This window comes from Neodiprion pinetum, chromosome 1, assembly GCF_021155775.2.
Source record: "Neodiprion pinetum isolate iyNeoPine1 chromosome 1, iyNeoPine1.2, whole genome shotgun sequence".
NCBI classification, from domain to species: Eukaryota; Metazoa; Arthropoda; class Insecta; order Hymenoptera; family Diprionidae; genus Neodiprion; species Neodiprion pinetum.
Window position 1 is genome coordinate 36,082,588 of NC_060232.1, and position 115,983 is coordinate 36,198,570.

General features: G+C 35.2%; 18 protein-coding genes and 1 long non-coding RNA gene across 52 annotated transcripts; 10 read left to right on the forward strand and 9 right to left on the reverse strand.

Moving 5' to 3' along the window:
* Positions 1-1,124: 1,124 nt before the first annotated feature.
* Positions 1,125-4,072, forward strand: LOC124224834 (uncharacterized; the record flags this gene model as incomplete). The annotated part of the gene is made up of 4 exons (XM_046637039.2): positions 1,125-1,342; positions 1,474-1,663; positions 1,877-2,431; positions 2,624-4,072. Coding segments are annotated over 4 exons (1,143 nt in total), but the record flags the coding sequence as incomplete, so codon positions are not given.
* On the reverse strand, positions 2,868-12,369 carry Mlf (myeloid leukemia factor). 6 transcript variants are annotated; one of them, XM_046635642.2, is made up of 7 exons: positions 11,966-12,369; positions 10,632-10,833; positions 9,991-10,282; positions 9,692-9,848; positions 7,938-8,033; positions 7,309-7,369; positions 4,949-5,090 (listed from the first exon to the last, which is right to left on the reverse strand). In XM_046635642.2, the coding sequence occupies exons 1-6, from the start codon at positions 12,016-12,018 to the stop codon at positions 7,351-7,353; spliced, it is 819 nt and encodes a 272-aa protein (XP_046491598.1). In that variant the 5' UTR covers positions 12,019-12,369; the 3' UTR covers positions 4,949-5,090; positions 7,309-7,350. The 6 variants fall into 6 exon arrangements, with proteins under 6 accessions (XP_046491578.1, XP_046491589.1, XP_046491598.1 ...); XM_046635622.2 differs by lacking the exon at positions 7,309-7,369 and having other exon boundaries at positions 2,868-5,090; positions 11,966-12,367; XM_046635671.2 differs by lacking the exon at positions 7,938-8,033 and having other exon boundaries at positions 11,966-12,364.
* Positions 12,370-12,542: 173 nt separating this feature from the next.
* On the forward strand, positions 12,543-14,314 carry mRpL13 (mitochondrial ribosomal protein L13). Its single transcript, XM_046635713.2, has 5 exons — positions 12,543-12,868; positions 12,940-12,987; positions 13,065-13,188; positions 13,298-13,452; positions 13,533-14,314. Exons 2-5 carry the CDS (start codon positions 12,964-12,966, stop codon positions 13,764-13,766), a joined length of 537 nt encoding a protein of 178 aa, XP_046491669.1. The 5' UTR covers positions 12,543-12,868; positions 12,940-12,963; the 3' UTR covers positions 13,767-14,314.
* On the reverse strand, positions 14,116-17,762 carry LOC124223530 (leukotriene A-4 hydrolase). Its single transcript, XM_046635577.2, has 10 exons — positions 17,530-17,762; positions 17,099-17,211; positions 16,739-16,881; positions 16,312-16,423; positions 16,166-16,234; positions 15,779-16,055; positions 15,311-15,606; positions 14,968-15,222; positions 14,592-14,887; positions 14,116-14,486 (listed from the first exon to the last, which is right to left on the reverse strand). Exons 1-10 carry the CDS (start codon positions 17,666-17,668, stop codon positions 14,249-14,251), a joined length of 1,938 nt encoding a protein of 645 aa, XP_046491533.1. The 5' UTR covers positions 17,669-17,762; the 3' UTR covers positions 14,116-14,248.
* A 1,310-nt stretch (positions 17,763-19,072) lies between these two features.
* On the reverse strand, positions 19,073-22,734 carry eIF3j (eukaryotic translation initiation factor 3 subunit J). Of its 2 annotated transcripts, XM_046623946.1 has the most exons (6): positions 22,580-22,734; positions 22,382-22,464; positions 21,922-22,035; positions 21,550-21,688; positions 19,955-20,119; positions 19,073-19,874 (listed from the first exon to the last, which is right to left on the reverse strand). In XM_046623946.1, exons 1-6 carry the CDS (start codon positions 22,593-22,595, stop codon positions 19,678-19,680), a joined length of 714 nt encoding a protein of 237 aa, XP_046479902.1. In that variant the 5' UTR covers positions 22,596-22,734; the 3' UTR covers positions 19,073-19,677. The 2 variants fall into 2 exon arrangements, with proteins under 2 accessions (XP_046479902.1, XP_046479912.1); XM_046623956.1 differs by lacking the exon at positions 21,922-22,035.
* Positions 22,735-24,865: 2,131 nt separating this feature from the next.
* Rcd5 (microspherule protein Rcd5) lies at positions 24,866-27,984 on the forward strand. Its single transcript, XM_046627337.1, has 6 exons — positions 24,866-25,245; positions 25,320-25,692; positions 25,839-26,039; positions 26,127-26,546; positions 26,681-26,896; positions 27,433-27,984. Exons 1-6 carry the CDS (start codon positions 25,127-25,129, stop codon positions 27,520-27,522), a joined length of 1,419 nt encoding a protein of 472 aa, XP_046483293.1. The 5' UTR covers positions 24,866-25,126; the 3' UTR covers positions 27,523-27,984.
* Positions 26,604-44,181, reverse strand: LOC124219632 (uncharacterized). Its single transcript, XR_006883435.2, has 4 exons — positions 44,058-44,181; positions 31,766-32,059; positions 28,410-31,705; positions 26,604-26,855 (listed from the first exon to the last, which is right to left on the reverse strand). It is a non-coding gene; the product is annotated as an uncharacterized lncRNA (long non-coding RNA).
* Positions 31,393-47,001, forward strand: LOC124219495 (uncharacterized). Its single transcript, XM_046627114.2, has 3 exons — positions 31,393-44,430; positions 44,631-44,870; positions 45,538-47,001. Exons 1-3 carry the CDS (start codon positions 31,393-31,395, stop codon positions 45,601-45,603), a joined length of 13,344 nt encoding a protein of 4,447 aa, XP_046483070.1. The 3' UTR covers positions 45,604-47,001.
* Positions 47,002-49,389: 2,388 nt separating this feature from the next.
* LOC124219583 (lipid scramblase CLPTM1L) lies at positions 49,390-53,740 on the forward strand. The gene is made up of 9 exons (XM_046627324.2): positions 49,390-49,535; positions 50,004-50,260; positions 50,769-50,883; positions 51,225-51,442; positions 51,531-51,816; positions 51,888-52,076; positions 52,226-52,434; positions 52,595-52,846; positions 52,995-53,740. Exons 2-9 carry the CDS (start codon positions 50,007-50,009, stop codon positions 53,086-53,088), a joined length of 1,617 nt encoding a protein of 538 aa, XP_046483280.1. The 5' UTR covers positions 49,390-49,535; positions 50,004-50,006; the 3' UTR covers positions 53,089-53,740.
* Positions 53,741-53,829: 89 nt separating this feature from the next.
* On the forward strand, positions 53,830-61,979 carry LOC124219498 (rifampicin phosphotransferase-like). 5 transcript variants are annotated; one of them, XM_069135876.1, is made up of 20 exons: positions 53,830-54,181; positions 54,960-55,119; positions 55,207-55,346; positions 55,467-55,605; positions 55,680-55,863; positions 55,985-56,095; positions 56,150-56,374; positions 56,611-56,738; positions 56,894-57,022; positions 57,099-57,307; positions 57,383-57,528; positions 57,713-57,994; positions 58,196-58,346; positions 58,447-59,004; positions 59,095-59,397; positions 59,575-59,964; positions 60,063-60,388; positions 60,455-60,539; positions 60,686-60,986; positions 61,388-61,979. In XM_069135876.1, exons 2-20 carry the CDS (start codon positions 54,987-54,989, stop codon positions 61,447-61,449), a joined length of 4,002 nt encoding a protein of 1,333 aa, XP_068991977.1. In that variant the 5' UTR covers positions 53,830-54,181; positions 54,960-54,986; the 3' UTR covers positions 61,450-61,979. The 5 variants fall into 5 exon arrangements, with proteins under 5 accessions (XP_068991977.1, XP_046483115.1, XP_046483104.1 ...); XM_046627159.2 differs by lacking the exon at positions 53,830-54,181 and adding an exon at positions 54,411-54,835; XM_046627148.2 differs by lacking the exon at positions 53,830-54,181 and adding an exon at positions 54,411-54,726.
* On the reverse strand, positions 57,739-65,920 carry Sec5 (secretory 5). 3 transcript variants are annotated; one of them, XM_046627230.2, is made up of 12 exons: positions 65,592-65,917; positions 65,175-65,475; positions 64,904-65,099; positions 64,274-64,775; positions 63,829-64,133; positions 63,351-63,535; positions 63,151-63,265; positions 62,804-63,079; positions 62,395-62,721; positions 62,129-62,313; positions 61,794-61,998; positions 57,739-60,965 (listed from the first exon to the last, which is right to left on the reverse strand). In XM_046627230.2, the coding sequence occupies exons 1-11, from the start codon at positions 65,698-65,700 to the stop codon at positions 61,812-61,814; spliced, it is 2,688 nt and encodes an 895-aa protein (XP_046483186.1). In that variant the 5' UTR covers positions 65,701-65,917; the 3' UTR covers positions 57,739-60,965; positions 61,794-61,811. The 3 variants fall into 3 exon arrangements, with proteins under 3 accessions (XP_046483186.1, XP_046483173.1, XP_046483195.1); XM_046627217.2 differs by lacking the exon at positions 57,739-60,965 and having other exon boundaries at positions 61,280-61,998; XM_046627239.2 differs by lacking the exons at positions 57,739-60,965; positions 61,794-61,998 and having other exon boundaries at positions 62,195-62,332; positions 65,592-65,920.
* A 111-nt stretch (positions 65,921-66,031) lies between these two features.
* Positions 66,032-72,375, forward strand: mi (minus). Of its 9 annotated transcripts, none has more exons than XM_046627277.2 (8): positions 66,032-66,110; positions 66,524-66,611; positions 66,858-67,054; positions 67,918-68,124; positions 68,214-68,919; positions 69,009-69,284; positions 69,414-69,921; positions 70,048-72,375. In XM_046627277.2, the coding sequence occupies exons 3-8, from the start codon at positions 66,946-66,948 to the stop codon at positions 70,273-70,275; spliced, it is 2,034 nt and encodes a 677-aa protein (XP_046483233.1). In that variant the 5' UTR covers positions 66,032-66,110; positions 66,524-66,611; positions 66,858-66,945; the 3' UTR covers positions 70,276-72,375. The 9 variants fall into 9 exon arrangements, with proteins under 9 accessions (XP_046483233.1, XP_046483225.1, XP_046483248.1 ...); XM_046627269.2 differs by having other exon boundaries at positions 66,110-66,218; XM_046627292.2 differs by lacking the exon at positions 66,032-66,110 and adding an exon at positions 66,120-66,195.
* Positions 71,264-81,180, reverse strand: tacc (transforming acidic coiled-coil protein). 3 transcript variants are annotated; one of them, XM_046627195.2, is made up of 6 exons: positions 80,802-81,180; positions 73,365-75,354; positions 72,914-73,218; positions 72,551-72,783; positions 72,148-72,459; positions 71,264-72,067 (listed from the first exon to the last, which is right to left on the reverse strand). In XM_046627195.2, exons 1-6 carry the CDS (start codon positions 80,937-80,939, stop codon positions 71,875-71,877), a joined length of 3,171 nt encoding a protein of 1,056 aa, XP_046483151.1. In that variant the 5' UTR covers positions 80,940-81,180; the 3' UTR covers positions 71,264-71,874. The 3 variants fall into 3 exon arrangements, with proteins under 3 accessions (XP_046483151.1, XP_046483141.1, XP_046483161.1); XM_046627185.2 differs by having other exon boundaries at positions 72,551-72,786; positions 80,802-81,179; XM_046627205.2 differs by lacking the exon at positions 80,802-81,180 and adding an exon at positions 76,145-76,299 and having other exon boundaries at positions 72,551-72,786.
* A 717-nt stretch (positions 81,181-81,897) lies between these two features.
* On the reverse strand, positions 81,898-88,944 carry CycE (cyclin E). Its single transcript, XM_046627352.2, has 3 exons — positions 88,121-88,944; positions 86,400-87,048; positions 81,898-85,275 (listed from the first exon to the last, which is right to left on the reverse strand). The coding sequence occupies exons 1-3, from the start codon at positions 88,132-88,134 to the stop codon at positions 84,532-84,534; spliced, it is 1,407 nt and encodes a 468-aa protein (XP_046483308.1). The 5' UTR covers positions 88,135-88,944; the 3' UTR covers positions 81,898-84,531.
* lft (Limb expression 1 family member lowfat) lies at positions 86,694-94,806 on the forward strand. Of its 4 annotated transcripts, none has more exons than XM_046627451.2 (4): positions 86,694-86,935; positions 91,673-91,859; positions 92,001-92,347; positions 92,712-94,806. In XM_046627451.2, the coding sequence occupies exons 2-4, from the start codon at positions 91,715-91,717 to the stop codon at positions 93,132-93,134; spliced, it is 915 nt and encodes a 304-aa protein (XP_046483407.1). In that variant the 5' UTR covers positions 86,694-86,935; positions 91,673-91,714; the 3' UTR covers positions 93,135-94,806. The 4 variants fall into 4 exon arrangements, with proteins under 4 accessions (XP_046483407.1, XP_046483399.1, XP_046483389.1 ...); XM_046627443.2 differs by lacking the exon at positions 86,694-86,935 and adding an exon at positions 89,950-90,562; XM_046627433.2 differs by lacking the exon at positions 86,694-86,935 and adding an exon at positions 89,954-90,575.
* On the reverse strand, positions 94,183-95,813 carry ClpP (Caseinolytic protease proteolytic subunit). The gene is made up of 4 exons (XM_046627474.2): positions 95,521-95,813; positions 95,230-95,364; positions 94,632-95,022; positions 94,183-94,431 (listed from the first exon to the last, which is right to left on the reverse strand). Exons 1-4 carry the CDS (start codon positions 95,554-95,556, stop codon positions 94,274-94,276), a joined length of 720 nt encoding a protein of 239 aa, XP_046483430.1. The 5' UTR covers positions 95,557-95,813; the 3' UTR covers positions 94,183-94,273.
* A 2,625-nt stretch (positions 95,814-98,438) lies between these two features.
* On the forward strand, positions 98,439-103,513 carry LOC124219605 (trans-1,2-dihydrobenzene-1,2-diol dehydrogenase). 7 transcript variants are annotated; one of them, XM_046627408.2, is made up of 7 exons: positions 98,439-98,675; positions 99,025-99,082; positions 99,173-99,771; positions 101,930-102,142; positions 102,270-102,561; positions 102,786-103,186; positions 103,274-103,513. In XM_046627408.2, exons 4-7 carry the CDS (start codon positions 101,941-101,943, stop codon positions 103,375-103,377), a joined length of 999 nt encoding a protein of 332 aa, XP_046483364.1. In that variant the 5' UTR covers positions 98,439-98,675; positions 99,025-99,082; positions 99,173-99,771; positions 101,930-101,940; the 3' UTR covers positions 103,378-103,513. The 7 variants fall into 7 exon arrangements, with proteins under 7 accessions (XP_046483364.1, XP_068994331.1, XP_068994330.1 ...); XM_069138230.1 differs by having other exon boundaries at positions 99,173-99,502; XM_069138229.1 differs by having other exon boundaries at positions 98,440-98,675; positions 99,173-99,764.
* A 1,798-nt stretch (positions 103,514-105,311) lies between these two features.
* Positions 105,312-106,947, reverse strand: kin17 (kin17 DNA and RNA binding protein). The gene has a single exon (XM_046627367.2). The coding sequence runs from the start codon at positions 106,695-106,697 to the stop codon at positions 105,492-105,494; it is 1,206 nt and encodes a 401-aa protein (XP_046483323.1). The 5' UTR covers positions 106,698-106,947; the 3' UTR covers positions 105,312-105,491.
* A 319-nt stretch (positions 106,948-107,266) lies between these two features.
* On the forward strand, positions 107,267-110,779 carry LOC124220144 (transmembrane protein 209). Of its 3 annotated transcripts, none has more exons than XM_046628637.2 (8): positions 107,267-107,519; positions 107,631-107,772; positions 107,846-108,147; positions 108,282-108,611; positions 108,717-108,850; positions 109,143-109,469; positions 109,558-109,779; positions 109,904-110,779. In XM_046628637.2, the coding sequence occupies exons 1-8, from the start codon at positions 107,513-107,515 to the stop codon at positions 110,030-110,032; spliced, it is 1,593 nt and encodes a 530-aa protein (XP_046484593.1). In that variant the 5' UTR covers positions 107,267-107,512; the 3' UTR covers positions 110,033-110,779. The 3 variants fall into 3 exon arrangements, with proteins under 3 accessions (XP_046484593.1, XP_046484587.1, XP_046484603.1); XM_046628631.2 differs by having other exon boundaries at positions 107,268-107,519; positions 107,647-107,772; XM_046628647.2 differs by lacking the exon at positions 107,631-107,772 and having other exon boundaries at positions 107,268-107,519.
* The last annotated feature ends 5,204 nt before the right edge of the window (positions 110,780-115,983 follow it).

Below are 115,983 nucleotides of genomic sequence, written 5' to 3' on the forward strand. Positions count from 1 at the left end.
GATTATACAACGGAATTATAAACCGTCAAGGTTTTTTGATTATACAACGGAATTATAAATTGTCAAGGCTTTCAAGTTTCGCGATTTGATGTGTATACTAAAACACTGCGCACTGTTGCGCTCATAGGTCGAGTTTGCAATTAGTCATCTTTTACACCGCGTATATAATCTCTTGTTCTACTTTTGCTTGGGAAACAAATGATCGGTCAACTGACAATCACTCGTCGTTGTTGACCTCGCGATCTCATCTCACGCATTTGCGTCGTATTGTATTTTTTATCGTATCTATACACGTATCTTATTGTAGTAAACAAAGTCTGGTGAAAATCCGTAACCAGTATTTCACAATCTAGTTGATATACACAGCTCTGTAGATCTGACTGCAGAGCAACTTGAAATGCGTATATTTACTGTTACAGTTACTCGAGTTACCTTTTTTTCTTTGTACCTTTTTCCCTCCCATCACTTCCGTTCTCGCCAACGCGTCATTGCGGCGGATCGTTTGTAGATAAATGAAAAGCCATTTGTAGCACACGTGGCACAAAACATTCCAACGCCCCCGTATTGATTCACCACGCATCACAAGACGCCATGTTGAACTAAGCACGAGGGGCGAAATGCGAAATAGGCCGAAGTAGAAGTGGTGGCCAACGTGACCAAAATGTCAATTAAATTACCTCGAAAACAAAAGACATCAGAAGTAATCGATACCGCGCGCAATAATTCGAATTATTCTACATATCAATAAATAATGTCGCAAAATCCACGAAGTCATTAAAATATTATGTGAGCCGTATTCGATCACCCTTCCCCCCCTTCAACTTAGATAAAATTCTCAACAAATTCTAACGTTGATTTGAAAACATACATTCATGTATGATTTCATCGAATACAAGATTTTGACAAACCCCTTTATTCAAGTGTCCTTGCACTACTATTTTACCTAGTTAGTTATAATAGAATGAACGAAAATTGGTATAAATTTTAATATGACTATTGTTTTTATAGAGCGAGAGAAGATCGTAAAACACGGAGAGCGCCCTGTGGAGCCAATAAGCAGCTGCAGGGATGAGCGTGGTTACGTGCCAACCGTTGGCCGCTGGGGTAGCGAATGGCCAAGTTGACTCGAGACGGCAGAAACATGGTGCCAGCCGCGGGGGCAGGCACGTGGGCCCTGGATCAGGGGCCTGCCGTTACCCCTGCCGGTTTGGGCCAACGACGAGTCACCAGCCCTGACCTTTCCCACGGTCGAACAATATGAGGAACTAGCAGGCAGCGTTGAACTCGAAACGCAACGTTTGTTGCGCGAGCATCGCTATGACACCGTCAGCAACTTCCTTAGGTAAGTAATTACATTACCGAACGACGAATTGGATTGTGTTCGCTGAAGATTTCCTTTAGCTTCGATAATAAACTGATTCATGATGCGGTATGACTTCCTTAAGGTAATTAACTTTGAAAATTTTCTTACAGACTTTATGAAGAGTTCAAAGTGAGCGGAGAAACTTCGCTAGAACGCTTCTATCGCAAGTATCAGCCAGTGATAACCAACGAACACCATACATGCGTAGGTCTTGGCTTTGAGTTACTGCGACGTCTGTGCAGCCTTAACGAGAGATTTCCTGGCATAGCCAGTCGTCTGTACTTGGTATCCTGTGAAGAGGTAAGAAATACATAGATTAAAATTCAATATTTCAATGCATGCATACCAGAAGGATAATTTTACACTATACTGTAATTCAAATTTCCTGAATATGTTGTGCATTTCTTAGTCCAGGGGGTCTATGATTGGCTCAATATTGTCACCAATTATATCCATTTGTCGATGAACATCCCCTTCAACAGCAAACGATTAATCACTTGTTAAAACTTGCAGACAATCGGTGACATCGCTGGGTACGTCGGTGGTGCACCAGCTGCCGACAGTGGCGAGAAAGAACATGTCTTAGTATGTTTGAAAATTGAGATAAACGGTCGTCGAGGAGTATTGCTGCTTGACCCTGGTTACCATGTTGCGCGTGTCGTCACTGTGATGGCGGATAAGCTGTACCCGCACTCGGGATGGTTTACGCAGTCTGAAGAACCAAACTGTAAAAAAGAGTACAATTACACCCTGTGTACTAAAGATTCTGACTATGTTGAATGGCACGAAAGAGAAAACCGTCCAGGAGTTCAAGAGAGAACACAGGTTGCCCTTATCTACGTTGCAAGACCATATTTGACCGCTATTGACGTTACTGAGCGACGAAACTTAGTCTACAACTTCAGGAGTCTACTTGCCAGGGACACAAAAGGTCATGTTACTGCCGGAATTTACTTTCCAGTTACGATCGACATCAACAAGACACATTCGTTTACCATCTTTTATCAGACAAGCAATGGGAAGAAACGCCTGAAGATGCCGTTCAGTAAATTCGATGGCTTGCCTAAGGTGATTATTAAATTGAATTGAGTTAGAATAAACTATGGCACTATAATGTTATATAATACAGAACATGTGTTGAGATGTATTAATATCAACATTTTTGAGCTTACCTAATGTGAATAACTGGACAGAAATATTTGATTGGTTGATTGGTAGTTTACGCATGGGTATATAACAAAATTAATTGCTTTCTTTCAGACCTCCCAAGACACAGAGGAATCAACAATTCTAATGAAATGTGCACGCCAGATGGGTCTGACGCATGAGAAACTGGAAGGTCTTCTAGCCAGTCTTGCCGAAGTTATGTGCGATACACAGTATATTGCACAACTTTTAACCATCAATGCAAGAATCAATACCTTGGCTGAAGACAATTAACAGAGGCCGCTCCACCCAAAGAGGTGTCAGCAAAACTTAAAAGATTACCATTTTTTCTGCCAGCTTTCCTCTTTTGTTCTTTTTTTATTATTTACTATTGTTTCATTATACAAATTCTTTTAAACAATGCCCGCAAACCAGTCAGAGACTGAGTCACACTTATTTTCTTTCATTAACACTTGTTTATAATATGTAGGCTTTGCACTTCGGTTGGGGTAGTTTAATTTTCTTTATTGTATTTTATTTTGTGAAATTTCATTGTTCAATGGAAATGTTAACTGTTATCGAATAATATTTACAATGACACTCTTGTCATTGGCCGTGATATAAATATACCAAAACAACGTCCGTCAGTGTAACGGCAGTTTTGTTTTGCCACAAAATTGAAATTTATCCTCCAAATGAACGGCTTAATTGACAGTGAAATTTTAGCAATTCAAGTGTGGGATAAAATTTAATCGTGACCGAAAACACAAAAAAATGGACCCTGAAAAAAAATGTTTACAACGAAACAATTCATCTTTACTGAAGTTGAATGACATGAAATAAAACTAAGTAAAAAATGCAGCAAACAAAAATATAACAGTTGATAACATTTGCATTGAATGTATCGAAAACTAACTAAATAGCATACCTACTTCTTTCTTATCTAATCCATAGGCATAATATGATTGGAATAGTATTGTTATGATGGGATACAATATATATTTATTTTATACCACACTTTACAATTTTACTTGTGTCAGTACACTAAATTGTAACGACAGATTTCTCTGCTTGGTTCAGTTTCAAATAAATCAGAATTAAAGCACTCTAAAAGCTAAGATGTCATTATTTTGTCATCGAGATCCTGTCCCAAAATATATCCTGAAATTCCGTACAACTGTAACTGTCCTCTTATCGTCCTACGACTTCTAAGAAATTCAGAATATTTATTATATTACAATCTACGGTATACTTCAATTATGTATTGGAATCATCTAAACTAGAGTTACTCTATATTCATTTATTAAGCAGTTTGCGTACACGTGTTCATAATGACCGTCTTTAGCGTTCAGTTATGATTCGAATACAACTGTCGGATTTAAATTGTAGCACATATAGTTAATTTACGGTGAGGTTTCGTCACAGGGCAACATCATCGTATCGCTAATTATTTATTCTCCGGTGATATCGGAGGTATCATATTATAAATAGAAGAAAAAATGCAAAATAATGTCTATGCGGAAAAAGAAGGTTGAAAAAATTACAATAATTGGTGGAATAAAATCTCTCCACAAAAACGAGCATCTTCGTTCGATTAAGGACTATTAAAATTAGAAAAAAAATCATTCCTGCGATTTTTAAACGAAAATCTACTCCGAAAATTGAAATGAAAATGGTTGTGCTTCTATCGCATTAAATATCCCACATCCACACAAATATATTTAATCTTATATAGAAAATTAAAGAACTACCTTGTACTTTAATAAAGATTCACTTCTACAACCTCGAACTCTTGAGTTTTGGCTGTGGCTCAAAAAATATTAGATGCTTAATGAGCAATAACAGCACAACATTGTTGCATCTGATAACATCACCGATCTGTAATTGTATATATATATATATATTTATAATATGTATATATAGGTATAAATACTACCCGGTTTTGTAAGCCTTGAATCCATGATTATTTTAAATATAACATCTAGATCGTTGACATAAAATGGGACAGTCTCATAGCCAATGATAGTACAGTAAAATCTCGGTACTTGATAACTAGACTTTATACAAAGGAAAATTTCCAGTTGTATTGTGAAATCAAACATGCCAAAATCTATGTACGGTTTATGTGTAAATATTAATATCTGATATTGTAAGCTGAAGCTCGACACATAATATATGTCACTGGTCTAAGCTTTAAAATACATCAACCACCCATGGTGAACAAATTTGTAGTTTGAGAAGTTTAAAACTAATTAAAACTTAGCAACATTTAAACGTCAGAAACAGATATCTTTGTTTGGACCGATTGAGGAATCCTTGATTAATTTTGGTGCAGTGAAAATAACTTTTAATATGAATGATAATGAATCATACCGATATTTTACCATGAAAATAAAATGAGCTGTGGCATTTCGTCTGTCTAAGGTGTCTTCAAGCAGTGGAATCTGAATTGGAGAGTCGTTTATGACTGCTCTCTTTCTCTGGACTATGATCACGCTTGCGACTTCCTAAACCAGCAGGTGATGTTGATGGAGGCTGCGTCACTTTAGTTTCTGTTGATGTAGTTTCTGATCTACTGGTGCTGAAAATAGAAAACAAATAAAGAGTTTGAAAAGTAAGTTTTTTACGTGTTGCCGCAGAAAATAAATCTGCAAAAAATAACCATGCGCTAGATGCATATTACCGAAGTATCAAGGTATCGTTCTTCAATCATCTAAGTATGAAAATTGCGTCATCAGTTAAAACTAGCTTACATTTGAGGTAAGTCAAGGGATATTATGCAATGTATCCATTTCAATTACTAGAATACACTGTATTACCTAGTAAAAAAGAATTGTAAAAACATTTCAACCTGAATTAACATTTCATTATAGTCTCTGTTTTCTTATATCATGTTCATCAATTAAATGACATCGTAATGCAGTATCCAATCCGAGTAACTGATGATGATTAAAACCAGATAATATTATTTTTAATAAATTTCTTTAATAATTTTTTATAGTAAGAATGTCATTTTATCGCAGCAAGTTCATGGATATTTTTGCTTTTGACCATTTATATATGTATGCATACGAGTTAGGTATTATTCATGAAATTTGCTTTAAACTGAGAACATATAGCCAAAATATCAAAGAGAGTGAAACGATCATTACACAAAAGTTATTACCTATCCAATGTAGGAGGTACAAAAACAATTCACTCGTTTGTGTTTGACTGAAGTTACTATGTACATTTTCCTATCAGGACAAAAACTCTTACTACCTAAAACAAGAATAAGGAGTTTTCACACTAGAGATTTATCAACATTTTACTTGAAGTTACTCAAACTATTTGAAGATTCCCTAACATATTATTAATTGTATTAATGTTAGACTTTATTTTTCAGAAAGTTTAGGACACAGCAACACAGTCAACAATTAAACGTAACACGAAGACATTGAATATCGCACAAGACCAATAGCACTCCAAAAAAGGAAAGAGAAATCTCAATCTTCAATTTAGCAATCTATTATTTACATGAATTATTCATGTACTGAGACAGTTAGGTGCGTACGGAAAAACAAGCGATACGTTTGTAAAATTCCTTCGTGAAACTTGTGTTTCAAAAAACATGTCTGTAAATGAATATTATGGGACAGAATATTCTTTACAAAGGTACATTGCGCAATACAAATGACCTTTGTTTTTTTGACATCTATTGTTCAATGAGTAACGATTAGATGTCTTTAAAAAAAAATTAACTATCATTTGATCTATTTTTAATTGCAAGACGTTAAATATAATAAGGCGATATCCATAATTACTCTGCACTAATTTTCCGTTGATGTAGTTAACACATTGTTACTATCTTTATATCTACTGGGAGTGTGAGAATATGCGAGGCCAAGATGCCTATTGTACATTTTTATAAATCCTAGACTTGCAGAAAAACGCAGGAAAGTTCAGCATAATTCATTGAATTGAACCATTTTCTTTAACACACGTTACTTTGAATCGAGATATAATAAAACTATCAAAAACTAATGCTTGAGGAGGCCTGTTCTACACACATATATGTATTAGAGTGGCCCTTATTCAGGGTGTTGACGAATTTTTGCCAGACCATCCCCCAAATAAACTTCAAATAATTCGAAAACAATCGCCGAATTTTTACAGATTTTTACATCAATTCTAAGATAGTCCGCATGTGATCAAAGTTTCTTATGAAAATTAACATGGGTAAAACTTTTTTTCTCAGTATATATTTTATTGCAAGAGTAATAATGTTCCAAATAATCTGTAACCGCGAGGTTTTGGTGAGAATTAGTGCTACTATCTGGGAAAAAATACACATCATCGTACTAGGCAATCTAGATGAATTGCACAACCTCGAAACCTGATTTTTTTTTTATTTAGAGGAAGTGCAATTCGTCTAGATTGCCTCGTACGATGATGTGTATTTTTTTTTTCATATAGTATCACAAATGCCGACTAAAACCTCGCTGTTACAGATTTTTTGGAACATTATTACTTTCACGATAATATATATAGTGCGAAAAAAAGTTTTTCTCATGTCACTTCCATAAGAAACTTCGATCACAATGCGGGCTATCTCAGACTTGCTGTAAGAATCTGAAAAAATTTGGCGACTCTTTTTAAATGATTTGAAATTGATTTCAGTGATGGGGCGGTAAAAATTCGTCAACACCCTAATGAATGTATGCAAGAGAGGTAAAGTTTGCTGTGTTTTTTTTAGCAATTAGGATAATTTAATTAGTAATTTAATAGGTATAAAAGTCTATGTTACGCATCGTACTTACGTCGTACTAGCGTCACCACTGTGTACTCTACGCTTTTAATTATTAATATTTGCGGCTGTACCTGTAATAGACAATAAACGATATTCGATACTAGTTCAGTTATGTTTCTATACGGTAAAACAGAAAGAAAATGAAACAAGTCTCTCAACTCCCTGTTGTTTTAAAATAAAATACTTTTAAATTGTTATTGGTCGAAATGGGACAAGTCGTGCAGGAGGGCAGCGGTATTGGGGGGGCATTATAAAAGTAATAAGGCCACCTGTTTAATTTTCTTGATACTTGCACATAGACACAGTCAGCTTTGTGCACATAGACATAATTCTACAAAAAGAAATCAATGAAGTGTAAAACAAGTTTCTATAAAAACACGAAGCCAGAGGTTCAAATACATTGCTTGAGGTACATCTTGAACATTAGTAATGAGGAAGAGAAAATATCGTAGATGCCGAAATTATTAGCAAAAACAAAAAATAATTGTACACCAACCGATGTCTACCAAAAGACCAAGGTAGTAAAAACAAGATGCTGATCTCAAATTGTGTTTAGATAATTCTCCCTTCTGTAGACCTGAGTTGTAGATAGTAGTCAGTTTTTGGGAGATAAATCAGCATATACCAATAGAAGCTTACCGTGATGTGGATAATAAACTGCTGGGCTTTGGAGAATATGAGGTTCTCAAACCTCGCCTTGGAGAAGGTGCCCACCTGGAACGACTAGATAGTCGGCTACAAAAGTATACCAACCACAACCAGACCAGGACATAAAATAAAAGCAAAGAAAATAAAAAAGTAAATAACCATCTAATACAAGAGTGAATTTAAACAAAGAAGAGTCGATAATTGTAAATCTACACTTCTCAGGTGAGATTGACAGATACAGTGGTTCTACTTGTCTTTAGTTTCGAACAAAAGAGTGGTAAAGTAATAACATCTAATTTACTACATTTTTTCATTCAATAGAAAAATATGTTGATCACATTCACTGTAAACTTAGGCGTGATAATAAACTCAACACAAACTGTGTGAAAAAATTTCTCGTTTGCACGTTAAAAAAATGGATAAATTTAGAAAACACTTGAATTTTAATTAAAAATAAAAATAAAAAACATAATCGACTAATGCCGTAACAGCATACATTCCACTACATAAACTAGAATACAAAGCAGAACTACGAAATAACAATGTACTAATTTTTGTGAATTTTATTCAATTCGTGCAGTATGAATATATTTTATTGACGTGCAATATTACAAGGTAATTTCACAAAGGAGATATGAGCAACAAATAATCATTTGCAGGATTGATTCTTTCGCATTATCACTTTTTCGAGTAGGTATTTTTACCAGATCGCCTTCCACGTTTCTTGTATCTGCTAATTGAATGCATTCTAATGATGTAGTACATATTACATGCAGAAAAAACCTTAAGAAATAAGGTGCATCATGGAACAAGTTACAATACCATCAAATCGATTGCAAGAACGTTTGATATTCTCTATTCGTGCATTATGTATCATACAATATCCCATAACTATAGGAGCAGGAAAAAAAAATGAAATCAACGATGGATATATTGAGAGCCCAAAATACAATATCTTACCCGAAAGAACGAAAAAACACCGAAACAACTGATTAAATTTGTAATACTCCAAGTAATAGACACCTTCAAAATCGTGTGACTGATGGAACTAATAGAATAATTAAAACAAAAGATAATGGATAATTGAAGTAATCATAGAGATAAATTTACGATTAATCATTTACATTTTATGCGATCAGTGAAAGTATTTTGATGAAACCTATTTTTCATCCGCAAATAATGAAACACATATTGCTAATCCATTTTCTTAGCAAATTGACTGTATGTTAGGCTCTTGTTATGAAGTGAAAGTTGGCAAAAGTAAGTAGTCGAAAATTCAAAACTCCATGCCAGAAGCAGTGGTTCTCATGTCCTTGCTAGAATTCACTTCTCGGAGTTGATAAATGCAACCACACGAGGCGTCAATATTGAAAACCACGTTAAATGTTCTTCCAATAACCTCGATCTTGCTTGCATACACGATGACGTTAATCATAAAGAAAATTAGGGGTGGTAGAAAATAGAAAGTGACATTTTCACACAGAGAAATTAGCAACTTTGAGGTTGTTGGAAAAACATTTGATGAGTTCTTCAATATTGAAGCTTAGCGTGATTCTGTTCAACGACTATGAGAACTGGATTCCAGTCAGGATGTGAGAACTGTTTTAGGCCTGAAGTTCTGAATTTTCTGCTACCTTTTTCTACCAACTTCCACTTCAAGTTCTTATTTACGATGCCGATGCAAGAAAAAATAAATATAGCAAATTGTTAGCAATCAAGAAAATATTGCATTGTGATAAACTAACCTTGCTGTTGGTGCCGGCAAAGCCAGAGGACTATGTTCACGACGGTTTCTGTGCCGAGATACAGCATAGCCAGCAGGTCCATGAGTGTGGTGATCCACTGCGCCAACAGCATGCTTAGTACGAGTCTCCCATTCCTGGTTGAAATCTTCGGCTTCTTCTGAACAAAACGCAAAAATATCCGCAAGTTGAAGTTAAAATGAATAAACAATATAAGTATTAACAATTGATATTAGGATTATTAAAAGGAATTACGAGTCAGGTAAATACTTGAGGATTAATTTATTCAAGAATTATTTTACCTTCTTCAAGATTTATATATTCTTGACGTTCTTCTTCATCACCATTATGAACATTCTGCTCTCGTTCATAGATATGAGCTCGTTCACCAATATGATGACCAATTGCCATCTTTTTTGTACCTGTACGAGAGTCGCAGACAGTTTTCTTGGTCTCTTTAACTCCACCAGGTGCAGTTCTTGTTGAAGATGATGCTTGATACACCTGTGGTCTGCCATCTGGACCACTGGTCATAGTCATGACAGAGCTACTCATGAAAGAGTGACAATTTCCGTTGTTTGGACCCATGTTTCCCTGGAAGAAACGATTTTCCAAATTGGTTAAAATGACATTACACACTCTCAAGAGTTGGATTCCTGGTAATTGACAGACCTATTAGATTTATTCTGACATATTAAAGGCCACCGATGTCTACTTTACATGTTAGACAGTGAAACACATGACAGCAGACTACAACAGGCGGCGTTGAATGTGTCAGAATTAATCTAAGGGTCTGTACTTAGCAATCAGTACTTCGCATGTTCTAACAGAATAATTAAACTAGACAAAACTTTTTAAAAAAGTAGCAAATCAATAAAAAATAATGGAACGCAAAGCTTGATAGCTGACCAAAATCTTTGAATATCCTCACATTTTTACTTACATAATCTGCAAAAACACGGTTCATGTTGAAAGCAGGCATCGGGGGAAAGCCAAACGGCATCATTTGCATTTCGTTATGACGAGAATTTACCCGGTGATGATTTGACCCAGTAAGTGGAGCGGGTCCACCCATCATACCAAAGGGATCGCTAAAGAGCGAGTTCATCATGTTGTTCATATGTCGCATAGATCGCATGTGAGTCCTGTTGAGATGGAAAGATACTTTTTTAATTTATTATATAGAAATAATAATATTTCTGTACGTTTCATATATTGCCATACTTTAACCCTTTGTATAGTCAAACATTTAATTTAATTTCCTCATTGTACAATATCATCACTGTAAAAAAAATTTATCGTTGATAAATTAAGCCCTATGAATTATGCGACAATAATAATTGCAGGCTGCAATTGATCATAAATAAAATTCTGTTTCCATGGACGCATTGATTTGTCAATTGATTATTAAATATTTGCAAATGATTTGGAACAAAAAGTTTACGCTTAGATTTTAATGTACGCTGTGAATAAACATTTAGTACTCAAATGGATATTATAAGAATGAGAAAAATTGAAATTTTAACACTTTTGGGCATATTTATTATAGATATGTAGTGTAGGAGTAGATGAAAAAATTAGTCCATAAATTTAACAACAGATTCAGAAATTGTTTTGACAAGAGATGATAGGTATACAATCATGTGTAAGGCAATACTTGCTATTAGTAGGATTTTGTAATCCATAAAAAACTGATCCTGGATAAAACATTCAAACACACAGAGGCAAGTAGAAAGATAGTTTTTCAACGTACGGTGAATATTTCTTGAAAACGAAACTTGGTTTTCTGTGGTGGTAATAAATAAGAAATTGTATGCCAGGGACTAAAATTATGGAAAATTTGTAGCCACGCATTGTGCAGGTACAAAATATTCTGAACTGTTCTTGGCTATTTCGAACGATTACAGAAAATTATTTTGATCAAATCTGATGTGTTCAGGGAAAAAAATGTGTCAAGATAAACAAAATGCTTTCCGCAACGCATATGTCGAAATTTTTACTACAGAATCACGAGAGTGTTTCAGTCTGCTAACCTGTAATAATTAAGTTTGCATATCGTTTATTGAAGAACAGACGAAAAATAGACGTTATTGTGAAAGTCAAAATCAATACAGACGAACTGTCTTGAACAAATTATGTGGATCGGTGGCGCGAACATTCTCCGTTGATCTGCCAGAGTGAAGTTAAAGCGCTTACCTTACCATACACGATTACATACGGCCAACGATTGAGAAGTACTAATTTGCCAATTAGTGAGGGGCTAGCAAATAACCTTACCCGATGATGGGATCCTCTTCAAAATCGCCCATCAAGGATCCAAACAGGGACATAGTGGGTGCGCGTGAAAATTCAGATGAAATAGAGTCTCGGCTTTGCCTTCGGTTATTTTTCACTCCCTCAAAACTAACGCGATATTCGATCGTATGGAAAAGATAACCCCGTCGTAAAGTCAAATGCGGATTTCTTGTGCACTGTTGTCGATCTTTCTAGGGCAAGTGAAGAGATCCGGATTACCTATACGCAAAGTTCACTACTGGTCGCGATACACAAGATCACATAAGATGATCAGAAATACTTGTACAACGGCAAGATGACCGGAAATGCTAATTACCACTTCGCAGATAACCGATAGCAGCGCTTCCTGGCGGTCGATGGTACCGAAATCTCACGAAGGTCAAAGAGATACTCTTTGATGAAGGTAAGGAGGCCGAACGCATATGGCGGAATCGTCGAAAAGTGGTTCGTGAGAGCGATGAAAGATCTTGTAGTTCGGGATGTATCCGCAAGCGATACCAGCGCCTGGTTACAAATAGGATACATACGTGAGGATCGACGATTCATCAAAATCACCGCGCTGACGGAGCCCGCAGTGGTAGCGCGGCCAAGTGGTTACAATCCGCGAATCGTTCATCACTTTCATCGACCATTTGGCTAGCATTACGTTTGGACTCCTTACTCTCTAGTCTCCATGGATGCCGTGAGATAATTTCGTTGAAGATAATTCCTCTGACGGATATCTGAAAAACCATCGCAAGAAATTTGTTCACAAGATTCGGCCCAATGCGTCGCATCTAGGTACTAACTTGTTATTCATGGGCAATGTAAGCAGTAAGAACTTTGTGCCAAGGAGCCGGAAATTTTGTTCGTAGAAATCAAAAGTCGTTTTTCCAACATAAGCACGTAAGATATAGAAATATTAGATTGGTGCCGTTATTTGGGGAAACGAGCCTCTAATTCATGAGCTTTCATAGGACAGGAAAAATCTTACTTCAATAATGTCCGCAGTGAAAAGAGCACAGGTTAGTTTCACATCAAAGTAGCTTTGAATCTCCTACTAATCTGAATGAAAATCGTTTATTATTTTACATTATTTTAGCAATGGGCTACATTTGCTAGAACCTGGCATCTTTTCGATGCTACATGGCAAAATCCATTTGACAGTGCACAAGTAATAATCAAGCATCTCATGGGTCTACACAAACCCATATACCATCCAATGAGTGAGTACAAAATTGCTGAGAACTTGTATTTCCTGAAATATTTACGTAATTAATAGTTGAGTTTTCATTTTTACAATTAAATTAGTTAATTTTTGACACTCATTCACAGATGATTGCGGAGATCATGTTGTTGTCATGAATAGTAGAGATATCGCCTTACCAGGTGACGAATGGAGGAAACGTGTGTATTTCCACCACACAACCTACCCTGGGGGTGCATCGTGGACACTTGCCTGGGAATTGCACAACAAAAATCCTACATTGGTAAGAAATCATCGTAATTTAATAAAGAATATAAATATTCTTTCAAGAATCTGCTAACTAGTGTATTTTTTTTCGTGTAGGTCATAAAAAAAGCTGTGTATAATGGAATGGACGGCAACTTACAACGAAGGCATACAATGCAACGTTTACATGTTTTCCCTGACGATAAAATCCCTGAAGAGATCTTGAAAAACATCAGTAATCAAATTAGATATTTGAGACCTGTCCCAACTCGATTGGATCATATTTCACCAGAAGAAGTCGAAAACTACCCGAAAATTGTAGACTATCCAAAACAGTATATTCTGCGTTAAAGAAAATCAGCAGTTTACAAACTCGACATAAAAAGAAAACTTTGTAGTTTGCAATCATTAGCAATTTAAATTACTCCAAAACATACTGACATTTTGTACATCTGTATATAGTCATAAAAATAAATTCCTACCAAGTAGTTCCATCCAGTCACGGTTTATGTATTTAAACCTGTACTTATTTTATCGATAACAAACAACAGCAAAAACTTTGTTACAACCAACGGGTGGTGTAAACTGACGATTAATAACAAACGTGATTTCTGTCAACGGTACAAAACTCAATCAATTTCACCGTTGAGATAAACAGAGTATTATATAGGTAGTAAAATTATATATTCCAACACGTAACTATTTGTTATCATCTTCCCACCATGTATAAAGTATTAAAAGCATCATACAAATTATTTATATCAAGATAACCATTTTGTCCGATTATTCAGCAAGTGGTATTTTATGGTCATAAGCTCATATATCGACATCATTCACACATCACTGTTTAGACACAAATCTTCGGCCACTGCATGAGCGCTGACATACATCATTTTATGTTTGTTTGCCAAAAATGTATCAATGGCTTGTTGGCGGACCTCTTCCCATGCATATAAGTCTCGGTAAATCGGTCTAATAAATTTCATACGTCCTTGTTCCGTTACAAAGGTTAACGCAAGTGATACTTTGGCTCTCCAGCGACCCTTGAGTGACAAACGTATCCATTGAAATCTGTTGAACAATGTATTAATGGATTAAGTGTCGATAGTTTTGTATAAAATTCAAAACAAATTCACAAATATTCAGTACTTATGATTGTAATAAGTTGTCCTGTACCTGATTTCTGAATTTTTCATAGGATCGAACTTGTACACTTGATTCATAACTTCCAACTTTTTTTGTGATAACGTTTCATTGGCTAGTAATAATTCAGCCAGAAATTCAATCTTTTGATTTGAACTTAATTTTGTGATATCTGACATGTTGAATGGGCTTGTTGTATTTTCGTCCCAATGAAGCCACCGATCTGCTAATTCTCTGCACACTTGTGTCAAAGTTGTGTCATACGCTGGGATTACAGGGGGCATCCCTGGTCTGTAAAGCCATGTATCCCAATCAATAGAGTTTAGGACCTGCGATAAAAATAAAAATGTTTAAATGTGAAGATTTATGATAGCCTAGTGCGCAGAAATCAGTTGAATCAATATCTTACATCAACTTTGTCCTTGAAGTAATCATATAAATACCCTTTCCAAGTCAATGTCACTATACTTTTGTACTTATATGTGTTCAAATAAGATTTCAAAAATGGTTCAAACACTTCAGGTCCTCCGAGAAGCTGCTCGATGTAGTACACAAATGTGTGACCTTTTTCATAGGGTACCGTTGAAAAAGCATCATCAGGATCCATGCCTATCAAGTTTGGCACAAGGTATGTAAGTAGATCAGTTTCACCACATACTGCAATCTGAAAAGCAAGAATGTTGAAATTACCATATTATTCCAAATATACGCAATTCACACAAATTGTGAATAACCAAATCAGGAATACTCACAGTTTCACGTAACGCCTTGAGCCCTCTAATAGCTGAAAAGTCCCGAAATTTATCACCATGTATTCTCCCCTGTATTTTTCGTTGAACGAACATAGTGAATCCCTCATTTAGCCAAAAGTGTTCAAAGTTTGCATTTGTCACCAAGTTTCCAGTCCAGCTGTGAGCTATTTCATGAGCAACCACATCAGCCAGAGAACGATCCCCAGCCAAGAGAGTCGGTGTTACAAAAGTTAAACAAGGATTTTCCATACCGCCAAATGGAAAGCTCGGTGGTAAAATCAACAAGTCATAAATTTCTAAAATAAAAGCTCTGAATAATGTTACAATGCCAGCAAAATCGTCACTGGCTATTATTTGATTGAGAATTTTTATAGAATCTTGGTAAACATACATATAATAAAATAATTAAAAAATAAGGCTGACTTAATACTCGTGATACATCACCACCACATCAGAAAAAAAACGTACCCCAAACGTAAGGGCCACAAATATCTTCAGCAGTTCTTAGCATAGTTTCTGTTTCGCTAAATTCAAATGCACTTTGCTCAATGAGCTCCTTTTCCGCCCAGACATGTGATCTTGGGCCGACTCTCTGGGAGACTAATTTTCCAACAGCGAGTGCAATTAAATAGACAGGAATTGGAACTGGCTGGTGAAATTTGTGTATTTTGATATCCCCACCAGATTCTACTATCCCGTCATGCAAAGCAGACATGAGGACAGTCAAATTTGCTGGTGCTTTTATCTGCATTGATACACAGTACATTATAGGAAAAAACATAATGGCCATGTTCTGTGCACAGTGTGTTTCATTTACGAAATATTTTATTGAACGTTGTTGTATGGATGCATTACCTCAGCAGTATAGGTCGCTTTCACAGACGGAGTGTCTTGGCAGGGCAATATAGAACGGGCATGAATAGCCTGTACAAAACGAACATATTTTTAGAGTAAAATTCATGGAATATCAATAATTATTTTTATTTCAACCATTCAACTACCTGACATTGTGAAAACATGTATGGATATTTTCCACCCGCTGTTTGTTCTGGCTCTAGCCATTGTAAACCACTGGCACTGGGCGAAGTCGCATACTGTATTTCAATTTTATATCTGTAAGGAAAGTGAAAATATGTCCAAATTTTGTATAGAATTGAGTTATTATTCAAGATAAAGTGTATAAAAGCAAGTCAATTATCTCATCAAAGTTCAAATTCTCCACACATGTAAAAAGAATGTGGATTATCAATTGAATTTATCACTGTCCATCAAGCTTTCTGACAGTGGGAATTAGTCTATTGAAATAACAAGTGCTTTCTTATCAAGTTTTACAGATTGAGAAACAAGTGATAACGACAGTTTTACACTTTCAATATTTCTGTCGATTGAAATTAAATTCAAGTAGTAATTGTCAAATAATTTAATTACGTATTATTTGGAGATTGCACTTGAGGCAGTTTGATGCTGAGTTTTGACCCATATGTCACTGATTCCCCTTTGACAAACTCTAATGGCGAACCATCGGCAACATTAAGCACAGTCGAAATGGTCAACCCTCGGTTATCCAAAATCTACAAAATTTTTTATAGATTATGAAAATACCAATTTTAAGAATTTCTCGATAATTGAAACTCTGTACTTGGACGTGTTCACGCTAGTAAAAGCATTTCGGATTATTGATTGTACTATCTCATTCACTAATGCAACTTTACATGTGGATGAATAAAGACATTATCGAAGGCACTCACACTAAAAGAAATTTAAGTCGCCTTATGGAACAATACTAACCACTTCGTTGGTATCCCCAGATTTTTTAACATCCAAAATAACGCTTCCAACCAATACTTTTTTGTCAAAATCCACACGCAGGTGCAGATCAATATGCGTCACCACGGCTAAGTCTGGAAATATTTGAATAATTGAAACAATAACAAGATACGGAGAATAACGTCAAATAGTTATTCAAACCGTATTTAGATATGTGAAAGAGTTTGCAGCTCAGAAAACCTATTTCGACTCATATTTATGGGTGTATCAAATGACAAGCCACTAATTATTTCGAAATGTACACAAAAAATATTTTGTTGTAGGTTAAGACTTTCAGCTAACGATAAATATTCATAAACGATTCAAGCTCAATCGAAATAGCATTGATTAAAACATTAAATTATAGCGGAATTGTGTGTATTAATTCATTAAATGCAAATATATTACAATACCGGGCCGTGAATAGGAATTCGGATCTCCTGGACTCAACGACATGTTTGCTGCTGCCGACCACTGAGCCGGAATGAATAACGTTAGGAAAGAAATGTACTTCAGAGAGCGTATCAGAAATGGACGCACCGCTAATCCCATGATTTAGGATTATTCAAAATTCCAATTACGCTTCAACCACTTTCTACCGATTACCATCCAGTTTTTTCTTCGCTTCTTACCCCGAATGATGCTGATAACGAGGGTCAATTACTTTTGAGAATGACCCTTCTATATCTTATTATTCTCTGATCGCAGAATTAAAAAAAAATTCGATATCGATTCTTTTGCTTGCTGTAAGTCCTAAAATAATATGTTGACAAAAATATTTAAAGAAGGATCTCTGTTCCTTTGTTAATTCTGCGGATTTCAGAGCATTTTTTTACAATAATTGAATTAAACATTTTTTTCTTAATCTTTCTCTGTGAGTTATAAATTATTACTTGGATGAATTGGAAAAGAAACAAATGTTTTTGTACAGAGTTTTTTTTTTTGGGGTAATAATTTGAAGGCTATGGCGAGCAGTGTTATTATGTCAATAAAACAAAAATTAATTAGATATAAAAAAATGCTTTTATCAAGTTTTTTTTCTCCAGATTGGCAATTTAGAATTCATAGCAAGAAATCATGAATCATTGAAGTGTATTTAAGTTGAAAACAACTTTCTTTCATCAGCTATGAAAAGATCGTAAGTTATCAGCCTTTCATGTTTTGCTTGACAGGTAAATTGAGTTTATCGCTTATCGTAATGCAGTTGCAAATTGGAATTAAACGTGTTGTTGACGAAAATTTATTAGTAGAAACACAGTTGGAAAGCACGGAGGCTGAAAAGAAATAGATATTTGAATTAAGTGTAATTCTTGGTAATAAAAGCGTACAGAATTAGACACAATCAGAGTCATACTAATATAACTATTCAATCCATGGATGTAACTATCGTCATGATTATAATCATTCACGAACATTCTTGGCCCCAATTCAAAGGATAATGGCCGATATATTTCTATTTTAAAGGCCAATGACCATAGACATTTGTGCATTGGAGATACCATGACTGTATAAGATTTTCGTAGGAACAGTTCGTTGTAAACAGTAACTGCTGAGGTCCTAGAGCAAAGGCTGAGATTTATGCAGTCATTAAATCACTGTCATCAAAGAAGATGCAAAAATCAAATGAATTAACTAAACAGTTAATGTTGCTGACGCACTAAACCATGAGTACTTCCATTTTCTCAGATAGGACAAAAAATTCAAGGCTTCTTAGCCCTCAGGAAACGTCCAATCCATTTTGGTTCCTCAAAATAATGACGACTCCTTTTTTTGTTTACAGTCGCACATTCGACTTGTGGAACATGTTTATTTCTGACACCACATCAAATTCACAGTGCTGAAAAATTGATTGTCTGAGATTGAACGTAAGAGAACTGGATGATAAATGTTGTAGGGTTTATCAAGTGTAATCGAAGTGAATTTTTCTGGTAATAAACAGCAAATGACGTTTCAACATTCGCATTTCAGTTATCCTTTATTACTTAATATATTCTTTTTAAAATCAACTTTGATTTATCAACCAATACGCACAATGTAAGTAGTTGTTATTAGTTATACAAAATTTATTAACATTGATTATTGCATTGCATGAAGAACTGCGGGTAGGAGAACAGACGTAAGTTATAGTTTTAATAGTATTTGAAATTGAATTAAAGTACCGTGGTAACAATCAACTCATGGCTCTAAATTGTCATTTCTTTAATTTAGAGCAATTCTTAATATTCAAAGTTATCTAACTATATAGATATTTAAATTTGATATTGTAAAATCTGCACTAAACTGGCTTAATAGAAATAGCCACTGAACCAAAAAAAAATAATGACAACAAACTCTGGTTTCGATGTGATTTAATAATAATATTCAACATGTATAATAACGGGCATGGATCTACATGCCTTACAATCGTCATGTATTAGTACATTCATGTTGGAGCTGCATGTTTTTAGTTTTTTTGGCTGTCACTTTCTTACATTTTGTATAATAAATCTATTTTTTGTCTGTTTCCATGTATGCAGATTGTTGTTTTGTAACAGTAACTGACTTTCACTTACATCTCGGCGCTACATAAAATCATTAAATTCGTCATCAAAACCATAATCGCCATATTCATTTAGATGTGAATTATCACCCTCGACTCGTAGTTTTGCTTTGCCTTTACCCTTGTTCTTCTTACCCTTATCCCCTTTTTCAATCTTTTGTTTTTCGATAGCTAAATTTTCAATTGTCGTTTTCACTTTTTTCAAACTTGTCGAAGACACTGCAACAATTTTAATTTCAATTAAAAAAGAGTGCATATGATTGAGAAAGATAATATTCCATAAGGAGTAAGATACTAACAATTCACGGCAATGTTTTTAATGAACTCTTCGGCGAACGTGGTAAACTCAGCATGCTTGTTGAATTGGTTTATTTTCTTTAAAAGTGCTTCACTGAACTGGTCGAAATCTTCTTTTGTGTCAGGTATCATAGAGTCAAGTCCTGTAGCAGCTTCAGGGTTCACACCTTAACATAAAAACGTGAGTTTCATAATAAATTAGATAACACTGGTAACTTGACAACAGCACATACAAATTTTTGACCTGTATCTTCAATTTTCGTGATAGCATTTTCTTTCCATCTTATACTTCTACCCAATCCAGTTAATAAGTAATTAGAAAATAATTTTAAGTTTCACAAGTGTATAAATACTTGATGGAACCTAAAACGGTTGTTATTAATTTAAAATAGGAGTTTCTTGTTATTGTTTAATACTTGCGCATTTTCGTTTTTAAAGATTTTAAGATAAACAAAAATTTGTGTAGCTAGAAGCCATACAATCTTCACCACACACCTTTAAAATGAGATACAAATAAGGAATACATTATCGAACAGCTCATCAGGAACAATACAGGAGATTAAAAACAGTATGCAAGGATGTATAAAGACTGACGTGGACACAACAGTTTGTTTGTGCAAAATATCAATTTTATTAAAATACATAACATTATTAAATTTCATTGTATTAAAATTGGTAATAAATCGTATGGATTTCGTTCATCTCTGGTACAGTTCCTGACAATTATAGGTTCATTAATGTAGCATTTCGAAACTTAATGTTGTTAGATAAAAAAAAAAATTAACGTTACTTTCACTTAATATTTTATTAATCTTAGGTGGAAATGTTTACGTGGTTATTTTCATCCTTAATACTGCGCTTTTCTACGTATGTTCAAGCAATGAAAAATAATGCAAAACGTATTCAGAATCACTAATTAAATTAGACTTCATCATTTTAACTTGAAATTTCAAGAAAAAACTACTTCGAAACAAAGAATGTGATTTATGATTAAGTTTATAGACTAATTTGATACAATTTCGTCAAGTTCATTGGCTCAGAATTCTATACCCCTCGAAAATCTATCACAATGTCTTAAGCTTGCCTAATCTCGCGGTAACCACACATGAGTCAAAGTATATCGAAAGAATTAAGCATCAGTCAAATTTGAATAATTGAGAATTTGAATCAGCTTCATCAATTATCTCAGGATTGAATTAAGTTTTATGTTATTTACGAAATATCGCCTCAAGGTTAATTCTAGTATTAAATTAATTACGGTATATTTCATTGTTATACGTTCACCAGAATTCATACGTGTCGGGGTTGTTGTAAGAATGTTTCGGTAAAAAAAAAAAATATCTGTAGCAACACCAGAGAACTAAAATTATGTGCAACAGATAAATTTAATATCAATAAAAATAAAATTCCACAAATCTGACAATAATCTGAGATACAGCAGATTCGAATACAGGTAAAAATTAAAAGTGATAGATAGTACAAGTGGATTAATAATAATTATTATGATTGTGAGAATATTTGATAGCAGGGGAGAATTGTTATTTTTTTTCACTTTTTTGTGGTTTACGGGGGCTAAAGTCAACAAGGTTTGACAAACCAAATGTTTCCATGGCTAGTCGAAGATCCGCTTCTTCCTGAAGCCTCTGACGTCTCAACATTTCCGCTCTCCTTTCCTCAGGTGTTAAGGCCTCTTCCTTTTCCTTCGCCTTTCTTTCTGCTTCTTCTCGCGTCTTTTTCTAGATGTGAAGAAAATGATTTGTTTAAAATACTTTGTATCGTTTGATTGATACTCCCAATAGAGAATTTAAATACAGGATTCATCTACTATATCAGAAATATTTCTCAACAATCCTGTAAGATTTCAGTCAATTAAACCGATTAGCAAAGTTACTGTAGTGAATCTTTTATTAAGCGACTATGAATGAAAATAAAATAAGTACAATCATTTTTTAGTAATGGAGACGCTGACCTCACGCTCCTCGATTTTATCGGCCAATGTTTTTTTAGGTTTTGCTTTAGCCTTTGGCACCTCAGCAGCCTTTTCTACATCTTTTTTTTCCTCTTCCACATCTTCCCAACTATCCTAATAACGTCAATAAATATTAAGCAATTAAGTATGCGTCAATGAGATTATTGACACGAAGTGGTAATGGAAATGGGAAAGAAAAAAATATCATGTCAAAGACTTTGGAATAATATACACATCTTTTGAGAAAATGATGTTTAAAGAGTAAAAGTGAATACATATTGATTTATTTGACACGGACAAGATAGGTCGTCAATTTTCATAGAGAAAAGACACTCAAAAATTCCATGCGGTAATTAGGACAAGGTTATGAAAACTTGGTGGTGAAACATATGGAGGCAGAATGAAATTAATGAGAGTATTCGAATGTTTGTTAACTGAATATCACATTGTACTTCGATACCTTAACGTCTTCCTCTTCATCTTCGCCTTCCCATTTATTGGACCTCATTGCGAGGTCGAATTTGGCCTCAACATTATCCGCGTCTGCAATATGATACGATACGAAACGAGTTGTCAAAAATTAAGCCGAATCACGAGAAATTCATTTCCTTTGATCAAATGTATCGGCACAGAATATTTAATCATTTAAAATACATACCCCACTCGTCATCCATGATCTTGATTTTTATGAAATATCACTCAAATAGTCGGAAAAACCGTGCACGCAACAAAAATCAACGAGCCACGGCGGTGCACGGCGGGCCTTGTCCTTAATCTCATGGGGCGAATGATTCAACTGTTTACCGTTGCAGCTCTGGCTGTCCATTCGTCCTCTAAAAACTTGGACAAAGAGAAAGAGTATAGTACGGAGTGGAAGTTGACCGGATACAGTGAAAGAAGCGCCTCTACTGTCTCAAAACCCTAACTATTCTATCTCTTCTCTCTCTCTCTCTCTCTCTCTCTCTCTCTCCCTCTCTCTCTCTCTCTCTCTCTCTCTCTCGCTAATTCTTCTATGACCTATCGAGAATAGCGTGGCTGAGAAAAATTTTGAAAAATATACTTAATGTTTCTCTGTGTAATACAACTTTGTGATTAAAATGGGGTTACGGTGTTTCGTGAAAGGTTGTAGAAAGAATAAGAGAGTTAACTAAGAGCACTCTTTTTTCCAACCGCCAAAAAACCCAAAAATGTAAGTATTACATCTGTAACATTTACGATGCAATATTGAAAAATGAGGTTATTTGGTGACGTCATTTCTGTTTTCTATTCTCAAACTAGTATTATTTCTGTATTTTCGTGTTGCAGTAGTATTACAGATTAACTAAGTCAAGTAAAAAAATAAAATGTTATGGTTTGGTACCTCATATGAAACAATGTTTGCTAGATTTGTAGCATTTGAGTAGGGATTAATTATTATTTTGCATAAAGAATTTCTAGAATAAAACATGCCGAAAAAGTCCGACAATAATGTAAAGAAAATGACCAAATTTTGCAGACCAAAGCAACCAAAATCAGACTAATTAACAGCAATATATTTAAGTAGTTATAATCAACTAATTACAAAGTAATTGAATATCCACAACTGAGACGAGATTTTTGCCAGTTACAGTTTTGTGGCAATATCTTGCATCCAAAGAGCAATAACAAAAAATATATTTTCACATACATATACATACATTATAGTGATTTAGTTACCTCTACAATGTTTTATTCTATATCTTGACGATTATACATAAATCTTGGAATTTATAACTTATTAATTGCGTTAAATAATCTAACATTTATTCTATATAATACATTCAGGGTTAACGATTTAAAATAAAATAAAATGATATATATTTCATTGAAAGTCTGAAATTCTCGTAACAGTAAAAAAAGCAATATTTCTATATAAATAAACGTATCAGTCTGTGTTCAATAATTTATATTATGTTATATTTTTATGATGTAATAGTGTATGAAATAGTCTCCAATTTCATCAAGTGCCATTTTAGTTAAACAATTTTGAATTCACATCGTGAATATGCCATATACATCTCTATATAAATATGTAAAATGTTTGTATACAGTACAATAAAATGAGATCTAAATAATATGAAAAATATTCGTATTGTTGATATTAATTTGTTATTTAATTGGATCATAAATTCTAGATCTGAGATTTGAATTTTAGCGCTACATTCGACATTAGTTATGTCTGTTATGTCACTGATACTTCGGAGGGCGCAGAAGTTCGTATACGGAAAATTACATTGCTGTCTTATGCCAGCTCCACACTCCATTGTACTCTCACGTGGAGAGGGTCACGTTTGCATTGGTTTCGGAGACTGGAAAACCCGATTTGACTGTAAATCGGTTTTTTTTTCTAACGTAATCCTTTGTCACCTTTGTTGGTCGTTTGCTGGTCGGCCAAAGCAAATTTCCAACTTTAGACAATCAATTGCTTTATTATGAATGTGAGAAGAATTTTTATTTGAGGCCCATATGAGATTTATAGTGTTGACACCGCTGACTGACATGCCGACAATGATATTCTGCCCTTTTCTCTTCCTGCGTTAGAACGAGATAATGGATGTAACGATATCGACAAAACACTCCAGCATCGTCTCCGTTTACCAACAAACAGATAATTTATATGTCTCCATTTTAACCTTCTCCCTTTCTGGACTATAAACGGTGATGTTGATACATTAGGTTGATTATTCGGATTCAATCGTAATATTAATAGAATCCTTTCAATCATATTTTAGTGTATTTCTTTGGCTTTATGAATAAATAAAACGTATGTATGTACCTAATTGCGTGACTAGCAGACAGATGGTAATTATTCTGTTAATTTTTAGGGAAGTTTGCTTAAGATTCGGAAGAGGGCACTAACGCGCCGTAGAATGATAAATTATAGTATGTGCTATGTTCTACCATTGGCTCAAATCTATGACGTAAAACTAATGAAGCAACCACGCACAATAACAACAGAACGTGACTGTGTACCGTCAACTTTGATTAAAACTAAGTTATAAAGAAATCAGTGTTTTATTCACACGGGTCAATTAATTACTGAGTTTTGTGACTACTTCAAATTTTTTTTTACAACCAATAAATCAAACCACGAACTGAATTTTTGGCTTTGCATTCGTCGATCCGTAGTGCATACACACTTCACTTGAATATTCGTTGCAAGTTTATTTTTCTACAATAATCAGCGATGGATATCTCGTCTTCTTCGAATATTAATGTTTCTGGTATTTCGCATGATACTGATGGATTTTTAACCCTTCCCGTAGAATCTCCAAATTCTGACGCTTTAGGAATAAAACGCAGAAGGTACGGTACCCTGTGAACACTAAAATTTGGTTAATAACTTTAAACTTGTATTGTTACCACGTATTTAATTACAGTTCTTCGCGGACGATAAAACGTCGAAAATTTGACGACGAATTGGTTGAAACCACATTCAATCTCCAACCTCCTACAGCAGCAACAAAATCTAATTCACGATCAAGAACTGTATCTATGTCTGGTGGACCGCTAGATCTGTTGCCATCCCCTACGCTACCTAGTCCCATTCCAATCCCAGCAACAATAACCCAGTCAGACAGATGTAATCGACGTCCTAGTAGGCCCAGTGGTTCTACAGGTCCTGGTAGAAAAAATAAGAAGAACAAAAATCATCCACATTCAATTAACGCAACCAAAGACTTAGGGAGATGGAAACCAACAGATGATTTGGCTTTGATAACTGGTGTTCAGCAGACAAATGATTTGAGAATGGTATATATATATATATGACAAATATGTACACTGCTCATAAACAATTCCTAGCAGTTTGAAAAAATGTTGTTCTGTATTGTTTATCCAAATGTATTGTGGCTTACAAAAAGACACATTTTAAGATTGTTTTTGAAATTTTTTCTCAGGTCCATCGAGGCACCAAGTTTTCTTGCCGTTTCACATTACAGGAAATACAGCAACGGTGGTATGCACTGTTATATGACAGTGCGGTGTCTAGAGTAGCTGTTCAAGCAATGCGTAATTTGCATCCAGAATTAATTGCCACAGTTCAGGCTAGGACACTTTACAGCAAAGCCGAAGAAGATCTTTTGGGAACAGTGAAATCTGTACAGTACCCACATAAGAATACAAAAAACAATTTTATTCATTGTATTCGTCCATTCAATAAATTTGTCCACCTCATTTTTTCACAGAGTTCTCAACCAACGTTGGAAACGTTTCAGGAACTTTTAGAAGTAAATGCTCAAACATTCTACCCTGCACGAACAGCCAAAGCTTTGATGGCACATTGGCAGCTTATGAAACAGTATCACTTATTACCCGATCAAACAGTTCAAAGTTTGCCCCGTGGTGAGCACGTGTTGAATTTCTCTGACGCAGAAGATATGATAAACGATTCTGAACTTGTTGAACAAAAGGATGAAATGATCGATGCAGAATTAGCCATGGCCGACAGAAAAAATAAAAAAGAGATCCGAATGTTGGAAAACGAGCTTGGTAGATGGCAAGTTCTTGTCGATAGTGTGACGGGCATCAACCCTCCAGATTTTGATAATCAAACTTTAGCCATATTAAGAGGAAGGCTCGTTAGATATCTTATGAGATCGCGAGAGGTGAGGAAAGGAATCGCTTTATAGTACATATTTTATGTACATAGAATACCTTGGCAATTGGTTTTCAAATCATTGGTTTTTTATTGCACACACATTGTTTTAAACGTGTAAGAACAGTATTTTAATTTTTGAAGATCACTGTGGGTCGTTCAACAAAGGATCACAGCGTTGATGTTGATTTAACCTTAGAAGGTCCAGCCTGGAAAGTATCCAGACGTCAGGGCACCATACGTTTGAGAAACAATGGTGATTTCTTTCTATCTTCTGAAGGAAAGAGGCCAATTTTTGTCGATAGCAGACCCATTTTAGCTGGGAATAAAATGAAGCTTAATAATAATAGCGTTGTAGAGGTAAGTGATTTTTAATTAAAGGTGTTCTGAGGGAAAGTGAACTTTTGCGTGCACTCGTGTTAAGTGACAGCCGTTCACTTTACACGAAATTATATATACACGAATACCGTTATGCTCAGAAATTGACACTTTATACACTATTTTTTATGCACATTGAGCCGAAAAGAACTTATTTTCATAAAACTTATAAGTCATCAATTATGTCAAAATCGCTTTGATGACAAAATTGACGGATTTATGTAGTTGGACATTACATGCATCATGACATTTTTGTGATTGTGTAAAAATGCGGAACATAGTTTTTGATAGATAATAAATTATGATATTTATATCTTGTAAAGTTGGTTTATCATTTTTGACAGAATATTCAATAATTAAATTGTGGCACAAATTTATTTACTTTTTCTGTGCATGGTTACCCTCGATATATGTTTTCAAAGTAAAAACAATATGAAAGCAACATGTAGATAAATATTGTTTTGTACCGACTATATTTATTTTTTTACTCAACTATTCTAGTGAATAATTTGTTACAGATTGCAGGCCTGCGTTTCATATTTCTGATAAACCAAGAATTGATATCCGTAATACGTCAAGAGGCTGCTAAATTAAACCTAAACCCTTAAATGAGACAAAAAGTAAAGCGTGCACGACTAAGAATCGACATAATTGGAATCTCACAAGCTTATCAATCTGAAAAATTCGCATGCTGAAGTACTGAACTCGAGTGATTCAATAGAAATATCTTTCCTAGTGAATTCTATATCTAAAATAGGGTGTCAAGTGAATATTCCAAAGGGCTTTTAGTGCGTGGATAAGTGACGATGTGTGTGATTCCAAGTGAAACTTTCACTCACTTGAAGAAAATGAAAAAATTCGTAAAAACCTGAATATGGTTTTTGGGTATATACGGTAATTAGAAAATCTGTAGACTAGTTATAGAAACAAAGTAATTTTCGGCAAATCTTTACGTTGTTGAAAAAAGAGATTCCGTCACATATAGTTATTAGGGAACAACATATGACGTATAATTACAAATGCATCACTCTTTCTCCAATCACAGTGAATAAAGATGTGTGTTACTTTGATTAAGATTTATTATTACACCCTTTTTATTTAGGTACAGTTTTTTTGGGTACATTTCGAATCCCAAAGGCTGTAAAGACAGCGAGTAATACCGGTGGATATTTTATCATTGATATTACAAACACCTTGCTACCTATGAGGGATTGATGATAATCGATAGTTTTAATTTATTTCGTGAGATGGCGTTAGTAGTGGTATTTGTGTTCAACATGGCGTGCGTGTTGTCGCAAGTGATTTTGATAGCCAGGTGAGCTCGCGTTTTTTTCCTATAATTTAGTGATTACGAAGCATTGTTAGTTGTTGCAAATATACGAAATCAGTGAATGAAAGTGACATTATCGTATAAATGGAGATGTTAAACCAATGATCACTACGTGAGTATTGTTTATTATGTTAAATATGTCAAGGAAGGGGGCAGACGGTCTACCTGGCAAGGTGCATTCATCGCAGGTATTACGATATATGCAGTACGAGTATATTCTCTACGACACAGGTCCACACGCAACGTTATTTCGAGACCTTTTTCATTCTTGATCGGCGAGTTGTTTCCAAGCCACGTTGTTGATCCAACTACAGCACATCCTCCGATTATTGTTTACCTTCATTTCGACCTGTTCCTAAATTCGTTAGATATTATCACTCGCTTTTTATCGTACTTATTCGAGAAGCCTTAGTGCTCGACTTTGCTGATCACTATTGTGAAAATTAGTTATTTCTTATTTTTTTTTTTTCACGAATCTATTAATTTCAAATTCATTTAATTGATTCTTTGCATGCATATCACTCGCACCAGTATCTTTTCTGTATGAAAATATCTTTGAAGATTACAAATATTAAACACTTGCAGAGTTAATTTTTTATCACACGTTTCACCATTAACACTAATACAAATTGTATCGCGGATTGGTTTCTTTTCAATAAAAACAACGATTTGGCAATCGATGGTTCCATTAAATATTTAGTTTTTCGTCCTCTTATTTTTACTATGCGAAACAAAGGGCCTGAATGTTGTTTTTATATTTTCTCTTAATTTGTTGTTTTCGATAAGCCCATCAACAACATTCAAATGCACAAATGTATTACTCACGTAGTATTATAATGTGAAATATTTACGCATTCTGAGAAAAAGTAGGTGCATATATACCTATCTCTTATCAGTCTTGATATATTTATCTACCCTTTATGCTTATTGTTTGAAAAGTAGTAAAAAAAGAAGAAGAGAAAGAAGAAACCAAAAATGTGTAATGTTTCATGTGTCACATTCACTGGACTATCTATAATGAATAACACGTAAAATACAAATCACAACTGTTGAATTACTAATTCTAAGTAAGAGTACATGCTGGTATTGCTATATAATATAAATACATATATGCGTGGCAAAATATTAAACTGATTTGGCACAATCTTCACACAATTGGTCGAACACCTTCGTTTAATATGCTTGTGTAGCAAATAATCGCAACTGGAATTCGAAAACAATTCGATCGAATGATTAAAATTTGTTTTGTTTTGGTTAATAAAATATATTATTACAATATAGGTGGCCAAAAGTATTTTTCTGCAATTATTACATCTTTACATGATTGAAAATTTTTGATATTAAATAATTTAACGATTACTAAACCCTTTATAATATATGTAAGATCATTAGACCTAATCACCAATTAACTCGTATAGTTTTTGGCTACTATAGAGCTCCAAGACGACTGACATGAATATGCTTCTTGAATCAAATCTTTATTTCTACGATTAATTTTGCTTATCTTGAAACATAGCGGCACAACACAACTGATTTGCTTATCGACAGTATAATAACTTTTTTGCATTCTCACAAATTTATTACTATATACGTATTACCTATACTGCCAACAATGCCCACACACGATGATATGAAAATGAATTTAATCTATTTTAATTGTACTGAATTTGTTTGAATTGGAGTGTATTTGGAAAGTTTCACGATTCTCATACCTTATCACAGATTTTGATGGGTTTCGTTATCTCTGTACGAACTTGACGATTACTTAATTCCTTAGATCTGTTATTTTTTATCCTATGACCTTCAGTGTGTGTTTTCATCGTTTACCAAATGATGAATATTTGAGCTGTGTAATCAGAACTGTTGTGTAATTTATAACTGGGAGAAAATACCACTTCCTTACTCAGCCAGGCAAAGATATTTACATTTTAGATTGTTGTATGCTTTATTGTTGTCAGTACATCGGTATTGGTAGGCATAATGTCATACTTGGGTCAAAATTGATATCTATTATCACTTCTTTTTTTAATACACAGTCAAACTTTACTTCACTTTCATCATTCTGACTATTTGAATATTGTAGAATATACGATGCTCTATTACTTCCTGCTCTAACCGGTGTCGCAATAACGATACGGATACTGGTATACAAAATACAATGCATTTACAAAACATTTTGGTTTCATTTTCCTATCGAAGCAAATATTTTCTGTGTAAATTTGTTTACTCGAAAGAATTATTTTCTTGTTCGCCTATTTGGTGACTCACAACTGTTGAATTTAATTCCATAAATTATGTTCGATCACGAGAACTAATTAATCACTACGTTTCATTATTATACTATTATTAACTATTGCATATTATTAGAATACATTATCGGTATATACCAAGATTAAATTATTCAGAATGGAAAACTTCATCAATAAACTGAGTATCAACTAAATCAATAAAGTATTATTGACAAACTAAAAAAACTGTGAATACCTTAAATGACATCAAAATAGTCAATGATATTCACAAGAAGATGATGCACCTTGCCGATACATCGTTGTAAAATATTAGAATTACACACTTCATAATGGCATATAAGATTCAAGTTCGTTTAAAATTTTAGATTCATTCTGTTTTTGTTAAGTGTTTTTTATTAATTCATTGTGCTTCTGGTGTTAGCTCTGACCTACAACATGTATGTTTGTACCATCTGAAATATGTAATCTACATATAAAATATGCAAGAAACACCTCAATCTACATTTCAATTATGAATGGATGATTTCTGTAAGCGTTTTTTGGAACTAAATTCTGAAAATTATCCCAAGTGGGATTTACTTTACTCTTCGGATTACTCAATTAATGATATGAATAATTTAGACAATACTATGTTCAGTATAACACTGATCTTTTTAAATACCCAGTCTTCTCAGGTTTTTTCCTATATTCTAAGGTTGAATTAACCCAATCGCAAAAATTATAAAGATTGTCAATTTAATTTATCTGAATTATTTAAAACGCGATGTAGTATATATGTATTTCAGGTAAGTAGAAGTTTTATTTATTTTTTTAGGAATACACAACATTTGAATTCATCAATGGCAGCTTGAAAGATGCACGACTAATTATATAAGAAAATTGAAGCAAGACAATGTACAATGAACTACAGTGGAAACATGCCAGACTGGCAACAATATCATTCTCCACAACTAATTGGGTCTGAAGTACCATCTGCTGGTGGTCAAAATGTAAACCACAGTCCGATTTTCGGGCCCAGTATTAGCCCGAGAAGATTGAACGGATCCAGCTTCAGCCCCGAAGGATTGACGAAGCCCCAGAACGATGCCAATTATAATTCCAGAAATTTTCAACAATCGCCAAATACATTAAATGGGCACAATGTTCCTCCTGACAATCCTTCCATCGGAGCTACAGTGCTGATGTCAGGATGTCACAGACATTATGGGACACCTAGTCCAAGAAATACGATGATTGAAGGTACGAATGCTTCATTGGATTCCAGAAACGTACCTGTAAGTTCCATGAACGAAGTATCGGGACAACAAAATCATCAAATATCAATGAACGGACTTGCTGGGCATATGAGCTGCCCTACTATTAGTGGACCCATGGGACCAATGGGCCAAAGAACCACACCCACCGCTCTTCAAGCCCCGTTTCCAACAAGCAGCAGACAAGGACAAGGATCTTACATGCCTTGTAAAGGTCTGTGCTGTAATCCGGACACCAGTCTCAGCTATCAAAGTTGGGAAAAGTTTGGGCCTTATCCACCGAATGTGCCGAATCGTAGTGACACTGGTTATTCTGTTGATAATAGAAGATTTGGTAATGAATTTGTAAGTAGAGAACCTTTAAGCACTACAGCCTATAATGTAGATCCAAGGAGAAACTTTCCTGATTATAAGTACAGAAAAGATTCTATTATTCAAAGACCCTACGCTCATCCTCCAAGCATAATACAAAGTTATCCTGTTCAGAACTACAATTTTACGGGAGAGTATCAAAAGTATCCTGGTTACCCTGTAAAGGAATATCCTAGGGACAATTCTATCACAAATCCGCAGAATCCGGCCATACTTAAATATCAGGAACAAAGCGTTATTGTTCAACAGAAATATTTTACTAAACAAATACAATACCAAAATGGAGTTATACCAAAGAGCATCGTGCCAGCCAATATGGGAGGAAATATCATATCGAGAGCACAAAATCCGTATTTTAACCCGCCACTAACCAGGGACTTTCCTAGAGACTATTCAGATAGTAATACATTGGCTAACAAGGGAATACAAACTCCAAATGCTATACATCCAACTTATTCGAAATATCAAATGTATCAGCAAAAGATTGCTATGCAAAGGTTCTCAATGGAAAATCACATGCAAGAGCTGACACGGATTCCGGGATACCAATCGCAACCGAAGTATCAAGAATGTATTTTGAGGCATAAAGAATTGTTGAGGCTACAGCAAAACGTTGACTACCAAAGTATTGTCCAAGGTACACCCAGAGCTGTCACATCACAGGTAAATGATGACATACCACCGATTAATCTGCAATTTGATCAAAATGGAGTCTTGATTAATTCGACCTTTGCACCTGCCGGATTTTCTAATTTACAGAGCCCAATCAATGTTCGAAACTCCAAAAATATTCAAAGTGTGACTAACCGAGAAATGGGAGCAGAAAATATGCATCACCCTGAGCAATTTAAGTCCCAATCAACCATTGAAAATCACATACAAACTCAAGTTTCTTCTTCACTGTCCCAGTGTTCGCTACCTTGTAAAAATGAAGAATCTTATTCACTACAAAAAGAATTCAAAGAAGACCAATACAATGTAAAAAAACAAGAGAGAGAGGATCACAATGTATCTAATATCGAAAATGATAAGACTTCATCCATACTTCAAAGAAACTCGAGCGATTTTGCCGACAAACCAGAACTTGATGTACGTCAGTTTTTGGCCAACTGGGATGAATCGGAGGATGAAGATGCAGGCAACGGTAATCTGCCAGATGTTGTGTCGAGCAATTCAACATCCAGTGTTGTTCCTGAGTATGAAAGTACCAAGGTTATTTCAGACAACTCTGAAGAACCTGCAAATTGTTCAAATATTCAAGACTGTCAGAGCACAGATGATTGTGAAAGGTTTGAGGATACCCAAAATAATAAAAAATCTTCCAATTACACGGAAAATAAAACATACAAATACGATTCACAGCGAGATGGTGACATCAGTAAATCATCGGAACAAGATTTTGATACTTCTGATTCTAATAAAAGCATCATCAGAGATGAGACAGACATAAAATCTACTGGCAGTGATTATAAGGGTGAAACAGAGTTACATGTTACTGAGAAGTTGCTCGATTGCCCAGATATACATATGAGTACCAAACTACAATGTCAAGAGAAGAAATCTTTGGATAATAACAATAGTCAAGAAATTTCGAACCCGATGGAAGTTGATATTATGGTAGCAAAAAAGTCAACTCAGGAAGAGACTATAACAGCTATTAAAGAACACATAGAAACGCATAAATATGATTCTAGTGTAGACATTCATTCTGACATTGAAGAAGTATCTGAAAGTAACGACAACAGTAGGTCCAGCTATAGTGGAGAATCCTCTGATAATAAAGAAAATCATTTTAGCAGCAACGAGGATCTGTCTGACTCTAGCAATGCTAAAAGAATGAATCGCCATTCGATTTCAAGTGTTACAAAACTGCCGAAAACAATCAAAGGTACCGAGATACATATTGATGCGCAAGAATTAGCTGCAATTCCAGTTTCACCCAAGAGTAACTCTGAGATTCTAGAAGGCTCGGATTTACAAAAACAAAGCAGCTTTGTGAATGAAGAATCACATAATCCAGATGACATAAGCTTACCAGACCTACCAACATCTGAATGTACACCAATTTCCACTACTTTAAACACACCAATCCATTCCGATAGCGAAGAATCATTGGATCCTGTTATTGATTTGACGATTCCCACCAATCCAATAGAGATTATTCAAAATAGTCCTATGTTGAGCTTCACTCATTCTCCGATAAAAATGGAACCATATGAACACTTTGACGAGAATGACTTCACAGGCAAATTATCACAGGATGCTATGGACTTTGACTTTCACGCAGATAATAGTTGTGACAATGATTTTGAAAAACTGACCGACGTAAGTAGTCATACAACAGAGCAATACAATATTCCTCAGAGCAATGAGGAGACCTTTGATTCTGATTGCATTGAGGTATTGTCTGAGAAAGTAGAACAGAAGATTATAGGTGATATGCATAAATTAGAGATAAAGGAAATTGCTGTGGACAGTAATATTGCAAAGAATTTATCTGCTGATGGAAACCAATTCTCTTTTAGCAAAAAAAATGCTGTAGCAACAAATGAAACAAACAGTAACATGGGTGATACGGATTGTGAAGTTTGGTCAGTAGTTACTGTCAGGGACCCAGAGCATCAGATATCCAATACTACTGATCATCAAGAAGAAAAAAATTACGCAGACAAATTGCAAACTTTATCAGAATTCGGAAACAAATTATCTGAAAGGTTGAGAGGCACTAAAAGTAATTTTGAAGAAGATGCGGTGCCAGCCCCTACTGACAAAAATTATTGCAGCATAAGTAGATGGCAAAATAGGTGTGAAAGAGACGACGAAGTAACTGCATTGAATTTAGTGAAAGATGAGAATAAAGTAAGTTCAGATTCTAAGAAAATGAATGATAGAGTAACAACTTCACAGGCTGTCACATGTGAAGAGATATCTTTCAAATCTTCAGATAATAGCAACTGCGATTCTTCAGTGGAAAGCAAAGAACTATTCACATCAGCGGAACACACAGACTTATACTCGTCATCTTCAGAGGGAGATGCCATCTATACACAGACTACAGAAAATCAACAACATTTTTCAGGTACATCAAATATCCCACTAATTCCAGGGGAATATTTTGAAGAACCTAAAATACCTGTCTTACCAATGGAAGGGAATTGTTTGACAAAGATTATAAAAAATACATCACCTATAACCGATTTGGACGTTCTTGGATCTGATGATGAAAAATTAGAAAAAATTGATGAACTCTGGATGGAAGTTGGTGGTGTAGAAACCGTTGATAAAGTAACAGATGTGAACACTGACTGCTGCACAGTGCGCGGTAAAATTACTAATCGTCAAAAAATTTTGGATTTAAGGAATAAACAACGGAAATTACAAAATAGTGAATGTAAGCGTCTCAAGAAGTCTGTCAAAACAAAAGATGTAAGCAAAGCATTTGGAAGAATATGGGATAACAGTAAAGAAATGGAATTGAGGAGTAACACTTTCAAAAACTCACGACTTGATGAAACATGTAGTTTGAATGCAGTGCAACAAACGATTGATCCTATAAACGAAGAAGTACGCACAGACTGTTCAATTAACACCGGAGCTAATAATAATGTAGAAATATTACCAGAGCAGCGTACTCTCAACAAACCTCCAATCGTTTCAAAACCAATAAGTAGTAAATTGTTTCGTGAAAATGATCACCTAACTCACAAAATTTGTTCAGGAAGTAGTGCTACAGAAATAATGAAATGTCAAGAAAAAGCAAATCATGTTAATGACATCGCCACAAAGCTTTTGGAAAATGCTCGACTGTTTGAGCCAGAATTGAGGAAAACAGAGATACTGAGAAAGGACTCGACTTGTACCAATAATGTTAGCGATACTAGTAAAAAACGTATGAAGCTTTTGAAAGAATACAGAAAAATGAAAACTACAGTAAATATGGACAGTGCTAGCAACCAGTCAAGAAAAACCGAGGATGATGTAAAAAGTGATATTGTGTTGTCAACTGACATTGTAGAAGGATGCAAACAAATTGTTGTCACAGATGTAGCAAAAGTAGACAGTGAAGTTCTGGAAAATTTGAACGCAAACACAGTTCAAGAAGTTTCTCAAGAGTCCAATTGCTTAAGACAAAATATAAACGTGGATCCAGCAGTGTCCACTGATATTATAGTACCTGAAGAGAAATGTAGAAAAACATTGCATGATGGCGACAGAGCTGTACTCGATAAAGATAGACAAATAGATAATGATTATTATGTAAATATGGAAGACAACATCACAGTTGAAAACAGTGGGACTACCAATAGTAGCAAAACTTTGAATACCATGGTTGTGAATCTTTTTGATAAAGATACTAATGAACGTGCAATAAATTTATCGAAATCATTGACTGACTTCGATTCACTTCAAACATTACATGAAAAAGGTTGTGTACCGAGTGACAATCATAATTCGTATATATCAGAAGATTTAAGAAGTGATGAGATTAGAGAAATCAAGAACGGAGGTAACGAAGAGAAAAATTGTGCTTTGCCGGAATCTGTACTAGCGGTAGATAATCCACTATATACACAAATGGTAGAAAAGGATAACGATGCTTTGGAAGAGAATGATATCAAAGCTGTGGACGACAATGGAAATTCTGATATTACTTTGGCGCCTGCTAGTTTAGCCGAAGAGCCTACTTTGAAGGAGCATAATATGCATGAAACCGATCGGCAATCAATAAAAATTACTGCCGATGGTTGTCAACCTGAGAAATTTTCTCCCATTCCACAAAAAATCCAAGAATCGATAGACTGTACCAAAAATCCGGACCAAATGGTTGATAACTTTCTTGCCTGTGAAAATTTGACTGCAGCTTCCGAAAATGAAAGCGCTGAAACCGCTGAATTTACATCGAAACACAATGGACTTTCAGCATTGAACGAGTCAATGACTGAAAATGAAGAACAGAATGAGAAACATGATAATGAAATAGTAGATCGAGAGCTTTCATGCGATTTACAGAATGAACATAGAGATGTAGTTTCAGATTCATCATTTGTAAATAACGAAAAATTGACGAAATCAGTGAGCAGTTTTGATCAAAGTAAGGAAACTAGTTCCTTCAATCCTGCTCGAGAAGAGGAGACTACTGTTGACAGTCATCAGAATTTATTACCATGTCGGACTAATCTTTTAAAAGCTAGAGATACTGAATCTACAGAGAAATGTACTGATACATCACCATGTCAAGAAATAAAAAATGCTCACATATTCTTAGCAGAAAAGATAGAGGGGATGGAATGTGAGCCGAATATTGTTAGCAACAGTTCAGTAATCCTTAAAAAAGATGTCATCAATGATTTTCTCAAAGAATCACCAATGATGAACGAGGACGCTGAATATAGAAGGTACTCTTTGAATTTAAACAAACCTCTCCTGGAAATTTCTTCAGAACAGTCGACAAAATCTGAAAATCCACAAAATAGTATTTTAAATGACATCAATTTACCTTTGGGGACTGATAGAAGTATGGAGACAATCAGTACAAGTTTGGAGGCCTTTGGATTCGAAAATTCTTTCAACTATGATTTCAACAATTTTGATGTAGCACCAAACATTGATGAGGTTGTGGAGAATGATCAAAGCAATACTTGGAAATATTCGAAAGCACATTCTCGGTTTGAAGACTGTGAGCGTTACAAAAACCCTGATAATTGCATCAATCCAATTTTATCAAGTTTGGAATGTTTGGATAATTTAAACACAGTTCCCATTTATACAACTAAAGATGGCAAAATCACATATAGCCCAAATCCAAAATTCACATACAGAGCATTGATCATGGAGGCAAGAGAAAGAGAAGGGTATTCAGATACACGTGAATCGTATTCCAGACATTCCAGAACCCCAGAAAACCTCAGTTATTCGAAAAATCAAATCTCGTTTCGCAAGAGGAAAAGTAGTAATGGGTACAGACACTCCGGGGGTTATACTAAGAAGCATTATCTGGAACACTACGAACCAAAAGAACATGGTGAATCTTCAACGACCAATTCAATCGAGCCATGGAATAAGAGTTGCTTTAGTCGTAACAAATACCGTCATCAACCGAGAGATCGAAAGTCTCATCATTTTCCGCACCATAATCTTGTTTCACAGAAAAAGCACGATACTCAAAAGATAACACAGGAAATATCATCTAGTAAGTATAAGCTTCGGGAAGGCTGTACTATCCTTGAAGATCGTCATAAACAGAAAAATGAAACTGTAAATTCTTTCAAACGGAAAAATAGGACAGAATTTGAACAATCAACGGAACAGTCTGGCCCTGATCCTGTCTTACTTAGAAACACTCGAGATCTGAATGGTTATCAAAATCCTACAGAATTTGCTCAACCAAAGCAAAGTACAAGTAAAACAACATCTATTAGAAAATTGAAAAATTGTGGAAAACATGGCAGCATTGAAGAAAATGTGTCTGATTTGCAGCACGGTGATCAACCAAAAGATCTTCACAAAATATCGACACAAAAATTTGCTTCTGAATCTGATAAAAATAAACATATAAGTGAATGTACTGCAAACCTTGTGTCATTAAAATTAGAGCCAAGTACATTCAGTCACCCACAATACATTGAGAAAAAAACCATGGATTTCAAAGTGAAACAATTAGAATTAAGCTTTCCAAAAATAGAAGATAAACCTTTCAATGATCAGTACTTATCAGAAATTCCAAGCAGAAAATTAAGTGAAGACGTAAATGATGAGTCAGAAACCACCGATCAATACTTATCAGAAATTCCAAACAGCAAATTAAGTGAAGACCTAAATGCTGAGTCAGTAACTAACAAATTTCGCCGTAAGGAAAACAAAACAAATATGCTGTACGATCACATTGATGGATTCAAAGAGAACACTGAAAATTCAGTTGTTCAACGAGAAAGCTGTCTCGCAATAGATATACCCATGAAACATTTATTCGATGAAACCAAAGAAGTTTACCATGAAAAAAGTGAAGCAAACGTACTGTATGATCAAGTCAATGATTGGAAAGGTGGCTGTGAAAGTTTGGCTGTTCGCCATGAGTCTTTTCTTAAAACGGATGTACCAAAGGAAACTTTACTAGATAAAACCAAAGAAGTTCACCATGAAGGAAACAAAGAAAATGTGCTTTGTGATCAAAATGATGATATTTATGAAACTAGAACCTCAAATATATCCGAAAACAAACTAAATGACTTAACTTTTTCAGAGAGTGAATGCGTAATTCCTTCAGGTTCTGTAAAATCTCCTAAGACGATAGAAAAGTTGGAAGAAATTGATCATAACTTGAAAAACATAAATAGCACAAAGGATAAGGCAATTATTAATGGCTCACACATTGAAGATGAAACCTGTTTGACACCATTTGAAGTCATTTCGGCCAATAAAGGTTCTCAAGAACCAAAGGTTGCAGAAATATCAGAAATGCAGAACAAAATTGGACCGAAAATGAGTTCAAATACAAGAATTCAAAACTCTCCAGAAGAAGCTAATTCTAATCAGCCCTTGAATAATGCAGACATTCAGACCAGCTTAAATTTTGTAGAACATTGGTCATCGGAAAACCCAGATGTCGACCAGGAACACACGTTGAACAAAGACAGTCATATTGATAATAGACTTGAATTGAAAAATGGAGATTCCATTAATGAGGCTCGAGGTAATCTTGAATCTGCCAAATCGAATGACACCATTTTTCATCGTCCAGAATTATCAGGCAGCTCACAAAGTGAACAATATCCTATGGAATTAGAAAAGAAGGTATCAGAAGTAGAATGTAATGAAATCACATTAAAAAATGAAAATGGAATGCTAGTAAAAGATTGTGCGAAAGAACAAGTTAATAGCCACATTATCAAAACGAAATCTGAATATGAGAACATAACAAAATCTCAACCGCATTTTGAAAACTATATCACATATTCGCCACTAAGCGAGAGCCCAGAAGACTCTAAGGCAATTCCAAAACTTGTGATAAAGAAGACAGATAGTTTGAGTTGTAAAAATATATGCCTGACGTCAGCTGTACTACTGCAAGGTTTAGGTACTGAAAAAATGTTGGGCAAAGACGTCAAGAATACTAAGGCCTCTGCACATCCTAAAATACCAAAAATATTGATCAGAAACGCCAAATCACGTCCTAGTACACCATCAATAGAAGAAATATCTGAAGAAAAATGTTTCTCTCCATGTAATAAAGAAGATAATAAATCTCACAAAGTGAAAATACTGTTAGAAGAGACGCGATCTACAAGTCCCACTGCAGCATCTCATGCAAACAATCTACATACCGATATCACAGAAAGTAAAATTCCGAAGATCAAAATTAAGCTGGAAGATAGGCTATCAAAAGTAATTATTGAAAATGTTATTACGGAGCCCTGTGAATCAAACGAGGATGCTCAAAAAATCATTCCAAAAATGAAAATCAAAAAATTAAACGGTACGCTGCGACAAATTGTGGACACTAAGATATTGCCTGTTTCTATTCCTCGAATGTTTATTTATACAGAGTTAGAGAATAAGAAACAAACACGGACTATTATGAGAGAAGATGAAAATGAATGTAGCACGTTGGGTGAAAACTTTACGTCTGTTGCACCAAATTCTATCCTAAGTAATAAAAAATTGATGAATGATACTGAATTTAAAAGAATTCCAAAACTTAAAATAAAAAGGCAAAGCTCAGGATGTTCTGTAGAGTTGGAAAGAAAAAGACACAACGTGAGTCCTGTCCAATCAGAAACAAAAAAGGTTAAAAAATCTCTGAAATTAACGGAATCCAATGATAAAAAGCCTTCTAGCAAATCATCTGTATCTTCCGAACACCAGGATAGCCCGAAGAAACAAGATAGTTCTGCCATTGGACGGTCTCATCAGTTGAGTTGTTCTGAAATCGACGAGTATGCATCAGCTAATGATTCCTCTGGTAAAATAAGAGGTGATCAATCAAAATCCACAAAGGGAAAAATTTCTGTTGGTCCAAAGGAAATACCGAAAGTTATTATCAAGAGAACCTCGCCCAGCGCAGAATTTAAATGTGAATTAAGCAAAGGTCGGCGAGATGCGATAATATTGAATAAAATGTGGCAGCCAGAAGTAAAGCTTCAGCGTTCTTGGGTATTAGATTGTATGGCCAAAGATTTGAATTTAAACAACCTAAAGCTTAAACTTGCAACTCCTGGTAGCTTGAAAAAGAAAAGTTTATTACAGAAAAGGACAGAAATTAAAGCTATGCATGTAGCAAATGATAATGTCAACAAGATTTGTAGTAAAAATAAATTGTTTAGATCCAAGTCAATGTCTGATTTGGTATCTGAGCAAGGACACGCCGGAACACTTGTCGATTATTATAATAGGCAACTGAAGCAGACAAGTGTTGTAAGTTTACCGATACATTCAAGTACTCGTAAGAGATGCAAGAGCGATTTGGGTAGTATATTCACGAAACATTCAGAGAATTTAGAATTCGAAAAAAAATTAAGGTACAATTATGATTCACACAGAATACAATTAATGAAAAAACATGAGCTCATCTGTAAAGATGATGTTGAAAATTTTTCAAACATTCAATCAATGAAAGAATGTCAGGTATTCACTGGAAATCATGAGAATATATGGGATCCAGAAATAACATCCGAGAAATCATGTGTTTTCCAAAATCACAATGAATCACTGAATCATATAAACACATTCAAAATCAATCCAGAGAAAATTCTAGATGAAAATATGAATTCAAAAAGTGAACCCTCTTTACTGGAAAAAACCCCAATATTAAGTGACAAAACTTTAAATAAACCTTCTATCGATTCGAATCTAAACTCGAAAATTCTTACAAACAGTTCGACATCTAACTTTGAATGTAGCAAAAATGATAACGAAGGCGTTCATATTCTTGCAAGTTGTTTCAGTGCGACAGGTAAACAAGAAGTTTCAGAAGACACTACACTGACAAAAAATTCCACTGTTAATTCTCTTCAGAGGCATATCAAACTTGGTACAAACATAAAAGAAATGCGAAGCACAATTATTGAGGATTGCAAAATGGATGTGACTCCGGTCGAAACTGAGATATTGCAAAATAAAGGCATGTATTGTGATGAAATAAACCAAGCCAGAACTGTCATTGACGATATCAATATACGTGACCATTCAATAACTTTGCGGCATGTGATGTCAATAGAACCAGTTGTTGATATTCCGAAAAGAAATTCAAAAAACTGTTCTTATAAAAATTCCATGAAATTTACAAATGCTTCGCAGATCGTGGATCCTGAATCTATTGATTGCGTGTACAACATAACTAAATTAAATAATACCAACAACTCAGATGACGACGCAAATCAAGGGCATAATCAAAATTATGTTTCTGAAAATTTCATATCAGACAGTGCTACAGAGGAGCAAAGGAAAAATTCTGTCCTTAACGAAAACGTACTTAAAACACCTCTTAATCTCAGTAGCACTTCAACAGATTCAAATACTGAATATGTTCAGAATCCTGAGATTGATACTAACCTGAATAGCAGCCTAGGTAGTGCAACTGATGGCGATGAATATTCTATGATTAAAGCAGAATCTTTCGAAGCAGCTCAAACGATAAGTGAACCAGTATCAACTTCGCCAAGCTTTAGTCGATATGAAATGGAAATCCCCATGTATACAGATGCAATCAAGGACAATGAAATGTGTTTGTACTCCGAGGATGCAATCCCTACACAGTATGAATTAGAACTAGAGCTTACAGACACTTTGGCTCATGATTCTTCAGAAGTACCAATACCTGAAACTGGCAACTACGACAAAGAAATTCCGTATTATTCTCAAGATGAAACAAATGAAAATGCTCAACACTTGCCCAATATTTTAAGCACTTCTGGAAATATTGTAAACCTCAATGAAACAAAATCTGAAAGTGCTATGCCTGAAAACAACGAGAATAATTCTGTCGAAGTTTGCTCCATAAAGCACCAAGAAGAGCCGTTAGCACATCCTGATGACGAAGATGCAATTTCACGCAGATATATTGGTAAACTCAATTCAGATAACAATGGGCATACGGAAAGTGCTGTAGGACATGATGGGAACATAGAAGAATCTTTTTGTCATTCAGATTCATTGGTAAAAGAAGTTCTTGCTGCTAAGGAGACATTGAAAAGGTGTCTTGCAAAGAATAAAGATGAAAATAGATTTAAACTCAAATCTAGACCAAAAACAGCTGCTGAAAAAAAACAGGGATTAAGTTTCGACGTCAGTGCGCTACCTGTTTGTAATGAAAGTCTTACTACGCTGTCAACTTTGCCAAATGGTTCTAAACTAATGGATCAAAATGTTGATACTACCAATGAAAATAAATTCCTTCAGATTCAAACCAAGACCAAGATTCAAATGAACACAAATAAGTTAGATAGAAAACATTCCAAAGGTAGTAAGCATAATTCAATACAAAGAAAATATTCCAGCTTTCTTCCAAATGTAGCGCAAAAAAATGGCAGCATTACACAAGTGAAAGGATCTTTAATTCCGAAACATAGTTCAATAGATAATAAAGGAAGCATTGAACTAGCCGAAGACGATATGACCATATCGCTAAAAAATTCAAAGCACTTGATGAAAAAGAAATCTTTTTCAGAGACACATAAAAAGATACCTGGACTTATGAATTCCAAAGATAATAAATGTAGATCTAAGATGTTGAGGCATGACCTCGATTCAAAATATGTTGGAAAATCCAAAATCGGTCTGGAAAATATTACATTACAAGAATCCAGCACAGATTTTGTTCAGTGTAAAGAAAAATTAGACACAGCTAAACCTAAGTACAAATCATTGAAAACCTTATTGGATCAAAATTTAAAATCAGTAACGGACAAAACAAAATTTAAATTTTATAAGATACCAAAACTTACAAAACCGACTCATCGTGAAAGCCAAAGATTGACTGAAGAACTTGAGGAGTCACAGAGAAAAGAAGCAAGAATGCCAATATTAGAACCTCAAGTTGATATAAACATGGATATTGATATCCCAACCTTCAATTTTGGCCGAGAGATGTCAAGATCGCCACCTGTCATAACAATTCAGGAAAGTGTAACTCATTATGAGACAGCAACTTCAAGTTCCAGGGATGACTTATGTCAGGTGTCCTCAAATAAGGAAAAGGAAATCTTGTCAAGACAAGAAATAATGTTTACTGATCCGGAGACACCGGAGGCCATGTTAACGCACGGTAAAGGAACAACTGTTGCTGACATTGTAAATGATATGGCGTATCACGAAAAAGTGAGTAAATGTTACGATTGCAAAAAACTACTGTGAACATTTTTTTTTGTCACAAGTTTTTTTGTTGTAAATTTTACTAACAATTGTTGAAAACGTTGAAATCCACGTATACTTGGTTCCGGTGAACATATGAATTTAATGCTTCATGTTCTTTTTCAACAATCATACACCACTATTCCATTTTTGTTATTTTGTTGTAGGCGATAATAAAACATAAACGATACTGTACGCTATGCGAAAGGTGGTTTCCAACTGTTACAAGATATAGAAGACATTTAAGTGGATATCAGCATCGCCACACGGAATTAACTCAGAGAAGAACGATACACGCACTGTTTACTCTCTTCACTGGGAAACCATGTCCTAGATTACAACCACCTGGCGTTGTAAGGATTGATTGCGGACCAGGAGAATTAACGCCTCTACAAATAGCCGTACAGGTATATTTCAGTCATTAAATTTATTCATTTTCATGTACTTCTTTAGAAGCATATCAATATTTACATAATTACTCAACTTCAACGAAGTATGTATTTGATAAAATTGTGGCCTCAATTATCAAACAATACCGCATTTCCCAAATTCAGTTGCAAAACATTCGCTGAGCTACCAGCTATAAAAACAGGAAATTCCCATACCTATGGGTTATCAATTCTTGCTGTAATGGAAAAAAAATGTATCTGAGCTCGAACATATTGATTTGAGAATGCATGCAAAATTTATGAATACATGGCCCGGCATTTGTGTCAGTATTCCGTAGTTTATTGATCATTCTCCCTTGTGTGGTGTATATATGGTATGATATTACTTGTGTCAGTTAATGTTTGTAAATAATAAGTTCTATGAATATTGATTATTTCTCTCTCATTATCATTACTGGCCATCGTATTGCGTGAAAATTATTATCAGCAATAACAATGAAAAGTTCATTATTATAAAACGGCAGGGCGTAAAATAGTAATGACGTTTTGTTTGCGAATTAAATTCTCTCCTGCATACCTGAAAGGAGTGAATTTTTTTAGCTTAACTGAATATGTGTATTCATAGCATAAAATAGCAAAGTGAATCATTCATAAAGCAATCAATAAGACTGATTTTACTTTTCAGGGAGTAACAAAGGAATCCAGAAAAATGGATAGTAATATTGAACAGCCAACAAATGATGATAAGTGAGTTTAATGGCATTAGATTAATTACCGGGGCATTAATAGAAGTTAATAATAATAAATGCGCAGTTTCCTAATACGATTGGCACTATTTTTAGGCATCCTGCGTTTTAATGGTAAACCTTTGACTGGTTTGAATTGAATTCCGTAGAATATTAGTCATCATTTCATATTTAGTTTATTAGCCAAAGATATTAGCAAAGCATACATTTATATTTTAATTGTGGTAACATAGTCTCTAGCTGTATAAATGATGTTACATTTGAACCATCTTTTATTAATGTATACATATAATTAATCAATCAGCTTTTATTTATATCATGCAGGTATAAATTACCTGTAGATTGTATACAGCATAAAAAATATATATGTACATATATTTTGTTCCAATTACTTCTGAAACAGTTTCACGTAAAATAACGGAGCATATGCTTTTGTATCATAGATTTGATATTGCTCTATGCATAAATAATATGTGCAATGCTGTACTACCGAAATATTTCAGTGCAAAAGATGTAGTCATCACAAAAGAATAGTTCAAGAGTAATTTTAGTATATATAAACGCTCAATTCTTCGCGTCAAGTAGTTCGTATTTGATACATCATTCTTAGCTATGAATAAAATTTATAGAAATTAATATTATAGGGATCAGTGGCCTATGTTTGTTTAATTCCGAACTATACCGCCGATAAGTCGATGATTGAAGCTAAAAAGAAAACATATTTATCAATTGCATGTGATCTCATCTACATATATATACATATATAAATGTACATACGTATGTAAATCTATATGTATATATATGTATGTATATGTATGTATATTTACAATCATTAAATCGAACAGAATAGAAGATGAAATATAATTCACCAAATAAGACTATAATGTAAGTAAAATTAGGTAATATCGGAGAAGACGTTAGTTCCTGGCTTAAAAAAAATAGAATAATGCTATTAAATTATGGTGTTAAGGTTTTACAGGGTTTATACTTGTTTTCTTTCTTATTCGATATCAATTTATTTATATTTATTTTGTTTTAACATATAGTGATGGGTCAGAGATAAAAATATGAGATTGCAAATTTATGCGGCTATAAAATTTGCTGAATCTTATTTCAGTACTTAGGTATATTAACACAGCACGCGAAAATCGGTGTCAGAAAATATACAAATTTTATCTGTTTTTATGGATAATGATGTGAAATTTCAATCAGTTATTTGCTATTGGTTTAAAAAAGTGGTGAAACGGTTGCTCACTCGGTTTAGATGGGTAATTTTGCAATACCAATAAAACTTTACCAATGAATTTGGAAATGACCGGCATCATAATTTTTTAAATAACCTTATGAGGTCCTAATATTTTTCATTCTGCTTATTTATTTTAACACACAAGTAGATTTATCATCTTTGATTTCCTAAGAAAAAAATCTTGATGTACTACTTGCACTTTAGTTCAAACAAACAATTTCTTAACTTACACGGTTTGACTCGCACGAGTGCCTTAAATACACCTAACAGTATTCGTCGACATATTATATATATGATATGTGTATGTATATACCATCATATATGTATATCTATATCGCGTTGTGTGTTCTATGTGCCTAAAATTGGAAAAAATCATATATGCATTGATAAAACAGTATACATACACTATATATATAAAAATAATAATGGGGAAAATAGTGAACTAAAAAAGTGGAGTGATCCTATATTGATTTGTATATTTGTGAACAATTTGTTACGTTTAGCATGCGTGAAATAAATATCAATTGTTCGTACTGTTGTGTACATCAGAGAAGGAGGGGAAAGAAATGATTCGAGACCATAATATACTTAGATTAAATATTATCAAGTTATATAAGACTATTATATTATTTAAGAAAAATATTTATATATGTATACACACATATATGTATGTGTACTTTATATATATATATATATATATACACATACATATCTTATATACGACACTTGTGTTATATTTTGAGGCTTACATTGTATATTATATGTAAGTGTTGTACAACTAGACAGTGCATTTTAATGATGTCCAAACAGTGTTGCGTGTTAGCAACAATATGGATACGCTTACAGATTTAGAGTACCTTAAAGAATTCCGCAGGCATTTTATCATATAACATTGAATAGCCATGGAATTGTGCTTTTCTGTTACAAAACATAAGATTTACTCTGATAAAATAGTTCAAGTTACAAGTGCCTACACGTATAAAATTGTACATATAAAAATCGCCCAGGGTCAGTGTAACTTATCTCTATAAAATATTTAACGAAATATTACCATCAGAATCATTTTTTAATATTCTACCGGGCTGTTTGATCAATGATCGTGCCGCGAAAACAATGCTGAATTCGTATAAAAATTCTATCTGCAGTAGCACTCTTGGAATTAATATTATTAGGTGCTCGAACTTTTATAAAATTAAATGTGTTAGTTTACAGTAACTGCAACGTTTTGAATGATAATTCAATGGCCAGCTAATCAACTAAAACAATAACTGAGATTTAGTTTGGTAATTATAAAAATAGAAAGGTCATTTCACTTGCCTATGCAGTGATGTAATACTTATACCTCTACAAGTAGCTGTAACATGTTCAATTTAATCGATTTTGTTGTAGTCCTCTTAAAAGTACTAAAAAAGGAAATTACGTTGAAATAATCTGAAACTATGCTCTGTAATTTCAATATTCTTCGGCTATGAAACGTGTCAATGTTTCAGTTTTATTTTTATGTTGAAGATGATGCGAAACATAAGATTACTGAAACACACGTACAGAAAAGTTATCACACTAATTCATCCTAAGTCAAATCATGTTACCCTTAAGCATGTTAAGTTTTTATTATTTCATACCCAACACTGATATAGTCTACATATTAATTATTTACCTTTATATGCAATTTAAAAAAAAAAAGCGGAAAAAATTATTTGTTTTCATAACTTTTACTCCATTCCTATACGAATAAAAACTATCAGCGATTTATACGTAGTATAATAAAATGAAATATATGATTCATTTATACAGTTTTAAGGAGTTCAATAAGTTTTAATTGAACAACGTGTTGTTTTGCTTTAGAAATTTATTACATTAAAGAATTTTTATTCATAAAGTAGTCGTTATTCCACTGTCATATTTAGGTGTATATTATACATACAGTTATGTAGAGAGTTTTCCTATTTAGATATATTCGTACTACCTGCAGTGTATGTACCAACTATACATATATTACGTTGTTGATTATAAGTTCTGGTTATGTTTATAAATATATTGATTATAAAACCACAAATTTCTTTTTCCAACTAACTAGTATATATGTATATGTTGAATAACGTGTGCATAGATAATAATTTTTGGGTATTAAATGTATGGGTTTCACTATACTCGCCAAATACTTTTTGCCTTCAGCTAAATATAGAAAATCCTCTAATCATAAAATCGTGTGTGTGATATCAAGACTTGATTGTTTCTTCATTTCTTTTGTTAATGTTGACCTGTCGCACTGTTGAAATAAAAAAAGACATAGTGTAAAATAAATTACCATGTTGTAAATGTCAAAAACCTTATTACATGAATGTTATACATTACATTTAAAAACTTACAATTAGTTGCTATTTCTGAAGTTTATTAAGTTGACAATCCGTACGGGAGTTTTGATTTAACAGGTATAAAATAAGAAAAAATGCAAATTTTTAACAATCGCAACAGACCGTAGTACTGATAAAATTATTTACAAAAAGAACAGAATTGAAACTCGTCGGACGGACGGTCGCATGTCGTGCCAACATGGCACAGCTGTCGGCAGGTTTCTTATGTTGACATCGGTTTGTAAGGAATAACGATGAAATAGGATCCAGCACGCAATATACATGAACCAAATCTATTGCAGGTCATTGTTAACTTACGTCATTTAAATACAACTAGGTGAGTAGCCGTTGTGCACCAAAAGATTGTTATTAAGTAGGAATGAAATTTTCAGGTTAAGTTTGTAAACAGAACGGTAGGTGAAAAGTCTCAAAATGCTGATTTTCAATAAGTTAAAAATTAATAAACGAAGCAATTATCTTTTTCTGATCTCTATATGCTTTCTGTATTGTTACTGTAAAATCGGGTTCACCTGGCGCGTTTTTCAAAACCGTAGACGAAAGTCGACGTGCCTTATTTTGTGCAATATTTTGAAACTAGGACCAACATCGGTATTTAAAATAAAACAGTTCTTGTTTAACCGATGAGCCCAAGATTAAGATTCTCGAGATGCCAGTTCAAAATAAAACAATCGATGCAGTAATATCTGGGTAAAATTGATCAATTTCTATTTCCAAAGTCAAGCTTTCGCTCCATCTTATGTTCTGAAGTTTACTTCCAGTGGTATTAATATAAATTGTTTTTCAGAAAATGAAATCACCATCTTTAAGCTTACTGCTCTCTGGAGTCTTCTTAGGGTACATAGCTTACTCTATTTACACACTTTCGTTGTTATTTGTACCGCCTCCATGCGTCAAGGGTGAAACCTGTCTCACCTCACTTTTGCATACCAAGCCAAAGCTGGGGCTTCATATGTATGTCTCGACGATGAGCCGTCCTCTCCAAAAAGAACTTATTCATGTATATTCTGAAGGGATATTTGATTACTCGTATGCACATGATATGTGAGTATAGAATAGGCTGGCTCAAACTTTGGAGAGTAACATTTTGATTATCCTTTTATTCTAATCGATGAGATTTATTACCGAGTAAAACATTAGTTCTGCATAATTAAATGGTCAAAACTTGCGATAGTCAGTATGTACGACATTCGGGTATTTCAATGGCATACATATTATACTATGATCATTTCGTAATGAGTTTATCACATAGCATGAATTTTTCATGCTTAACCCATTTTTACGTGCGTAATATTTTAATTAGTATGTATGATAAGACGGCTATTTTTACAATTTAACATTGTTATTCAGGATAGCTTCAATTTTATGTATTCACTACAAGTTTTGTAATTGTCTTGTCCTTGCTCTTATCATGTCAATTGGATAATTTGAATTCACTTATGTCCAAGTTGTATGTTTGAGGGTAAGAATTTGTTTGATGACATATTGCGTAGATTACAATAATATAAAAAAAAAGCAGTTTAAATCGATATTAACACGTAAAATATTGCAGGCAAGTAACATTGCCAATACCCCGCAAAACTCGAGAAAATGGAACGCTATTTCTACATCTACTTATAACACCACATACTGTAAAACATGGTGGCACATACAACGAAGTTATCAAGGCAAGTAAATTATAGCTTGAATCATAGCTGATGTTGAGGTGTACAAACCGATGTGAAAATGTTGCAGAGTAAAATTGAGAATACTTATTAAGTGAAAACTAGCTGTCTGAATTAGAAGTCAAATGCTCTCACGTTGATCAAAACAAGGCGGCAAATTTTGAGACCAGATTTTTTTTATACCTTATGAAAAGCTATTACTTTCATAAAATCTTTAATGTACAGCTGCATTGTGTTATTCCTGTATTTGATATAAATCGGTTGCGATTTGAGTCACCTTATTATTCATATAAATAATCGCTAGAAACATCATATCTTATTTCATCGGTTCTCTTGTATTTCAGGATCCAACAACAGTTTATACTAGGATAAAAATGACTCAGTATGTAGTACCTGAAATCGCAGCTTTCAATTTATTGGGCGATGAAAAATCTAAGAAAAATACAGAGCGCTTAATGAAACCTGTTTCGCATTTAAAAAGCCAAGTTACTTTCACAATGATAACAGACAATATAAAATTGCCTGCACACAACTTACCATTAGAACTTGCAAGGGACATAAGGTGTGACGTGTTATCATTACAAATTATGCCGGTTAGCCTCCCTTCATACATCACTAAAATAAAAGTTATATTGTACAACTTTTTACAGCATAACACGAGATGGAATGTACTTGCCAATCGTGAACTACGATTTTCTCCAAACTCGGCATAGAGATTTGGTGAAAATATCACCACAAAATGATACCATGAATGTTACTGTATTTTACACACCTATTTCAATTGGGAAATTGAGATTAATATTGCATGTAGAGGCTGCTATGCAGGGACTGAAAGGTCTGGGTTTTTCGGACAAAGACGTTGACGAAGTTAAGGGCATTTTTGCTGATACTAATGTGTACCTTCTAGGTGGAACAATTTTTATTGCTGCAGTACACGTAAGTTCATTTATTTGATTATATCGGTTGTTAGTTTGTCTCGCTGAAATTGATGTATTCCGTTTTTTCAGCTTTTATTCGACTTTCTTGCATTTAAAAATGACGTCAGTTTCTGGCGTGGCAAAAATAATTTAGCAGGGTTGAGTGTGCGAACTGTAGTTTGGCGAGCTTTTAGTCAAGCGGTCATATTCCTGTACCTTCTTGACGAACAATCGTCTATGCTTGTTCTTATTCCCGCTGGTATCGGTACAATCATTGAGGTAAATGCGTTTCTTGAATAAATTTGAGTAACAATATGTATATATTATACGTTTTTGGAGATGAAGAAAGTTTCCTTAAAAAAGTTTTTAGATTCTGAAATTTAAAGATACGGTGGTATGCTAATTGTTGCGGTGCACTATATTTACAGTTCTGGAAATCCAAAAAAATATTGAGGGCCGAATTTGTTACTGGCCAAGGCTGGTTACCACGAATTAAATTCGAAAAGATTGAATCCAGCTCTGCTGAAGAAAGAACACGTAAATTTGATGCTGAAAGTATGAAGTATCTGTCCTATCTTTTATATCCTTTAGTAACTGGTGGAGCAGTGTATTCATTACTGTACCAACCGCACAAAAGGTAAGATATAATTTGAAAGATTTGATCGATCCATAACATATTCAACGAGACACGTCTCAAATAGTTACTAATGAGATTTACTGCTCGTTGACTACTCATCAACGTTCTTTCGAAGTTTTTTTTTTTTCTTTCATTCTAATACGATGATAATTGATTCCAGCTGGTACTCGTGGAGCATAAATTCCTTGGTGAACGGCGTGTATGCCTTTGGCTTCCTCTTTATGCTTCCACAATTGTTTGTGAATTACAAGCTCAAGTCAGTTGCTCATTTACCATGGAGGGCATTTATGTATAAAGCATTTAACACTTTTATTGACGATATTTTTGCATTTATCATAACAATGCCGACTGCGCACAGAGTCGCGTGTTTCCGTGACGATGCTGTATTCTTAGTCTACCTCTACCAGAGATGGTAAGTTCCATACCAAGATTGGTTTTGTAGCTTTGGCTCCCTTATATTAATTTTTTCAATAAATTTAACATAATAATCCTCGATGACTTTTCATGTCATATAGTTGTGCACTACAGAAAAAGAAAATAATATTGTTAAAATTTTGTAGGCTTTATCCGGTTGACAAATCTCGTAGAGATGACGCAGTTTCAATTGATGAAACACCAATGGAGCATGCAATGTATGACAAGAAGAAAAATTAGTACAAATGTTGATCGTTAATTAAAGATATTATTAATTGTTTATTTATTATATTTCTTTAAATTCATTTTACTAACAATATGAAAAATTATATTACCACAATGTGATACTAAGATAAACTCTAGTGCACACTTGACATTCCGCGATTGTTCGAATCAGCAATATTATATTATGACATAGTTCTAATTTACATTTGTTGGTAACATATCGATTTTGTTGAGGAAATACATAGATATATATTTATTCTAAAACTTGACAAGTGGGGACTAAAAGTAAAGAAGGCTTTGATATTAATATGTACGTTAAGGTTGTGGTGAAGTGATTTTTAAACATCTAAAATAAGAAATTCCTTAAGGTTTCCATTACATAGATATAATGCTAGCTATCAATTTGCAACGCCGATAGTTATTTAGAGACCTAGTGACGGTGAGATAAAAAATTATCACCGTCTCATAGTTTCAAGACTTTACATAGGAAGTCTGGAAGTTTATCACAGTTTTAACTTAGCTGAAAATAATTAAGAATGTACAAGTTAGTGTGGTAGTTAAATGCAGGCCCATCATATGACATTACTTTATGGCCTTACTGCCGTATTAGAAATAACTGATTTGTAACCAACGTTAGTTGTCAGTTGAATAAATTGTTCCACAACGATTTTTAGATGCTCAAATACTTGTTACGGTAGAAGTAATAAAGTGATTAACTTGTTAATAAATATCTTATATAAAGGGTGAAAGCAACTGAAATTCTTTCAGAAGTTAACTTATCAACCTTATCAGTGATGCTTTTCAAGTAATAATCTGTGACGTAACAAACTGTCATCAGGTAAAAGATTCCATACACTTATATATCTTGCTTCCGAATGCTAATATCTATGTCGTTGATACGTGTCAGATTAGGAAGAAATTATATATCTTGAAAATTAACGATAATCAATTAAGTATATGTTTTTAAGCCTCTGACATCTTGATACTTCATATCTTGAGATATTGAGTTGAAGACCTTTGTAACGATAACAGCACCAGTTTTACACACTAATAACTAAGGCAAACGACCAGACACGTATGCTGAAATCAACTAATATCTAAATATCCTGTGAGTAAAGAAATACAGTACAATATTGTACATTATTTTATTGTGTTCCAGTTACCATATGCTGGAGAATACTTGATAAATCTGCTTCATAGAATTCTTTGATAATGATGCGCAAGGTGAAAGTTCAAGTCCGTCTTAACACTCAGTTCTTTTATTTCGTTGTTTGACATAGAAATTATTTCTCTGACGCAAAGACGTTTCAGAGAAAAGTGACTCATCTTTAAAGAATTGTTAGTTTATTAAGTCTTTTATAAACTCACGGAATACATAGTTTGTACCTTGTTTCTCGACCTTGCGTCTGTAAAGCATCATTAAGTTATGATGTTTATTCCATTTACCAGGAAAGCAAAGATACCATAGAATCTTGTAATTTTTTTCAAGGCCCAAAGACTAATAGCCACGTATTCCTATTGCCAGTTCTTCGCCATATCATAAAATAATCACATCGTCGTATTCGTTTTTTACAGCTGCCACAGTTTGCTAGTAAAACCTTGAAAACAAACATAGCCTTACTTCCAACTCAGTGGAATTTTCAACTGAAACTGGTGTATACTTGTGCTGATTAATAATAAAATTTCATATTTAAGTGACAGATTAACAATTTCAGTAAAATTACATGTCTGGATAGTACATGAAAAAATTCACTCGATGACGGTATACTTTAACATTGACATTGCGAAAGCATAGGAATTATCAGTACTGAATATACCACGTACCCCAAGTATTATCTCACAATTAATACCGCTGACCCAATACTAATTTCAATCATGTCATTTAGATTACATAGTACTGAAAGTGATGGAAAATGGACTGGATCACAGTCGCAATTCAAGTAGTTACAGTAACTATATTGCCTATATGGATTTACTTGTGGTTGAACAAGTCTGTTCAAAGGAAACTCGTTACAAATTCAATCATCAGCCACTACACAATCCCAGGTAACGTAAAACCGTCTTCCCTGGAGTTTTATTTCCGCAAATATATTTCCAATGATGTTGTCAAGTAATGTATTCTCATACTACCAGGATGGAATTTTCATTTGAAGCGATGTTGGGCTGAATATTGTATAAACGGTGCGATAAGGAAAAAAGCTACAATTAAGAAGAAATATGACATAGTAGTGCCAAAAGAACTGGAAGAACTTAGGAAATTAAGTGATGAAGATGTAAGTATGTTTACGGAATTATTATTATGCTGTGAAATAGTCATCATTTATTTGCTAATTTGTAATATTGAAGAAAAATTTTACCAGTTACTTTCACGGAATTTTTACTTCGAATTCCAGAGTTCAGATAGTATCCAATTTTATGGTATTGATCAGAAAGGGAATTTTGTATTCATAAGTTTGACACGGAGAAGACATCGAACTGCTGAACTAATACTTCAACTAAGTTTAGCTGATGGACGGATGTATCAACTTCCTAGTAAGTTTTCATCGATTCATTTCTACTTTTTTTTTTTACGTAGTAGCATAAAATGGCCAACGATGTGATTCCAGATCATCCAGACAGTGTAATCTTCAACAATGTGGATCGTGGATGGTCTGCTGTAGGATTAAAGATTACACCTCTGGAGCCATGGAGACGGTGGAGAATAACTTTCAATGGTTTATTGAGAAATGGGATCAAACGTAATTATCGCCAAAATGAAGGAAAAGTAGAACATGTTCGTTTCCATTTTATGTGAGTACGACATGTAATGTAATTTTATTTATAATTACATTTCAGATGAACAATTATTTAAAATAAGTAACACATCGAGATTGGTAAGCATTGACCTATGTCACCAATAAAAACGTTTCAGATACACTGCTAGTGCTCCGCCACTGTTATGGCCAAAAGATTGGAGTCCTGGTCTACAAGCAGATGCTCTGGCTAGAGAACCTTGGAAAAATCCTCAATGGATAAATATGATGTAAGACTGTTTCACACTGCGATAACATTACCTTTGACTCACTCAAATTTACAGCAAACTTAACAAGACCGGTGGATTTGACCAATGGGGAACTTTAGCTGGTCAATTAATTTTCGAAGATTCTTCAAGTACTGAATTGTATTTACGTGGGCTACGACAGAGGCGTTGGGGTGTGCACAAACCTGCACAACTACATAGAACTGTTGACATTGTCGGTGTAATGTATGACGGAGCAATGTATTGTTTGGGCGCAGATAGTTCTAAGGAAGGTTTAACACAGTGAGTGTAAACTTGACATAAGCAGTAGACAATTACACTATTACTAATATATTATTCTGGTCATATTGTAAATCTTGAGACTATCACTGATTTTTACACAACAGAATGTGACATTGAACATTCATAAACTAGTTTATTGATGTTTTTAATATTCTCAATTTGAATATAATTCAGTCTATCCAGAATTGTTTTCATAGATTTTATTGACTTTATCTTAATTATTCTTTATTTTTCAGTATGAAATTCGGACATATCAGACAAGCTAACGATATAGTATTCTCCATTGATCAGTTGGATTTTGATTTAGCTTCTTATGCTGAACAAAGAGAGAACATTCCCACTAGATATAAAGTCAATTTCCGAGGTGAGACTAATTTCACAATGTATTTGTTTATCACTATATGGATTTTTCATCTTCATGCACTACTTCTGCCATGGTTTTTACCGCTACTAGGAATAATGAATTTGTTTTTCTAAGCATTAAACATTTAACATCGCAAAATCATATTTGAAATCTAGCGGGTGGGAGGAAATATAGCACCGAAATTAATCGCATAATGGATTCTGGTGCCACTTTGTATGGTGGGCGTCCATGGGATTGGGAAGCTAGAGTTTTTAACACCGAAATAAAATTGAATAACGACACAGGTGATGTACTGTTTCTTAAAGACATAATGAAATAGGACCAAATATAATTATCATTATTAATGTATTTACGTTCTAGGGTACGGAATAGCATATTTGTGGTATAATTATAATGGCCCAAGCCCATTGAAACCAGTGGGAAAAATACCTCACCTCCTACCATCAAATTTGAAACCGGAAGTTGATTTATACACAGTTTCATTTAAGGACCGAATTTGTCAAAGCGAGACGGCCGTTGGTGGTAAAGGATCTTCGATAGCATTACTAACGTCTATCCCACATAAGGAGGTAGCTGCTTATGGCACTGATTTATTTGACAATATTTTGAAGTAACTAAATGAATCATTTATATAATTTTGACAGTTCATCGTACCTTTGGGATTTTGCATTACCACGGCTGCTCTAAATCTACAGATAGAGAAAAATGAACCATTGGCAAATGCTGTTACTTATGTTAAAAACGTTAGTGCGGGAATATTGAAGGCTGATTTAAAAGTAGCTTGCGAGAAGTAAGTGTAAAAGATATTAATACCCGTACATATTTTTCCTCTTACAGTCATATTTTTAGATTATCCTAAATATGCGGAATACATCAAATTTATATTATGTATGGTATTTGAAGGTCTGCAATTATTTTCATGGCTGACGCAGCATCACAGGTGTGCTCCACTTCATGTATCTTTACGTTTTCAGAGCTGTAGCACTTTTTGAACAAACCCCTATAATCGAACCAATTCAAGCATCAATAAGACAATCTGTCTCACATCTTGATTCTGATCTACAAACTGACTTGAAAATATCAGACAAGTTTGAAAGATTTGCAGTGAGATCTAGCGCTGTTGGAGAAGACAGTGAAGACACTTCGGCTGCAGGTCAAAATGCAACTTTCCTTGGATTGAAAGGCGTTGAAAATATCATTAAAGCAGTTGCAAAATGCTGGGGTAGTTTATATGCATATCAAAGTGTAGAATACAGGTATTTACAATTGACTGTGTTAACTTCTCTTTAAATGTTTACTTTATATTAATGTGTAATTTCGTTAACGAATGATGAAGTACAATGACTAGACTATTGTAAATTAGAAATGCATTCAAATATTAATAATGCACAAAACTTAGTAAATAAGATTCCTGCAAGTTTATCTGAATCTGTACTGTACCGAAACTAATTAATTAGGAGACAACGTGGTCAACCCATAAAGGCTGAAATGGGGGTTTGTGTCCAGCAAATGGTTAATGCTGAGACAGCTGGTGTAATGTTCACAAGACATCCAACTTCCGGAGACCCTAGAGAAATTCTCATAACAGCTAATTATGGCCTGGGAGAGGTGGGTACGCAAGCATCTACCTAGCAATAAGTTATACCAAATAATTTTTGGATAGATGTAATATCGTCTACTAAACTTCCTTCTTTATGACTTCTACCAGAGTGTTGTTTCTGCAATGATTGAGCCCGACACAGTAATTGTTAAGAGAAGTTTGAACAATGCTTTAGCAGTGAAAGACCTCAAGTTGGGAAAGAAAACTCACAAAGTTTCAATGACTTCGGACGAGGGCACGGTAACTGAGGAGCTCAAAGACTCTTACCATAACGAATTATGTATTTCGGAAGAAACTGCTTTGAAATTGAGCAAATTGGGCATACATTTGGAAGCATTGTTCGGCTCTGCACGTGATATTGAATGGGCTGTTGCACAGGGAAAAATATTCTTGCTGCAAGCACGCCCAGTTACAGCTTTGGATAACTGGTCTGATTTTGAAATAATCCATGAATTAGATTCACCAGTGCCTAGTGAAATTGATACTCTAGTATTTTCTAATGCTGGGGAAGTTTTTCCAGGAGCTACATCACCGCTGACATTGAGTACTGTTGTGCGATCAATAGACAGGGCGATCCTGCTTGATTCTAAGTTTAAACCGACTCATTGTTATTGTGAAACTTTCATTGGTATTACAGGAATGAGATGCTGCATTAATTATATGAATGTAAGTGTCCATAAAATACGATAACTCACAAATTTCAAATTTGTTAAACTTTCCATATGCATTAGAATTCTTACACATACTTTTATGCAGACAATATTGCGTGAAGTTGAGTCCAAAATATCTTTAAGCAATAAGATCATCGATATCGCAATTTGTGGTCATGAAGTAACAACCCCAGAGCTTCATGCTTGGGCTGTGAAAAGAAATGGAATTCAGGGAATAAAGAGTAAACTGAAGTTGTATAAAGCCATAATAAGAGATACTTGGGTCAATGGAAACATAGAACAACTGGCTAAGAAATTTCACGCAAACTTCAAGTTTGATGTTGAGTCCTACGTAAGGGCGGAACATCTTTATAAAGATCTCGATGATAGTTTAGAGAAATTGCTTCAGGTACCTATATTCTTATATTTAATCATTATTTACATACTCATAATTTCTACTACAGACATGTGTTCAATTATTGACCAAAAAATTAGAAAAAATTGTGAACGTCATAACTTTGCTGCTTGCTGCTTCCATCATCTAATATTTACAAAAAACTGCTACTTTGTGTTCTCTTTGATGTAGGCATCAATATATCACGCTCATACATCAAAAGTGAGTGTATTCTGTCAAATTGTTGCAATGTCAGTGTTGACAGAAGGTGCTCCAAATTTGAATATCAACCACTATTCAGATGTAGGCATATTCCTAAGTTCCTGTAGTGATGTAGTGAGTGCTCAAGTTCCCACAGCTCTACGTAACCTTGCTAATACAATAAGGAATGGTGAAAAAGCTGAAGAATTTGTTAAGCTAGATCCAAAAGAAGCTAGAGATTGGTTAACGCTGAATTGCACTGCAGCTGCAGTCATGTTTGATGATTTTTTGAAAGAACACGGATACAGGTGCATAAGAGAATTAGATTTGATGACTGAAACATGGGATATGAAGCCTGAGAAACTAATATCCTCACTTCAAGTAAGTCATAAATACAACGAGATTCTCAAAAAATATTACTTTCAACATAAGACTAAAATATTTTGATATTTATTTATTCTGTCACTGGCTAAAAACAGGCAGCCGTAGCATCATCAGGAGAGCCACCAGTATTTAAAGAATTAAGTGTAGCCGAAACTGTAGATCGATTACGCACGCCGAAAAGTCGAGTCACAAAAAAGATATTGGAGATGCTGATACCACTTAACAGGAGTGCCGTTAGTCGCAGAGAATTGACAAAAGCTGTTTTAGTTTCCACAGTCAATGCTTTGAGATTAGGATACCAAAAACTTGGTAGACTAATGGTCGAGGATGGCCAACTACCTGACATGAATTTGATATTCTTTCTTACCCATCAGGAAATTGGTCTGTTATTTATTAGTTCAAATCCAACATTAGTGCAAAAGTGAGTATTTTGCTTATTCATTACTGAGCATAAGGTTAATTTGAAAAACAAAAAATTGTTTTTTAGAGCGATAAGAAGACAAAGACTTTATCCTCACTGTGACAAAATTCAGTTTCCGGAAGTGAATAGAGGTGTATTAAAACCTATACTGGTAAGTGAAAAGTATTTCCTGTATAATATCAGTTCACAACAATTAAGAAGGTGGTATCCTCCAATTTTTTTTTGTAATGTCTAATCTGTACGTATATGGTAATCTTAACACGATTAAATATTTATAAAAATATTTGTTCTATTTAGGCAGAGCCCAGTACAAAAATTCGTGAGGGAGGTGCTCGGGTATCAGGAACACCAGTCGGTGGAGGGACAGTCCTAGGTCGTGCTTGCATTATCACTAATATAAATGATGCTGTACAACTGAAACCTGGTGATATATTAATAACACAGTGCACCGATATTGGTTGGAGTCCCTATTTTCCAATATTGGGTGGTGTGGTCACTGAACTTGGAGGTCTCATTAGTCATGGAGCTGTTGTAGCGAGAGAATATGGTTTACCGTGTATTGTTGGTGCTGAAGGAGCTACACAAAAATTTCGTACAGGTATGTATGAATCAAAACATCTACACAAAAACAAAAAGAATAGTAGTACACTTATTCAATTCGTAACTATCATTTTTAACAAAACCTGCAATAGCCCTTGTTTTATCCCTGATTTAAAAAGATATAAATATGTGAAATAAAGCAAGCTCTACATAAATATAATTTTGTGTTTGTGATGAAAAAAGCATGTTCCAAATTGTTTTCTCTGATATTTATTTGTGTTATTTTTCTTATTTTCGCTATGCAATATTAGTCGTATTTACAATATGTATTTATAACTCTGATCATAGTCAGTTATCGTGATGCTTAGTATTATTCATATTATCAGGTATAGACACTAAAACAAAACTTTACTGCTTCCTTTTTTTTTTGTAAACTATATTATCCACTCCTATTTACAGGTGATATAGTATTACTAACTGGAACTACCGGAATCTTGCAAGTCGTTGAAGAGACAACGTAAAGATTCATTTTTCGTGAGTGGAAATTGTATGTATGTACATAGTTTTACACCATCCTAATAATCTGCAAGTTTTTCTATGTATGGGAAGCTGTCGCATAGCAAACAAATGTATGTCTAACAGTTCTGTGTCTCTGTATTTTACAAAATATAAATAATTATACTACTATTTCAAACTGTTTGAAGAATCCATGAAATATATTGTGAATCGTGCACAATTTACTCAATAGTAAATCCCACTTGTACTTAATAGCACGTTATTTGTTTTGATAAGAAGGGATTATGCGGAGTCATGTAAGTTGGTAAAAAAATTTGTCAATCATATAAACTGAAGGAAAAGTGGTTACCAAATTTCCAAATGGAAGTTAAACTGTTGTCACACGATTTGGATCGGACCCCTTCAGAATAATGCCGTCTGCTGAATCGTCAGCAAGACATGCAAGTTGTAGGCGCATGGAGGAAGCTACTTTGCGCAATAGAGCGTCGATTTTTTGCGAGTCCTCTTTACAGACTGGTTCAGAAATCGCATCCAATGCTTCTTCGAAAAAGCTCCTGTAGGAAAAATGTTGTATTTTCATTATGCTTCAGATTTCTACCCAAGCGAATCAGTGCCACAAATTTATTTGAATCTGATACAAATAGGGCTTCGGTTGGGATTCAAAAAAGAAAGACCAAGATTTACCCAGCTCTCGGAGTAATATAAGAGTGGACAGCACTTGTCAGTAACGTAATATCGACTCTAGCTTGAACAGCTCCTGAAGGACTAAAATGAGTTACACAAGACATCAGCCGTGCTAATTCTTCAGCAACTGTTTCAACAATGTGTGATAAAACTCTCTTCAATAAACCTGGTGAAACCCGTCGTACCTGTTTCATGAAATTACAACTATAAAATGAATCCAAATTATCTGTAACTTTAATATTTTCACATGAAAACAACGTAAATACCTCTGCATGAACTGCGATCAGATTAGTCAAAGCCTCTTGTACGTAAGGCCTCACGTGTGAGGGCTCAATGTCCAAATGCCATTCTAGACCACCTAGGTACATACTTGGTTCTATGGTACCGACAAGGGGATCACAGCGTCGTTCCAAATATGCGTCTAATACGGCACTATCCAATGTATCCAATTGAGTCCAATCGGTATTCGAACTCATGGTTAAAGACAAGGGCGGATAACCATGCTGCTTCAGTGCATCATTAACATGTGGTATTATTGTATTCAGAGTATAACGAATGTTACTCAGTGATATTAGTAAACACTGCTCCCATGTCTGTAGAAAGTGTAATAATTCGGTTGGTAGCGTTTATTGAAAACAGTAACTATCAATGAAAATATTCAAAGTAAATTCTCACTGGCCCTTGTTGCTTGTCTCTAGTTCTATAGCCAACTGGAGAACCAATCAGTTGTGATACTGAGGATTCATCATCGTCCATAGCTTCTTCACTTCCACTGAAAGCCAGCTGTTGTAAGCATTTTGCAAAAGCAGTGAATAGTGTTTTTACTGCATTATGAAACAGAGTTTGATGACTAGTATGCGCTAGCAAAGGGAGTTCTCGAGGTCCACAAGCTATTACTGTTTCTCGAGCGAGTTTTGACACTTCCAGTACCATTTCTTCAAAAAGACCTGGCTATTCAAGGTAAATCAAACATAAATAAACTGAATATTTGTCTTGAAATATGTAGTGCCGGAGTGTATTACCAGTCGTGTTACTCCTCCGTGTTCATTCAGATATTCAATTTTCCATGTTTCCTTACGATGTAAGGCAGTTATTTTGTCTGCGGTTTGCTTGAACAATGCCACCAAGCACTGTAACCTGAATTGAACGCAAATGTTTTATTATTCACTTTAAATCATATTAATTCACATTTTGAAACTATCAAATACATTAGAATACCTACCTAAGATCAAATAAGTATTTGCCAAATATGTCTAAGGCCTCACTGGGTAAATCCAAATGAATTAAAGACGCATACGTTTGTCGGATACGTCTCAAGTTATGAAGAAGCCAAGATGCATCCAAGTTTGTCCCACAGGCTGTTTTCATTGCATCCACTGCATGTTGCATACTAGATAGAACCAGGCTCTAAAATATCGAAATAGTATATTATGGCACAATTATGTAAAATGTAGGCATGTGTTACATATGATACTTTTTTGACATAGTATATGTAGAATAATTCGATTTTAAGCACTACTATTAGTGCATAAAATGGCACTTTTCGATGCAGTGTGTAAAATCGAATTACATGCATACTATATGAAAAACCTTATATGGAACATTTTTTTTCTCAGCATTAAAATGAAAAAGTATACCAAGTATTAAGGTTTAAATTATAAAGTCAACAGCATTTCCTGAGTCATTATTTGAATACTCACTTTGAAGGGGATTTGTTTTTCTATATCAACAGTTACGTGTAATTGTCCTGTAAAATAACTCTGTCCTAAGCGCCATAAGTCTGGTAATTGCTCTGTGACTACATCACAAATAGCTTCAACACATAGAACCTGTGGCGGAACATTATTTTCCTCGTTTTGTTGCATTCTCAATTGTTTGACCGAGGTTGGCGTTAAGCCGTTTGACTTTGGGGTTTTACTCGAATCATCACCACCAGCGTTTTCAGATTCTAAATACTCGTTTATACAAGCTGTCACACTTTTTTCTAAATAATGAGCATGTGATGCTGAAATACAAACATACACCATTGCAGTACATCACAAAGAATTTCAACCTGTATAGAATACTAATGTACTTGACTGACCCGTGATGCCCTGGTTCATGAACTTTCCTATTGAAATTTCACATATATTTAATAATGCATACCTATCGCATCCCATGCTGGATCACCTTCAGCTGCGAGGTTTACTAAATTTCTTATGATCTTTTTCTGCTCATCCAAAGTGACCGGCATTTCTTCTAATTTTTTTCGGAGCACAGTTCTAAGTTTTCCAATTCTAACTTCAATTTCGTTTAATACTTTTTTAAAAACTTCCAACTCAGTATTACCAAATAGATTCTTCACTCTGGCATAATCATTGATTACCAACTCATAATTCCCTCCCTTTATATTCTTTTCAATGTTTACTGGCATACAGAACAAAAATCGGTAGCGTTGCATCAAAGATAAGGCATTCCTTGTCGCATCCGCTTTATCTCTTCGAGCCAAGACATCATGAAATAGTTTGTCAGCTTCAGCCATTGAATCTTTGATAGCTTTTTCAAGTTTCGCTGTTGGATCTTTGCCATTTTTTTGAACATCTGACTCAAACTGTTCCTTCAGTAGCATAATTGTATCTAATTGCTCCATCACCGAACCAACATTCGCCTATAAATAAATAAAAAGATCAACAAATTACTTGTTGGAGAAGAAAATTAAACAAAAGTGTAAATCAGAAGATCGAATGTTGAACGAATCAAAAAGTATCTGTGTGATGTGAAATTGTCCTGTTTCACCTTGAGAAAAGATAATTGGCCCTCTTTCTGTGAGTGAACTTTGCGTCTGAGATAAGCTAATCCTGCTTTAAGATCATCTAGGGTGGTAGCATGATGATGTTGTAATAAAAACCAGCCTGGGTGAAACTTCTCACTGGCCAATTCACCGCTACCATCGCCAAATAGCTCAATTAATTCATCCTCAGGAAATTTCTTACTGAAAACAATATATTCTGATTAGATCTTGCTTCGTTACTATTGCAGTAATCTTGAATGCAGAACATTTCCTAACTCATTTCCTTCGACGCTGAGTCCTAACGGATCCTCTTGCTGATAATTAGTAGGTGACAGAGCTCGTCTTCCCCATACCAAGCTCTGCATTGGTGCTTCTTCAACCCATACAGCAGATTCTTTCATGGGTCCAATGGTTTCGTGATAGCCACGAAATTGGACGGTCGAAGTACCCTGGCCTCCATTTCTTGTTGTGACTATAATATCACCTCGCCCTTTACCTGGTCCAGAGCGGGCGATGATTTTGTTTGGGGACTTCCATTCAGCTGACAAAAGACACTCGCATCCGCAGATGGTCAAACCTGTCATAGGATGATTTTTTGGAAAATGTACAGCATGTGTATACCGCGATTCAATTTTCAATAGTTGACTTTTACAATTAATGCCAATATTTTCAACAGTGACAGTTCAATCTAACCTATCAGGTCCTGCGCTTTTGCTCCTAAAAACTCGCCCCTCAACGTCACTCGCGTTCCTGGTGGTCCTTCCTTCGGCGATATCCCTGTAACTACTGGCGGTGGTCCCATATCTGCATTGAAAATAATTTCAGATGAATCAGACAATTGTCTCCAATCAATTCCTTATTTTGTGCTTATTTTTGTGGTCAAGATCAGGTTTATCTGTCAAACCGCCCCACGATTCCAGAATATGTCAGCTCGGGTTAGATTAGGTTGGTTAAAAGGTTAGACAAGTTGATGTCAGTGTCATGTCAGTGTCAAAGTGGTGTCAAATGTAATCAGAAATCCTCTTTTACCGATTTTAGTTTGAAATCTAGCGAGAGCCAGACGGGAGCATGAGAAGTTCCAGGAAATTCCACCAGGTAGCAGTTAGTAAACTTTCAGGGCTTTCATCACTTGACTTACGATCGTGACAGTCTGACCACGGCTCGTAAGAGGTCGTAAGTCGTAATCTGGTATCTCTGGCACCTTGGTTGATGGTAAGTGTGTGAGTTTACTCCGTAGTGTGAGTGGAACATAAAGAAAATAACACGTCTCGCTTAGAAATATTTTTACGTTGTGAAGGTATCGTCGTTTGACTGGAAGAGGTGTGAGATGTTGATTTTGAGTTTCGCATACTATCTGAACAATATGACGTATTCATATTGTCGACAAATGATGTTTTAATTGTTTGTTGAACTATTTTCAATCATTATCGGTGTGTCGCGATCTAAAATCTCTCTAAATTACGGTATGACACTTTTTCTTCAAGCATGCAGCCCCTCGCGAGTCAACAACCCTTAACGTGTATATCACCTCATAGAATAACATACAATTTTACTAAACATATCTTGTAACCTTCAGTACAATTGCTTTCATCGTAGGGTATTCCTTGATGTGTCAATGTTTACAGAGCCAATCTGCTGGGTAATAAAATATGGTAGGTGATGATTCACCGTTCTTAAATCAACTCCACCTTATCATCATCGTTCGTCATAGAGGTTAGTAAAGGATTTATTTTATTCATATGAATAAAATGTGCAAACCTAGTATGCCGAGTTGTGGTCCTCTACCGTTCCTGGGCATAGACACAATACATCGATTAATAAATTTTTGAGCGCAGTATGCTCTTGACCCGTCCATATTAGCGAATGCAAAATATGAGCAGTTATTTTTTTACGTAACACAACTTATGGAGTAGTCCAATTTCTAGATCCTTCCTAATCAAGTGATTGAAATATTTACAGACAACATCGAATTGCTTCTATATTATAAATATCCTGACTGTCTTTGAAAAGATGTCATATTGTCGAATGATTGACAACTAACTTTAACATGCACGCTGTAGCATTAGAGCAAATAATGGGAGACATTGACAACTCAGCTCCTTGCAATGGTACTTCTATCTTAGAAGATGACCTTGCGTTGAGTCCATCGACGTTGGGTAAGTACAAGTACTATTCCAATCACATAAATCTGAGGGATTTTTAGTTCCACTCATTTTGATTTTTTTTTCTCATAAGTCATGAAAATACTGGCCATAACTGTAAGTCCTTAACAAAATTCGGTTTTTTACTCTTTCTCTCGTAACGATTGTGCTGATGCTCTCAAAACTACCCTTGAGTGAAAAAATAAGAAATCAAAACAGGTCTAATCTTTATCTTTACCAGAGATCAATAACATATGTGAAGATTTATATAAACAGATAAAAATTTCAAGAACCTGGAAATGTCGAGAGAAATCTCAATTTCAAAAAATCATTTCGAGAATTTCAGAAAACATGCATATAGGTAACTCCGTGACATATAAGGTGTATTTTTAATTCTTAAAAACCTTCAGGAAATGGAATATTAGTCAATTATTTAGTGTCTTTCTACCATATTTATAGCCATCGTAAAACATTGTATTTAAGGATAATAAATAACATAAAAAAAAAAATTGAAACCAAGACACGCAACACTAACATTTAATGTTTTACATGTTTTCAGTTAATCTATCAAGTAATTCATCGAGTCAATATTTCTGCTCATTATTTATAATTAATACTGATCGGTCCATAGAATTTAGATTTCAAAATAAATACATTTTGACTTATTTCGTATATAATTTATACATGGTTGTTGGTTTTATCATTGGTTTTATTAGGTGTTATATTGATATTGAACTAACATGATCATTTTAAGGAAAAATCTGTTACTACTAAACAATTATTTTCAATCCATCTCTTTTCCTGATAAACATTTTTTTAATCATTCTTTCATTATTCACTTTTTATAGATTAGATACGTGTTCAATACTGAATTTTAGGAATGTCGAATAAAAGCGCTAGTGATTTGTTGACGACTAACAGTACCTCCGAAGTTAAGACCAAAGTGGTCTACATGAGTGAAGATGCTATGGATTGTGTATACACAGAGTCAAATGAGGCTTATAAAAATTCTGAAGTAATTGATGAGGCCCCGAGTCCTGATATGTTTGGAAGCGATACCGAAGATGCCCCAAAAAGCAATTCAGGTATTATATGAGTATCTTATAGTTGTACGGATTACGAAACAATTGTATTTTTTCTTATTTAAATCGTGTAAACAATCGAGCTTTGTTAGTTACAGACATCGATCAATTGGACATAAAACATGAAGATAGCGAAATATGCCAGGCAGACTTGGTAGCAAAATCAGACAGTGAACTACTAAACAGAATTCATGAAGCATTAAGTGGTGTTCCCCCACCTCCTTCTGTTACAATTTCCCAAATGGATTGCAATGACTTCCTAAGGTGTATCAAACAGAATAGCCATTTATTTTGGCCGAGGGGTTTATGTGAAGAGAAAAATTTTGACCAGATTGGGAGCCAAGACAGTTCTAACATTAATCAAAAACTACTTAATTCCGAATTAACAAACTTAGCTGAAAGTGGAAGTAGTAATACGTTTTATCAACAAATTAAAAGTGGTTCTAGAAACTTGATGAATGCTTTTGACGCCTGTGATTTGTCTAATGTGAGAAGAAACGATGAACACTGCCACAATAAAAGTGATAATGAAAATTGTGAAACGACTTTAGTAAGTAAGAAGTTGAGTGATCCTAATCGTGGAGTGGAAAGTGATAGTAGTACTATGAGTAACTTTGTGTGTCAAAATTCAACATTGACTTTACTAAATGATAGCAGAGAAAGCAGAACAACAATATCAGTAAACGAAACAACTAGCGTGGATAAACCTTTATTGTTAAATTATAGAACAAGTATTGATTGTGACCCAGCCACACTGAAATGGCCTGAAGCTTACGCACACAAGCATCATGGCATACAGTAAGTTTCATGCAATTATAATACAACTCAACTCTATCATGCTGTTCTTTTTATCTGAAATTATTTGATTGTGATATTTGGCATTTCAGTTATAATCGCAGTGTAGCTGTAGAGGACTTTGAATACTTGTCAATTAAGCTATGTGAAAGATATATAGGAGCTGAAACACAATCGACATGCAACGCCTGGTTTACAAAACAGGCACCAGGAAGTGCTACTAAACGTAAGATGCTGGGAAGAAGGAATGTTGGACAAAGTCCAGGAAGACGGCTTAGCCACCTGGCAAGGCGAAGACGAGCTTTCTCTAGTGCTAACTTACAAGGCATGGGACTCACTGATAAAAGACAAGTCGTTCTTGATATTAAGTGAGTCTTATCACGCATTTCATCAGTCTCGTAATTATAACAATGTGGCAGACATTATAGTTATTAACATTTGAAACTAACAATCATGCAACTTTTGAATCATTATTCATTTGCTCACTGTCATTTCAGAAAACCATTAATTAAAAAGGGTAAAAGTCCCCGAGGTAAGGGTATTAGAGGAAAAAGCCCGCGTAGCTCGGCAAAAAAACGTGCTGCCAGGAGATTAATGATGGAAGGTTCAAGTCCTCGAAAATCTAAATTGGAAACATCCAAGCGAGCGTTGTTTCAAAGTCCACCTGGAGATCGGGCTGGTCCTAGTCGAATAAATACAGTACGACCTGTCCCATCTTTGAATCCGCAAAAAATAAAACGCGCTCTCTTCCCAACGCCAAATAAAAAAGATGATATTGACAAACGGGTTAGTTTTGAAGATACAAAAAAGCGGAAAAGTGAAGATGATCTCGAAGGTCCAAGGCCTAAATGGGCAAAGAGTATGTCATTTGACTGCCCTCGTGGCTTGGAAAAAAAACAAACACCAGATTGTAAGATTGAACGATATTCAACTGGAAGTGTTCTTGCTAAAAGTGAGGGTGCTATGAAATACCGAAAAGGAGAACTGACTGACACGCACAAAAAGGTAAACACTAATTTACATCGGCTAAGAACCTGGAACTGAGCATAAAACCGAATCCAAAGTGTACGAATTAAACTTTACATTCCCCATGATATAAGGTAATACTCGTTTCCTACAAATGTTTTACAGAAATTGTTGTGGGCTGTTGCTGAAGCCTTGAGAGGGAAAGGAATTGGTATGAATCATCCACAATTCAAACAATATGGTTCTCTCTTAGCACGTACTGTCAGAAAATTCATGCCTGACCTGGAAAACCAGGATATTCCGCGAAAACCTGGAAGTACGAGTGATCGCATGTTGAAATTTGCTAAGCAATACGTGCTTACAATTGTTGACGCAAAACCTACAAATTGTTAATTGATATGATACAATATCGAGTGTTTATTTCTGTTTTATATTTTTTTAAAACTACTATTGAATACCTAAATGTTCACAGTTTTTATCTTGTAGTGAATCGCCTGGTTTTCAACCAGAGAAAAACGACTGAACGCAACTGTGAATGCATATTTTTAGTCTACTTATAATTGTTTTGCAAAATCATTAAGTTAATTTGGTTTTCTTCACTGTGGCAGTAACGGTATCTTCTTTTTCTATTTATTTTGTTCTATTAAAATATGTACGCAATTTCTGTATTTAATTGTAAGTTATCATGATTTTTTTTAACACTATTATTACGATATGGATATCTCTGCGTGATTGTCGCGTGCTTTGTTGCAAAGTGAATTACTTGAATACTCTGATGAATTATCCGAATTCTAAGAGGTATTAATAACTTCTAAAAATAATGAGATACAAATTCGATATCTTCATCAACAAACATATCAATATCATACACTCGCGGTGATATAAAATGATTCAAATCAGAATGAAGTGTAAATATCGTGGCAAGTTTCTATTCTGTTGCCAGACACTAGTAGTTTGACACAGATGGTTTTGCCGGTTCGAGACTTCAGCAGTATGATTCATTTATTTCGCCAATATAAAATTATCAGTCAACTATCCTATTTATTTGTAAAATGAGCACTCGATTTGTTACAGAGTTATTTTTATAAATTATTATTTAAATAATTATTTAGTTTGTAATAGATCAACAAATTGAATTAGTAAACCTATTTCATAAAAATCCCTTTATTCTCGTAATAAGGCCTTTTGCCCCGACTGAAATATTATTTCTAATTATTTTATTTAATAACTTCAATTGAATCTATTGATAAAAACATTAGGACACATTTACATGCAAAGAAACATTATTTCAATTTGATATGAAAGCACGACATCTGAACTGCTTGTTTATAAACAAATTGTTATCGTTGAATTGAGATCTAAAGTATATTTTTTCAACTAATATATGAAAATGCAAGTTTAATAACCGAAAATAATAATCCTATTGAAATATTACCACATCTGTGTTCAATAATTCCAGCCTGAGTAGTTCGAAATTATTGTACGCGCACTATTCTGTTTTAAAATACCTGTCCGGATCACATCTAGCTAACAGGAAATAATTACCAAACCGGCCTCTAATATGCCATAATTGTGATGTATGTATACTCGGCGAAATGTTGAACTCGATTCGAAATATTTAACCTACTTAAGGTTTAGGTAAATTTAGGATACCATAAATTTCGTTGGTATAATTTTACAACTACCGGCGACTTTGACATTTATGAGGGAAGGAAAAGATAAATAGAATTAGGTAAAATTTAACTTATTGAGAGCAAGAATCCTTTCAGGATAGGCTTTAGTGATGTGTCCAATTACAGTGACAATGATTTGATGATAATTGAGAAGATTTGAATAATTAGGCCTATTTTATTAGGATATCATTTATTTTACAGTCTATAAATAAAGATCAATAAAGAGTACTATTCATAAACACAACGGCATATAATCAGTAATTATGTTATCGTATATTATGAACGTATCAAGTAAAAAAATAATGACTGATATAAATATTCACTCGGGATTTTGACCAACCCTGGCAATGAATTCATCAAGTATCGATGAAAGTTCCTTATTCTCCTTTGACTTCTGCTCAACCATTTCCGCTAAAGAATTACTTTTCAATTCGGCCTTCCTTATCATTGCCTGTAATCTTACTGTCTCTGTTTCATGTTGCTTTCGGATCGCTTCCAATTCTAAATTTGCCCTAGAAAAAAGAATGTCACGTTGAAACACTTCGCAATGCATAAGCCTTACTGGTATTTAAATAATGTATGTAATAACTACTTTTCAAGCTGTGACATCGCGTGATTCTTAAGCTGGTCATATCTGTCCTCAAGCGTTTTGATTGTTTTAACATTTTCTTGTATGCTCTCTTTGAGAACATCCTCGTTACTTTTATATGCAGAAGTTACACTTTTCAGTCGTTCGTATTTCAAGTGGACGTCGTTAAAAGCTGCTTCCGTGTTACCCAAATGATGATTAGCAGCCTGTAAATCATCCTGCAGCTTCGCTTTTTCCTGCGCAAAAATCGCTCTTTCTCTTTCCCGATCTGCCATTTGTCGACTCAATGATTTTTCATATTCATCCATTACCATCCTATCAAAATAATTGTACGTTAGTCTCATTTTGGCTGCAATGGACATGAATAATCAATTATTTAATCTAATTAACAAGTAAAAAACCGCACGTCATCTCTTTCTTCTTTTGCATTTCATGCACCATTTCCTTTTCAAGATTCTCATATTTCGACCGCTGCTTTTCCAGTTCTAATTCGTGTTCCTGTCTTTCTTTTTCTCGTTCTTTTCTTTCTTTCTCAAGCTGTGAATCAAGCTGTAATACCGTTGACCTAACCAACTCTAATTCTTTGGTCATAGTCTCATCAACTATTGGTGTAACCACGGGTTTCACTTCTTCAACTATCTTCTGCAACGAAAATCAAAACATGTTCCATTATTTGGAAATTGGACATATTGAATTCTGATTTATCCTTCCTATGAGAATTCTTAAAACTAATAAGTACAATTGCAATCAACATTTATAATTATATTACCTCTTCAATTTTAGGTGGTTCTTCAATTTTTTTAGGTGTTCCAGGTGCTGGACTGTAAAGCAACAGTCTGTCAATGGCTGCCAAAGCAGGATTTCGTTTTGGGGTGCCAAGTGTTGGCTGTGAAATATTGTTTTTGGCATTTTCTTCGCCGTCAACTACCTGCAGAGGCCCCTGTGGTAGCATAGTGTTGTTACCAACCAAAGGGTCAAATTTCACATAAAGTGACTCAGCTCGCAAATCACGAACGGTATTTTTACTATTATTTCTTGCGAGCAAGAAATCAAACGATGCTGGATCAAAGAATACTGTAAACAGAAAACACACAGTATATTACTTTTTAGAAAAAATTATATTGAAATATAAATATCTCACTTTCATAGTATTAAAGAGAAAAAACTGATCTAACTACACTATTGCAAATCTTAGTGAAGTATCAGAAATATGAACTTACACTCTGATTGAGCGTTGAAAAAGTGATCGGTGTCTTCAGTCAACTCCGATGACTTGTTACGAATTTCTTCAGCAATAGCTTGAGCAGCCAGTTCCAATTTCTCAAAATTGTACTCTGGTATTATTATTTGTAGACTGGTACTTTGTTGTACAGGTTTAAAAGCCTCATAAGGGTCACTAGTAATCTCAGAGCTAATACTGTGAAAAGATTCCTCCCTGAGGGTAGATGTTTGATTCAAATCTTCCTCAACTGAATTACCTGCGTCCTGATAACTTTCTGCACTCAATGAAGATATCGGTTGAGTGTCTAAATTACTTTCTGGAAATGGTGTGACATTAACGTCCACTTGCGGTAATTCTTCTGACTTAGATTCTTTCAAATCTTCCAAATTAGTAGATGTATTCTGTTGAACACATGGCACCTTGTTTTCTGTAACTTGTGAAACGGTTTCTAGATCCTCAGCTTGTTGTAGACTTTGTGATAACTGTTCTACTGAATTTTCAAGTACCACCTGTTTTGACTGCTCGGATTCTACTTCAGATTGAATTGAGTTTTGAGTTTCAGGATATACTGACTTTTGATCTTCTGGTAACTCTTCAGCTGGCTCTGTGTTTTCCAAATTCTCTTCAGGGATACTCAATGGAGTCAATAAACTCTGGTTATCAGAAATTTGTAGAGCTTGTTCCTGAGCTATGCACTCGTTGAAAGTTTCCGCACTTATGTCTGGATATGAGTTTGGAATAACGATAGATAGGCTTTCTACCTCAAACTGACTTGTATTTCCTGACAATGCCTCTGCAAAATGATCTGTAAAAGAATCAGGCGTACCTCGTTCTGGAACCAATTGTGAGTCTTTCACATTATGGTCTTCCTCCTTCAAACTGTTCACAGTTTCTGGTTCGACAGATCTTTCAGTTACTGTATTCAATTGTGGATTTTTCGGATTGTGTTCTTCCTCCTTAAAATCTTCCAGAGTTTCTGGTTCAATAGGTTTTTCAATTACCAAATCAGGTTCTTTAGTCAGTGGTTCTTCAACAGTGCAAGGTTCAATTACGATACTGTTTGATGCACATAGAGTCGGTTCATTTGAACTAGATGTATTCTGGTTTGTACAAAGCGTTGACTCTGGAGGTAAATTTAAGGGATCATTCAATGATGACACATTTTCAATTCTCAAGGTTGCGGATAACTCGTTTGATGGATTTTCACTGGTCTCGGCTATGTTCGGTGAATTGCAATTTGTCGCTGCATCGTTTTGATTATTTGAGATACAGTTAGTATCATTCAACACCTCCGATTTACTTGAGTAAGACTTGTTGAAAGTCGAGTTACAGTCTGCTACCAATTCGACAGTCTCATTTAACAGATGTGAATTCTCACGTGAATTATTATGCGAATTTGATGTCAATGAAGAATCCTGTGTTTGAAGCGAATTATTTTGACATTCCTCTGCAGCTGCTGGTAATTCTGTAGTTTTATTAAAAATTATTATATTCTCAGAGTCAGACTTCGACGACAAATCTCTGGTTTCATTTAATGCAGGATTATTTGCAGAGGATTGTGGAATGTCTGGCGTATCTTCAATGTGAATTTCAATTGAGTTGTAACTCGTTTGCTTATCCTCTGAATCCTCTACTGGTTCAGCACTTGAAGAATCAAGCTTGGGATCGAGCGTTAGAGAAGTTTCCAGTGGTTTGGTTTCTTGGGTATCAGTTGTTTCGTTTAGGTGAATATTTCCCCAGCCTGATATCAAGTCGTCCAGTCCAGGAATGTCCGTGTTTCCATACGAAGTGTCTGCTGCCCTCTGAGGGGTTATGGGTCGCAGATGATTCCAACTCTTAGTACTTGGTGTACTTGTTACACTTTGAAAACTGCACTCTGAAGACAGGCTCTCGGGCCTGGAAGTTGGAGCCCCCGCATCCACAAATTCACGTGTGAACTGTACTTTTACTTCGTGTTCTGTTTTTCCCGTTTGCGTGTTGCTCGCCGCCTGAAAATAAAATACAAGTAATTGTCAATATTTAATTTTGAATTTTGATTAGGCATGCACTTTTTATTGCACGAAGTTGGATTTTAATAGATCATTCAGTTATATCTCAATAAATAATTTTTTGGACACATTTCAATTAATTCAAATTTCTTATAATTAGAGACTAGAAGAATTTAAATTTTTTATACATTTCTGATTATTTCACATTATATTGTTTCTTTTACTGAGGTTTAATATTAAAAAACAGTTTACGATACAATATTCCCTTAGAATTTTGACGTAAATATATGCCAAAACTTTTACCCTGGTTACCTTGTCACCACATTCACGGAACATTTATTTCTCGAACTAGAAAATGTTGTGACAGAATCTCATTTTGTTGAGAAATCAGAGAAACATTAGCCAGTTTGGCAGAAGAGACAGACAATAGCTGAGACTTGAATGTCAATAATACAGCAGAAAACGAAGGTGCCTTTTAAAAGTTGGTCAATCGTCCTGATTATCTCCAGATAGAATTAAAAATAAATTCTATTGTGGTTTTTACATAGTAAAAATAATTTTTTTTCGCTTTTTCCTCTTCGTTAACGATGATATTAAATTTTCGGTATTCATAATGCGCAAAACAATGATTCACGTCATGGCGAATGTTTACAAAAAAAATCAAGAGTAAAGACATTTAACAGAATTGATAAATGGATGGGCGGAAAGTACGAAATGATGACAAGGGGAAAACGCGAAAATTCCAAATGTCGAAAAATATGATTTTGCAAAGGACACTGCATATTTCTACCTCGCTAACAATGGGGGAAGCGGATCCGCGATGTAGGAGTTTGTTGATGAAGTCCATGCCGAGTGACAGTTAAGGAGAGAGACTTTTCTTGTGTTTGCCCAATGAAAACTGACTTGCTTTTCGTTTTCGAAGCCAACTGACGCGAAGGAACGGATGATGGTTTCATTCGAATTGCGCAACGGAGATCAGCTCTGGCTATTATAAGAACAGCAAAACACTAGCAAAAGACAAGGAGAGACCGAAACCAATGGTTGAAGTTCTCGAAAAACTGGCACGTAATCAATGCCGACTGGGTACATATGTTTTCACCCTCGTCAGTCTAGCCTGGTACTCTTCGGTGTGATAAACTCTTTCTCTAACGTGAACCGTTTCAAAAATGCAACCGTAACGGTCTCTGTGCTCTCTGTTACACTGATTTCGTTTTTCTTTTCGAAGACTGTCATAGATTGCTAATCTGCCGTTTTCCTTTTTCAAGTACGTCAACGCCCGGATTACCAAAAAATTTTCAGAGTATTCTGTAGTGCGCGGTGGTACACAATACATACACAGATTAATTTCCGCCGATTACATTGTCAACTCTGGATTTTTATACTGCCACGTGTTGAATTCTGGCAGCGCACTTAATTCATAGAAGTTACAATGTGCGTAGATCAATTATTGCAAAGTTATTTTCCAACAGATTTTTCGTCATCCGAAAAACAATATTTACGTAATATCGTTTTCACGTCGCGTAAAGAAATCTTGAACGATCAGTTTGTAAATTTCACGTTAAATGCTCGTTTGCAACAAATCGCATAAGACGAAAAATACGCTCCTTGTCTGCAAGTGGAAAAAAACATTCGAACACACTCAATAACAGTTATACAAAGTAATATGATTTCGTCACCGCTACGCAGACAAAAAAAAAAAAAAAGAGAAAAGAAACCAACTTTGAAATGTGTCGATTCGAAATTCGAATTATTATACATGTTGACTGCAGGCATAAAATTATTTAGACGTTCATAATTAGGACAGCGTTTCTGTTTCTTTAATTTTTCTCAAGAGCAAATATTCGACCGTCCAACAGACTTACGCAGGCATTCGTTTTTAGAATACATCCCACGCAATTCGTTCCGACGGCTCTCTCGGTGATGACTTGATGAGATTCAAAAACCCGTATAGAAGTTGTTCAAGCCGCGATATATCACAAGAGGCACGCGAGTGGGTCGATCTAAATTCACCTCACACCGGAAATGAAAAACGAAGCTTTGCAGTGAACGAAATTGTAATATTTCACGTGTTCCGACGGAAAATGCATAGCATCGGAGAATGCGATCGCGAGGTCGTTCTTGAAAAGCGGACGCACGGAAGAATTTAAAACGCACCGGAAGTGCTGGAAATGTAACCTCGTGTACGCGATATACTTGGGCGTTTTTCTTGTAAAAATTCTCGCCAGTAGTTGCAAGTTGTTAGTATTCGCGAATATACGGAAAAGGAAGCGCAGGCGAAGAAAGATATGATAAAAGGAAAAGAGAATACTGTCCAGAACGAATGAATTTACCTTGTTACCACGATTACCCATGATTTTGGTACAGAGAACGTATGTACTGAGAAAGATCGTAGGAAGTTGCGGCTGTCACTAGCACGTGCTGTGTCCATATATATCGTGTTTATATGTGGAACCCCACGGAGCGAGAAAGACACTGTCCCAAAAGAAGAGGTCTTCTCTTTTGCTCCCATCCCTTTTTGTTTGTTTTCTCTACTTTCGTTGATGGTAGACAGGTATCAAATTGTACCCTAACGCGTGCAGTTAACGTTATATCGAGAAGAACAGCGTTCTGTTCGCTATAGATTCGATATATTTCCCTAATTGTTCGCTGTATCCGAGAAAACTTTTACACGGTTATTGCATCCCGTAACAGCATGCCGCATTCTTCGAGTAATTACAGCTTACATTACACGATCTATTAAACAACGTGTATACGTACAAAGGCCCCTTCATTAAATGATATGATTCCAGCGTGTCCAAGCAGTAACATAGAAATGCAATTTCAATACAGCTGTTTCTACTTCCTGTTCCAATATTTCTTACAACACATATTTTCGTACGGATGAATAACTTGAAAAAAAAAAAAAAAACATCACATCCGTAAAATTTCAAATTGTAACCGCTCGAACTGGTTCAATTATACAATGTATATGCATTGCTTCTTATTTCGGTAAGTAATGGAACTACCTGCACAGAATATACGTACAAAGATTCCGACGATATTGGACAGAATGACGTAATATAGACTAGAGAAAGTGATGACGAGTACTGCTTTGCCCCGGTACTCATTTTAAAATGAGGATAAAATGTATGTACATATATGTACATACAATGCGATGTAGATTATATATATATATATATATATATATATATATGTGTGTGTGCAATACTTAAAACCCGCATAGGATATTCCGTAAATGGTAAGAGAGTGAGAGCGGTTCGATGAAGCTGATAGAGTGTGGCGAGTGTGAATGCAGATATGTATGTACACGAGAAGGTGTGTGTGTGACTCATTCATTCGCATCTGTTTAAATGTTCGTACGAAAATCCGATAAACTATGAGCGGGGTATTCGGGGTGTGACTTTTTGATTTATACAGAGACATTGTAACAATAACTCCGAGCTAATTCTATTTGATTAGTACTTGGGAGCGATTAAGAGATTCTAATATTAGATTTGTCAAGTCTTTCTAGTCAATAAATTGCGAGTAGCTGGCTGCATGGTGGTGGGTTGGCGAGTAGAATATGATCGTCGTCTAACGTTTGATTGTATTCTCACCTTCGTATGACAACGTCCAGCTTCTTACAAGCCTCGGTTTATACGGCTGTATTCGAATGTCGGCGGTTATTTTGTTAAATAGGATCGGAGAAGGAGTAGATTTCGTCTAATATCGAGCAGTGTACGATTGTTTTAAGAGCCATTTCCACACCGTGTCACGGTAGACGGTACAGTACTAACACACCATGTAAGATGTATCACTGTACTAGGCACTGGGCATACAACTGGTGGTGGTCGTCGAGATAGGAAATCGGCTTGGTGGCGCTATCTATGGAAATTTAATCAAAGAGATTGCCTAAATTCCAACTGAACACTCCGCCGATATGTATGTACCTGTCCTTAGTCTCGTCGCAACGCCCGTATTGTTCGTACGTAGGCAAAAAATCATTTATTCCGCCGCCGCCGTTGTAGCGGGTGAACCAGAAGTGCGGAGCACGTGTGAAGGCTTTTGTTTAAACTCGATTCGTCGAATAAAAGAGAAGAGAAATCGGTACGCAGTTACGAGTTCAGTTATCATTTTAATCCCTTTCTGAAAACTTTTACATCGCAATTGAAGAGGGAGACCGAATAATGTTGGAAGCGAATGGGAATGATTCTTCCTTTGGCCAGTATCGAAAGTGTTATTACGTTTTCTTAATAATCGTGTCGAACAAACCGATTGGTAATTACGACGGCGAGAATGTTTCGTAGGTTGCGATTAACGAATATGTACTCGTGAGAATTTTTTTATTGGAAAATTCATGGAAGTTTCACTAATGACGATTCGACCATGAAAGCTTCGAAACTTCTTACACTGACACGTTTTTTTCACCCCAATGGCCTTTATTCGATACAGAAAATAGCGGAAAACGATGACAATTTTTATTACAAAATATGTAGAATTATCAGTTACGGGTTCTCGGATCTTTGACTCTGCAAAATAATAGGTTTTATTTTTATTTTATTGACTAATATAAGTAACATGCCTTCAAATAACAGTTTATTTGGAGCGTTTAATTTTAAAAGATTATTCGGCGTACCGAATCATCGTTTTTCTATAACTGTAAAAACTTCTGGGAATTTGGAAACGATGAATTGAACTTATTTTTAGTTAACCAAGGAAGAACAAAAGGAACGAGATGGTAACGGGAATAGTTTGAATTCATTCGCATATGTGCCTCGACAGCGGTATGTGGGTTTCGAAAACTCGTCACGATCAATTACAAGCCGTAAATGGTACGGAAATAATAAATAATTAGGATGCGGTGCCTCGCTTGCAGACGAGGAGGAGTATTAAACGGTACGGAAACGAATATCGTTTAATGCATTTCTCGTATCATATATATGCGTATAAACAAAATGCATATAAGTATAAAGTGTTTATTTTTCTTCAGTTTAAACTCGGGCAGATACGGGAGCTATTTATAGAACCTATACTCGAACGAAACTGTCAGATACATACAAAGATGCACAGAGGATTTTAAAAGGCTCTGCTGGCTTTGCCGAACTTTATGTATACGTATACATGTGTATGCGATAGAAAAAAAATTCCGATACCTGCTGATACGTTCACATATATGATTCGTATCCTACACCTGATTCTTATTATGAAATTAATATACATACGTGAAAGTACGTTGTTTGATACTTTCAAAACACCTCGTTATTTTTATTTTTTGTAAATTCATCCAGACTACTTTCCAAAGGGTATTTTTCTATTTCTGTTTCAACGTTTCATATTTTTCAGCAGATATTTTCCTCGTGGAGTGATGCGAGTCGAAAATCCGCCAGGTTTGACAGGATTTGAAATTCAATCTGTTCATTCGATATATGATGCAAACATATTAATTCTGTACGGGGTAACTTTCTCACCTTGCGATGTCCAGGCTGCGTTGGTGGCGAATTTTGTAGGGTCGCTGTAATTTCTCTGAGTACAACACGTGTTCCATCGCGGGTACCCAAAATGCTGCAATTGCTGCCGATACCATTGGGAGTTCCAGAATTTGACATTTTTACAATTTTAAAATAAACTGGCTGTCAGGCAACGTCTCTCACTCGCTGCAGGGCTGACGTCAAGCCGAGGAACAAAGAAAGAATAACGAAACCGGCGATATATTATAACAGAGAAGGGAAAATATCACGTGGAAACACTTCACAGTTACTAAGCACTTAGGATTGGTACATTAGGTCAGAATATATCGGCAAAAACTTCTTGAAAACACCGTGTCCTTCCAAGGAACGCTTGTAACGGCTTCACGCTATTTTGACAACTTGAATATAAACCCAATAGCCAATCAGGAGCCGAGAATTAAAACAACATTTTTTTTCCGACGTATAGGTGGCGCTTAGCTCGACCAATGTACCCAGTCGGTAATACAGATTAGACTTGTCCGTTTTTCCACTCTTAATTATTCGACCTTCTTGTTAAATAAGACTCAGTGCAGTCAAGACGTATGTTAAGAACATTTTCTTGCAAATGCAGGACCAAGTGATGTTTTGAATACTTCTCTATATTCATTTGTGTCGCATGATGCAGCCGTTGGTAAGACAGGTCCCAAAGTAGTGGGTGTCAAATGGCGTAGATGAACCAATCATACGTCGTACTGTCCGTACTGTCTAAAATCCTAAATTTTCATTGGTGGCGTAAAACATACCGTAAACAAATTTCTAATCAATTCAAAAACCGTCGAGTATGTGCGGCATACATTAAATCAAAATTACTCACAGTAATCGAAAAGATGTTCTGCCAAATTTTGGATTTATAATAAATGTCGGTGGTCGTACAAGCCAACGGTATCGTGTAAGCCGTATAAGTTTCTGCTTGATCAGCTGATGTCGCCATGTTTTCCTTGAAAAATTTTAAAAACCATATTTGCAAGTTTTTAAAAATAATTACCAAAACTTTGTCATTGTCTACCAAGCATTACCAAGGGATTGAAAAGGCGAATCAACTTCAGTACATGGTTCATCTTAGTAAAGTAAGTCTTTATTAATTCATTAACATACTTTTCATACAAAAATTTATACTTGGCGATACAATTTTCACACAAGACAACCTGTTTATTTCTGGTTGGTCACTGGAGACTCTCGGACATAAGAAGGGTGGGAATTATATGAGGGGAGAAATTGGGGCACCTCTTGTATTTTTAGCACTCAGTAATAATGTTCATTCTGTGCTGTGGAGTAGTAACGAATTTATGATTATGGTGTAATAATGACATAAGGTACAAAGGAATACTATTCACATGCTTTGTCAGATTTTTCTAGACGTAAATAAAAACTGTCAGAAGTTCAAGGCACTTTTTTCTTCTATGTTGTACATTACAGGTACAATAAGCAAATGCTTATGTAGAATTGATAACGATATTACTTAAATTTTTATAATAGAATTTCGACCAAAAAGACTATTCAAGCAATGTAGTAAACTTGTTTAAAAATATATACACACACGCATATAGCCTGCAACGTGAACTATTATTATTGGTATTATTTTTTTACTCGTTACGCCGATGTAAAAAAATATAACTAGCATTAAATTTACAGTGCACACAAAAAGCACGCACCACAAGATACAACAAAAAATGAAGGTTTTTTTTCCTTTTCTTTCCTATAAGTAACAACAAAAATTTTCAAAATACATGTCTAATCAAACATTGTATGAAAAAAAAAAAAGAAAATAAAAGATATTTCCAAAGTTTATAATGAAAAAGATCATATGTTTAATAATTCGCTCTAGTCAAACATGCAGAAATTTGTTCCAGGTATCAGATTCAGAAATTCAAATCAAGAATTTACAATCTCTATTGACAATGCATATTCTTCACTGAAAGATGATCACGAGTAATTGAATTTGAACCTAAGTTATTTTTTAACATGTTACGTGAGTTGACATTCTAGACGGCGTTAACAGCAAGGACATAAAATGCAAAAAAAAAAAACTAATGTACTAGTCCATGGCAATAATGCCACAAGTGATAACCAAGCAATACGTATGAATGTTCTATGCCCTTGTAGCTACTTAGAAATTAATACAGCCATATATATATATATATATATGTATATATATATATACACACCTATAAAAACTGATCGAGTCTATCATGTAGAATTGTTATAGGACCTTAAAACATGAATTACTTAATCTATCACTTTTTTCCCATTTTTCATTTTTTCTTCTTTCTCCTTTAATTCAGGCCTAAAGACATATGTCATCAGTCATTAAACATCAACAATATATACGCGATCAATTTCTGACATAATAGACGCAATATACAATTCGTATTATGTACAAAAATCAGTTACAGAACAATGAAATTCGCTGTTAAGTTAAATATATTATGTTAGGATAGATTATATTCACTATTCCCAAAGTTTCATTACAGCCAGTAGTTAAACGATCCCAGTGAGAATTATTAAAGTGACTGGTCTAGTCAGTCTTATCCAAAGGGTAACAAAGAAATCCCCAGTTTACTACTATAGAATGAAAAATCTGTAAATTACTTATTGGTATGGATAAAAGAATTTCTAATCAATTTTAAATCGTAAGTAAATTTGTTTCTACACATTCGAGCAATTATTCAGTCAAAAGTCATTTCTACATTGGCTGAATAATGTTTTCTCTTTTTCTTTAGTTTGTATAATTCCACATTATAACCAATGCTCAGAAGCACACCACATGCTATAAGATACAGTTACTTTAGTAAATGATGCTTAGAATAAAGAGTTACTAGATGCATATAATTCGCATTAAATTGAAAAGTGGAAAAACAAATGCTAAGAAATTAGCTCGCGTGCAAAAGCGATTAAAATGAATCTTAGGATAATTAATTGTCTACAGGATCCGCCACGAAAGTTACGCCAAACAGTTTGAATAACTTATAGTCATAAATCTGGGCCAAGATCATATACTCTGATCGAATTTTGAATTGAAAAGGTGAAAATTAACACGGCACGGCTTGTTCAACTACATATACTCTTTAACTATTTGAAAAAAAGAGAAATAACGGGAAACAAATGACACTTGATGTTTCAAGTTTGAGGATGTAAAAGCTGTTGTCTAAGGCTTCGATTTTAAAATAATATTTCCATCTGTTGATAATTATGCATTGAATTCAACACTGTTAACGCAAAGAGTGAAATGGTCATAATTTCAACAAATTTTGATCACTTCTTCAATCTTTCCATTAATTTTCGTTAAATGAAGCTACAGCGATAGTAAGTTGTGTGAAAAACTGTAGTTTATTATCAACTGATATTAACTGTTAAAAATTGTTCGTTCTGTAAATGACTGTTTATGCCCACCTGGCAAGCACTTGAAATATTTGAACAAAGAGCATTACTTTTCACTTTTTAGTTTAGTTTTCTACTCTTAACTTTGAAGATAAATCTTTATTTTTTTCAACTTGCTCCAAATTTTCCCAACTCAAGATATTAGTGCTGTGTTAATCCCTGTGCAAGCCCTTTTACTTATGACAGAAAGTTGCGCAGCGGTGTTGGAAGAGATATCACGATGGTTTAAATACGATGGTTGCCATTGATGATTAACTATAACAATGTTTTATGTTTATTCTACTCAAGCCGTCATTACAAAGTCAATTACGGCTTAAGTATAAGGGTGCAGTGGCGGTGGAAGCCGGGGCGGAGTTGATGAATGTTTTTGACTACTTGAGGGTGGAGTTAAAATGCCACTTCTATTAAGGCTACTGTTGGAATCGAATTCTGCTTGCGGGTTGACAGAGTCTGCAAGAGGTAGTTCGGTTGTCAACCGTTGCAGGGCTCGATCCAACATATTTAAATCTACTACGTGAGTTTGTATGCGATGGGATTCGTCCATAACTATATTAGGCACTGCTGCTCTTAGTCCAGACCCGGAATGGGATTCTATGGGCGGTATGGCGGACCTCAACAGAAGTTGTGGAACTTCTTCGGCAACGGTGTTGGCGAATGCGTCTAACCATCTTGCACACGGTGATAATTGTTCCCATGTTAAGCCAGATACTCTCAAGGCACACTCTCTTCCTTGTACGTGATAAATAGCTGCGGCAGCTATATGACTGTACGGAAATTTAAGGCAGCTTTCATCCAACGTTGCCAAGTCAAGGAGTTGGGCAGCCTGAGAATATTTAAGCCCACCATATTGGGGGTAAACAAATGCATTCGGACGGGATGTATCACCGCATTCCACTTGCATGTAAATGTTGAGCCAACCAGGCGCTGTGATTGAAGAAAGATTCCACCCGAGTCCCTTCAGAACTATCAGTTCTTTTCCAAGTATTTCTGACTCTGTACAGGCGCCATCCGTGACGTATGCAAATTCCGCTATCTTAGGAGGGTAGATCTCCTCAACCTGTACGTGAGAATGAATAATTGTATTAGTCGCTTGTGCCGAAAAGAAATTTTCAATGCAAATTATTTGATGCGGTATGGTTCAATTTTTTAAAATGTTTAACAAGATAAAAAATTTAATGATTTTTGCTGTGTCTCTCAGTAATCATAAAAGTGGCTTACTTCGTGAAAATTGTTGTTTGATTTTTGTCTGATGGAATAATTGTATTCAAATTATCTTGGGTATTTTTAACTGTATCAACTATAATTCAGATTTTTGTTCGAACAGCAAAATAAATTTTATCTGAAAAAGACTTCATTTTCGAAACTACCAATAGCCTTAGAAGTCTGCTTCAATAATGTGTTGATAAATAATCAACAAACAATATAGTAAAAATTGAATTAATTCAATTTGGTAAAGTATGGATAGGTTATTTTATATGTTTAGTGTGAAAACGTTTATGATTTCAGCATAAAAGTGGTTTAAGAATTTTGTTTCAGAAGTCAATAATAATGGTTTTAGAGAAATTGAATTTTTTTTTTCTAATGCTAATTCTAGCATACCTGTACAATATTATGTCATAAAATTATGCGAGATGGAACGCAATGCATAGTTTTGCATATGTCTTGATTAGAAAGATGATAACCAATTACTGTGGCTCAAAAAAATTTCTATCTAAAGCCATATGTTGAAGGATTAAATTTCAGACAAGAAACAATAAATTTGAGGCCTGGATGTGATGGAAAAAATTAAATCCTATTTCAAAATTGCTTTTACACGTGCTTGATTGATGAATTCTTTTTTACATATGGTAAATGTTTACTTATCGAAATGTTTTGAATTAAAATGATTTATTGAAGGTGGAGATTTAAATATCGAATTTAGAGAAAAATTTGCCAAGCCGATTGTTCCCATATAAATTTCCTGAAAAATAATAAAGCATACGAGTTACCAATTTGTAGGTTAACCCAGTAATATTTATTACAAATAATTCAAGCAACTACAAAAATACTGGAAACAAAATACTGCAGTCCAAAACTTAATTGTGAATTCATAAAAGTAAGGCATAACTTACAGGCCAAAAATTATTAATGAGCAATGAGACTTTAAAGATCTAGAATGTGACCGCAATACTAGAAACTCACCTTGGAAGCAATGAACAAGCAAGTAATGCCGATAAGTTGAAGCTGGTTTTTGGGGACATTTTGATGAGACGACAGATACCTATCAACGAAATCCATTGCTAAGTAATATGTCTCCCTGTGTAACTTATAAACTTCGCAGACCTCGATAAGCCAGTCTAACAGAATAGCTCTCATTCGAGGTTGCAGAGTGGGATGCCTCTGAAACATCTGAGGATCCCTTTGAGTCAAAGACTTCTGATCCCCTAGGCACATCAGCGACCATACTTGTGACCCGTCCGCCCAAGGAAAGGAAGGAAGTGGACTGGGCCTGTTGGGCCCACCGTTGGACGCAGATGGTGTCAGGAAACAAGTTGCATTCCTGAGTTCGGACCAGCTAATTGGGTCCTGCTGCTCTGTTAAAGGTGAGGTTTGTTGCTGTTGTTGCTGTTGCTGCTGCTGCTGCTGCTGTGGAGTACGAAGACCATCTGCAGTTGAAGTCGAGTGGCAAGTTTCATTGGATGGTGTATGAGCAGAAGATATCGAGGGGACCTTCTTAGGTGGGTAAATATTTTCTGCATCCTCAGAGATCTCTGTGTTTCGACGTTTACGTTTCAGAGTTTGTGGCTTGCTTGTTGGCAGATAAATCTGTGATGGCTGCTTTTCCTGCAAGCTGAACGTGAGAAATATTTCGTTTTAGACCGTTTGTTATTGGCCAAAAATTTGTTCAACATTTCTACATTAAGATATTACGAGATCCATTCCCTGTTCAATCACATTTTAAACTGTGTAATTCTTTCTACACTTTCCTTGAAAAAGCACAAGTAGAGATAATCTTAATGTTGTTGTCCAATATTCGAGGCTTTGGTAATCAGGTGTTGAAAATTTAATCAAGTTGACTTGACGATATTCAAGCAATGTCACTAATAGAAAAATTAATAATATTTCATAAAAAAGCTGGTGTTTCAATCATTATATCGAATACTCTGTGATGCTGATTATAAATTTATATACAATTGCAAAGGGTGACGTTCTAAAACCCAACAAATTGGCGAATGCTGATCCAACAAGGCGGAGCTTTCTTGATTGAATTTTGGACTATGTTTACTTATCAGAATCAAATTTTTAGTGTTTGATCTGTGCATCAACACACACTGGTACAAATACGCCTCATATTTGCTTAAATTCTAATTAAAGTTGAACAGTTATTGTAAAAAAATGTGTCAGTGACGAGAGACGTCAAAGGTTCGGTTCCACGACTCTGAAGGTATCGAAAAATTGTCAGAAATTTATGAAAAGAAGATATTTCTTGGAGAATGACTTTGGTAATCGATCAAATTGATTTTCAGTTTTATTGCAGTGAGTTAAGTGGGTTTTTCACCCTAAAAACCTGAGCCACTTAATGGCAGCCATTTGCAAGTAACTGGAACACCTCCAATAGGAAGATTTTTCGTGACCTCCACGTTGTTGGAAGAGTAGAAACTTCTTCGGAAATACATTGTTCAGACTCAGAGATGAATTTAATAAGGTTTAATCGTTATAATAATAAGAGAATCAAATAAATAGAACCTTACTTTCGGAAAGTCGAGCCTCTTACCGGAATAAAATATTTATATATAAAATTGATAAAAATTTTATGCAAATTTCTATGGATTATTAAACTACGATCCAAATGGGATCTGAGTTAAATTAATTGGTGAGATAAAATATTTTTCGAGGTGTAAATGTGGCGTTCGTCGACCTACCTCGTTTGTGGCATCTTGTTCGTCGTTTGGTGGCGTATTTTATCTAACGACGAAGATCCAGGTGCGTATTGATTTTTTTAACGGATCGAGCGGATCTTATAGAATATTCGGAGACCGGATAATTAAAAATCACTATGGAATATCCAGAGTAAAATAGAAAATTACAGGAGGTCCGTGCATGCAGAGTTCACTTTACACACTCGCCATAATGCACAGTCTCTACGTTGACTCTGGCAAATTGATGTCGAAATATTATTTACCAGGGCTTGGAATGGTTCGCAATATTATTAAAAGTTTGCATAATTGGTTAGGGCCGCTACCTACTGGCTGGAATATTTATTTCTAATGAAATATCGAGGAGGTTTTCTTCTCAAAGCGCGGGAGAGTAGCGCGCGAAAAGGTGGCCAACCCCTAGTCGGCGGCTCGGTACTGTCACGCCCTCTGTACACACAACATAACCTCAAAAAAAAGCTAAAAATTTTCACCTCACTTAGAATAAGACGTCAAAATCAGTAACGTCAATATCCTATCTTATAAAAACGGCGCGTTCGTGTTAAATCGCGAATATAATCCAACCTAATCGAACCGATGGTGGTCACATTCATCACTCACAACGTACACAATATTCTCGACTATTCTGTCACTGAGTACATACACAGTTCACTCTAACGCACCACCGCTAACCCGTGAACCTTTATCTTACGATTGGAAATTAACACGATTGCAGTTTTCACCGAAATGCAAGTATTACACCATCGCGCGTTTGCGGGAGAATGACCGGTTGTGTGACGCGCTTGCCGGGAGTGCATCGTTCGGAACAACCCGGATTGGTCGAACTCTGGCAGACAGCTGGCGCTCAGCTGATTTCTCCGCGCACACACAGCCGACTTCTCACTACGCATAAGCGAACACATAGATGCGGGCGCGGGAAATATCGCGCGTAAACTCAGCCTGCAATACCTTCGGCCCGCCAACGAGATGTCAAAGGATATCTTGCCACGTACCCCAATTCTTTAGGTGGGGTCTTTACCGGCGTTACTGACCACACTCACTATCATTAATTACTATTTACAATCCCGTCGTTTATCAACAGAGTTAATCATTCAACTACATTCGTTAAACGATAATACTCGTATGCAATCTATGCACGTACAATTGCGCGCGAAATTTTTCTCCCCATAGATTACCATCAACTTCATCCATCAAATGAGGTTTGTTTTACCGCTATGTATTTCTTTCCGGAATGCAATTATCGCCAATTAGGGACACGATACTTGTTACATCATAACAGCATTAACAGCTGCGTAAGCGATTTATTTTGCATTCTTCGATTGTCGGTTTGCAGTCATTTATAGTACGATAGAATATATTCAACTAAATTGAATTGTCATCGATTGACGGCAAATTTTTAGAGTTCTCGAACAAATTCCAACATATCACGCTACCAATTTATTTACTTAAATTTTTTATTATGCTATAAATATACATGTATTGGTTGCTACAGTATTCGCTGTCTACGGAATATAATTAGTAGAACTGTTGGTCTTCAGACGGAGCACGAATTTGGGGGTATCCTGCGACCATTATTCATCCTCTCACGGAAGGCCCTTGACATTAGAGTGCCCGTGACATTGGCTTGAAATTTGGACCGAGCGTGAATTTTGAAGGCCTACGTCTGCCGGCATATCTCCGTAAACAGATGGCCTGTGAATCTGCTCTAGTATCTTAGTAACTGCAGTCGGAATAGATGAAAAAAAATAAGCGAGAGAAAAAATTAAGCGATGTAGAAAGAAGTTATTGAACAACGAGGCTGACCTAAAAGTGTTTTAATTTTGAATTTCAATTAAGTCGTAACAAAAATCAGCGGTACATTCATTTCTTCGTGACCCCAAGACCACGTGTAAACTTGGCCGATAGTTGTGCTGTTATCCACTGGGAAAATAGTGGCGCTGCGTCGCATCACGAAGCTCGAACAAATATGACAATATGACGAGCTGCAGGATTAAACGCGTACGGTGATAGACCGGTTGGAGGGGGGGGAGACAGGAGCGAACAAACGATTGTCCATCTGCAATGTGAAAGTCAATGGGGTATAGTTGCTTACCCACTCGTTCATGTCACCCACCGTCTTGGTAGTATGGTCCTGCTATAAATGGCCTCCTGTAATTGCATGTAAACTGGAAGAAGAACGGTGGATATAAGGATCAAAGGAGATTTGCTGCTCATTGTTGAGGAGAAAGAGAACCACTGGCTTTCTGGAAATCATCAGTGGCTAGTGGGGTCCGGGGGCCATTATACGCGTTATATATGTCCCGCAATTTGATCCCACATCGCTCGTTCCCAACGGAGAACTAATTTTCGCGAATTCCCACTCACGAGATTCGAAGTCTGCTCAAGAGCCCATAGTTCGAGGAGTTACTTTCGCGACAGCGTCTGCACCCGGTAAAGTGGAAGTGTTAGTATCGCATCGAATTGTCCGTTATAATAATCGTACTTTGCATCTGCTCAATCGGGATTTGTGAAACCAAAGTGCTTATAGAAAAATTACCCTTTGGACTTCCCTTCTAAACCGCTATTAGTCAAAGATAACTACACTAATGAGGATACTTCGTTTATTCTTCCACTATACCTCTATGTGCGCTTCGTAGTTTATTGACCCCCCCCCCCCCTCCCTCTTCCACCTCCGTTGTTCGATTTTCAAAGAATTTTATTGCTTACGATACATTAGGGCACCGCGTGCTTCCTGGATACTATTAATTCTGCCATTTGCACGGCATTTAACCCTCACCCTAATCCTCCGACAAGCGGCATTGAAAAGTGTACTTAACGAGCCTGTGTCTAGACAGTATCATAAGCACGTACAATATGTGCGGAATTTGATGAATCACGAAATGCACTGCGAGTTGAGATATGATATTTTGAACTGATGCATGAAGATACATTTCCATTGGATTCTTATCAATCTAGTAATGAAGCTAAAGCTAGCAGTCAGAGTTAGCAGCCAAAAGTGTTAAACTTTTTGGAATCTGAAAAATGCAGATCAGTTTTGTCCTCACAATTCTATAACAGTATTGAGGGTTCAAGGTTTTGATGAATAATAGAACGTTTGACTGCTAATTCTGGCTGCATACTACATACTAGATTTAACCTCAAGTTGGATTATTCTTATTTTCAGTAATAAAGCAACTAATTTGAAATTATTTTTGTCGATCAAAGTGAAAAATAAAATCTTAGGATAATATCGAAATTAATAATAAAGGAAAAAAATTAGTGAAATCTCCCCAATTGGTTTTTTTTTCCAACATATAGCTTCGAAAAATTTATAAACCTCAAATGATTACTTTGACTTCTACATAAATTCTTACCCATAAGTATTTCATTTTCGAGCCTGTCCAGCACTACACCTGAATTACTAATCACTTACCTTGTGAGCTATAACAGTCATTGAAATCGATAAGATACCTGAAATAAAATTCGCATATCATTTCCAACTTCTTATTACTTTCATTTTGTTTTATCGAGTAATCTTATGATTATAAATATTTATTACAGGGTAAATGATTAGGATCTGTTGAGAGGGTAATACAACGTGTGATGCCAGCCAAAACAAAATCTCGTGTTCCAGAAAATATGGGGGTCAGTAGTGGTTTAGTTGACGCTAGAGCTAAGCAAGTTCTACGAGAAGCAGTTGACGCTGTGGTGAATAGCTTTGCTAAGCACACGCAGGGTTACGGACGAGGTAATAATCTTTATTTACAAATCATCATCGACTATTCTAGTTAACTTACATGTCTAAAATTTTTTCCATTTTCCATACTATTATGCAGTACTTTCTTTAACAGAAAGCATTGTGTAATTCTGGTTTTGTTTTTGATAACAGTGAACGTTGTGGAGGCTTTGCAAGAATTTTGGCAAATGAAACAGAGCAGAGGAACAGAGTTACGGAATGGAGCGCTAGTGATTTATGAATCTATTCCTGGAGCCAATCCACCTTATGTTTGTTACGTCACTCTACCAGGTGGCTCCTGTTTTGGCAGTTTCCAAAATTGTCCCACTAAGGCTGAAGCACGTCGTTCTGCAGCCAAAATCGCACTGATGAATTCAGTTTTCAATGAACATCCTTCCAGACGTATTACAGACGATTTTATAGAAAAAGCTGTGGCAGAAGCTAGAGCTAGTTTTGGAAAACCGTCATCCACCCCAAATGGAGTTGGCAGTCAGACGCAGGTATTTTTTTAATCAAATTGTCACTAAAAATACTGTTTTAAAACGTTTGCGTTCGTTTAATCACCTGCAAACTTTTGGATTATTCATGAAGTACATGTGGATGTATTTACTTGGTGTTATCTTCAAAAGTCAGTGGTAGTCCAATTTCGGGTATCTATTTCCACTGGATTAGTACCTTTATGTTTCCTACTTAAATGACAGAGAAAAAAAAGATCAAGTTGACCCCACTTTCCAGTGCGTGAATGATGTATTTACAGGATTGTGGGGAAAACAGTCAAGGTGTGCCAAATGATAAATTGTATCACCTTATTTTTGAACACGCAACAGGATTGCAAAGAGTTGAGGATATTTTAAATAAAAATAGATGTATAAATATTTCCAGGGAAGTGGAGATGAAAAGGAAGACCCCAACACAGGGATCGGAGCATTTAGATTCATGCTGGAATGTAACCGTGGCCGAACAATGTTAGAATTCCAAGAACTGATGACTGTCTTTCAGCTTTTGCACTGGAATGGATCATTAAAAGCTATGCGCGAAAGACAGTGCAGCAGGCAAGAGGTAGTCGCACACTACAGCCACCGAGCGCTTGACGATGACATGCGAAGCCAGATGGCTCTCGATTGGGTTGCCAGAGAGCATGAGAGCGGAGGAGGGATTGTTGCTATGGAGTTAACTGTGGCTGAACAAGAATTAGACACGGCTCGGTTAGCTGGACGAGAGTTAAGATTCCCTAAAGAGAAAAAGGACATTCTTATGCTAGCGCATGCTCAGGTCTGTCCTCAGTAAATTTTTGACTATCGTAGCAAAGAAAAAAGCTACTGGATCAAACTCCGCGTGTCAATCTGCTTCATTTATTCATCGATTAGGAAACATTTTATACTAGTTGACCATCGTATCTATGGTTGCTTAATCCTGTAGGTCAACAACCAATAAGATTAAATTGAATATTTGATTCATTGACGATCGGCAAAACACTTGCCTTTGTTTTGCTTTTGTTATTTCATACATTCGTATGATAGGCATAGAGTTACTACCAGTAGCTCAATTTCTTTGATGTTATTGCTCGTTGTGATTTCGCTTGCCTTCCATTTAATATATTTAAGGCTTGCTGAGAGTGCTGCTTTTTCAGATACCTTTTTTTGAAATCGGTAAATTACATTATTTTACGTCAAAAATTGTATCTAATAGTATGGCAAAATGTGTGGTTTGTGTTTGATGTAGAAATTCGATTAGAATAATTTGTTTGATTTTTCGATCATTCAATCGTGACAGGCAAATAGTCAATTACATATTGTCTGTTCTGTCTAAGACCATGCAATAATAATTATATTATCAAGTATAATCACATATTCGTGAATAATTGTTAAGAAGCTATATTGAATCAAAATACGCTGATATTTGGCAGTGCTTCCAAAAAATGCTTCCAATTATCGAAAAAAATCAGACACCATGCTGCCAGTGATGCAATCATTTAATCTAAAATTTAATATTATATGAAGTTTATTTATGTATATATATTTGCCATTAATTTTTATATATGTTGAGCATTGTTTCACTACTAAACATTACGTGATAATATTTTATACTTTTACGAAAAATCGTTTAACGTTAGGCAATAAATTTTATGTGATCACAAGGCGCTTAGCGTCTGTGTTCAGAGTATGTTCATATTTTTCGTAGGAATAATGATAATCAAATGAGAAAATAGGAAATATTTTCAATCAGGGTATTTCAAAAAACCTACACGCAATGGGTGAATCAATGAAAATAAATAAATGAAAAAATCGAAGCACATCGTTGCCGTACTCTGCTTGGCTACAATAAACAGACACAGTTTTATAAGTATGTTTATTAAATATTATATTATTAATAAAATCATTTTATAATGAACTCTGCTGTTTACAACCAATCTGTACGGATTGAAATCAAGTTGTCGGGGCACTAGTAACAGATTTGTCTATCAATTGGGTCGAAGAATTGTTATCGTCCTTCTCTTGTAAGGGGTGTTCTAACACTTTGTCTATTATTCCAAATTCCTTCGCGTCGTTCGGTGCCATAAACTTGTCTCTTTCCATGCTGTTTTCTACGATTATTAATATTACCAATTGTAATTAAATTCCTTTCTACTTCTTATTGGTTCTAATTCAAAATTGAACCACATTCGTTGTGAAAGATTTCAATACATCAATTTTTTTTCACAATATGCAACATCATAGGGATTGCAATGTAAAATTTCCAAGAAGTAGACAGATTTTCATGTCCAGGAAATGACACAGGGCTTACCTATTCGCAGCAGATCAAGTCCAGTATGTTTAACATAGAGTTTATTTATTTGCTTCTTGAGTTTAAGGATCTCTTCAGCTTGAATTTGAATGTCTGTTGCCTGGCCCTGGACACCTCCGGAAGGTTGGTGAATCATTATTCTAGCATTAGGCAACGAATGTCGCATCCCATGGGACCCGGCAGCCAAAAGTAAGCTGGCCATCGAACATGCTTGACCAACGCACCAGGTGGCTACAGGTGGCAGTACGTATTGCATTGTATCGTAAATTCCTAGGCCCGCTGTAACGCTTCCTCCGGGTGAATTTATGTACATATGAATTGGCTTTTTACTACTCTCAGATTGTAGAAACAATAATTGTGCCACAACAAGCGAGGAGACATCATCTGTTATCTATAAGGAATAAGCTCAACAATTAATCAAGTCTACCTGATTTTCTATAACTCGAAAACTCTATAATATAATTGTATGAGCCTTGAAAGTAAAAAAAATGTTATGCCATTGTCAATTCTCATAAAATTAAATTGAGCCAAACAATTTCTTAGAGCCTGAATATATTGCGTGACGTTGACAATGACTTAAAGACTATTGAATTCGTACCGGTCCCATGAGACAGATAATCCGCTCCTTAAGAAGTCTGGAATAAATGTCGTAGGCTCGTTCACCACGTCCCGTTTGTTCAACGACAATGGGAACTAAATTTAAAGTTCTTTTGAAGACTGCGTGAGTTCCATTCTAGGATGAAGAAGTACACCAGATAAGAAAAGGGTAAGGTTAAAGTAGTATATTGAAATAATAGTTTGAATTACACAGTTGTAGGAGTTAGTCAAAGGGTACTTATCATTAATTTATTAATATCGTTACAAGTCCAGTAGATACATGAATACATACCGTCGCACATAGCAAGTTGAAAGTATTTCGTAACATCTTTAATTAATGTTTTTTCCGTCAATTAATTGAATACCTATCAACTAAATTCATTTACACATAAACACAGAAAGAATAGGAATTTATCATGAATTGACTAGTATGTGATTCAGCAGGAATTAAATCCTTACTTTTCTGACTGATCTTTGAAAAAGTATCGATGATATTCGTCAAACTATAAAATAATATCAAATGTCCGGTGGTTTTAACCGTTTCTTAACACAATCACAGCCGTTACAAGTAGCCAATTACATTCAAAGATTATTTGTTTGCCATTGGATATACAAAGATGTAGATTTGATTCTACTTGGTAAAGGTCGCTAGTTCCGTGATTTGAAACGGGAAACTAAATCGTATACAATTAATCCAGTCGGTAAGGCAATGTAATTTCAGATACAGTAGAATTCTACAATGCAATGAATGATAATACACAGATGATAACAAACTCGTAAATAAAACCGTCAGCAACGTGACAAAATTCGTTGCGAATTGCATCGTTCCTACGGCGTAACGATATTAAGGGGTTAGGTGGGTTTCAAAATTTTTAAAAATCGAATTTTTTTTTTTTTGCTTATCTTATAATTGAATATGTTGAGAATATTCCTTTAAAATTTTAAAACGATCCGAGTCATATTCTAAGAGATATAGCCTTTGGATGTTTCACCCATCAGGCTATAACCGAGCGTGACGCAGGTATATGGAGGCAGGTATATCGAGCCAGATGCTTAGCTATTGTTCGTTTATTTTTGTGATGCGAATACTAGGCTTAGGACTTGCCGGATGTAAAAAATTCTATGGTTTGATGGATACAAGTTTCTCATTCTTGAATGCATCAACGTACAATTTTTATGTTGATAAAATATATGAGTGCGTCATAACTGTTGCCGAATCAATTTTGTTGTCTGCTGCAAATCAAGAAAAAAAATTAACGTGTGATGAAAATAATGTTGAAGATACGACAGATGTTACCGTGTCAGGTGATGGCAGGTGGAAAAAACATGGGTTTGCATCATTATACGGTGTAAGTACGATTATTTACATGTTATTTGAATGTAAATCTTCAATCGCGTTTTTCTCGAAACTACATTTTTGAAATCGGTAGTCACGATTTCTCGAAAACGTATGAACCGATCTCTTTCAAATTTTGCACACTTCTTCAAAATAACATTATCTCGTGCTTGAACGATGGAATTTTTTTTTTTCTATTCCAAGTAATTTTTCAAGGCCATGAAGGGTGCAAATTTTACTCAAAATAAGGGTTTTTTGTTTTCAACGCCGCCAAAAATGTGATTTTTGTTTTTTTTTTTTTCCTTCGTCCAAGTACGAGTTTTAAACATCTACTAACAGAAAATTTTTGGTTTTTGCATTTCAGATGAATCTGTCATGAGTTATCCTGACTACACCGAGAGAACTTTTTTTTGAGGGGTCATAGCAGACGACGTGTCCACGCCTTAATTTTCAATATTTTTCAATGAAAATTTCACAAACTACTTATAAAATATGTATCTTTTATGTGTTAAATTGATGGAATAAAATATTCTGTTGATTAAGTAAAAAAAAATACATAAAAATGTACCTATTTTGAGCTTTTAAAACCCACCTAACCCCTTAACCTTCCTTCTTTTGCGACCGAAAAATCTTCCGACTCAGAATTGATTTGTATGACCCTTTCCCGACCAATCGGACCCCCAGGAACTCCGAAAACGCAGCGGAAAGAGCGTGGGACCAACAGGAGAGAAATGGCGAGCGAAAAAGCACCAGCTGAAAAATGTCGAAATCACGGGTTCTCGTTTTTTGGCTGTAACTTTTGATCCGTTGATCGCAGCCTATCGGGACTGCACCCAATCGATTTCTCTCGCAAAACTACGTCGGACTAGTGCCAGAAAGAATTTATTCCAGCACTTTTCAAAATCGCGAAAATTTTTGCCAAAAATACAAAGGGGTTAACCTTCCTTTTTTTGCGACCGAAAAGTCTTTCGTCTCAGATTTGATTTGTATGACCCTTTCCCGACCAATTGGACCCCCAGGAACTCAGAAAACGCAGCGAAAAGCGCGAGGGACCAACAGGAGAGAAATGGTGAGCGAAAAAGCGCCAGCTGAAAAATGTCGAAGACACAGGTTCTCGTTTCTTGGCTGTAACTTTTGATCCGTTGATCGCAGCCTATTGGGCCTACGCCCAATCGATTTCTCTCGCAAAATTACGTCGGACTAGTGCCAGAAAGAATTTATTCCAGCACTTTTCAAAATCGCGAAAATTTTTGCCAAAAATACAAAGGGGTTAACCTTCCTTTTTTTGCGACCGAAAAGTCTTTCGTCTCAGATTTGATTTGTATGACCCTTTCCCGACCAATTGGACCCCCAGGAACTCAGAAAACGCAGCGAAAAGAGCGAGGGACCAACAGGAGAGAAATGGCGAGCGAAAAAGCGCCAGCTGAAAAATGTCGAAGACACAGGTTCTCGTTTCTTGGCTGTAACTTTTGATCCGTTGATCGCAGCCTATTGGGCCTACGCCCAATCGATTTCTCTCGCAAAATTACGTCGGACTAGTGCCAGAAAGAATTTATTCCAGCACTTTTCAAAATCGCGAAAATTTTCACCAAAAATACAAAGGGGTTAAGGGGTTAGGTGGGTTTCAAAATTTTAAAAAATCGAATTTTTTTTTTTTTTGCTTATCTTATAATTGAATATGTTGAGAATATTCCTTTAAAATTTTAAAACGATCCGAGTCATATTCTAAGAGATATAGCCTTTGGATGTTTCACCCATCAGGCTATAACCGAGCGTGACGCAGGTATATGGAGGCAGGTATATCGAGGCAGCTGCTTAGCTATTGTTCGTTTATTTTTGTGATACGAATACTAGGCTTAGGACTTGCCGGATGTAAAAAATTCTGTGGTTTGATGGATATAAGTTTCTCATTCTTGAATGCATCAACGTACAATTTTTATGTTGATAAAATACATGAGTGCGTCATAACTGTTGCCGAATCAATTTTGTTGTCTGCTGCAAATCAAGAAAAAAAATTAACGTGTGATGAAAATAATGTTGAAGATACGACAGATGTTACCGTGTCAGGTGATGGCACGTGGAAAAAACATGGGTTTGCATCATTATACGGTGTAAGTACGATTATTTACATGTTATTTGAATGTAAATCTTCAATCGCGTTTTTCTCGAAACTACATTTTTGAAATCGGTTGTCACGATTTCTCGAAAACTTATGAACTGATCTCTTTCAAATTTTGCACACTTCTTAAAATAACATTATCTCGTGCTTGAACGAAGGAATTTTTTTTTTTTCTATTCCAAGTAATTTTTTAAGGCCATGAAGGGTGCAAATTTTACTCAAAATAAGGGTTTTTTGTTTTCAACGCCGCCAAAAATGTAATTTTTGTTTTTTTTTTTCCTTCGTCCAAGTACGAGTCTTAAACATCTACTAACAGAAAATTTTTGGTTTTTGCATTTCAGATGAATCTGTAGGGATTGTGTTAGGCGGGGTTACACACACACCAACGACGAATACCTAGTATGTATAAATATTATATATTTATTCAATGTCCTAAAACTATTACAGCCCAATGATCACTTTTGTCTGAACTTTGACCACGTGCTACAGCTGTAGCCTTTGTTTAGCTAATGGCGTCGATGAAATCAGTTTTCACGGTCAACGTCTGTTTCCGCCGACTCCGCTGCTGCTGGTTGTCGCCACCGCCTTGAGCACTGACGTGCTCCCTTGCGGTGACAGTCGGTACTGCCGATCCGGGTGCCACAACTCTGTCATGAGTTATCCTGACTACGCCGAGAGAACTTTTTTTTGAGGGGTCATAGCAGACGACGTGTCCACGCCTTAATTTTCAATATTTTTCAATGAAAATTTCACAAACTACTTATAAAATATGTATCTTTTATGTGTTAAATTGATGGAATGAAATATTCTGTTGATTAAGTAAAAAAAAATTCATAAAAATGTACCTATTTTGAGCTTTTGAAACCCACCTAACCCCTTAAACAATATTGTAAAGTAAACATATTGTGAGCATAAATTTAATATTTATGTTGGATTTACTGACTGGTGTTATAAATTGAGTAAATCAACTCTACATTAATAATTTATTCTCTACAGTGCACGTGTACTAATTTTTATCTAATGCATAGTTTAACGCAACAAGTGTAATCGTGTTTTAATCATACAACTCAGAAGTGGACAGGTATAAAGTCTGTTTCATTCCAGTAAATACAATTGTCTGTCGTCAGGCACGTCTGTCGTTTGATACGTTCAGATCAAACGTTTGAAGTACTTCATAAATACTCATCGCGTTCAAGAGATATAAACGGTGACAAACGGCTTTGTTTACCGGCATTCAAACCATTTCAAACCGTAACCAGTAGTCATTTTTTACTGACAATGATATAGATTGATATTTCACATCATCTTACTTTTCGATATTTTATTGTACCAATATTATAATGATCTACGGTAAAACCCATACAATTATTTTCACATCTGCGGTCAATGTAATAGGCTTATTATTCGTTCAAATTAATAATTAGTTGTAGCTTTCCAATGTTTTGGAGTTTTTAATCATGGAAATGTATACATTAAACACTCTGTTTGATGTTGATGTATATAGCTGCAAATATCGAAGTCCACGTATCATAAACCACAATAGTAAATTCATAAAAAGCAGGGTATTTCTTTATTTCTGCATCAACTGATGATGTATTTGAGTGTTTTTGTTGAGAATTTTATATAAAATTGCGTCGTTAAGCTCCCTATCACGTTTGTGAAACGTGGAATTACATATCTGAAAATATATATGTCAATGTTTGAAGCATAAATATGATAGAATCGATGGTAATCATATAAGTGGGTTTCATTTTCTATCTATATCTAGATTGTCGATATCATACACTATCTTTATAAACATCCATAAAATATATGTATTTTTAACGTTCCTGCCCTATGCCTATGTGTGAATAAAAAGCAGACATTTTTTTCTTGAGGCATGGCCAAAATATTACCCTATCTTGGTACTGAAACTATGTTGATCTTAGAACTCACATGACTGCACCATGAGTATGGGGTTCAGATTGAAGTCCCTTTACGTTTGGAAAGAGTGGAAACGGCATGTTATAATATCTCGATATATCTTTATTGAGTTATGTTTATTAGCTCTGTAATCAAGAGTTCAAACAGATAACTGTAGTTCCACGTATACATTACACTAAAAAACGAAAGATGTGTTACTGAGCTGGATATGGAATACATACTACAGAATTTTTTGTCTGCATTACATAATAATTGTAACTGGTATAAATATAACGTAAGAACTGTACTTGTTGCCAATCTAGTTAATGCTGTGAACAGTATTGAATAGATTAATTCATTGAACAGTAATTCGAGGTATGTACGCACAACACAGTGATTTCAAATTATGAAAAAATTTTTTTAGTATTTCAAAGCATGTTGTCAATAAACTGGCCCTATAACTGCAGTTGACATATACAATTATTATTTTTAATGGATAATATTTTTGACAATATTTTATAGCTTGTATCAATGTCCCATAAATAAAAAAAAGTTGGAGAATACCTCAATTATGTAATTTTGAGGCACAATTGCAAAGCAGAGTTTTTATTGTATTTGCCGTAAAGTCAACTCTTGTTTTGAAAAAAAGTTCTCTTCAACTTGGAAGCACGTTTTATTAATTCCACAATTTTATCGAATGTTCCAACATCTATGTGCATGCATGCAAGCGTATTGCATATGTATGTATGCCAAAAATGTTGTCTCCTGAATTCCAGGAAGGCGGCTTATATTTTTCAATATTGCTCGAATCCATTTACAAAATGGTAGTAGCTTAGCTATACTTCAAACAAATTCAAAATTCTCAGAAATTTCTTAGAATTTTATTCATTTTTATTAAACTGCTACGTGACATTTCGTTTTCAATTTTGACGTTATTACAAATTTAACACATTTTTTTTTGACCGTGAAAGCAGGAAAGATTGAACTAGGGTCACCTTGAATTTCTTATATAGAAACATACATCAGATTACGTCACAGTTTTAGCTAGTTTTAAGACAAATTTAACACCATTTTCTCTCTTTTCCAAATTTAAGTTGTTTCTTGGTATATCTGAATATTTATTGGTATCCTTCACTGCTTTCAAATTTGTCGGGCGTGCTAATTCTCCCTAGATTCCCCTGTTCAAACATTTAATCAACTAAAACTGAGAAATTAGGCACTCTGAATGAGATCATCTGTTAATGCCTGTAGTAAAAATTCTTAGCTTTTATTGTACATCCGGCTAGTTATAAATTGCAACAGCACTTTACCTTGAGCTTTGCTCGCAATAATTTATGTATACAGAGGTATCTGAAATGGCAGTTCGTTGGGGCATCGCAGGTGCAGCAAAGATATCTCATGACTTTGTAACAGCCTTGGCTAGCTTACCTGAAGGAGAGCATACTGTTGTCGGAATAGCAGCGCGTGATCTCTCACGGGCTAAAACTTTTGCCAATCTACACAAAATTGGAAATGCTTATGGAAATTATAAAGATCTTGCCAATGATAGCAACGTCGGTAAGTTAGTTGCATTCTGTACTAACACATTAAATAAAAATATTGAAAATCCACGAGAGTATGACGAACCTCTGATAATCTTATACGAAAGTTTTCCATCTATCTAACGATGTAACTTATTCAATAGAAATCGTATACATTGGGGTATTAAATCCTCAACATCTCGAGGTTGCCACGCTTATGTTAAACAATGGCAAGCATGTGCTGTGCGAGAAGCCTTTGACGTTGAACTTGAAGCAAACCACAGAACTTATTAATCTGGCAAAGGCAAAGGGTCTATTTTTGATGGAAGCTGTCTGGAGTCGCTGTTTCCCAACGTATGAATGGATCAAAAAGGAAATTGATTCCGGAAATTTGGGAGAAGTTAAACAAGTTATCGGTTCTTTTGGAATATCAGCCCCAAAGGTTGACAGACTAATGTAGGTGTAATTATAAGATGCTATTGCTCTGGCAAATATAGATTCTATTTGTCTTTAGTTTGAAAATCGATTGTTACCTCCTGAAACAAGCGTAGCGTTAAAATTTCGAAAACATGATAGAACTCATCCGTGTTTCACAGCATTAGAAAACTCTGGGGGTTTCATGAGAAACTGAAATTGCAGTGCATATGTTTGGTTGTGATATTCCAAACTAATTGTTTCAGAAAAAAAGATCTTGGAGGAGGTGGTATATTAGATTTGGGAGTTTACGTATTACAATTGGCGTCGTTTGTGTACAATGGGGAGAAGCCAATTTCAATAAAGGCTGGTGGTCATTTGAATGAAGATGGCGTTGATATTTCCATGTCTGCGACACTTTTATATAAGGAAGGTCGTACCGCAACTGTGATGACACACTGCCACGTGAAGCTACCTAATGAAGCTCTTATAATAGGCACGAAGGGTACCTTGCGGGTACCTTTGTTTTGGTGTCCAACCGACATTGTGCTGCCATCGGGTGAAACGAAGTCTATCACCTTACCTGAGCCGAAACATCCACTCAATTTCATCAACTCTGTTGGTCTCAGATACGAAGCAGCGGAAGTCCGGCGATGTCTTCGCGCTGGTAACAGACTATAATAAACATATAATCAATTTGTAGAACCTCATGTAAATGTGTGCACATATGTGCTAATGGAGTTTTGTTTTACAGGATTGAAGGAGAGTCCCCTGATTTCACATAAAGAGTCATTGCTTCTTGCAGAACTCGAGGATGAAATACGCAGACAAATAGGTGTAGTTTATGCAGAGGATTAATGAGTCATTGAACCCAAGAGACGACTGATATACAACAGATGGTATTGCGTGCTATCAATTTTTTATCAAACCACATTGAGAAGTTATATTCACATTTGTATATTATGTAATAAACATGCACTTTCTAAACATCATACACGAATTTGTTCCAAATCTATTTACAGTGTATGATTAGAAATACTATATTACAACAAATGAAATAAAATATTATTCTTGTTTGTAATGTTCATGTTATTTATAGTACACTAATAATTATACTTCATTCATCTTCATCGACAACTTTAAAAATCTTGAATGTAAATACGACGTACACAGATATTCTTCTAAAATTTTAAATCCTTACTGCAAGATGGGCATGTTGGTATGCAGGCAAGCTTATGCGGAGAGCAAGTGAAAAATTTTGGAATACAGGGAATGTAAGGACCACAGGAACTGCAGGGCCCACAAGCTGCTTTGAAAGATATTGGAGGGCAAGGTGCAGAATTCACAAGAGAACATTTTGAACAAAATGGTGGAGGTGGGCAACACTCGCCACTATGTGGAGGCGAGCAATGGACTTCTGTAACACTACAACCACTGCAGGAAATCATTTAATTTTTAATTTGACCAATGCTGAACTGAAATTAAAAATTATGACTTTGTAGTAGAAATTTATGTCATCTGTTGTAGGATAGTACTAAGATCATTGATTCGACAGTAAACAAAATGACATACATTTCGCTATGTCATCGTGTCATGTTGACATTAAAATACTTATGGCATGACTTTTTTTAATGCAGATGCTGGTAACGTAAAAATTTACTAGAATTTAAAATAGGAATTTTCAGATTTAGCAAATGGTTGATGCAAATGAGAACTTGCAAACATTAGAGTTCAGAAATAATTAAATGCTTTTGTTACTCAGGTGTGTTAATAACTGGGATATAATAAATTTTGAGAAACTCTAAAACTGGCTCTATCGTTTGATTGGAATAGGGAAACACAAATGCCAGTCAATATCGAAACCTGGGAAAAGCTTGTAAGTTAAAAGTTCAAAATGACACCCAACAACTAGGATAACAACTGATTTATCTTCATTTTTTATTCATATATGACTTATTTCTTCTCTCTTCGTTAACCCAAAATGAACAAATTTTAGTTTCGACTGGAACCTGTAAAAGAAATTCCAAGTAACCATTATTACCTTTGTTGCTTTGTCTCCAGTTTCGTTCTTATCTTTATAAACTTATTCTTTGCAATGTGTAATAAAAATCAATCTCACAAAATTGCTTGTTGGAATGAAATGGAAGAACTGAAATACTTGATTTGTGCAATCGACTGCTGGTAAGTTATGTCTATGACGATAACAAGATTTGGTGTTACCATGTTTAGAAACATACATATCTATATCAACATATTGAATTTTCAGCAAGTGTCGGCATGTTCCGACACCGCCATCCTGCTCAATAATGTTACCTCCTCGCATAGAAGAGGTACCCTGCATTCTACCACCCCAAAGACCAGTTTGCCGCCCACCAAAGCCATGCTGCCCACCCATTTTCCCGGGCCCTTGTTGCCCTTGTCCTCTGCCACCACCATCGCCGCCACGTTGCCCTCCGCCACCGCCAACTGGACATCCTTGCTGCCCACCATGCTCACCTCTCCCATGTTATCCAAGTATTTGCTTTGTTATTTCCTACATATTGTTTTCATGATCCTGTGAGGTATCATTCTTGGTTGCCAAGTTAAGAATCACTGGAACGAGCCTTTGTGTTTTCTTATACAGAACCGTATTGCTGAGGCTGTGAAGTATTCTGAACTGTCGGTGGTGTGTTTGGAAGATCAATATTGTGATTAGATGTACTCCAATGTGATTAATGAGAATAAAGATTGAAGCGAAATAAATAATGCGGAAGTTTAACCGCAAGTAGATTGCTTCATGAAGTACTGGTACGCAAATTAAAAACACTTATTACCGTTCTTGCAAAAGTAACATTCGGCCTTTACTTATCAAATTTGAATAATTACAATTATTTACATTGTTCAAGATGCAGAGCAATTAGACTATATTAGGCATAGCTCAACTCAAAATGAAATCAAATATATCAGGGGAAAAATTAACAATATAAATATTCTCACGAATTACTGAATTTACAGACATCCTCGTAGGGTAATCTTTTAACAAGTAGCCCTTTATCACGTTCAAGTAATTCTACATCGACACTAAATTCTTCAAGACGAAGTTTTCTTAGTGCAGCCATCGTTCCTTGAAATTTCCCTCGCAGAATTGTTACCGGCTTTCCAATTGCCGGTATAACAGTTTCCAGATGTTCTTGATCCAATCTTAATACGTGGTCCTTGACTTCAGTTGGGCTTGTGAGCTTTACCCGTGCAATACAGCAAGGAGATTTATCTTCTGGCAATTGCACAACACCTTTGGCCCGGTGGTATTTTTCTCCTAGTGATCTTGTAACTACTTTCACCACTAATCCAGCTCGCAACCATCCTTCTTCCTTCTCACTTTTAATATCAGTAGCATCCTTCTTCTTTTCGTTCTTCTCGTCGCGTTGTTCGCGTTTAATTTTTTTATTCGACTCGTACTCATACTCTGATAACTGCTCGTCAGCTCCCGAGTTTCCTCTTTTCTTTTTTAACTTACTGTCAAATGTAAAACTAACACTGGGCCCTACCACAGGTACAGGCTTAGGTTTTAGTTTCAGTTCTAGAACAAGAGGCTTATCCTGTTCCGGTCTTTCTAGTGGCTTTTTGAATTCGCTTGAATCTTCATCCGTCTCTTGACGACCACGTTCAACTTGCTTCTCAATGAAATCCATCATGCGTTCCTGGTCATCTTTATCCATTTTTTCCTTTTTAGCCTTTTTTTCCTGCGCGGCAAGTGTTTCAGGATCCCGATCGATGTATGTTACAAACCATCCCTTCTCAGTCTCATCTACTACGCATTGACCACTTCGACCTAACCATTTAACGAAGCCTGTTAGACTCAACCACTTTGTCGCATTCATGTGTATGTGATCTCTGTCAGCTATGTAATCTTGGTAAACTCTGTTGGCTGGGACTCGCTTTGTGCCAAATTGACGCTTAAGTAAGTTTACATATCCCTGGGAAAATTCTCGGGAAAATTCATCCATGTATTTGCCAGCGTTATCGGCAAACAGCAATAGCTGCCGCTGATGCGACTCCGACATCGTATGGCACTTGAAGCCGTTTTCGTCGCGACATTGTTTCTGACACATTTGACAGTACCATCTTAGCTTTTGTAATCCCTTAGCTTTTATCTTGTTCGCAATGTATTTTGGTGTCCCAACTTCGTGTTTACCCATTTTGATTTGTGACTATTTATGACAATGAGAGTTTATCAACGCAATGAGGTTACTCAATATACACCATTTTTCGCTTATTGCGTAGATTGATTTCTCCCTGATTTCCTTACGTCAACACAAGATTTTGAGGTTACTGTGTTCTGGTACATCAGGCGCCTGTATTATGAAATGTTGTTTTCACAAGAGCGACGAGTATACAATGGGAGCTTTCCAGCAACGACACAGAGCGACACAGAGCGACACTGTGTCGAGTATGGTGCTTTCCAACAACAACACAGAACGACACAGTCGGACACAGCTGCGGAGCATGGTTGGACAATGTGTCGGATTCATTGCTGCCAATTTTTTAGTTAGAGATTTTATTTTCAACGCATGGTATTGTTTATATTTATTTATTAAATGCAATGATAATCTACACGCGTTTCACAAATGTATTTTGTTTCCTGGAGCGCTCAGTGTTCCTAGATTTTTCGTATAATGCATGAGCGGACTCTAGTGACTGAATTAAGAACCTCAAAGCGTTCCAACAAGCACCAAGGCACAGTGTTCGACCGTGTAACACAGTGTCACACTGTGTCTCTTTGCTGGAAAGCTCCCAATGTCGCTTGCATGAAATAGCTGTTTTCGGAACACACATGTGACGCTTTCTTGTGAATATTAGTGGCTTGTGCGCATGCCTATGCGTCAACGAAGGTGATTTGTTTTGTATAAAGTAAATTCAGATTTAACGGATCACATATTTTTATTCAATTATTTCTCCAACAAAGTCAGCAACATGAGCAATTTTCATTCGCCTATGCGCTGTATTTCACCCAATGCAAGGTAAATCAAACCGAATTACAGGTATTTTGAGGTTAAGAAAGAGGTTATAGACGCCGGTTGTCTACTTCCAGTGAAACAAAATAAGCTTACCAGTGATTTAATAGTTAACAGTTTTCTTCACTTTCAGAGTCCTTACTCCAAAGCCGCAGGTGCAACAAACCTTAGATTTGAGGCAGACGCAGACAAAAGTGAAAAACAGTATCACCTGGTTTTTCATTAATACTTCTTTGTTGTCTGTTGTGATATATGATATGTAATAAACTGTTTCTCATTCAGCACTAATTGTTAGAAAATTCAAATTCTGTATAATTACGTTTCTATTACAGATTGTATGGTGGAGTAGCGTATAAACCATTTTGCTGGATTGAGTGGTGTTTGGCATCGATATTAGCTTTAAACGCGGTGTATCATATAGTAAGTTATGCAATAGCTACGCTCAGTATTCAGCCAGTAGTTTTGAGTCCCAGACAGAGAAAGCTGCTGGGAGTAACGGACAATGACCCACTATTCAAAACAGAAGTACCAACTCCACAAAAACTATCTGAGCCAAGCTCTCCACAGCATTTTTCAACGATGAATCTTAGCTGGCGATCAAATACTCTCGGCTCTCCTGGCCTAAACGAAAGCAGTATGTATCAATTCGGTGAATAAAATATTCTATCGCGACTTGTGTTAAACGGCTTAGATTAACTGAATATTTGAAGAAAAAGCAAACCAAAAAGATGTTTAAATTGCTTTAAAAACTACTATTGCTTTTTGCAGAAGATTATACAGTATCAAGTCCATTTTACAAGTACAATAGTCCATCATCACCTCGCAAGTTAACTGTGAGTCCAAATACTTCCTTGAACAAATCGTTCAATAACTCTCTAAATGGAAGTTTAACAGGCGAAGGGCTTATATATGATGAAGTACAACTCCAGACATATTTGAAGGAGATAGAACACAGAGAGCGAAAATCTACGTCTGTAACAAATGTGGATCAGCCGTCAAATTTATTAAGCTCTTTTTGGTCACATCCAGCGACGAGAAATCCTGGTGAAGTTTCTCCGATGTTGAGGCGATGTGTCTATCAATTAGCACCAACTATTGGTATATGGCTGGATATTCATTATTTGTTTTTTATCTCTATTTTGTGGACCTTTAACGGTTTACTTAGGGTTTTCACTCTTACCTTAGTGTTTCCCTCTTACACAGATAAATCGAAATCTACAAGTCCAGGAGCTGAGGAAGGCAACTCTCCAAGAGGTATCTTTGGAGCACCAGACATTTGGAGAAAATACAGGATAGATTCGAATAAAGTTAATCAATGGACAGCTAATCTTCGAATGGTTAGTTTACTGCATCATTGAATATGAAATTTGTCTCAAGAGGTTAATATGATGCCATAGTCAGTTCTTATAGACTGTATTCAATGTCTTCTATGTTGGCTAATATCAGAGGCTGTGCATTGCAACGCAAAAAACGGGCGCAGTATCCGAATTTTATATGCAATCCTGAACGGAAATACACTAATACATTTTGATTTTATGCAAAAATAAAGATATAGCATGAAATATAATAAACCACGATTGGGGTGACCGATGTGATATATTTTTATAAAAAAATAACGTCTGATTCTAGTGGATTAGTAAAACTGTCGTCGAACGTGTAGCCATGGAAATAGAGAACGTTCGTTCAGCCCTAGTAAGGCATGGTTTAAGTGACTCGCAGCCAGGCCATGTAGGACTGGATAGGCTTAGAAAGTTAGCTCAATCACCAACGTTGGTGGCTGGGGTTCCAACATTACCTGCTTTGGTACCATTTCTTGAGTTATCAAACAATCAGGATTATCTGGTAAAAAGAATAAAAGTTCTGGCTAAAGGTGGATCCATGAGTGATTTTAAATGGAATGGAGGCAGTTCGTACAATGGCAAAGAATGGGATAACTCATTACCTACAGATACAGCGGTAAATATCTAATCAATCTGCTTGCGGGAAATTTAAAAAAAACTCTCATGTACATTGTTAAATCTTGAATTTGATTATGCATTTACAGATAGTTATGCACTTATTTGCTTCTTATATGGATACCCAACTAGAGGCTCCTTTAGATCAACCGGATGCTAGACCTTTTACCTCTAGATACACGGCCAGAGCTGGTAAAGACTTGCCACGAAATAAAGGACCCATAATTGTCTGCACTTCGGTTAACCCACCACATTATAGTTTGGCGTTATCAGGTGATTCAGCACCAAATGATTATGAAGAAATACAAAGGGTAAGATTTTTATGTTCTAAATGATTAATGAAGGTATAAAAAGTTGCACGATCTACTCATAAATTCAGTAGCAAAATTTGTTGGATCACCTGTCAGCACAATTTATGTGAATTGGTTTTTTCAGGGTCGAAACAATATGTTCCATACTTTATTGCTGTTCCTGTACATAGTGAAGACGCGGGATCACGGAATGCTAGGACGTGTTAATCTAGGAATGTCTGGTGTTAATGTGCTGTGGGTAATAGATGGTTAAGACTGATGAGGATACTAGTATGTGAACTTACAATTGTATAACACGATTCATTCGTCATCTATTTTCACACATTTTGATCCGAAAAACAAGATTTTTTTTGAAAAAGCATAATAAATATCTTTTTGGATAGATTGTAAACTTAATTGGTTTGGTAATTATTTGATGACAGTTTGTGGGTGATTCGGGCAAGGAGCTGCAATGATTTATTGAGTTTAAATTGCTTGATCAATTTTTATCATTGAACTATACTTATGATTGAATTAAAAGCAGAAGTTTTTTTCTTCAGGCATGGAACAAAATATAACCCGATCTTGGTATTGCAACTGTGTTGATATTAGAACTCATACGACTACATTGTGAGTATGGGGTTCAGAGTGAAGTCCTTTAACATTTAGAAAAAGTGGAAATGACACAATACAGTATTTTGATATATCTTTATTGAGTTATGTTTATTAGCTCTGTAATCAAGAGTTCACACAGATAACTGTAGTTCCGCGTATACATTACACTAAAAAACGAAAGATGTTTTACTGAGCTGGATATGGAATACATGCTACAGAATTTTTTGTCTGCATTACATAATAATTGTAACTGGCATAAATATAACGTAAGAACTGTACTTGTTGCCAATCTAGTTAATGCTGTGAACAGTATTGAATAGATCAATTAATTGAACAGTAATTCGAGGTATGTACGCACAGCACAGTGATTTCAAATTATGACAATAAATTTTTTTAATATTTCAAAGCATGTCGTCAATAAACTGGCCCTATAACTGTGCAGTTGACATATATAATTATTATTTTTAATGGATAATATTTTTGACAATATTTTATAGCTTGTACCAATGTCCCATAAATAAAAAAAAATTGGAGAATACCTCAATTATGTAATTTTGAGGCATAATCACAAAGCAGTGTGGTTATTATATTTGCTGTAACAACAAAAGTTGTTTTGACAAAAAGTTCTCTTCAACTTGGAAATACATTTTGTCAAATCCACAATTTTCTACATTTTACCTCGGTATGCGTGTGTACATGTAGGTATATATACTTTTTGGTCTCTGCATCATTATTACATCTGATCTAAATATGTATACATTCTTCTCTCGGGTACCTTACATTGACGTTGTTTGTGGTTTTTATTGAAAATAAAAGTACGATAATTTTCTTGTCAGTACCATAACTTTACGGCCCTGATACCATAATTTAGTCTGTCAAGGTTGGGAACACTGCTTCGAGATAATCACTGTAGTTAAGATAATATATAAGATCTTAAAGGCAAACCTCTTTGGAGTTAGGGCAGAGATGAGTAGGGAGATCTCCAACGCTCGGCTTTTCGTGATACCAGCTAGATTGGAGCGTCGACGTGACACCTAGGCGGTCACGCACCGAAGGTGGCCCATTTCCGACCTGACACCTAGGCGGCCATGCACCGAAGGTGGCCCACAATCGTGTATATATAGATATACTCGGTCCCTCGAGCAAGTGGTTGCCAATCGCATCCTTGTCCCCGCTCGCACAGATGTTTCCAGGAATGCAAGAATTGGGATTTTTTTGTTTCAGTTATGAATGTCAGCGAATAAAAGTATCTCCAGATTTGATAAATGTTGGAATCAATTAGCGGACGCTGAACCAAATTAGTTAACTATTCCCAGTCCGAATACTTTTTTTTTTTTTTTTTAATATATATTATTTTTTTATTGATATGAAAATATGTGACGCCTGGTATTCTCGAATATTTGTGTACGCAGTCTATGGAAGAATATACGAAGCCAGCTCGATAACATTTATGCAAAATGTGCAATGGGCAAGTGGTTGGGGGAAATTTTTTTTTTCTCGAACTGAATCTTCCAGAGAAGCATCAGCGAATTCCAAGCAAGCTCCATACACATACCGAGCAAACGCGCGCTCACGGACGTAGCTGTGGTGTGGCTGAGTGGATACCACATGAGGATGAATTTTCAGTCACAGGTTTTTGCGCGAAGTTTTCCTGTATGTAAGTTAATTACTGCTGCCTTTGCTATAATACTGTATTCAAGTCTTAAACAAAACACTAAAAAATAAGTTAACCACTTAATGTAAAACAAAATGTTAGATTGAGCTTAAAATTTAAGCCGGAGTTACATAAACTAAGATAATTACAAGTGCAACATTGTAAATATTGTACATTTATTGTTCATCTAAATAAATATGGTTTCCTCCTCAAAAAAAAAAAAAAAATGAGGATGGAGTGATGCGGGACACGGGTTCGATCGCAGTTCACTCTTTTTATTTTTTTTTAAATTCAATCCCGGCTTTTGTTTTAGTATTTTCGGAGAGAAAAAACAAATGAAAGAAAGAAAATTTCCAGAGCCGGTCGATTTTTTCCTTCTTTCCTTTTGCTTTTTGTTTTACTGAACCCACCCTTTTTGTAGTGGGGGTAATCCAGAAGAGAACAAATGATTGAAACAATAAAATTCCGAGTGTGAATCGATTTATTCCCCGTTTTTGGCGCCTCTTTTTTAATAAGGAAAAGTTTTGACAGTAATGAAAAATAGAGATTACTAAAAACAAATGTATTGTTTTTTAATAACACCGGTCCACAAAAATAAAAAAAAAGTGGTCTGTACTTTTGACCGGACCTACCTATCTTTATGTATTTTGACGCACTGAATCCGAATCTGAAGTCAGTTTTGCCCGTACACCCTCAAAATTTTGAGTAAATTGCAAAAAACCATAAAAATAGCCAAAAATTAGCAGTTTTGGTAAGAAAAAAAATTGTGGAACTATAGACCAAGTATGATTTTTATGCATTTTGGTCCGCTAAACCCAAATCTGAAGTTTATTCAACCATAAGCCTTTTAAAATTTAATTGGGCCGGTGTTATTAAAAAACAATACATTTGTTTTTAGTAATCTCTATTTTCCATTACTGTCAAAACTTTTCCTTATTAAAAAAAAAACGCCCATTTTATATCAGTCTTGACGAGCATTTCTTAGGAATTTTGAGAGATGCGAGATCGGAACGACAAAATTAATTCAGTAGCAACAATGTATGGACCCCTCTCCTCTTCGGATATTGACAGCCAGTTAAGAGGCTTCACAGTGTTCAGTTTAGTGCCAGCAGCTCTCGAGGTATCAAGATGGTAAGTGAATTACATAATTATTTTACATGCATGCAAAAACCGGCAGGTTTGACGCTCGTCTATTTACTTTATAGATTAAAAAGAGAAAAAATGGGAAGGACCTGTAGTCGTATTTTATACTTTATTTAATTTTCCTTGAATTGTCAAACGTTTTTATTTTTGATTGTATAGGAAGAAGATGTGTGGGGAATTCCATTCTAGTGCCCAAGAATGTAGTACACATTTTCGATCGTTTTAACTTTTTTTTTTTGGGAAAACATGTTCCTCAATTTCCAAATTTCCTTAATTTTTTGGTATTCAAATCGATTCTTAACAATTTTGCGCACAGGTGGGATTTCTTTAATTATTTTTTCCCTTAACCTGAGGATATTTCCTATCTGAGATCACTGTCGATAGGCGAGATTCCGGAAATCATTAATTACCTTTTTTTCTAATTAAAAAGAAAATCACATAAGTCACATCACTACTTTTCTAGCAAGTTTTTTTTCTCATGCCGGAATTGGAGTTGCTATTTATTTATTCGGTCATAAATTTCTCTATTATTAATGGATTTCAATTTTTCTGAAATCTAGAGGAATGCCAGAAGGCCTGAATATAGTTCATACCATTTCATTCTTTTTTTTCAAGTTATTCAAAGATCCAAGAAAACTAAAAACTTGCGAAAACTATAGTAAATGTAGAGATCCCATTATTGTCTCGTGCTTAAGAATCATATTTTTAATTATAAAATCAGTGTGAATTTTTTCAGAATTTTGAAAGAAGCGTTTTCGGAATTGGTTTTTCAATTTTTTTCTATTTCAGTGGTGGCTAAAGAAATCTGCAAAAAATTCCGACGCTGTTTTAAGTCGATTGAAACCGTGGTTGCAACATCATACCAAACAATTATCAAAAGCGAAGAGGGTGAGGTACATGGGTTGCAAATTTGACGTGGAATGCCCAACATAAAATGTATATGTATTAGGATGGTCGTTAAACGGATTTTTTACGTTAATGGCTTCGAATACAAAAAACCATCTCTCATTTTTTCAGATTTTCATTTCGAGCTCTTAGTGGCCTTATGTGATTTTCTTTTTAATTAGAAAAAAAGGTAATTAATGATTTCCGGAATCTCGCCTATCGACAGTGATCTCAGATAGGAAATATCCTCAGGTTTAGGGAAAAAATAATTAAAGAAATCCCACCTGTGCGCAAAATTGTTAAGAATCGATTCGAATACCAAAAAATTAAGGAAATTTGGAAATTGAGGAACATGTTTTCCCAAAAAAAAAAAAAGTTAAAACGATCGAAAATGTGTACTACATTCTTGGGCACTAGAATGGAATTCCCCACACATCTTCTTCCTATACAATCAAAAATAAAAACGTTTGACAATTCAAGGAAAATTAAATAAAGTATAAAATACGACTACAGGTCCTTCCCATTTTTTCTCTTTTTAATCTATAAAGTAAATAGACGAGCGTCAAACCTGCCGGTTTTTGCATGCATGTAAAATAATTATGTAATTCACTTACCATCTTGATACCTCGAGAGCTGCTGGCACTAAACTGAACACTGTGAAGCCTCTTAACTGGCTGTCAATATCCGAAGAGGAGAGGGGTCCATACATTGTTGCTACTGAATTAATTTTGTCGTTCCGATCTCGCATCTCTCAAAATTCCTAAGAAATGCTCGTCAAGACTGATATAAAATGGGCGTTTTTTTTTTAATAAGGAAAAGTTTTGACAGTAATGGAAAATAGAGATTACTAAAAACAAATGTGTTGTTTTTCAATAACACTGACCCAATTAAATTTTAAAAGGCTTATGGTTGAATAAACTTCAGATTTGGGTTTAGCGGACCAAAATGCATAAAAATCATACTTGGTCTATAGTTCCACAAATTTTTTTCTTACCAAAACTGCTAATTTTTGGCGATTTTTATGGTCTTTTGCAATTTACTCAAAATTTTGAGGGTGTACGGGCAAAACTGACTCCAGATTCGGATTCAGCGCGTCAAAATACATAAAGATAGGTAGGTCCGGTCAAAAGTACAGACCACTTTTTTTTTTTTTGTGGGCCGGTGTTATTAAAAAACAATACATTTGTTTTTAGTAATCTCTATTTTTCATTACTGTCAAAACTTTTCCTTATTAAAAAAGAGGCGCCAAAAACGAGGAACAAATCGATTCACACTCGGAATTTTATTGTTTCAATTATTTGTTCTCTTCTGGGTTACCCCCACTACAAAAAGGGTGGGTTCAGTAAAACAAAAAGCAAAAGGAAAGAAGGAAAAAATCGACCGGCTCTGGAAATTTTCTTTCTTTCATTTGTTTTTTCTCTCCGAAAATACTAAAACAAAAGCCGGGATTGAATTTAAAAAAAAATAAAAAGAGTGAACTGCGATCGAACCCGTGTCCCGCATCACTCCATCCTCATTTTTTTTTTTTTTTTGAGGAGGAAACCATATTTATTTAGATGAACAATAAATGTACAATATTTACAATGTTGCACTTGTAATTATCTTAGTTTATGTAACTCCGGCTTAAATTTTAAGCTCAATCTAACATTTTGTTTTACATTAAGTGGTTAACTTATTTTTTAGTGTTTTGTTTACGACTTGAATGCAGTATTATAACAAAGGCAGCAGTAATTAACTTAAATACAGGAAAACTTCGCTCAAAAACCTGTGATTGAAAATTCATCCTCATGTGGTATCCACTCAGCCACACCACAGCTACGTCCGTGAGCGCGCGTTTGCTCGGTATGTTTATGGAGCTTGCTTGGAATTCGCTGATGCTTCTCTGGAAGATTCAGTTCGAGAAAAAAAAAATTTTCCCCAACCACTTG

Coding starts and splice junctions, on each gene's coding strand:
- Mlf (XM_046635622.2), bottom strand. CDS start 12,018: ATGTCCCTGTTTGGATCCTTGATGGGCGATTTTGAAGAGGATCCCATC. Junction 10,834..11,965: donor GAAGAGGATCCCATCATCGG/GTAAGGTTATTT, acceptor CCATCTCAACAG/GACTCACATGCGATCTATGC. Junction 5,091..7,937: donor AGTTTATTATCCACATCACG/GTAAGCTTCTAT, acceptor TTCTATTTTCAG/CACCAGTAGATCAGAAACTA.
- mRpL13 (XM_046635713.2), top strand. CDS start 12,964: ATGTCCGCAGTGAAAAGAGCACAG. Junction 13,189..13,297: donor ACCCATATACCATCCAATGA/GTGAGTACAAAA, acceptor ACTCATTCACAG/ATGATTGCGGAGATCATGTT. Junction 13,453..13,532: donor ACAACAAAAATCCTACATTG/GTAAGAAATCAT, acceptor TTTTTCGTGTAG/GTCATAAAAAAAGCTGTGTA.
- LOC124223530 (XM_046635577.2), bottom strand. CDS start 17,668: ATGGGATTAGCGGTGCGTCCATTTCTGATACGCTCTCTGAAGTACATT. Junction 16,235..16,311: donor ACATGTTTTCACAATGTCAG/GTAGTTGAATGG, acceptor CGTTTTGTACAG/GCTATTCATGCCCGTTCTAT. Junction 14,487..14,591: donor ATGAAAAATTCAGAAATCAG/GTACAGGACAAC, acceptor ATTGTTCAACAG/ATTTCAATGGATACGTTTGT.
- eIF3j (XM_046623946.1), bottom strand. Junction 20,120..21,549: donor ACTAGCCATGGAAACATTTG/GTTTGTCAAACC, acceptor TTTTATGTTAAG/GTGTGAACCCTGAAGCTGCT. Junction 19,875..19,954: donor TAAAAACATTGCCGTGAATT/GTTAGTATCTTA, acceptor AAATTGTTGCAG/TGTCTTCGACAAGTTTGAAA.
- Rcd5 (XM_046627337.1), top strand. CDS start 25,127: ATGGATATCTCGTCTTCTTCGAATATTAATGTTTCTGGTATTTCGCAT. Junction 25,246..25,319: donor TTAGGAATAAAACGCAGAAG/GTACGGTACCCT, acceptor ATTTAATTACAG/TTCTTCGCGGACGATAAAAC. Junction 26,040..26,126: donor TTTTGGGAACAGTGAAATCT/GTACAGTACCCA, acceptor ATTTTTTCACAG/AGTTCTCAACCAACGTTGGA.
- LOC124219495 (XM_046627114.2), top strand. CDS start 31,393: ATGAACTACAGTGGAAACATGCCAGACTGGCAACAATATCATTCTCCA. Junction 44,431..44,630: donor ATATGGCGTATCACGAAAAA/GTGAGTAAATGT, acceptor ATTTTGTTGTAG/GCGATAATAAAACATAAACG. Junction 44,871..45,537: donor CTCTACAAATAGCCGTACAG/GTATATTTCAGT, acceptor TTTACTTTTCAG/GGAGTAACAAAGGAATCCAG.
- LOC124219583 (XM_046627324.2), top strand. CDS start 50,007: ATGAAATCACCATCTTTAAGCTTACTGCTCTCTGGAGTCTTCTTAGGG. Junction 50,261..50,768: donor TACTCGTATGCACATGATAT/GTGAGTATAGAA, acceptor AAAATATTGCAG/GCAAGTAACATTGCCAATAC. Junction 50,884..51,224: donor CATACAACGAAGTTATCAAG/GCAAGTAAATTA, acceptor CTTGTATTTCAG/GATCCAACAACAGTTTATAC.
- LOC124219498 (XM_069135876.1), top strand. CDS start 54,987: ATGGACTGGATCACAGTCGCAATTCAAGTAGTTACAGTAACTATATTG. Junction 59,005..59,094: donor GCTGCATTAATTATATGAAT/GTAAGTGTCCAT, acceptor ACTTTTATGCAG/ACAATATTGCGTGAAGTTGA. Junction 60,540..60,685: donor GTGTATTAAAACCTATACTG/GTAAGTGAAAAG, acceptor TGTTCTATTTAG/GCAGAGCCCAGTACAAAAAT.
- Sec5 (XM_046627230.2), bottom strand. CDS start 65,700: ATGGGACCACCGCCAGTAGTTACAGGGATATCGCCGAAGGAAGGACCA. Junction 62,722..62,803: donor GAGACAAGCAACAAGGGCCA/GTGAGAATTTAC, acceptor CACTTTCTACAG/ACATGGGAGCAGTGTTTACT. Junction 62,314..62,394: donor TGATCGCAGTTCATGCAGAG/GTATTTACGTTG, acceptor TTCATGAAACAG/GTACGACGGGTTTCACCAGG.
- mi (XM_046627277.2), top strand. CDS start 66,946: ATGCACGCTGTAGCATTAGAGCAAATAATGGGAGACATTGACAACTCA. Junction 67,055..67,917: donor GTTGAGTCCATCGACGTTGG/GTAAGTACAAGT, acceptor ACTGAATTTTAG/GAATGTCGAATAAAAGCGCT. Junction 68,920..69,008: donor CACAAGCATCATGGCATACA/GTAAGTTTCATG, acceptor TTGGCATTTCAG/TTATAATCGCAGTGTAGCTG.
- tacc (XM_046627185.2), bottom strand. CDS start 80,939: ATGTCAAATTCTGGAACTCCCAATGGTATCGGCAGCAATTGCAGCATT. Junction 75,355..80,801: donor CGCAGCCTGGACATCGCAAG/GTGAGAAAGTTA, acceptor TTTTATTTTCAG/GCGGCGAGCAACACGCAAAC. Junction 72,787..72,913: donor AACCACCTAAAATTGAAGAG/GTAATATAATTA, acceptor TTTTCGTTGCAG/AAGATAGTTGAAGAAGTGAA.
- CycE (XM_046627352.2), bottom strand. Junction 85,276..86,399: donor GCTTGTTCATTGCTTCCAAG/GTGAGTTTCTAG, acceptor TCTCACGTACAG/GTTGAGGAGATCTACCCTCC.
- lft (XM_046627451.2), top strand. CDS start 91,715: ATGCCAGCCAAAACAAAATCTCGTGTTCCAGAAAATATGGGGGTCAGT. Junction 91,860..92,000: donor CACGCAGGGTTACGGACGAG/GTAATAATCTTT, acceptor TTTTGATAACAG/TGAACGTTGTGGAGGCTTTG. Junction 92,348..92,711: donor GAGTTGGCAGTCAGACGCAG/GTATTTTTTTAA, acceptor AAATAAAAATAG/ATGTATAAATATTTCCAGGG.
- ClpP (XM_046627474.2), bottom strand. CDS start 95,556: ATGTTACGAAATACTTTCAACTTGCTATGTGCGACG. Junction 95,365..95,520: donor TCAACTTGCTATGTGCGACG/GTATGTATTCAT, acceptor TCTTCATCCTAG/AATGGAACTCACGCAGTCTT. Junction 95,023..95,229: donor TTATCTGTCTCATGGGACCG/GTACGAATTCAA, acceptor TATTCCTTATAG/ATAACAGATGATGTCTCCTC.
- LOC124219605 (XM_046627378.2), top strand. CDS start 101,920: ATGTATACAGAGGTATCTGAAATGGCAGTTCGTTGGGGCATCGCAGGT. Junction 102,562..102,785: donor CCAAAGGTTGACAGACTAAT/GTAGGTGTAATT, acceptor TAATTGTTTCAG/AAAAAAAGATCTTGGAGGAG. Junction 103,187..103,273: donor CCGGCGATGTCTTCGCGCTG/GTAACAGACTAT, acceptor TTTGTTTTACAG/GATTGAAGGAGAGTCCCCTG.
- kin17 (XM_046627367.2), bottom strand. CDS start 106,697: ATGGGTAAACACGAAGTTGGGACACCAAAATACATTGCGAACAAGATA.
- LOC124220144 (XM_046628631.2), top strand. CDS start 107,473: ATGAGCAATTTTCATTCGCCTATGCGCTGTATTTCACCCAATGCAAG. Junction 107,520..107,646: donor TGTATTTCACCCAATGCAAG/GTAAATCAAACC, acceptor CTTCACTTTCAG/AGTCCTTACTCCAAAGCCGC. Junction 109,780..109,903: donor ATTATGAAGAAATACAAAGG/GTAAGATTTTTA, acceptor TGGTTTTTTCAG/GGTCGAAACAATATGTTCCA.